Source organism: Cupressus sempervirens, chromosome 9 (assembly GCF_028749045.1).
Source record: "Cupressus sempervirens isolate cs-2001-9-10 chromosome 9, ASM2874904v1, whole genome shotgun sequence".
In the NCBI taxonomy this organism is placed as follows: Eukaryota; Viridiplantae; Streptophyta; class Pinopsida; order Cupressales; family Cupressaceae; genus Cupressus; species Cupressus sempervirens.
Genome location: NC_143126.1, coordinates 756,130,145 through 756,274,323, shown reverse-complemented (window position 1 = coordinate 756,274,323; position 144,179 = coordinate 756,130,145). Strand labels below are relative to the sequence as shown.

The 144,179-nt window shown below is 33.8% G+C and overlaps 1 protein-coding gene and 1 long non-coding RNA gene across 2 annotated transcripts; one reads left to right on the top strand and one right to left on the bottom strand.

Annotated features, from left to right (window-relative positions):
* Window positions 1–27,313: 27,313 nt before the first annotated feature.
* Window positions 27,314–50,340, bottom strand: LOC149540880 (uncharacterized). Its single transcript, XR_016356452.1, has 2 exons — window positions 49,251–50,340; window positions 27,314–27,705 (listed from the first exon to the last, which is right to left on the bottom strand). It is a non-coding gene; the product is annotated as an uncharacterized LOC149540880 (long non-coding RNA).
* LOC149540879 (aldehyde dehydrogenase 1-like) lies at window positions 45,298–85,802 on the top strand. The gene is made up of 10 exons (XM_089801948.1): window positions 45,298–45,652; window positions 46,461–46,603; window positions 46,694–46,847; window positions 48,120–48,349; window positions 48,803–48,892; window positions 82,564–82,737; window positions 82,828–82,965; window positions 84,883–85,020; window positions 85,131–85,192; window positions 85,371–85,802. The coding sequence occupies exons 1-10, from the start codon at window positions 45,436–45,438 to the stop codon at window positions 85,642–85,644; spliced, it is 1,620 nt and encodes a 539-aa protein (XP_089658074.1). The 5' UTR covers window positions 45,298–45,435; the 3' UTR covers window positions 85,645–85,802.
* Window positions 85,803–144,179: the final 58,377 nt, after the last annotated feature.

Genomic DNA, 144,179 nt, shown 5'->3' with positions numbered 1-144,179 from the left:
GGCTACTGCAACTTAAATAAGGCTAAAAATCCTTCTTGATTCACATTAATAATGGCTGCATGGAAGGAAGGCGATGGTCGGCTTTTGTGGCATCTCTTCTATTATCCGAGTTGTGCTAGATTTTCCTAAGCCCAAAATTATGTTTTAGGACATTACCATGCTTCTTCTTAATATTAGAAACTGAGAGGAATTTTGGGGTGGTGTTAAATGTTTTGAGCTTTTACGGCCATGTTTGGTAATTTTGACCCCCTTTTGAATGTATTGGGCTTTTTGTGGAATTTTTTTGATATTTTTAGATTTTTTTATTTATTTATTTTTTTTTGGCAATTTTTGAATTTTTTATATTTTTTTTTGGGTCTATGGGGGTGAAACGAATGATGTGAGTGAGATTTGGTGGAATACGGGGTAACTAGGACAACGTGAGGTACCTAAAGAGGCAATGAAGGGAGTTTATGATGCCAAGTGGGTTGACTAAGGGCTAAAATAAACACTGGATATCATTGGCCAAAGTGGATAGCGTAGATGTGCATTGATTTTCCTACAATTCATCTCTATGGTATCTCAATATATAATCAGACTCCATGTTTCCTCTAAGCCACAACCTTCCTTCTCTCTAGCAACCCCTACCTCCACCCATTTCTAATGCTGAGCAACCACTGATTGGCTAAGTAGAACTTAAAACCCAAAGTGCTTGTCAATTGGGTATCTGTGAAATTAATTCTAGATCAAATACTAGGCTAATAGACTACTCTAGTCCAAGCTATAAGCTTCTTAGCCCCAGATAAACAAATACTTGTGTACCAAATACCTCCAAATAATTCAACTGTAAATGCTACCCCTTCTCTTATTCCTATCCTATATTAATTGCAATGGAAAGCCACAAAGAACCAAAATTTGTCTCAGAGACAAAAAATCAACCATTCAACTACAACCCTTTTCAGCATTCAAGGCCTTGTGTTTTTTAGCGAAGTCCAAAAGTGCTATATCTTGTCCCTTTTTAAATTAGAGGTGGCATTCTTACTTCTTTTGTACCTTTTTTTTTTTGTTTTTTTTTTGTCCTTTTGCAATTTTTAGGATTTTTTCAGGATCATAGATATGTACAAGATAGTTGAGCAGTAAGCCTATAAGCATAGAACTTCTTTAAGTGTAGAACATTGATAGGTTCTGCTAGTTCTTCACCTTCAGGAGTAGACAACTGATAAGCCCCAGACCCAAATGCTACTATGATAATGTATGGGCCTAACCAATTAGGTTCAAACTTTCCTTTCTGCTCCCTATGTTGTTATTTTTTGGATTTTCTCTAAGCACAAGGTCACCAACTTGAAACTCACATGGATGAACCTTCTTGTTATACTAAGTAGAGATGCACTTCTGATAAGCTCTCATGTGATCAAAAGCTACCTTACGATTCTCATCAAGAGTCACTAATTCATGTATCCACATAGCTCTATAGTCTTCATCAGTTATCAACCCCATGTAAAGAGACTCGCAAGGAGGGGATGTCTACTTCTAATGGGAGAACAGCCTTAGAGCCATAGACTAGAGAAAAAGGTGTGGCCCCTGTAGGAGTACGGATGGTAGTTCTATAGGCCCAAAGTGCTAGGTTTATCTGTAGATCCCAATCTCTCCCAAACTTATGAACTGTACGATGCAAGATTTTCAGCAATGTTTTGTTGGAGGCCTCAGCTTGGCCATTCCCTTGGGGATAATAAATAGAGGACCAGTGTTGTTTGATTCAAAACTTTTTGCACAACTGCCTTAGGTCCTTATTCTTGAACTACCCTCCATTGTCTGTAACAATAGAGGATGGGATACCATATCGGCAAATGATGTGATTTAGTATAAACAGTGCAACATGTTTGCCTGTAGCAGCAGATAATGGTATATCTTCAACCCATTTAGTGAAATACTCTATCATTGTGATGATGAATTTATGACCACTAGATGAGCTTGGATGAATCTTTCCTACCAAGTCAAAGGCCCATTGCTGAAATGGCCAATATGTCACAGAAGGGATTAATTCTCGCCCAGGAGCATGTATCAAGTTTCCATGGAGCTAACATTTCTAATAGGACTTCGCATAGCAAACAACATTAGCTTGCATGGTGGGCCAGTAATAACCCATCCTAAGGAATTTTCGAGCAAGTGCAAGGCCATTAGAATGTGTCCCACAAATGCCTCCACGGACTTCAACAAGTGCCTTTTTGGACTCTTCTAGCTCTAAACACCTAAGAAATGTTCTGTCTAGACCCTTTTTATACGAGTCACCAGAGACCAGAGTGTAATGTGAAACATTATGGAGGAGTTGGCATTTTTGGTTGCGTGTGAGGGTTTCAAGGATAACCTGATCACACAGGTAGGAGAAGATAGTCGTGTAGTGGGAGGAATTGTGACCTACAATAGTGTAGATCACCTAGGTATCCGAGGAATCATAGGTGGGATGACATAGTTCTTCCACCAGGAACTCAAATCGTGATTCATGTTCTTGCAGTTGGAGTATAGATGCTAAGGTGTCCATAGCATCGGTAGCCTTATTTTTTGCTCTAGGAATCTGTTGGAATGTTACAAAGGTAAAATAATTCCTTAGAGCATCTATCAATTTTTTATAAGGGATCAACTTTTCATCTTTTGTCTGATATTCATTGTTCACTTGGTTCACAACAAGTTGAGAATCGCCATAGATGTGTAGTTCAATTATCCTCCATTCAAGAGCCATTTTGATCCCATTTGTTAAAGCTTCATATTTTTCCATGTTGTTTGTACAAGGGAAAAAGAGTTTGTAAGATTTGTGAATCGTATATCCATGAGGGGAAACAAACAAGATACCTACTCCAGCTCCATTTTGAGTATGAGACCCATCAAAAAACATTTTCCATCTTCTCTCAGTGATGTACATGATTGAGGCATCTAGAAACTAAGTTTGCATAGGTGTTGTATCTTCAAGTGGAAAGTCGACCACCTAGTCAGCTATGGCCTGCCCTTTGATTACCTTATGTTTGACATACTAAATGTAAAATTCAAAAATAATCATCATCCATTTAGCAAGATGACCAGTGAGTGTAGCTTTACTTAATAGATATTTCAAAGGATCTATCTCAACAATCAAGTGAACTGTATGTGCCAACATATAATGTCAAAGTTTTTGGGAAGCAAATACTATAGCAAGGCATGCCTTCTCTATACTTGTATAGTTTATTTCATAAGCCACCAAAGTTTGACTGATATAGTATATGGCTCTTTCTTTACCTATCTCATCAATTTGGGCTAGAAGTTCTCCTAGAGAAGAATCCATAGCTGAAATATACAGAATCAAAGGTTTACTCCGGATGGGTGGCATCAAAATTGGAGGTTTTGCCAAGTAGCCTATGAGTTTATCTAAACTCTGTTGATAGTCACTGTTCCAAATATGGGTAGATCCTTTATGTAGATTTTTATTGAAAGCTTGAGCCTTATCAACCAATTGAGAGATAAATCTTCTTATGGATTGTAGACGTCTTTGCAGACTTCTAAGCTGACAAATATTCTTTGGAGGAGGCATATCCATGATAGCTTGGACCATTTTAGGATCAATCTCAATGCCTTTTGCTAAAATGATATAACCTAGCAATTTCCTAGAAGTGACACCAAAGGCACATTTTTTTGGATTCAACCTAAGTTAAAAAATTTCCATATGATTCAATATCAGACTAAGGTCTCCAAGATGTATGTCTCATTTTTTTGATTTAGGCAGTGTGTCATCAACATAATCTTCCATGTTTTTATGCATCATATCATGGAAGATGGTTGTCATTGCTCTTTGATATGTAGCACCAGCATTTTTAAGCCCAAAAGGCATAACATTTCAACAAAAGGTACCCCATGCGCATGTAAAAGTTATCTTCTCTTGCTCTGCTGGAGCTATCTTGATTTGGTTATACCCAAAAAATCCATCCATGAGAGAGTACATCTCATAACCTGCAGTCATGTCCACTATCATATCAATATTTGGTAGTGGAAAGTCATCCTTGGGACATGCTCTATTGAGGTCTCTAAAATTAGTAAAAACTTGGATGGATTTGTCATGCTTAGAGATAGGTAAAATGTTTGAAATCCATTCTACATAATCAATGGCTCTGATAAAGTTTGCACTTAATATTTTTTCCAATTTTGCCTTGACTAGTAGGGCCACATGTGGATGAATTTTTCTCAACTTTTGTTTGACAAGCTTCACATCTAGGGTGATTGATAAGTGATGCATGATGAGATCTATATCAAGCCCTAGCATATTAGAGTATGTCCATGAGAAGTTGATATTCTTGTCTTGGAAGAATTGAGCAAACTATGTCTTTTCCTCGTTTGACAAGGATTGAGCTACATGAATAATCTTAGGACATTCTTCTGAACCCAAGTTGATAGGTTGCATAGGTTCAATGAGAACCAAAGATTTTTCTTGGAAATAGCTTGGCAGGCTACCAAGTACCTAATCCGTAGGTGCCTCAGGGAGGTTTTCATCATTAGATATGGCTTTGTTTTTACTTTTTTGGGGATCATACACCACCACAATGTGGTTTTCAACCTATGATCGCTTATTTTTTTCTTTTAATTTTTTGACTAAGGTACTTGATATCTAATTTTTTCATGTTAACCATGGGTTCACTAGTGGAAGAAGTGATGGGTTCAATAGCATTCAAGTAACAAGTGATCTCATAATCATTTTGGAAAGACCATATTTTAGGTCTTTGATTTTGGAGAGACCAATCTATGAGATCTAGGTGAATTAGCAAGAGTGAGGAAAAAGTTTCGATGTGATTGATATGGAAGGAGTCATCTTTGGTGACTTGTGAAGTTGAGCCTATAAAAAATGTTGCAAAGGAGTCCAGCTTAGGAATAGACCTAGAGGGACTAGCATGACCCATTGAGTCATGTTGTGATTCAAACTCATCTGACCCTATAATAGACTGTTCAACTACACTTGATTGGGTTGCATAGGCATGAATTACATCTACCCCTAGCTTGCAAGATATGTCTGATAGACTTTCCCACTCATACTCATGAGAATCTATACTCTAATCCCTAGCTATGAGAAGAGCAATATTTTGTCTAATTCATCCTCTGTTCATGTCCTCAATAGTAGATTTTGTTGGTTCCTATTGTTGGGAAGTGGAAGCTTTCTCATCCTTATTAGTGGTCAATATTTCTTCTCCCCAAAGGAGGGAAGTGAGAGGGACAAAGTCTTCATCTTGTGAAGTAGTAGCAATCATGGGAGGGTCATCATCGTCTGATTCACTAGATATGGGTAGTCTTCAACCACATGTTGGTATGTCATTTTCTAGCCCAAAGCCTAAGCCAGCAATGTCTCAAGTATCAAAACCTTGAGTGTGACTTAAAGGTTTAATTAGAGAATTCTTATGACCAGTTAAGGACCCATGGCCTTGATAGCCCATTTTTATCATAAATTTATAGCCTTTGCCATATCTTTTAGGAGAAATGGGAGTAGTCATGGTAACTTCTTCATCTTCCTCTCCTCTGTAGATCCAGTCTTTAATGGCTTGTTCTTCCTTTTCTGCCTCTAGAGGTACTGATGGCTACACAAAAGTGCCAAAAAGTGTCATAGCAGAAACAAAAGGCTTCTTTGTGATAGTTGGTTTCTTGTAAGACCGAGGAGAAATTGGAAGAGCAGCAATAGAGTCTAGAGTGTACTCGCCCATGCCAAGGCTCATCATTTTTTTTTTTCATTCACACTTTGTAAAGGATGGTGTTGGTTCATGTGAAGAGCGGTTGTGTGGAACCAACATTTCAATAGCAGACAATGTGTTGATGGACATTGAGTTGTCACTGGGAACAACTATCTCGGTACCATTGAATGGGAACTTGATACATTGATGGTAAGTAGAGGGCACCACTTGCATGTCATGAATCCATGGTCGCCCCAAAAACAAGTTATATGAAAGAGGTATATCTAGGACTTGGAAGACAACATCTTTTTCCATCGGACCAACTCAGATTGGTAGCACAATTAAACCCTTACAAGGTTGTTCAACCTCATCATATGCTTTTATGGTGATTTTGCATCTAGGATCAATGGAAAATTCTGACATGCCCAATTGTTGTATCACATTAAATGAGATAATATTTAATCCTAAACCATTGTCTATTAGGACTCGACGGATGCAAGGATGGAAGATTTGAACTTTGACGTGGAGAGCAAGGTTATGGGGATGACTAAGATCTTGATTATCTTCTTCAGAAAAGGCAAGATAGTGAGGTGAGGAGATGTGGTTCACCATAGCTTGGAATCGTTCTACATCAATGCCTGTGGGAACATTGGCAGAGCATAAAGCTTTCTCGAGGATATCCTTGTGGAGAGGTGACAACTCTAACAACTCAAAAATGGAAATTTGTGCAGGGGTCTTTTGTAGTTGATTGACAAGGTCATATGTCAAGGTAGAGGTAGTTGATGAACTGGTTGGCTTAGCACTTGGTTTCTTAGAAACATTGGCTCCTCTAAGGACAACTTTTGGATGGCTTCTAGTAACATCATTCAATTTGTCACCATGAGATGGAGTCACCCCTCTAAGTATGATCAAGGGTTCATGTTTAGTAGAATCATGTGTTTCAATAGAACCAAAACTTCTTAAGATAAGTTTTGGTCTTTCATCATTAGTACCATAGTCATCATATCTAGGCCTCATCATATTGACATTCTCACAAATAGGTTCAAGCATAGCAATGAGATTGTTAATATGAGCATATGTATAGTTGATTTTAGCATCATGATTCTTCGTTCCCACATTCATTTTGGTGTTTGAACTTTCTCCTTGATTATATTTAGGTAAAGGTTCTTTGAAATCCTTATGATCTGAGTTTTTAATGAGCCCATCCACACCAATCTTCCTATCCTCGATGAGATCTTGAATAATGTCTTTTAGTTTAAAATAGTTATCGATTGTATGGCCTTTTTTTCTATGATAGTTTAAATGATTGTCATCTCTCCACCAAGGAAGTTTAACAGTGGGATTGTATGCTCTAGAGTTGTTAGGTAATGTGATGATCTCATGCGCAAGTAGGGTTTTGAGGATAATCTTGTATGAATCTCTGAGAGGAATCAAGACACACTTGGATTTTTTTACAAGCTTGACCTTGTTATAATCCTTTTTTGTAGATACCCCTTGTTCCTGTTGTAAGTAGAGCGCTAGCTAAGTTGAAAATTGGTTATTTAGTCTATGGAATGTCCACAAAACCATCATTTACTACATACTTGTTCTTATTCCAAGATTTATTCTTATCTTTCCAATTACCATTAGATTTATCCTTACTAATATGAATCTCACTCTTCTTAATAGCAACATATTCTATACAAAAATCACTTTCAACCATATCATTAAAAATGAGGTAGATTTATTTTTTCAAGTCATAATGCAATTTTAGAATGAGACTAGACACAAAGATATTAATCTTCTCATGTTTAGGTAGTTGTCGTGGGTAATTTGAATATATCTTTCTCCACCTTTGTAAATAAGTAACAAAGGATTCTCCCACTTTTTGTTTCATGTTGCACAAGTCTAGCATAGTGATAGGATGTGAGATGTTATAGGAATAATGTTGGATAAATCATTTCACTAACTCATCAAAAGATTTAAGAGGAGGTGTGATCTTGGTGAACCACTCCATGGCCTGACCATTTAAGCTTCTTGGAAATAACCGCATGAGGTATGTATCATCATTTATAAAGTCCATACTAAGTGCATAGAATTGTCTTATATGGTCATGAGGGTCTACATTACCATTGTACTTATCATACTTTGAGATGTCAACATCTCCTAGGAATGGTATCATGTATAAATTCTTATCAAATGGCAATGTACATATTGACTCTATAGTTAAAGAGGTCTTAGGTTTCCCCGGTTCTTTCTTTAATTTGGACATTTTTATTTTCAAGTCCTGTATTCTTTGCATAGCCACTTCAAGGAGAGTTGGCTCCCTCTTTTGAACTAGATTTTTTACATCAAAATTAGGTAGTAGCTTGACCCCTTTGGAAGCAAGATGCATGAAGTATTGATCACCATTTTGTTTCTGTGACTTGAGCATCAATTTTTGAAGGAAATCATCTTGTTGAAACTTTATCAGATCTTCATTGGTTATCTCCATGTCTATATCACTCTCATGGTGGGACTTATGGGATTCATGCCCATGTTGAGATGATTTAGGAGGTGATACGAAATCACTATGATGTGACCGTGGAGTTATAGGGGGAGAATTACCCCCATCATCCCCATGGTTATCGAAAGGATTTATGTTGTCATTATTTCAAGGCTCGCTAGTACTTGGCCCTCCAAAAATGTTGGCATTAAATCTTGTGGCAAAGAGAGAAGCTTGTTCATCCATATAAGCCTTTTTCTCTCTCTCTCTCTTGTCATTGTAACCTTTCATTGTTTGCAAAAAATTCTTCGAATCGTTGATTCCTTTCCTCCCTACTCATTGTGAGAAACACAATATTTTTTGACCTAATATTAGTGAGAGGAGTGTCTAGAGTTTCGCCAAACTAGTTCATAGAGTGGTTATCCCCCTCTACGTCAAAATAAGGTTGAGAATCAAAGTTTTTCTTGCACGAGCATCTAGTATGAAAGGGTAACTCTGTAAAGCTAAAGGAAGGGTGGTTTCCTTGTTCAATCTGCAACCTAGTTGTATCTAGCATGTAAAAATCACAATGCTCAACTAATAGGACAACACAAGATCACTAGAAGTCCACACCAAGAAGAGAAAATTTTTTGTTTAATGCTGGAATTAAGCATAGCAATGAGAATGGAATCCAAGTAAGTTATGACACCAAGGAATCGAGCCAAAGGAGTAGCAAGATAGCCACGTAGCCAAGAAGGGAAGTGGAACAACAAGTGAACAATTTCTCAACTTAATTGTGTAATCTATGCATCAAGGAAGTACTTTAAACTTAGATTGGCTTAGAACACATTGATTATGAACTAGAGAAATAGGAAATGCCTTAAGATAGCCTCTCATGGAATTTAGACCAAGTATAGTGAGGAATCAAGATGACAATTTATCAACAAAATGTTGCGAATGACACTTTTCTCAATGGAAGGGCTTACACTTAGTAGCCACGTGATAGTCTTAGGTATTGACAAAAGATATTGTGAATGGTACTTTTCTAATAGATTGTTTTGTTTTTTTGTGTCCAAACATAAAGTACTAAGCAGTAATCAACAAGCATTTAGTTTGAAAACAATAGGGGTAATTACATGTCTTAATCAGTTGAACAAGGGACAAAGCAACCTTGCCAACATGCAGTTGTGATATTTGAAAACAATGAAAGCCTATGAATGATATCATTTTGTTTGATGTTCAAGAACATTTACACATGTCATTCACAATCAAAAACATATGCCAAGAAAATCTACCTAAAGGTCACGGCTCATTACTCAACAACTTGGCCCATGCTAAGTGCCCTCAAGGGACACAAATGGTGAGTGTAAAATCTTGGAGAGATCCAGGTAGCCCACTAGGATCAACCTTGCACCAAGAAGTTGAGCAAATAAATAGGGTAGCTACTAGCCTAGGGTGTTTAGAAAGGATTTTTGTTCATAGCACTCCTCTTGTCCCTGATACAGGGCCCCTATTCTTATGGTGAGTAACCAATCTCACAACCACAAGAGTACCTTAAGCATTCCTCCCTAGTGATTTTCTCATAGTCAAAATTTCACAAATGATCACACTAGGTCATACAAGTGCTATGTCTACCAAGGTTTTGTGTCCTTAATAGCCTTGAGTTTATAGTGAGTCAGAATGGCCGAGTTCACTTGTCTCCACTTGGGTCATTCCTCTTGGTTGCCCAAGAGTAGATCTGCTAAAGGATATTAACTATAACAAATTGGATCCACTTTCAAGGGTTAAGATTTCTCATTCACCTCAAGGGTGAAGAGCATACTCTCCTATCTTGATCATTTCTCCCAAACATGCCAAAAAGATTCAATTATCCCCTTGCTTTTGAAAATTCAAAGGTGGGTCAAGATGTTTGATTCACCACAAGGGTGAAGAGCATACTCTCCTATCACCAAAGAACTATTAGAGTAAATAATTAATTATTTATTAATTATTACTCTATTACTTAAGCTTACTTAGGTTAATACATTTATTTAATACTTAGTATTTAATGCATGTAGTGGTTAGTTGTTGACAATACAGGAGTTTGTTCCCTTCTAGCATGTTCCACCTTTTGTGGATATGTGTTGAGTTGTCATCCTTATCTTCTACCACCTTCCAACTTGTTCTACAAGCTTCCATGAGCTCTTTATAAGCAGGCTCCCTCTTTGTATTTTGATAACACATCATAAGGCATTGTGCATATTGTAAATACATTTTTTTTCTTGTGTTTACACATGTTGTCTCTCATGTCCATTTAGGGTTTTTCCCTTGCTCCATGCTCTTCCTCTCCTTGGCTTTTCTTTGACAAGTTCTCACATGCAAGTGACCTTGGGCATCTTCGGAGTTGGCTTTCCTCAACTCCAACATGGTATCAGAGCCTTCCTACTGCTACTTCGTTGAAGAATTTTGAAGCCATGATTTGAAGTCACAAACCCTAGTTTGTTTGTGCATTTTTTTAAATTAGGGGATCAGCAAATTTTTAGAGCATTTTCAGCCCAAACAAACATCACCATTGTATCCAAAAGGCCATTTGCAGTTAGGATTCATATAAAGCTTTTCAATTTTGGAGACAGAGCTCCGGGAGGCAAAATTCTTTGTCATGAACGTTGTTTTGAGTCAGTTGTACATACACTATTTTTCATAAAGCACCATGGGGGGGATAGTTGTTTGCTATTTTAGGCATTCTCCCTTTGTCAAGTGAGTGTCCCTTCCACGACATTAGCCCATGTAGAGTCAGTTTGACCGTGTCTTTATCAGTATCTGTACCTCTTTCCCTCTCTTGTCATTCTTGATTCGTTTGCAGGAGACTTTGGCCCACCTTCTCAGTTTCCTGTCATCACACCTTGTCTGCATTAAGGGGAGTTATGTTGTTGTTCTAATGCATCCATGGTTTGATGGTTCGATAGTGTGAACTATGTATTCAGTGGTTGATCCTATATACAAGGCGATTGCAGTGGTTGGCTACCTATGCATTTCGGTGAGATGGATCATCTACCATATAGACATGCTCGGTTCATGCCTTCTTCCTCCATGGAGGTTCTTCAAATCAGCAGTTTGATAGATTTGCAGCTCTTCATGCTTCAATGATGCTTCTTCATGATCACTCCTTGTTCTTGTTTTAGGGGACATTTTCCTAGTTGGAGGCTTCTTTAGTTCTTCACTAGGTTCTTACCTCTTTTTGGGGGATGATTTTTCCCACGTGGTTTTCTCTCTTTCCCCATTTTACAGAGGTTGCATTTTCTTGCATTGTTCATGGGTACCTAACATGGCCTCGTTGTCGAGACCTATTCTGCATTTCATCTTAGTTTTTGTGAGCTTAAAGCATTTCCCTAAGTTGCACTTAAGGGGGGGTGTTAGAGTAAATAATTAATTAATTATTTATTATTTATTCTATTACTTAAGCTTACTTAGGTTAATGCATTTATTTAATACTTAGTATTTAATGCATGTAGTGGTTAGTTGTTGACAACACGGGAGTTTGTTCCCTTCTAGCATGTTCCACCTTTTGTGGATATGTGCTGAGTTGTCATCCTTATCTTCGACCACCTTCCAGCTTGTTCTACAAGCTTCCATGAGCTCTTTATAAGTGGGCTCCCTCTTTGTATTTTGATAACACATCATAAGTCATTGTGCATATTGTAAATACATTTTCTTCTTGTGTTTGCACATATTGTCTCTCATGTCAGTTTAGGGTTTTTCCCTTGCTCCATGCTCTTGTTCTCCTTGGCTTCTCTTTGACAAGTTCTCATACGCAGGTGATCTTGGGCGTCTTCGAAGTTGGCTTTCCTCAACTCCAACAAGAACCTCAATCACAGGTTTAATGTGCCTAAGAAATAAAAACAACTAGTAGAGTGTCACATATGAAAGTGAATTAACCCTCCTAACTTAGGCTAGATTTTGAAAATGAATGCCACAATTTAAGCAAAGAACAAAAGTTTAGGCTTACCTTGTTTGAAGCTAACAAAGGCTAGGTGCATTTTTAAGGGTCTTCACCTTGTTTGTTTATTTTTTAATCTTTGACATGCATTCTACAAGAAATATTTAGCAAATTCATTTAAGAGTTTTTCTTTGGCATGTGTTTCTTCTTCTTTTTTTTTGATTTGCTTTGTGCTTAACGAGTAAGTAATGAGAAAATCCCTACAAAACAATATGGGTTAGAGCATAGTTACCAAATAAGATTGGAAACACAAAGTGGTTAGTTTTCTCAAACATTCAAGTTATCCCTTTTCACCAAGTGTATGCAAGGAATTGCAAGCTAATCACAAAATGATCTCTTTTTCACTCTTTATTTTTGACTAATCAAGAAGATTTGATTTATTTTTCATGATTTTGTCTTCAAAAATAAAAGTAAAAAGAAGAGATCCCTACTAAAAATGAGAGAGGTTTCTAAAAATGTAAGAATTTTAGTTGTATCTACTCATTTTCTCATGTGGGACCCACTTTGTCAAAATAGACCATTTTTAGTAAATCGACTATTTGAGCATTGATATGACACAAAAATTAAAAATTTAAAGAAACAAACCCCTCTGTAATTTGTAGACCTATCCAAAAATCTAGAGTTTACTAAAAAATTCATTGATTTGCACCCAAAATTGTAGTTTTGGCAATGTGAATAAGTCTTAATTTTGTACTGGAGTCTTTCTACACTATCACCATCCTCCAAAAAAAAATTCAGACTCGTATGACAAACAGTTTGGAAGATATGAGTAAATCTTTCAAATTTCTATTGTTTTGATCCTCAACCAGCCTGCACGAGAGTTAGCCTTAATAACAAAATGAGAATCAAGTGAAAAACCAATTGATTAGATCTAATGAGTTGCTGTAAAAATCATAAATAAGAATGCAACTAACATTTAAATAAGAAAAATGGAGCTAAAACTTGGTTTCGGCCCCACGGTAGGCACAAAAAATGTACACTATATTTTGGGTAACACTCTAAACCATTCTATCCAAGATATTCCATGAGATTGGAATGCTTAGATGCTGGCTTAGAGCTCCCTATCCACAAAGTGCAAGAAGTTAGGATTTGAATATGCAAGCTCTCACCTGAATCTTAGAAATGTGTTTCTTGCTAGCAAACCATGCAATGGGAGGTTCTTTTAGAGACAAGATGAAAGAGTGCAAATGTCCACCAAATATGCCTCAATGTATGCAATGTAAGATGAAAACTAAGCTAAGATGAGAATGCAAAGTGCAACTACTCTGAGCATGGATGAGAGTATTACAAACCAACTATTAAGCTATGTGAGATAGAATTATTGCAAAATGGAAACTAGACTAGCATGCAATATGAATCTAAGCTAAAATGCTATGGTATGAAGGAATGAAGACAAGAAAATGAAGTTCTCCACAAAGCTCCAAGAAACTTGTTAGAAATCTTGCAACATAACAATATTCAAGAGTGTGTTTTCATATGAGGAGAGAACCCTCTTTTTAAAGAAAATTGGATGGTTGAGATCAAAAGACAAGAAATGGTTAATCAAGGGTGGAGAATAATTCTGATGGGGACACCACCCGTACCAACTCACAACCAAAAATGCAACAATATGGAGATAGAGAGAGATGACAAAATGCTTCATAAAACATCCATTAATACTTGAAATCCACTAGAAGAGATTACATTTGAAGAGCTTACAATTCAAGAACTTCTATTTCTCGAACTTCCATTAGAAGAGCTTCCATTTCTCCAACTTCTTGAACTTGATTACAAATGATAATAGGCCTTTCTTAAATAGGCACTTCTAACCCAAGACATTACAAACACAACCAATGTGGGATAAAAGGTAAATACAACTACCTTTAAATAAATATTAAATCCCACCCAAATACAACTAAGCACCCAACAAATATTAAATGCATGATTTAAGGAACTTTCCACAAACTTCTAAGATGCCACCTATACACCTCGATTAATGGAATGACAACTATTTTTATTATTTTCTATTTATGCCACCCATACACCTTGAAAATAGAAATTCCTCTTTTTCCTTTCTTTTCTCCTTTTTATTTTTTTATTATTTCTCCTCTAATTTTCGTCACTTTCTCTCTCCTCCACAATTTTTTTTTTTTTCCTCTTTTTTTTTTTTTCTAATAATTTAATTTTCCCATGCAAGATGCTCCTGCATCAGACTCCCTTGGTAGATAGAAAAGTGTGTCCCACACTTTAACGCCAAAAGAAAGATATACAACCATCTTCATTTTCACTACAAGCTTCCACCTCAACAGGACAAGAAAACCAACATGCAAATCTTTCACATTTTTTTTTTTTTCTGATGCATGATGCTCCTGCATCCGACTCCCATGGTAGGAAAAATTTTTGTGAATATGGATTCGCAAAATGAAGTAGCCACTGTTGACAGATTTTTTTTCTTTTCCTCCAACACATAGCTAGAACAAGTATCTGATGCCGATATATTTCCTTCTTTCTTCTTTTCCAACACCTAGTCAGAACAACTGTTTGCTGCTGAAAATGCTCTCTCACAATGAACTCTATCCAAGTATAACTCTCATCCTCATTCAATCTTGTTGAATTAATTACACCTGTAATAAATCCAGCAACACCATACCAATCTTCCTTTGCATACCATACATCATGAACAAGATCCTCATGCAAAAAATCATCAATATCTTTTAAACTCATATCAAAGACAACATCCCATGATTCATAAGAATTTACCTGTTTGACATCTTCATCTTTGCTTGCCTCTTTTATGTCATCAACAATGCACGTAACTACTCCACTTGCTTGATCTCCAACTAAGGCACTATACTTCTCCTCCATTGCTGCAATCTTCAAATCATCTTTCTCTATTTCAGGTTCATAAATCTTGCCATCTTCATGCTCTTCCTCTTGTCTTTCATCTTCTTCAACTTTAGGTTCGCAAATAATTTTCTCTTCATCCGCTTGCTCTTCCACTAGATCATCTTTCTTTTCCACATCCAAGGAATTATCAACATCTCCTTTCTGGTGACATGCTCTTTGTTTCCGCAACTCAGCTTCTAATTCATTCACTTACTTCTGCAAATCAACTAGCAATGATTGTTGATTTCTTGCTCTAAATTTCTCAAGTCGAGGAATCCTCAGAATCCATCCAATCACAAAAGTCATCTTCTTCTTTCTCTTCTCCATAATCAAGTCTTCAGAAGACAAATCTTTTCCAAAACAAGAACCTCGTGCAAACTGCCTCACAATCGGCACTCTGTCTACACAATCAAGAACTTCTTCACAAACTTCACCAACTCAAGGTCCTGGTGCAAACTGCCTCACATTCGGCGATCTGTCCGCACTCTCAGAAACTCCTGCTCTGATACCACTGATGACAGGCCACACCACCCGTACCAACTCACAACCAAAAATGCAACAATATGGAGATAGAGAGAGATGACAAAATGCTTCATAAAACATCCATTAATACTTGAAATCCACTAGAAGAGATTACATTTGAAGAGCTTACAATTCAAGAACTTCTATTTCTCGAACTTCCATTAGAAGAGCTTCCATTTCTCCAACTTCTTGAACTTGATTACAAATGATAATAGGCCTTTCTTAAATAGGCACTTCTAACCCAAGACATTACAAACACAACCAATGTGGGATAAAAGGTAAATACAACTACCTTTAAATAAATATTAAATCCCACCCAAATACAACTAAGCACCCAACAAATATTAAATGCATGATTTAAGGAACTTTCCACAAACTTCTAAGATGCCACCTATACACCTCGATTAATGGAATGACAACTATTTTTATTATTTTCTATTTATGCCACCCATACACCTTGAAAATAGAAATTCCTCTTTTTCATTTCTTTTCTCCTTTTTATTTTTTTATTATTTCTCCTCTTATTTTCGTCACTTTCTCTCTCCTCCACAATTTTTTTTTTTTTTTTTTTTCTAATAATTTAATTTTCCCATGCAAGATGCTCCTGCATCAGACTCCCTTGGTAGATAGAAAAGTGTGTCCCACACTTTAACGCCAAAAGAAAGATATACAACCATCTTCATTTTCACTACAAGCTTCCACCTCAACAGGACAAGAAAACCAACATGCAAATCTTCCAATTTTTTTTTTTTGCGCCAGAAGCTGCGTTAGAAGTCGGTGCAATTCTAGAAGAATCCAGAAACGGTAGCCGAACTTCCGAGAGGCATAACTTTTGAACCGTAACTCCGATTGATGAACCGTTTACATTTTCGGAAAGCTCTCGAAGCGCTCTATAGCCCTATGAACAAGCTTTGCTCGTCCCCCATTTTTTGACCCTTTTCGAGGTCATTTAATGCCCCAAACCTGACTTTGAAGCATTCTTAGGGGGTCTCCAAAACTCGAAAAACTGCAATAACTTTCAAACCGTGGGGCCTTTTGACCTGATTCTTTTTCTGGAATGCTCTAAATCTCAATTACATTCATCTGGCCAAGTCGCACCTTCTAGGTCACCAAAATGATGGTCAAATTGCATGCTCCTATTTTTTCGAGATTTTTAAATGCACTGATAGTTGAACTATGAGAGTTGGCACCTTTATTTGAGCCAAATGGGTATCCAAAAATGCAAAGACATAAAATAGAAACTAAGTCTAAGTACATTTTTTTGGGTGACACAGGATTGCCCTTATACCTCTGGATGCTCCTGCATCAGACACCCAGGGTAGATTGAAAAGTGGCCCTGTCACTTTATGGATGGTAGAGGAAATCCCAAATGGGAAACCTCAGCTGCTGAAATCCAAGTTGAGTCTTCGATTGGTCGTCCTTTCCATTTGAGCAAATACTCTTCATACTGCCTGTTTCTGGTACTCCTACCCACACGATGATCTAGAATGTCTTCTATCTCCTCCTTCTTAGAAGCAGGAATTGGACATGGCTCTAAAACCAGCTCCTCATCAATACCATCATCATGATACTCTGTCAAATCTGCAATGTTGAAAATGGGAGAAATGTGAATACCATCTGGCAGCTCCACCTCATATGCATTTCCTGAGTTATGTTTCTTCAAAATTTTGCAGGGGCCAAATTTCTTCATTTTCAGCTTGTTGTAAGTACCAACTGGAAATCTTTCTTTTCCTAAGTGCACCATGACAAGATCCCCTACTTGGAATTCCTTATGTCTTCTCCTTTGATCAGCCCTAGCTTTATACTCTTGATTCATCTTGATAATGTGTGCTTGGACCTCCTCATGTAGACGCTTGATGTGTTCAGCAAAATCCTCAGCTTCAGCACTTGTTCTCTCCCCTTGTTCTATCTTCCTCAATTCTGGTGCAGTCCTTGGGCTATTTCCATATACAATTTGAAATGGTGATTTTCCAGTACTCCTATTTACAGAGTTATTATAAGCAAACTCTGCCTGTGGTAGAATCAAATCCCATCCCTTGGGCTTATCTCCAACTAAACATCTCAGCAAATTGCCCAGACTTCTATTTACCACTTCTGTTTGGCCATCAGTCTGTGGGTGATGCGTGGAACTGAATTTCAAGTCTGTTCTCAACTTCTTCCACAATGTCCTCCAGAAATACCCCACAAATTTAGTATCTCGGTCAGAAACTATACTCCTTGGAAGACCATGTAGTCTTACCACCTCTTTGAAAAACAAGTCTGCAATATGGACAGCATCATGAGTTTTATGGCATGGAATGAAATGTGCCATTTTGGAGAACCTATCAACCACCACGAATACTGAGTCATTACCCCTTTGTGTCCTTGGCAATCCAAGAACAAAATCCATACTTATGTCCTCCCATGGCCTTGATGGAACAGGCAATGGCTGATATAGGCCAGTATTTTGACTAAACCCCTTGGCAACTTGACAAACCTGGCAACTCTGTACAAACTTCTTCACATCCTGTGTAATTTGAGGCCAAAAATAATGTTCTCTAAGAATGGCAATGGTCTTATCCCGACCAAAATGTCCTGCCATCCCTCCACTGTGTTTCTCCTTAATCAGATTTTCCCTCATGGAACTCCTTGGAATGCACAATTGACTACCTTTGAACAACATGCCATCCTGAATCAAATAGTCTAACCACTTGGTTCTATCTACAGCAACAGGTTCTTTACAAGATTTCCATGCTTCAGCAAAATCAGGATCCTCGGGGTACAAATTCTTGAGTTCATCAAACCCAACTACTTCAACCTGCATTGTTGTAAGCAACAACTGTCTCCTACTTAATGCATCTGCAACCCTGTTAGATTTTCCACTTCTATGCTTTAACACAAATGTATAACTCTGCAAGAATTCTACCCACTTCATATGCCTCTGATTCAATTTACCTTGGCTATTTAGGTACTGTAATGCCTGATGATCAGTATACAAAACAAATTCCTTTGGCAATAAATAATGCCTCCATTTCTTTAAGGCCTGAACTATTGCATAGAACTCTTGATCATAAACAGAATACTTCTTCTTTGCATCATTCAATTTTTCACTAAAACATGCAATAGGCTTACCTTCTTGGCTTAATACAGCCCCAATAGCGCTACCACTAGCATCACAGTCCACCTGGAATACTTTTCTGAAATCTGGAAGTGCCAACACAAGCTGTTCAGTCACCTTCTTCTTTAGCAATTCAAAACTTCTCGCAGCTGCTGCAGTCCATTTGAATTCTTTTCTATCCCCTCTTATTGTATCAGTTAGAGGTGCACATATGCCACTGAAATTCTTAATAAACTTCCTGTAAAAACTAACTAGACCATGAAATGATCTTACCTCAGTAGCAGACCTTGGAGTAGGCCATTCCAAGATGGCTTTTACCTTCTCTAGATCCATTTTGAGACCTTCAGGTGATATAACAAATCCCAAATAGACTAACTCCCTTTTTGCAAAGACACACTTCTTTAGATTAATTAACAGTTTCTCTTCCCTTAGCCTTTCAAGGACACTACGAATATGCAGTAAATGTTCTTCCAAAGTCTTGCTGAAAATTAAAATATCATCCAAATAGACAATAACAAATTTTCCCAAGAACTTCTTAAGTACCTCATTCATGAGCCGCATGAAGGTGCTTGGGGCGTTCGTCAATCCAAAGGGCATGACTAACCACTCATAAAGACCCTCCTTGGTCTTGAAGGCTGTTTTCCACTCATCTCCTTCTCGAATCCATATCTAATGATAGCCACTCTTCAGATCTATCTTTGTGAAGTACTGAGCTCCGCTCAAGCAGTCCATAAGATCATCCATCCTTGGTAAAGGAAACCGGTACTTGATGGTTATCCTATTTATAGCTCAAGAATCTGTACACATCCTCCACTCTCCATCCTTCTTTGGTGCAAGTACTGCAGGTACTGCACATGGACTCAGGCTCTCCCGAATCAAGCCCTTCCTCAACAGCTCCTGAACCTGTCTATTTAGCTCCTCTGTTTCAGTAGGAGTCATCCTATGAGCAGCCTTGTTAGGCAAACTAGCTCCTGGAATCAGATCTATTTGATGACTTATTTGCCTTACTGGTGGCAATCCATCTGGAACATTATCAGAGATAATATCTCCAAATTCTCCTAGTAAATCTGAAACTTCAAATGGTATTTCACTACTACCTTCTTTATCTTTCCTAGGAATCAAAGCATAGCACATACGCTGATGTTTCATGCCATCTAAAAACTTCCTTCCATCAACAAGACAAATCCTAGCACTGCTACATACCTTTTCACCTTCCTTTTTCATGGGCTTCAATTTGTGGCGAACTCCATCCTTTGTCAGAGAATATGTGTTTGCATGTCCATCATGTATTACATGTCTATCAAACTTCCATGGTCTACCCAACAATAGATGGCAAACATCCATCGAAATAACATCACAAAGAACTTCATCATGGTAACTCCCAATTTTGAATTTTACTAAACATTGTTCACTTACCAGGACCTTATGATCATCTTTTACCCAAGAAATCCGATAGGGCTGGGGATGTTTCTCCCTCTTGAGCTTCAGCTTAGAGACCATCTCTTCGGATACCAAGTTATCAGTGCTACCACCATCAATGATCACATCACAACATTTATCCTCACACTTGCATCTGGTACGGAACAAGCTCCTTCGTTGCCCTGGTTCATTCTCACCACTTAGTAGGACTCTTTCATTTACCAAGGCCTCTCCTCTTTCTGCATCCTCTGAATGTGATGATTGTGCATCCTCATCCACATGAGCAACCCTAGCTTGGCCCTCAGCTCTCCTATCGATCCTTCCTTGTCGTTGAGGGCATTCAAAGGCACGATGACCTTCTTCATTGCAATGGAAACAGGTACCATGGAAGCCTCCTCTTCCTTGCCCACGTCCTCTACCTCTTCCTCTTTGATTTCCAAAGTCTTGATCACGGGAGCGGTTGAAACCCTCATTCCTCTGGTTCCTGCTAGTACCCTCATCTTCATTTTTCTTTTGAGTTTCATTGCGGCCTCCAGATGATCTACCGCTTCCCCTTCCTCCTTGACCGTGCCCTCTTTGTCTTCCTTCAAACCTTTTACTCAGCTTCTCTTCAACTCGTAGGGCAAACTGGTATGCTTCTTCAACGCTGGTCATTCTTACCAGACTTAATTCCTCCTGGATGCTAGGTCATAACTCACTGATATAACGAGCAACCTTCTCCTTATTTGCCTCTACATGCCCCGCTCTAATCAGGAGTCGGTAAAACTCCTCTGTATATTCTTGGACTGACCTTCCTGCTTGCTTTAACCCATGCATCTTTTTAAACAGATCAAGCTCGTAGTCCACAGGAATGAACTGCTTCTTCAATTTGTCCACCATGCGATCCCATCAAGTGGTATCAGAGCGGGTTTTCCTGAGTGTCTAGACAGAGCGCCGACTGTGAGGCAGTTTGCATCATGCATCAAATTCTTACCTAATTTTTGACATTAAAATGTCCTTAGTCAAAATAAAAGGCTCCACTCATAGAAAATTATGCATTTTTGTAGAAAATGATTTTGTTTTGTCAAAATGGGAGGCTTCTCAACACATGAAAAATTACACTTTCATGTGTAGACAAAATATTTTGTTAAAATAGAAGGCTCTACACATGGAAAATTACACCTTCATGTGTAGATAAAATATTTTGTCAAGATAGGGGGCTCTACACATGAAAAATTACACCTTCATGTCTAGACAAAATAGAAGGCTCATTTGTAGACAAAAATGCATTTCTTTTATTTATGAGTTAAGAAATGTGTGGATGGATTTTTGAGAATTATATTTGAAATAAAAGGGAACAAATTCTTTTAATCAAATATGTTTTTAGAATATGATGGTCAAATTATAGGTTAAAATCAAATAAATTGATTTTACTTTATTCTTGTGATCAAACACTTGATAACATTAGCAAGAAATGCTAGAAGGGGGTTTATGGTCTAGGTAACCATTTTTAGGTGATTTCAAATAGATCTTATTCCTTTCTAACTTTGGATCTCTTAGATGATTCTCCTTCATATTAGTCAATGCTAGTCATATCACTTTTAGGTCTTTGTCTCATGATTTGCTCATCAATATTTTTAATGCTTGAATATAACTTCTCAGGATGTTTTTTTTTTATAAGCCCTCCTTTTACAATAGCATTGTACTTCTCAAGTTTTGTAAATTGTAGCTTTGTAGATCCAAAGTTTAGATGTCACCTTGGTAAGTTTGGATTTCAGATCTACATTCTTAGATCAGGTTGTCTTTTCTTCTCATATTCCATCAAGATCATCTTAAGATTTTTGATCTCAAGCTCATGCTTTAGAATCTCACTCTCCTTCTTTAGCTTAGAAATTGCATCACTATCTTTGATCTGATTATTTGACTCTTTCTTCTTGGATTTTGTATACTCAATATGCTCTTTCAACTTCTAAATGAAATCTTGTGCACTTTTAAATTTGATCTGCAAGTTGTCTCTTTCTTTTGTGATTACATCAAGTTCCTCTAGGGCTTCCTCTAAGTTCTTCTGTAATGGATCCATATCCCTAGATATATTACTCAAGTTGTTAGGTCTTCTTTGAGTAACTAGGCTCTGATACCAATTGTTAGAAATAGAAAATACTAAGAGGGGGGAGAGGGGGTGTGAATCGGTGTTTCAAAAAAAAAAAAAATCCCAACATGCATATAAGATTAAACTAAAAAGTAAACATAACAACAACACAATGCAACTCATAACACCATTATTTGTTAACTAGGGAAACCTTGGCCAAGGGAAAACACCAATGGGGATGCTACCCACAAAATGATCCACTAATCAAAAGTATAGTGTGAAAGCTATTAACCCTATTAGGACTCTATTACATATGTATAGTGTATATGTCCTTGTTAGAGAAATAGGCTTTATTAGAAGCCTTGAACTTATTAGGAGTTGGTATTATAATTCCAAAAGTAGCAAGTTGAGCCTGCTATTCAAACATGCATATACAATGATATATTTTGTACATCAAAGGTGTAGATACAAAACCCTCTTAACAATGTTGATTTCTTCAATATTTGATTGATCTTTGATAGCTCTCTTTACAAAACTTTGCATATAGTGCCTTTGTTCTTCTCTAACACATAAGTTGCTTCATACAATTATCATAAAACAATAGCATTTTCATCACACAACTTCACATCCAAAACACTCTCCTTTATATCCATATATTTTTGTATGTCAGCATTCAAGTCTTCATGCATGTCCCAAAACATAAAATCTCTTCATGCTAAGTTTGGGTTAACATCTATGATGTCATCCCATAATATTTAAATAATTAGTTTGGTACACCAGAATAAATTCTTAACACAATTTACCAATTCCTTGTCCTTGTTCTATTCTGCATGTATAGGACTATAATTGGTAAAACTTCAATAGCTCTATTTATATCACTCATTATGACATGTGCACTTGGGAATATGATCTTTAGTGTCTGCACTACCTTATATTAACTATGCAAATTCTAGTTATCTCTCTGAAGCTCACCAAACAAAAATGTGTCTACTAATAGTTAGCCTTTGTTATACTTGGACAATTTTCTAAGTTATCTTCTCCAAAGCTTAACTCAAGAGTTTTCTCACTAGATATAGCATATATATTTCCATAAATGAAAACCTCATAATATCTCCATACCTTCCTCTTAGCCAAATTTCCAACATCAAATGCAATGCATATAGCTAACTTATTATTCAAAGAAATTGTGAGGTTGCATGGGTTACTTAAGATCATTATTTCAGACATAAATAGTAAGTTTGTTGGCTATTTCTAGAAGACAATTTGGAAGAGAATGAATACTTATCTAAATTTTAGATCTACATTTTATCCACAAACTGATGAACAAATAGAGGATGTGTACAAAATTTTTGGTAACTTCTTGAGATGCTTTTTTGGGGACAAACTAGGTAATTGGGATTTAGTTTTGGCTCAAGTAGAGTTTTCCTATAAAAATTCAATAAATAGGAGTACTATAAGACATCTTTTAAGATTTTTATTGGCATGCATCCTAGAGACATTATAGAATTGAGGGATCCTAGTCATGAGGAGGAGAAAGTGTTGAAGTGGAGGATTGTGTATATTTCATTGTGACTTTGCATAATGAAGTGAAATTTAACTTGTTGAATAGTAATTGGATATATAAGGATAGAAGTGACATAACTAGGAGACATAAGGAGTTTATTGTGGGTAGCAAGGTTATCATTTATTTGAAGAAGAGTAGGTTTTTATTTGGAACATATCATAATCTAAAGATGAAGAAATTTGGAACATGTTGGATTTTGAGGAAATTTGAAAGTATTAATGCTTTCAACGTTGAGTTGCCTAATGATATGGATATTTCATCAATATTCAATATTTCTGATTTATATGAGTACCATGAACCTTTCAATGATTCAATTATGGAACCAAATTATCCTAAGAAGTAAATGGATGAGGTTGAGAGGATTTTGGGTTGCAAAACTAGGAAGAGGACTAGAAGAATGGATTATTTAGAGTACTTAGTTTAGTGGAAGAATAGATCAGTAGAAGATAGTTCTTTGGTTTATCAGTCTAAGTAGATCATTTTGGTTTCACTCAAGTTGGACATGAATCTTGATTTGGACATCAATTCTTAATAACACTAATTGTCTAAGGAAGGAGAATTTGAGGTTCTTGGCAATATTGCATCATTTTTATTTTGTTTTGTTCTTTTTGTTCCTATTTTCCTCTCTAGATGATTGAGTGTGTGTTTCTTTCATCATACATCCTAGCTTGTGTGATTCAGGTGGCTTGTTGAAGACTTAATGTAGATCATTATCATATGATCACAAATCATTTGAATTTATACTTAATGAGCTCTCATTTTTTTTCTTTGGTAGTTTGTTCTTAATTGAAACCTTGACTAATTGATGGAATTTTGTTGGGCAGTGTATGATTTGTATGTGTTGTGGTTTGAGACTCTTCATGGTGATTCTTAGATCATGTGTGAAGCTATATTTTGGAGTGTATATTATACACTTATTTATAAAGTGTTTTTCCTACCTTTTTTGTTTGACCTACTTGTTGTAACATGTTTCTCTAATTACTGGAAAGTGTGAATCTTTTAGGATGACCTGTTTGTTGTGGTGACTATATATGTAATATCCTTGATGTATATAGAAAAAGGAATATAATAAAAAGATATAGAGGTCAAGCTCTTGTGCACATTGTGATTGCACATCGGATTTTTATCCATTGTAAGGTTGCAATCAAGTAGGTCTATTTACCAGCATGTTGTAACAAAATTGTCATTGGATTTGCATATAAATAGACAACTTTTGTTATTTCTTTCCTCCATTGTGTTGTTATTTCCCTGTGTTACTCTTGCTACTTGGTTAGACATCTCCTTTGGAGATTCTCCATCCTTGAGTTGTGTCAAGTGGTGAAATCAGCTAGATGAGTAAGCAATGGATTATGGTTATTTTCTCCACTATGAAAGAAAGGTCTATGACAACAAGAAGTCATTTGGTTTAAATAGATTGTGTTCAAATATTGAAATGAAGAAAGACAATAATAAATTATTATGATAGTCAATGTTTAATCTTCCTAGCTAAAACCAAGCATGTTGTTATTCAATAACATTTTATTAAAGATAAGGCTGAGGATGGTAGGGGGAAGTTAGTTAAGGTAGAGAATTTGATGAATTTTATATATAAGTTAATTAAGGTTGTGAACAAATATATGTAATCAAGGTTGTGAGTATGAAAAAGTTTAAATGGTGATTAGAGTCTATGGGCCTCTCAACCACCATCAATTAAAACATGATGTGCATACCCCTCTCGTTCCTCTTGCAAGATGCTTGACAAGTGAGGGATTTATTTGGCAAGTGGTGTTTCAACCTTGCAATATAAGTAAACAATTTTGTGGGGCAATGCACCCAAGAACCAAAAATTTTGTGTGATTTAACATTGTAAATATTTACCAATTATGATTATGTCATACATTTGGCAGTGGATATTTTATGTGATTTATTGTCCTTAGAAGACAACCCTATTTATGAGGCATAATGTTAAAATCATATATTGTGACAAATTTTAAGAGTTTGATAGTTGCTGATTTGTCTCTAAATCTTCATTGGTGATACTCTAATGAGAAGCTTGCTTTGTCAGCACATTATATAACACTATTGATTTTTTAATGATATGTTGGAAACTTTTGGAGTGTGGGTTTTTTCTCTAGAAAGGGTTTGCCCCATATAAATCACTATGTCGTGGTATGCATGTTATTTATGTTTATTTCTATTAAGTTTTCACTAAATGTTATAAAGATTTGAAAAAAATTTCATAACCCTTCTTATATTTTTTTTATTAAGTTTTCTCTAACTATGATAAATATTTGAAATTTTTTGCATATCCCTTCTCTCGAGTTTAGTGTAGGAAGTTATTTTTCTACATTAACTTCCTTTCATTTTTGCACCCTTTTTAATTTAGCTTCTTGTTTTTTAATCAAATATGGGTGAATTTTCTTGAACTTTGCCTACTTATTTTAGTCTCCATTTTCTTTTTCAAAATACTTCATAGTAGTTTACTTTGAAAATAATAACTTTAAAATCAACTATTCTTCAAGAAAATTGATCATTAAATGTTATCCTTTCAAAAAAAACAAACAAAATAATTAAAACAAACCTATGAAAGCATAAATTTCTTATTGAATTAGAACAATACAAGTCTCTTGGATTACACATGTGAATATTTTAATACCCATAAATGAATATTCTTCATTAAAATGGTTATGGATGGATCATCTTTCTTTCCTTGCTTAATTTTTGGAAGAATTTGTTGTTTTTGACATAAGGGTTAGACTATCAAACTAATTCATCACTTGCAATATGAATTTTCACATAATAGTAGCCCTTCAAATTATTAATTTTAGTAAAATTTGCAATATCTTTTATTTAATTGTGATGTTCTTTTTTTTAATTTCCCTGAGCATAGTTTCTAGATAGGTTTGAGTCATCAAATTTTTTTTCTTTGAAGGTTTTTTTCTAAGTTATAAAGGTGTCAATAGTATTTGTATGGCTTGGAGAGTCTTTTCAATTCAAAGACATAGAGCAAGGAAGAACAATTTGACCTAAATAGATACCCACAAGGGATTTATTTTCCAAAGGATCAAAACTTGAATTTCAACAATTTAGATATAAGTCACAAGGCTCTGAAAAATTAGATAAAAAAAATATGATTAATCAAGGCCCTTGAATGTTAAACATTTGTTAACCAGTTTTCAAAGCCTTTAGATCATAACCGATCATAACCGATCACAATTTAGATATTTGTTAACTACCGAATTGTGATCGATTATGATCTAAGTACTATATCCATAGAGGGTGTAGAGACATACTTTGCATATATAACAAAGGAGATATCATGCAGTCTAACAATCAATAACAAGGTATTTTCAGTCTTGGCAATTCCTCCAACAAATAAAGACATTGATCAATATTCAATCTTAGCAAATGCATCAACAAACAAGATATTAATCAAAACAAGTTCCTCCACCCTCAGTGACTACCTAGTCTTGAAGATCTACACATTCAGAACAATATAGTACTTAGTATCAAATTGGTAATTAAATCTAAGTCTATTCTATCAATAATTGTATCTCTTGTTTCTATCAATGATCCTGATTTTACATGGTATTAGAGCCATCCTAATAAGAATATATATTCTTCATAATTAAAATTAGAACTCAAATTTATCAATCCTCAATTATATATATATATATATAGAGAGAGAGAGAGAGAGAGTGCGAGAGAGAGAGAGAGAGAGAGAAGTTTATTCATAAAATTATATTCCTTCTATAATCGAGCTCTTATTATAAGAAGAGTTGGTCTAAATAATGCACCAAATGATAATCGGTTGGCAGACATCTTAATGTATTTGTTAACCATCAAATAATGATCAGTTATGATCTAAGTACTATATCCACATAGGGACATGACCCTATGTGGCCTTTGGCCACATAAGGTGTAGAGACATACTTTTCATATATAACAAAGGAGATATCGTGCAATCTAAGAATCAATAACAAAGCATTTTTAGTCTTTGTGATTACTCCAATAAATAAAGACATGGATCAATATTCAGTCTTAGCAATTGCATCAGCAAACAAGATATTAATCATAACAAGTTCATCCACCCTCAGTGACTACCCATTCTCTAAGATCTGCACATTCAGAACAACATAGTACTTAGTATTAGTGGTAAGTAAATTAGAGTCTATTCTATCAATAATTATATCTCTTGTTTCTATCAAAGATCTTGATTTTACATGGTATCGGAGCCATCTTAATAGGAGTATATATTCTTCAAAATTAAAATTAAAACTCAGATTTATCAATCTTAAATTTTATCCTCAAAATTCAAATGGTTAATCATGTAAGATTAGAGGATAGACTTGAGGGGGCATCAAATTTTTCATCTTGGAAAATTTGAGTCATGATAGTACTAAGAGAAATGGAGTTAGAAGACTACATAGAATCAAACAAATTCTAGATAAAATGACATGGAAAAGACATAACAAAAAGGCCATTAAAATCATTATAGACTTAGTGAAGGATCATATCCTCTCATCTACATCCAGTCTTAAAACTCCATTTGAGATGCTCTCTACTATTAAGAACACTTTTGAAATTAACAGTACTAGTAGACTGCTAACTTTAAAGAAAGATTTCCTATATATAAAAATGAACAATGAAGAGTCAATTATGTCCTATTTTCTAAGAATCTCTAAGTTAAAAGATCAGCTTGCAACAATTGGAAGTCAAGTTGATGACAAAGAACCTACCATCATAGCATTAAAAGGACTTCCACTATCTTGGGAAACCTTTATTCGTAGTCTAAGCTCCCAACTTGATCTTCCTAAATTTGAATTACTCAAAAATGAATGCACTCAAGAAGAATCAAGATTAGTTTCTAGAGGATTAAGCATAAATCAAGAGGGAGATATTCAAGCTCTTCATGCTAATTCAAATAACAAAGAAAAGAAAGGTAAATTCAAATGTAATAGGAAGGAATTTAACAAACCATACAAGAAACAAGATTGGTCAAAAGTACAATGTTTGAAATGTGACAAATTTGGTCACTCTCACAACTTTTTCCCTGAACGAAAGAAAATTCAAGGATCCCTAGTAGAAATCAAGGAAGAGAAAGAGAAAAAAGATGAAAACCTTACATTTTATCTAGCTCTCTCAAGGGAATTAAACTCAAATAAAAATACTTGGATTATAGATAGTGCAGCATCTCGTCATATTACAAGTTTTAGAGACAAATTTGGAAGCTTCAAAGAATACTCCTCAGAAGAAGTAACCATTGGAAATAATTCTACTCATCCAGTTAAAGGTGTTGGATCATGTTCAATTCATCTAAATTCAGGTATCACTGTCCAACTTTAAAATCTTTTATTTGTACCTGGTATAAAAAGAAATTTGGTCTCTATCTCTAGTCTTGTGAATCAAGAGTACATAATCACTTTTCAAGAAAATAGAGTTCTATCATGGCCAAAGAACTCCAACATCAAGAAAGTGATATGTATTGGATTTAGAGCTAGAAGTTTATACAAACTTTGTAATCAACAAAATTTAGCCCTAAGGCATGAAACATCAAATTCAACTAAAATTTGGCATAGGAGACTAGGTCACCTTAATTTTCATGCATTGCCATCAATAGAGAAAATTGTAAAAGGATTACCTAGTCTCAAATATGATATCTTAGGCATCTACAAAGGATGTGCCCTAGGCAAGAACAAGAAATCCTTTCCTAAAAGCATACACAAATCAAAATCTGTACTTGGAAATTATTCACACCAATTTATGATTATTCTAGAAGAACCTGGATATACTTCCTCAAACAAAAAGAATCAACTGAAGTTTTATCTAAATTCAAAGAATTCAAAGATCTAGTTGAAAACCAATCTAGATAGAAAATCAAAAACACTAAGATCAAACAATGGAGGTGAATACATCTCTAAAATCTTTTTAAAAAATTGCATTACTATTGGGATTAAGAGGGAGTTTTATGTACCATATAATCCTTAACACAATGGAGTTGTAGAATATAAAAATAGATCAATTATTGAATCAGCCAGAGCAGTGATGCATGATCAAAATCTTCATACTTTTTTTTGGCTAAAGCTTCTAATACTGCAATATATATTCAAAATAGATGTCCTCACTCAATATTAGAAAACACCACTCCTAAAGAAGTATTTTTAGGTATCAAACCAAATCTAAGTCACCTAAGAATAGTTAGGTGTCCTGTTTATATTCATATTCCTAAAAGAGAAAAGAATAAAACTAGAACCATCTAGAAAGAAGAGAATACTCATTGGATACAGTAAAAAAACCAAAGGTTATAGGGTCTATGTTCCAAGTCAAAGAACAATTGAGATCAACATAGATGTTAAATTTGAAGAAGATATTGCCTTCAATCTTTCTAAGAACATTGATGAAGTTACACATGTTGAATCTACTACTGAAATAGGTGAAGAACTCCTAGTTGAAAATGAGAGGGAGAATGATCTTGAACCTCCTTCACCTACTATCTCTAATTCTGAGAGTATTGAAAATTCCAATATTAAAAAGAGGCTACTTTGGGCTAGGAAAATGATAGAAGAGAATCAAATTGAACCTGATGAAATAATCAGAAAAAGCAAGAGAACAAGAAATCAGTCATGTTATATGGCTCTACTAACTGAACTTATCAAAACAAAACCTTTAAATGTCAAATAAGCCTTCTCAAGAAAACCTTGGAAAGAAGCAATGATTGAAGACTATTAATCAATACTAAAATATGATGTGTGAGATGTTGTATCCAGACCTAAGAATAAATCAATTGTCTCTTATAAATGGCTACTTGATACACATTTGTTAGAACTATCTTGGCAATTGTAGCATCGAAAGGATGGAAAGTTCATCATATGGATGTTAAAACAACATTCTTAAAAGGTGAAATTGAAGAAGAAGTTTATATTGAGCAACCTGAAGGATTCATCACTCATGACAAAAATTCTCATGTGTGTAAATTAAAGAAAACACTATATGGCCTTAAACAAGCACCTAGGGCATGGTATGAAAGAATAGGAAGTTGTCTAACAAAGTTAGGGTATTCTAAGAATGAAGTTGATCCTAACTTATATATCAAAATAGATGGTGATGACATGATTATTCTTGTGTTAAATGTTGATGATTTGTTTATAACAGGTGAAGAACATCTTATAAATAAGTGCAAATAGGAACTAATAGTAGAGTTTGATATTAAAGATCTAGGTCGTCTCCACTAATTCCTAGGACTATATGTTTGGAAAAAGGGGGACTACATTTTCCTAAATCAGGGAAAATACACTATTGATATTTTGACAAAATTTGGAATGATGAATTGTAGACCAATTATTACTCCTATGGAAGTCAATCTACATAAGCTGAAAGATGATATAATTGAATCTGAATCTATCGATCCTACTTACTATAGGCAGATCATTGGATCTTTAATGTATTTGGTGAATACTCATCCTAATATATGTTATGCTACTAATACCTTAAGTCAGTTCATGTGTGAACCAAAGAAGATACATCTAATGGTAGCCAAATATATCTTAAGATATATAATAGGTACAGTTGGTATGGGACTTGGATATGATCAAGTCAAAAATCAATTTTCATGGATATTCAGATTCTAAATGGGTGGGAAACTCTATTGAATGTAAAAGTACTACAAGATGTTTCTTCAGTCTTGGATCTAGGATGATTTATTGGTTCAGCAGAAAATAATCATCAATTGCATTAAGTTCCACTGAAGTAGAGTACATAGCCACTTCCATGGGAGCTAGAGAAGTTGTATTTCTATGACTTTCTAGTTGGGTTGTTTAAGAAGCCCTTAAAGCCAACTATCATTCATTGTGATAATCAAAGTTGTATCAAGCTTTCACCTAATCCAATTTTTCACAATTGATCTAAGCATATTGAAATACCTTATCATTACATTAGAGATATGGTAGATCGAGTTGTTATCAAATTGGAGCATATAAGTACAAATGAGCAAACAACTAATGTTTTTACCAAGCCTCTTGCAAAAGTGAAATTGGAATACTTTAGAGGAAAACTAAGTATGATTAAATTATAATGTTGAATATTGAATTTCAATTTCAATTTATATGTGTTTATGCTTCTATAGTTGTTTAGTTGCATCAAATATGTAATCAAAAGCGATGATCTTTCATGGACATATACATTCACAAGGTAATCTTTGTAAGGTGATGATCTTGCAAATGATATGACTGTTATTATGATGGTTTTGTTTCGGATACGTCGGAAGTCATTGATAATGAAAGCATTATGATTACTCTAGATATTGTTTGGACAATTAGAGATCATAATATATGTTATGATAGTGTTCATAACATTGTGATTGTAGTTATTTGACAAGTCACTATATCAAAGTGTTAAAGTCAAGTAATGTGTTGGTTATAGATATCCTTAATACTGATATCTTATTTTTTAAAAATTGTCACTTCTCCCTTGCTAAGAGGGAGTGTTGGAGTTCAGTTTCAATTAAAGTGAAGTACTCATTATATTGAGTATATGTATTCATGATTTACATGAAAATTTTTTTTACATCTTATAGTCTTCACACACACACACACACACACACACACACACACACACACACACACACAAGTTTATTCATAAAATTGTATTCCTTCTATAATCGAGCTCTTATTATAAGAAGAGTCAATCTAACTAATGCACCGAATGATTATTGGTTGGTAGACATCTTAATGTATTTGTTAACCACTAAATTAGGATCGCTTGTGATCTAAGTACTATGTCCATGTAGGGACATGACCCTACGTGGCCTTTGGCCATGTAGAGTCATGTCTCTACAGGGACATACTTTGCATATATAACAAAGGAGATATCATGCAATCTAAGAATCAATAACAAGGCATTTTCAATCTTGACAATTACTCTAGCAAATAAAGACATTGATCAATATTCAGTCTTAGCAATTTCATTAGAAAACAAGATATTAATCACAGCAAGTTTGTCCACCCTCGGTGACTACCTAGTCTTGAAGATCAGCACATTCAAAACAACACAGTACTTAGTATCAGATTAGTAAGTAAATCTGAGTCTATTCTATCAATAATTATATCTCTTGTTTCTATCGAAGATCCTGATTTTACACCTTGGGCATTGTGATTTACTACTTTCTATTTGATTCTTCAACTTCCTACTCACTGATTTTGTTTGCCTCTTCAACCTATTCTTCTTGTTCCTCATTCTCCTTTAGAGAGTCTTCGCTTCCTGTACCCTTAACTTTTTATCATATTTATATTGATAAACTCAAACCCAATTCTCTTGAGTTTCTATTGCCTAAACCATTTTTAGCAATAAAGTGTAGTGCCTACCCTAGTTTGCAATTTGCTATGATGTATTTTCGTATTTTACTCTATGAGTCCTTGGTATATTTCTATTAATTAAGTCCAATTAAAAGATTTAATTAATGACTTAATTAAATGAAAAATTAATATGATATTTTATTATTTAATATAATTTAATTAATTGGGAAATTAATCAAATAAAAGAACTAAATTTGGAGATCAAAATTATAAGTTCAAAGTTGGAACATGATAATATTTATTTAACTTAATAATAATATGTTTAATGTTCATTTTTAAATAAATGTTAAATAATATTATTATTTAAGTTAATAAATATTTTATTAATTAAGTTTCAAAAATAAATTTTAATGTGGAAAATAAATTGATTTATTAAAATTTCATGATCGCATGATATGAGATTTTAAAAGGAGTCAAGTGAGTATCAAATAAAGTAATGTGCATTATTTTAATAATTTTTCACCTATAATGTAGCCTAAGTCTCCTCTATAGAGTTTGTGTGTACCTCTGGTGGTGTACTTATTGTTGAATGTGTTTATTGTGGTTATTTACTTTCGTTGATAATGATTGGCGATTTTTGGTTGATGTACTCTTGACATGTGGATTTTGACTTGAGCCTATCTCCTCCAGTGCATTCTTTGTTGGCTTTTACCTTCCTTCTGTTCTTGGATCATTATGATGGATGTTATATCTTATGTTGGATGCTATTTGCTAGCATGATTCTTTGTATTGATGATTAGCATGTGATAGATGATGCTATTTACTTATAGAATCATCTTATGATTAGATTTCTTATGTATATGTTGTAGCATGTTAGATTTCTTTCTGCATATGATGTAGTATGTTCTAGGAGTGACATTCCTACTATGATAATACCGATGATCTCTTCAGTGACTTGGGATGTTATGCGTGGAGGGATGGCTAGGGCCCACGATGGTCTAATGATGCTATTGACGGTTGGGAGGAACCGCACACTTAGATTAATTGTGTTTTATGATGGATGGTTATCTTTTACGATGATTGTTATATCCTTATTGATGGATGGATGTATCATGTATGTTATTAGTTTCATTGACTTTATTGTACTTGTATCATAGATTCAATGAGGATGATGCATCTTTATTTTTACATATGTATATTCTTTTCAGCCTTTTGTACCTTGTGACATGTACAATGGATGATTGAACATTTTGAATCTCATTTGCCAAGAGACATTTAAAACAAATGAATATTATGGACTTTGGACTTTCTATTATTCATTCATATGGATGTGATGGTTGTTAGACATAGTTTCAATTAAGTGTAACTTAACATCATGGGATCCACCTGTTATGTATACTTATAGTTGGTTGTATGTCATTGCTTCCGTGACTATATGTTTGATGTGTAAGATGTTATCTTTCTTGTTTCAAAAAAAAAAAAGCTTGGTAAACTTAGTAAAAACTTTAGGTTAATTCTTTTGGATCCCTTGGCGGGGCGTTACATAAAGTTACTATGAGGAAGTGTGTGTTGGAATTATGATATATTTTTCATTAGTGCAAACACTTATTCAATTTTGAATGCTTATCTAGCTCATCACTTAGTCTACAGTGTATACCAAGCATTCAGTGGTTACCTTATAAGTTTAGCAAGTAAACAATTCTCACCGAGCATTCCAAAGGATGCCGAGTGAATGAGAAGTTCAGTAGTGTTTACCGAGTGAAAAAGGTAAACAAAGGACTCAGTGTTTACCGAGTGAAAAAGGTAAATGAAGGACTCAATGTTCACCGAGAAAAGAAAGGTAAATGAAGAAGTTCGTTTCTACCGAGTGACAATGTATCTACCGAGTCACCAATGGTTAACGAGTTCCAAGCAATGTTGTGTGGCTAGTATGAACTGAGCCTCTACTTCTACCAAGTGCCTAACGATGCCGAGTAATGTAGTGGATGCCGAGTATCAGAAGGTCACCAAGTCAACTTGAGGAACCTGAGTTTTCTACTATCTGGCCGACTCTGTAATGTTTTGTTCACTTGTGTTTTGGCTGACCTTGCAATTGTAAATATTGGAATGGTATATATGTAATGTATGATATCATTTGCAAAAAGTGAGTAAGATATGGATAAATGTATCAAGAGAGACATGTAATGTTTTGTGAATCAGCAGAAGAAAAAAATATTCAGCAAGGTCTACAAGGAGCAAAAAAGATTCATCAGTCACAAGAGGTGATCTATACTTCAAGGATCTAATCAGCAAATCAAGTTTGTAAGTAGATCCACTATTTCATCCTAATAGGTGAATCAGTTTTGTAAATCCTTTAACATGGTAGACTTAACAGTCTTTGTATAAATCCCCTAACAGAGTGCATACTTCAGTGTATGTTTGTAAATCCTCTAACAAGATGGACCTAGCAGTCCTTTGTGCTCCTAATAGGGCAGATCATTAGAAGTGATCAATGTAAGCCTTAACCGGCCAACTTCATATTACAGTAATGAAATTTTGTGGGCATCATCCCCACCCCAGTTTTACTTTCTATTTGGAAGGTTTCTGGGTCACCAAATTTCTGTGTACATGTGCAATGAATGATTAATCTTTCATTTATGCAGTAGATTAGATGAATGAATGATGAATGGTTAAAATGTTGAATTGCTTTAAAAAAAAAATTTATAAGTTACTGATTCACCCCTCCCCTCTCAGTAACCTATCTTATCTTGAATATTTCCAACAATTGGTATCAAAGCTTTGTGCTTCTTAGGATAAAGTTTGACAGCTTGAGCAAAGATCAATGACAATGGAGATATTCAAACTTGACAAATCTATTGAAAATAAAAAGCTAGATTTGGAAATGGCTATGCCTCAACTCAAAGAAGCTAAGGAGCATCTTTCTCAATCTCTAAAGAGAAGGAAGGAACTTGTAAGACAAATGAATGATCATCAGTATGTTGGAGAAAAGATTGAAGACCTTTTACCATCAAGCAGTTCAAATGAAGCTAATGAAGCAATCAAGGAACTCCTAGCAAAGAATGGTTCTCTGCGGGAAGAAGTAAGAAAGCTTAAAAGAGAACAAGAAATCCAATCAATCAGGCTATGTGAAGTTTTGGAACAGAGAAACAAGGCAAATGAAGACTTAGAGGCAAGAAATAATCAATCCCTTCAGCATGAAGATCTTGTAGGTCAACTATCTAATGCAAATGAAAAAATTATGAATCTAAGATCTGAGAATGAAAGTTTGAGAAATGATTTAATCACTGAAAGACAAATCAATGCAAGCTTACAAAGTGATCTGAGATCTGAAAGAAAAATCAATGAAAGTTTGGAAAATGACTTGATCGCTGAAAGGCAAGTCAATGAAAGAATGATGAAATCTAAAGCAGACATGAATCAATTGAATCAACAAAATGAGAAGAATCTTCATAGACAAAAAGGTAAAGTCGGTCTTGGATACAAGGAAGAAGTTGAAACCTCCAAACAAAGTGCCCAAAGGAATCAAAGACCTACTTGCAATCACTATGGTAAGTTAGGTCATACATCAAACAAGTGTTGGAGCAATGGAAAAGGCAAATTCAATGGCAAATGCTACAATTGTAGTCAGCATGGTCATAAAGCTAATGAATGCAAGGATAAGCCAAAGTTTGAAGGAAATTGTCACAAATGCAAGAAGCATGGTCACAAGGCATTCCAATGCAGATCCAAATCATTCAATCCAGCTGAACAACTTGTTAAAGCAATCTTTGGATGGAACTACAATACTTGGTGCAGATGTCATTATTGTGGAGAATATGGACATGTTGGCAAAGACTGTTCAAGGCATCACTTGAGGAAAAGAGACACAACAGTAAGATGTTATACATGTACAGAACTCATTCATATAGCTAAAAGTTGCATGAATATTGAAGAATTGAAGATGAAAAGAAAGCTAAAGTTGAAAACATTTGGAAACAAATGAGGCAATAGTGGATTCCAAAATCTACCAAGCAAGACAGTTCAAGTGATGGCAATGTCACTCATGAAGTGGGTGACTCCATCATTTCCAATTAGATTCATAAAGAATTTGGAACTGTATCATCAAGCTATATCTAGAGCAGTTCCAAATGCAAGTAAGCAAATAGATCGAATCAGTATTCCAAATACACAAAGATCAAAAGAAAGGTATCTTTCACCGAGTTGCATCTACCGAGGAAAGTCGGTTGAAGACCTTACCGAGCTAGGTCGAGAATAACTAAAAGTTTTGTTCGACCACCGAGTTGCAAGGATCTACTGAGTAAATCAATGATAGAATGGCAAGCACTATGTCATCACAGCTACCTTCATACCGAGCATTAATGACAGTATTTTTGTCAAATGGGCAGAATTCGATTTCATTCTTCATCACAATTTCAGAGAAAAGAAATTTCCAGCAAATCTAGAGCAAATTCCAAGCAATTTCAAGCGATTTTCAAGTGGAGAATTTGTTCAAGATTTTCTTATACTTACAGAGCAGCTATGGCATCTGCAAGCACCAACAGCACCAAGGCGAAGAGGGGTTCAAAAATGCTAGTAAAGGGTACAGAATGGAATGCACCCCAATTCAAAATTGTTTCGGTCGTTGCAGAATCACTCAACCCAAATGGAGCTCAATCACAAATTCCACCTAAGGTACTTCTTATCAATGATATTCATACTCATTTCAAATGTTCTATTCAAGAAATTGGAAACCTAGAAATGGACAATACCCTAGGTGAAATGAGTGTAAATGGCTCTTTGAAACTCAAATTCAAGCATCTTGAAACCAAAGGCTTGACTCATATCTCGCATATGCCTAGAAACTATCAAACCAAATGGATTAGGTATATTTTGAGTCGGGTGCATAATGGGTAATTATGGTTAGAGCAGATAGTGTTAATCACAAAGAAGATGATTCACAAAATCATGGGTCTCCCTATGCTTAGCAAAGCTAAAGCCACCAAAACCCTAGGTTGAGAGGAGTTACAGAAGCAAACCCTAGCCGAGTGGGACAGTAGAGGTTTAAAGGTCAACACTGTATCAGATGTCGAACTAAGATTGGGCATTCATGTAATTGCTCACAAAATCTATAGTTCTAGTCGACTGAACAGTGTACCTTGTGAAGCTGTGGATTTGGCCTTCAAAATTGTAAAGAAAAACCTTGAATTTGATCTGTCAGAAGTATTGTTGAGACAATTGAATAAATATCGATAGTATAAGGACTTCCAAGAATAACCCTTGTAAATTCAGTTCTCTGTTGATCTGTTTATTTTTCTACATTCAAAAATTCTTTCCATCTAAAGGAACTGTCGTATGGAGAAAAGACATTCTAATTTTGTATCAGATAAATGAGTTTGTAGCAGAGATGGGTGAAAATTTTGACAAAGTCATGGATAACTATTTTGAAGACTTCAAGGAAAAAATGAATAACAGATTCTGAATTCCTCCAAAACTAGTTGAAGATTACAGAGATGATGTATGCTTTATGGTTGACTATGACAAGTTATACATTCAGGCAGTCAGACCCCGAGTTGCATGGGTGAAACCTCTTCCCTATGAGGTAAATATTGATGAAGCTAGAGACAACATAGAAGCACTGGTAAATGAGCCAGTAGGCCCAAGGCAACCAATTTTTTGAACTTATGATGAAGCAAAGGCTAGAATTGAGCTTGAAATCAAGCTGCCACAGGCCATAAGCAAAGGCAAGAGGAAGATAGCCAAATTAAAAACTGCTACCGGCCTTCTTATGCTAACAGAAGGAAAAGGTGAGGACAAAGGAGATGATGAAGGAGGAGAAGAAGAAAAAGAAGAATAAGAATCTGAAGAAGAACCATCAAAGAAGAATGGTGAGGTAATCGTTACCAAACCTAAGAAGAAGCCTACTGCAATATTCACCAGAAGGACCAAAAAAGGCAAGCAGGAACCTATACTAGTCAGGCCTACACCCACATTCAAGGAAAGGCTTAAACAATTAGAAGAAGGAGCTGGCATCACAAATTTTAAGGCATTGAAATTTGAAACAAGAATAGATGCTGAGAAAATGCAGATTGAGGAATTGGTACTCAGCAAGATGGGTAAATGGAAATACTCTCCAGACCAGCTTCCCTCCCAAATCTCAAAAGAACTGTTGGAGAGATTGCAACCGAGATGTGAGTCAGCCACCCAAACGGTAAAAGACATATATGAGCAATCTCTAAAGAATATCAGACCAAGTCCAACTGGAGCAGAAATAAAGATTGAAATGAAAAAACATGAAGGTAAAATGATGATCGGATTTCACACCTGTTTGATTTTAATTAAAGACATTGAGCATGTTGTAAATGATGCTACAAACATATGGAAGAATATCTATCATCTACAAAAGCCCAGTGAAGATCCAGTTGAGATCAAGGATGATGACAAAAATGACAGTGATGATATTAATGGCACTCCATCCATCACAGTCTCACCAAGAGAGTTGCATGCACTAATGGAAGAAGACAAGGAGGAAGAAGGAATGGAGGAAGAAGCTAAAGAGGAAGATAAGGATGAAGATGATCCAGTAAAAATTGCAATAGCAGTTATTGCATCCCTTCCTCACTCTCCACCTAAAACTATCACATCATCAAGGTTGGAGTCAGCTTCAGCAGGTTTGATAGCATCTACGTCAGAGTTATCATCTGCACCTACCACATCATAGCTTCAGGTATCATCAATGGAAGTGTCTACCACTTTATCTACCGAGTTGCAGCCCTCTTCTTCAGCTACCAAGCCAACCTCCTTAGCTCCATCATCATCAGTCAGAATAACAGTAAGTTCCACAATTTTGTCTTCATCAATTCCAGTGAGTTCTACAATTTTGTCAGCATTATTTGCATCTACTTCAAATCCAATTAGTTCAAATACTGCTATACCAAGTGTATCATCATTTTTGGGAAGTATTCCAGTTTTTGATCCGGTAAATACTTCTATTGGCACTCAATCCTCAAGTCCTATCCCAGTTTTTACTGCTAGTCCTTCCATCTCCACTATTGTGTCTGTTCCTAACGTCAAACCAGTCATCACAGAAGTCAAACAAAAGCATCCATTAAGACTTTTGATCACTGGAAAGGAAATTCCTGAAGATATTGACTTAGACACACAGAGAGTGATTCCAAAAATTGACTATGAAAATGCTACCATTGAAGAGATGAGGTTTGCTAGTCAACTGATAGAGATGAAGTCTATGCAGAAGCAGTTAAGGTCTAAAAGGGATAAGGAATACAGAATAATTGAGAATGCCAAAAATATAATTACAGATGCTATAAGTGTTGAAGTAGATTCTACTCAACACATTTTGATTCAGTTAGAAGAGGTTGTAAATAAATTCAATGAGGACACCTCTGGTCAAGAAAAATTGATTGAAAAGGCTGAAAGAAAATTTGATAATAAGGTGCTTGAGCACATTGCAATAAAACAGGTAGAATTGTCCACAATTTTGGTCAATCTTGAAAATTCCTTTAATAATGTAACTTCACTTTTTGCCAAACTTTGTGATGTTACCGAGTACACCAAGGAGATCAAAGAAAAATTGAATAAAATTGATGAGGATATGAAGGTTAGTGCCCAAATGCTACAACTTGACCCCAATTCAAGTTCATCCCATCATTTCACAATCAGATTTTTGTCAGAAAAGCAGGAAGAATTGTTGAGAGAGGAAGCAAGGATCAGGTCTACCTTGATTGACATTCAGAATATGATCCTTCCTGTCATGGACACAATGCAGAAACACATTGTCTACTCCAAAACATTGATCCATGCCAACAATTTTTCAGTTGCAGATCATGTGATTGAACTTTCAGCTGAAATTCAAATAGCACTCTCCACCTGCACAATTTTGCAAGAAAATTGAGATAAGACTTTGGCTCTTATTCTCAAGGTAGACTCTGAGTTTATCTCTCATTTTGGTGTCTTTGTGTAAATACATATTGTGTAATTTGGCATTATTGTCAAAAAGGGGGAGATATATATAAATAAGGAAGCCCATGTGTAAAGATAGAGATATTTGTAAATACTCTGTGCATATTGTATGGGGGAGATATATGTAAATCAGTATGTCAAAGTTTGCACATAAGTTTTGGCTCATAAGTGTTTTTGTCACCAATGCCAAAGGGGGAGATTGTTGGAATTATGATATATTTGTCATTAGTGCAAACACTTATTCAATTCTGAATGCTTATCTAGCTCATCACTTAGTCTACAGTGTATACCAAGCATTCAGTGGTTACCTTATAAGTTCAGCAGGTAAACAGTTCTCACCGAGCATTCCAAAGGATACCAAGTGAATGAGAAGTTCAGCAATGTTTATCGAGTGAAAAAGGTAAACAAAGGACTCAGTGTTTACCGAGTGAAAAAGGTAAATGAAGGACTCAGTGTTCACCAAGCAAAGCAAGGTAAACGAAGAAGTTAGTTTCTACCGAGTGACACTATCTACTGAGTCACCAATGGTTACTGAGTTCCAAGCAATGTTGTGTGGCTAGTATGAACCGAGCCTCTACTTCTACCGAGTGCTTGATGATGCCAAGTAATGTAGTGGATGTCGAGTATCAGAAGGTCACCAAGTCAGCTTGAGGAACCCGAGCTTTCTACTATCTGGCCGACTCTATAATGTTTTGTTCACTTGTGTTTTGGCCGACCTTGCAATTGTAAATATTGGAATGGTATATATGTAATGTATGATATCATTTGCAAAAAGTGAGTAAGATATGGATAAATGTATCAAGAGAGACATGTAATGTTTTGCGAATCAGCAGAAGAGCAGAATATTCAGCAAGGTCTACAAAGAGCAGAAAAGATTCATCAGTCACAAGAGGTGATCTATACTTCAAGAATCTAATCAGAAAATCAAGTTTGTAAGTAGATCCACTATTTCATCCTAACAGGTGAATCAGTTTTGTAAATCCTTTAACAGGGTAGACTTAACAGTCTTCGTATAAATCTCCTAGCAGAGTGCATACTTCAGTGTATGTTTGTAAATCCTCTAACAAGGTGGGCCTAGCAGTCCTTTGTGCTCCTAACAGGGCAGATCATTAGAAGTGATCAATGTAAGCCTTAACTGGCCAACTTCATACTGCAGTAACAAAGTTTTGTGGGCATCATCCCCACCCTAGTTTTACTTTCTATTTGGAAGGTTTCTGGGTCAGCAAATCTCTGTGTACATGTGCAATGAATGATTAATCTTTCATTTATGCAGTAGATTAGATGAATGAATGATGAATGGTTAGAATGTTGAATTGCTTTTAAAAAAAATTTTATAAGTTACTGATTCACCCCTCCCCTCTTAGTAACCTATCTTATCTTGAATATTTCCAGTGTGTTCTTTCTATCATCCTAGTCTTGTTGAAATTTCAATGCTTCTAACCTTCCTTCCTTCCTTTGAATATTTGTTTGAGATGATTGCCCTTTACACCCATCTTGGCTAAATCATCTTTTAAACTATTCCCTTCTTTATAGATATGGTTAGTTGTAACCTACTCAAATTTGTTAACCAAAGATGACATCACTTCCAAAAGAGAATGCAATCTCTAATTTGGGGTAGCCTTGGATCTTACCATATTTATCATAATCATTAAGTCCCCTTCAATTTCCAATTTGTTAACTTTAATTCTAAGCATAGTAATATTCCTACTAGTAAAGCTTTGAATTTTGTCTCATTATTGGTATCCTAAGGTAGGGGTAGTGCTAACCTTGCTATACTCTCTCCATCGCTAAAGTGAATGATGCATCCAACACTCGATGGGCTAGGGTTTCCTTTGAAGGTCCTATCAAAGTTTAACCTCTACCAACCATTAGTTGGCATAGACCATCTACAACTTTCTCTGTTCTTAGAGATTAATTCCCCTCTACCTATAACCTAAGAGGCAATGTGTGCAAACCAAAGTTTAAACATTTAAGATCATCCCATCTGATGTAAAACTTTGGGGAAGAATGTTGATCTAAGATTTGTGTATTCATTGTTTCTAGTATTGTTGCTTCTAGTTTATTTAATAATGAAACTATGCTCATGCCTTTGTCTGGGAAGAATCTCATATTTCTTTCCTTCCACAATTCTTAAAGAAGGATTGAGGATGATATAATCCACATGTTTCCACATAGTCTCTCTTGATTTATTAGTGGTCACAAAATATCATTAGGTAATGCAAAATGCCACTCTAATTTCCCTCACAACTACTACCAGCATTGTGGTGGAAAATGGTAGGTCAGTGATAAATGATTCACATCCTCCTCATTCATTTGGCAAAGAGGGCATATTTTTGGCCCTTGGAACCCAGACCTTTTAAGCTTGTCCTCTATCAAGATTTTCCTTTGTAGTGTTGCCTAAGAAAAGATCTTTTTTGGTGGGCACACTTTGCTCAAGCATACCTGAATTGGCAGTTGAGATTTTTTCTAATTATGTTGATTAAAGACTATCATGTACCCTTCCTTCACATTGTATTTCCATGACTTAGCACCATCCCTAATGATTTCATCAATACCCAATTTAAGAATGAAAATTCTATCTTTCAAGATTTTATTTAGGTTATCTATGTCTTCTTCATGCAAGCTTAGACTTTCCAATTGTTTCCATTTCCACTTACCCTCAAGATTCTAGAATTGTAATGTAGTCCTTGACATATTTTCCCCATCTTTCATGGCCTATGTCATTTTATCCTTTTTGAATTCATTAGTTGACTGATAATGGGGTATCCTCCCCATGAATTATCTCAAAATAGATCCTCACTTCCCTCCTATACGTTCCATGTGATGTTTTCTAGTATTTCTTTTTCAGAGTTAGATATGAAGCTCCATATTCAAGATATTCTAGGAAATTTTGTAACTCTCAAGGTCTCTTCCCCCTCCCCATTTAGATTGGTAAAGTATTTCCCTCTTCAGATTTTGGCCCATTTGAGACATAGTTCATGATGAATTTTCCAAAAATATGTTGCCCCTAAGGCTTAGCTTTGATGTGGCTGATTTTTTATACTCATTCCTCCATATTTCAATTGCTTGCAAATTTTGTCACAGGCTATTAACACAAACTTATCTTGGTATTTTTTCATTGCCAAAAACATTTCCTCTTTTTCTTTACAATATCCATATAAACTATTCAGTGGTAACCAGATGCAGGACATCAAGTATATATATCAAGACTACTGACAATATAGAGTTTAGCATAATTATTCTACCTATCAGGGATTTAGATTAGGAACTATCTACAAAGCAAATACAAAAATTTAATCATCTTCTATAATTACATATTATATGTACTAAATAAATAAATAAAACTTAGTTTGATTTTTCATCTTATCATGAGAGGTCCAAGTTATCTAAACCAACTTCAACTTCAATAATTGCAAAGATTCATTTTCTTCTATAGACTAAGCTTTCAACATTATTATTCCAACAACTAAATTGGTCTTGATTATACTTGAAAATGACCTTGATTTAATAAAGCAAGTGTTATTGAGACTTTTTAAGATTATTCTATGTTTGGGTGGTCCCATGAATTTCGTAATGCAATTCAAGCTTAGAACTTTAGTTCTAAAATTAATGAAAGCTAACGGTCTCATGGAATTTATTATTTCACATAATAAATTATACAATGTAAAAAACAAAAAATAATTAGTAAAATTGAAAAAACTTACACACTTGACTAGTGTCAAGAAAATAGCCTAAGTAATAAGACAAACCTTATGATGGAACAATTTCTAGCACCCCACATTTTTCATTGCACAACTCTATAATTCTTAAAAAAACCTAGAAAATAGCCTAAATAATAAGACAAACCTCATGATGAAACAATTTCTAGCACTCCACATTTTTCATTGCACAACTCTACAATTCTAAAAAATAAAAGCCTATTTTTTAAAAGAGATTACAATAGACCTTATGACACATTTTCCGTGTAATATAATCTTTGAAAACGGATCCTTAAGCCCTCCATTAAACCTCAACTTGTAATATAATTGTCATGACATTAGGACCCTTCATTCCATACATTTTCTCTCTTTTCTCACCTATTCCAATTCACCCTCAAAACAGTTTGTGCGACTTTCGAATATGGACAACGTAGAGCTGACCTCAATGAGCCTCTGCTCTCCTCATTTACGTTCTCAACGGAGACTTTCCAATATCAAAATAATCTAAAAAGAAAAGAATTGGGTTTTCGATAAGGCCAACGGCACATTCATGAATGGCTAGAAAACGTTAGATGGAAGTACAGCCCAATGGCCCATATATTGTTTTTTTAACTATTTTAATTGGGTCAATTAAATAAACCAATCTAGAAGCTGTTACTTTCATGTTTTCAACCATCATTTAATGACCTCCAACACTTTAAAAAAGAATTGCTGTCGTACTCAGCATTGCATTAAAAAGATTCTAGAATTTTAATGGAAATCTGACTTTGTAAATTGATAGTTTTTTACGTGGAAAGATTGCTATTTCCTATGAGATTGGATTGTGTTTTCCTTAGAAAGATAGATTTATCTGACAGCAAGAGAAGATAAGGCGTTGTTTTACCCCTACTTTTCTATTATTTATATGAACGTTGGTGCCTTAATTTCCCCATCTGGGAGTTGTGATTTGCCTGAGAAAGAAAGAAAGAGAGAGAGTATTTCCATGGCGTCTACTAAATCTAATGGAGGAGAAGCAGGGACTTGGAAGTTAATGATGGAGGATGATGAGCCCATGAAATCTCCAATCACAGTGAAGTATACAAAGCTCTTCATCAACGGAGAATTTGTTGATTCCGTTTCAGGTAAAATGTACACGTGTTTCTTCTTGTAATTTTCTTGTTTTCAACCATTAGAACCAGCCTCTGATTTCATATGGTAGTCTGTGACTCCATGAAATTCTGTGTCTACCATGCAAGCTTCTACAGTTTAATGTTACGAATGATTATCCAAGCAACAATACTGTTTTCTTTTAAAACTCTTTGTTCAGCTGTTGCTTCTATGCATTTTGATATTTTGAAGCCCTTAGAAAGAACATATTTGGTAAGGTCTTTTCGATTTTATTATACAAAAAAATGGCAGAACTGAGTTTGATGCACAAATATTTTAATGGTTTTCTTCACAGTATGTTAAATGAAGCGATTTATGTCATACTTATTAGGAATTAATTGCGTGATTTTGAAGTACAGTTCTTATTCCTTCATGATTTATACTCACCATTCGGGGAAGAAGTTCATAAGAATCTGTTCCTTAATATAAATTTTTCAACTTAATTAAAGAACATATTAATTCCACTTAACTGAAGAGCATAGTCATTCAACTTAACTGAAGATTGGTTATTATGAATCCCTTAAAAATCCATAACCAATTCTTTATAAACGATTTTTATGATTTAAATTCTCTTATGAACTTCTTCCTAATCCCCTAAAATATTTGTCACAGAGTTCCAACATATTCACACAGTATTCAAGCTAGCTTGTCCTGGGTTTGGATGATTTTTTGGTTTGAATTGACTTGAATGAATTTTTGGTTTTTCAGACTTGAATGTTTACTCGTAAGCTATAAACCAAACTAAATGGGTTGTGTATATGACTATAACAAATTTGTGTGCAGGGAGAACATTTGAGACATTTGATCCAAGAACAGAGGAAGTGATAACAAGTGTATCAGAAACCACCAAAGAAGATGTTGATATAGCAGTCAAAGCAGCTCGGGCTGCCTTTGATCACGGCCCATGGCCTCGCTTGCCTGGATCTGTGAGCTCTCTCACTCATCGTCAGACATTTGTTTTTTTACAAGACTGTCTTTTTAAAATCATAATCCAATAAATGTTCTTGTGATTTCAGGAGAGGGGCCGCATACTGAACAAGTTTGCAGATCTGATTCAGCAACATGCAGAGCAAATTGCATTATTGGAAACATGGGACGGCGGAAAACCTCTGGATGCTGTCAAATATTTTGACATGCCCGAGGCACTTGGCATTCTCCGCTACTATGCAGGTACAGACATTTTAGCTATTTAACCATTTTTTTTTCTTGTTTTTCAAATGATAGATAATAGTATTTGATCTGAAATAGAGCAAATCATTCATACAGTTAATACGTACAATAGTATTATGAACTATGAACTGTTGAATTAGATGTCTATCGGCTAATTACTTCTTTGTAAATTAAGAATATAAGACCATGGAGGTTAAGGGGTGAATTCTTAAGCTGAGTTTTCATGGGAGGAAGTTTAATTAAAAGAAAATCAGATAATGATGTTGAGAGCTTTTAGAATTATTTTAAAATAAGGTGATTTCATGAATTTCGTATTGTAACTTAAACTGAAAGATTACTAGAGCCAGTGATGCTATGAATATTGTTGACTTACTCATTAAGCTCCATTAAGCTTCCAAACTTATGAAGAGCTGGTGATGCTATGAATATTATTGACTTACTCATTAAGCTCCATAAGCTTCCAAACTTATGAAACCTGAGGATCTCGTGAACTTTATTAACTAGTACATTCAATGACAATTTTTCGCACCTTACCTTTTCCATAGCTGAACTCTGCGGCTCTAAAATGTAGTAGCTGTCATTTTTCGAAAAGAACTCCAATCAATTACTTCTGCAACAAATTTTTTTCTTCATAAGACCTCATAATCCTTGATGTATTATTCAAGTTTATTCTCCCGGACCTTGAACAGATAGAAGGGAGAGATTTTGTCATTTCATATTTCATATGGATCAAATAGAATTGTAGCATGACTACTATTGTCTGTTTTTCGCACCTTGCCTTTTCCATAGCTGAACTCTGCAGCTCTAAAATCTAGTAGCTGTCATTTTTCGAAAAGAACTCCAATCAATTACTTCTGTAACAAAAATTTATCTTCATGAGACCTCATGATCCTTAAAAATGTATCGTAAAGCCTTCCATAAGACCTTTGCCTTATTCAAGTTTATTCTCCCTGACCTTGAACAGATAAAGGGAGAGATTTTGTCATTTCATATTTCATATGGATCAAATAGAATTGTAGCATGACTACTATTGTCTGTTTGTATTACAGAGTTACTGACTCCCAGAAATTTCTAGCAGATTATGATTAACATTCCATTGTGACTCACTTTCCTAACACAATTATGGATTCAATATTGTAAAATATATATGTTGAGCTTTACTCAGTAATCTTCAGATACCTTTTATTGATATGTATAATGTGAAAATTGTCTACATAACTATACGTTTGAAATCTATAACACAATTTCTTACATAATGCTGACTTGTTTCAGGATATGCTGATAAGATACATGGACTGACATTGAAAATGAATGGGCAATATCAAGGATATACATTACATGAACCCATTGGAGTATGTGGTCAGATCATACCATGGAACTTTCCCCTAATCATGTTTTTTCTGAAGATCAGTCCTGCTCTGACCTGTGGATGCACGGTAGTCATCAAACCTGCAGAACTGACGCCCTTAACTGCACTTTACTGTGCTCATTTATCTGTTGAGGTATGTGAAACATAACTGCAGATGGCATTTTTTCCCTCTGTTGTTAAGACAGCTCTCAAATTCGAATGAAGGATACACATTAATATGCAATTGGTTTCTGAATTTGATTAGGTATGTTTTTTTATCATCAATATTTCGAATAACACTCTGTGATCCATCATCATATCTTTCTTTCTTTCTATTCATATCTTTTTCTTGCTCATCCTGATAATGAATCACAAAGTATGATCTGAAATGTTAATGATAAAAAATATACACAATCAAATCCAAAAATCAATTGTACATTGAAATGAATTGTAAAAATCTGATAATATTTATAGATACTTATCACTAATTAGTTAAACAGATGACCAAAACACATCAAATCAAATTCTAAACCTCTTATCTCGAATATTCAATAGAAAATGTGGTGGCTATAAGAAATAACAATTAATCTGCCTGTGATTTATACAGGCTGGAATACCTCCTGGTGTCCTTAACGTGCTCCCTGGTTTTGGTGAAACTGCTGGTGCTGCCATAAGCAGTCATATGGATATTGATAAGGTAAGTTGTATACGTGTTGCTAGAAAATGTATGTATAGATTAAAAATATTTATTTTATTTAAGATTTAAGAAGCTTAAATTTGTTACAAGAGAATTAGGCTATACACAGGTTGAGTAAAATAACCATTCTTTTCTAAGATTCAAATAGTTCAAATTTGTTACAAAATTGTTAGACTACTACACAAAAGGGTACTCGTTGGTTTGGAAATTGAAGCATTAGATTATATAAATTTTGTACAACCAAAAGATATAATACTTCATTTATCATTATACAATGCCAATTAAATTTAAAAATTTATAAAAATTGAAATGAACCTTGTCCCTAAATAAAGCTACAATAAAAATCTTAAAATAATACCGGTCCCTGCGGAGTTCTTCAATTTGAGAGATATTTCAGTCACAGAATGACTACTTTGTTGAGGAGAATTCTGCTCCTCTGCCACATCCATCCATTTCTAGGGGCGAGGTCCAGGGCTGGAGGTCTCATTTGTTGAGATCTGTCGGATAATTCCAGTCCACCAAACAAGCTCACCGGCTAAAGCCCCCAAAATTTTGAAAACCTAGCAAAACAATTCTTGCATCTGAAATTCATATTTTAAAATTCCACTGGAGACCTTCAAATTGTGTCAGATCTAACTCATAGTCTCGTTTGCCAGACAAATAGATTTTCCAGACGATTTTGCAACGGCTGTCAAACCTCAAGATCTTCAAAAGTAGAGTAGCAAATAAGGCAATATATTGCATATTAGATCATACCTGTTGGGCTTGGTACAAGGATCAAAAGATCGTAACCGGGGTCTAATGCATCAACTGTTGTTCTTCAAAACCCTTATGCCAGGCCTCATGATATGAGTCCTCTTCCTTTACCTTATGCCAGGCCTCATGATATGAGTGCTCTTCCTTTACAGAGCCAAATCGAAAGAATGAAGTACCCTTGAACAAAGTGAAACTTCATGATGTAGGAGCATCTTGGGGAGACATGTTGAATGTAAAAGAAAAAAAAATTTTAAAAAAAAGAAAAAATGGAAGAGAGAAAGTGACGAAAATTAGAGGAGAAATAATAATAAAATAAAAAGAAGGAAAAATGAGAAAAGAAAGAAAAAGGAGATTTTTATTTTCAAGGTGCATAGGTGGCATAATAGAAAAAATAAAAAATAAATAGTTGTCATTCCATTTATCGAAGTGTGTGGGTAGAATTCTAGAAAGTTATGAATATTGTATAAAGTTGTGGATATTGTAGAAGGTTATGGAAGTTGTAGAAGGTTGTGGAAGAATCGAGAAGGTTGTGGATAAGTCATGTATTGGGTGGTAAGTGCCTATTTAAGCAAGGCATATGAGCATTTCTAATCAAGTTTGAGAAGTAGAAGCTAGAAGGCGTGAAGACTTCAAGGTGTGAAAGCTCTAAAGGTTTAGCTCTTCAAGTAGAAATTTTTGGTGAAGCTCTTGGTGTGAAGACTCTTATTTGGGATTTCTCTTATGTTGAAGAATTTGTAAACTTCTTTTTGAAGAAGTCATATCTATGATATCATCTTGTGAGTGTTGTAAGGATTTTCAAGTATAATAAAATTGCTTGTGAAGCATTTTTTTATTTCTCTTGGTCTCCATATTGTTGCATTCTTGATTGTGAGTGGGTAAGGGTGGTGTGGCCCTCCATCACTTCACCTTCCAGAAAGGGTTCAGAGGAATTCGGGAACCATTCGTGAAGCTCTCGATTTAGGCCAATACTTGTATACTTTGAATATATAAGGGCATTTTTTGTCACATAAGTTGCTTCACTATTCTGAGAATCCATAATTATTTACAGAATAAATTTAAGATAGTTCGAGTCAAGGGAATTACAAAACTTCCCACGGCATGAGTGAGCATCTGGCGCAATGCCAGAAAATGCCCTATTGCGGTTCCCTGCTTCCATCGGCAGAGTTAGCGTCTCGAGATGATCTAATTGTAGTAAAATAAATGAGAGGTTGAATATTGGATATTATGTTTTATCGGTGTCTTGGTTGTTAGATGCAATATTATATTGTTTGTTGATATTATTTCATATTGGTAAACAAGTGTCCCGTAGTGGCGTGTACTTGTCCTAAATTGTAATAGAAATATAAAGTGATTTTTTTAAAAAAAATTGAAATAAATAAATACAAGATAGAAAATAAATAATGTTAAGAAGAAAATCAAAATAATTCATCAAAGTAATATAATATTTTGAAATGTTCACATTATCAATATCATTAAATTTTAATAATATACACATAACAAAAGTACAATGAACAATATTAATTCTTAATTATCTTTTAAGGCTTTTCTAATTGACAGGTTTATAAGAATTCAATAGAATTCAACCAGGAACTGACGAAAAAAATATTATAATCCAGAAATAATCAACTTTAGAAACTAAAGAGGACAGTGATAAATCTCATTCCACTTTTTTTCAATCATTTTCTTAGTGAAGTTGAGGCTCCCAACTTCTTTTTGATATAGTTTTGATTGGCTTTGACATGTGCAAAATTCCTAAGCATCTTCTATTTTTCCTTCATTTGGAAGAATGAGAGCTTTCCAATCACAAATTGTATCTTCCATCTTACAAAAACTACCCAATTTTTACACCACTAGTTAAATTATATCTTCCATTGTACAAAATCTACCCAATTTTTACACCACTAGTTTATCAGTTATTTTGGTTCCAATATTTAGTCTCCAAAATAGCTTCCAATAAATTAATTTTCTTACTGTATTTAATTGAAGATTAAACCACTTTAGTATGACATTCTGAATGTTGTAAAGAATGCAAAATTTATCAACTTTGTACTCAGCCAAATAACACATGCCTTTTATGCATGTGTTAACCTCAATGAATGCTGAGGTAACTATAAAACTCATCACCCTGCTTTAAGATTTTCTTAAATTATTTTTGTTGTGGTTATGCTATATTCTCTATTCCAAATATTATTTTAAGTCAATTTGTGCTCTGTAAGGATATTATAACAACCTCCATGGAAAGGCCTAGAATTTTGAGTTATATGTATTTTGGCTTGTTTACAATGTATTTTCTACCAAGAAATTGAGTGACTGGTAAATGTAAATGATTATAAGGTAGCATTTATGTTAATAATATACATATTGCTATTAAGGATTATGTTTTTACATCCAAACGTATTGCTGAATCATGTGTGGCACAACTAATTTGAAATCTTAGTTAAACATCTACTGCATTTTATGGTGTATTATATGGTTTGGTTTTTGCCTTTATTAATAAGGGGCAAATATTTAAAGTCCATAGGTATGGGTTAAAGATAGAGGGTTTTTAATTTTGAAGACAACAACAACAAAGTTGCAAAGCAATTAAAGTGTGTTAGTGCAAAACAAAATTAATTTAGAAATTTTTAAGGACAAATAAGATTTAACAAATTCTAAAACCTTGCCAAAATTTATGAATATGGAGCACTCATCCGAAAAAGGGGTCTTATAAGAGAAAATTGATTAAGCCAATCAAAAGTGAATTAAATCAATTATATCAAATTATAAATTACAAAATATTTATTAAAACTTTAGTAATAATCAAACCCCCCAAAAATACAAACATCTAATTGGTTACCGAGTGAACGACTATTGATTAATTCAGCAGAACTAAATGTAATAGTACATTGCCTACGAAAAGTACAATAATGACTTTAAATGTAAGAAATTCTTTTTGAAGGTCACTTGATTATAGACTGATTATTCAAGTGTTTCATTAACATATTTATTTTGGTCAATTCTTATATTTATTAGGTGAAGAGTATGAGCAACTACACTCCCTTACCTACACTTGTAGAACATAAAGTCAAATCTTGAGGGTTTTTTAATGGGTATTCATATATGAATTGACACCTTTAAAATATATCTTGGCATCTGGGTAGTAATAAAACTCCATATAGAGATTGACAAGTATTGAAAAAGTGGTCATTTCAAAGTAACAACATGTTGATGATGTGCCCTGAAAAGCTTAGTTATAAGCAAGGGACTTGCCAAGTAAGATGGTATAAAAAAATAGAGATATTTAAAATTTCCATGTAGGATTTTGAGAAATGCAAAGTTAGGGTGGAATACTAGGTTCTCTCCCTTAGTAACTAACAAAAGTATAAGCTGTAAAACCACTTATTATCTCAAATATTTTGATGTGTGTTCCCATGAATTTTTCGAATTTGCCCCTTGAAATTGTCTATCAAAAAAATTATATTCATGTTCCCTCGATGAATTGAGTTGAAAAACCCTTTTAATCACATTAGATTAGGAAGACAACCATTTTTGAAAAATTCCTAAGTGAACAAGCCAACTTTTGAACTAGCAATTTGGCTTGATCCCATGACATTGTCACCATGTTGATTTTAGAAACCCATCAATCCTCAACCACATAGTTTGAAACTTATAGAAATCAATGATAGTTTGACAACAACTTTATTGAGGAATGGCAATTTTTTTCTGAAGATAGAAATAGGAGAATTGATGAAGTTATTGCTCGCACATTTGAGGTGACATTTATCAAGTCTTCTTGACTAAAGATTGTACAAAGCATCTAATTTCTATTGTTGTTGATTTCATTTGCCAAGGTGTCACATGTATATCAAAGAAAAATGAGCCATAACTAAGGATTAACAAATTAATATTGCCACCTTGTCATTGAAGATGTTTTGTACATGTTATCACTAACCTCTACTCCTACTTTCCAAAATGGGACTCCCAGTGAATGATGACTTCTAGAATGAAAATCCTCAACTAAGCTTAACACAAGAAGAAATCAAGCAATTCAATATCATTTTAAGCCTCTTCATAGATGCATGGATATTTAAAGCAATTTATGTTGGTTATGAGAGTTACACTATCGAGCTAGAAGGAGAATGAGAAAAAGTAAAAATTGAATGGAATGCTTAGAGGAAGGGAAGATGAGGTGGTCCTTGAGGAAATTCTTAATGTTATGCAAGATCTATTGGGTATGATTCAGGTAGATGGAGTCTCTTTTACAAGCTAGGGTTGTTGTTGCACCAAACGATTGACCTATCAATGCTCGATATAGCCACGAGAGGCAATTATAGAACACATGAGGCAATTAAGTCATGTCATGAATCCCAAAGGGGAATGTTGGTAGTTAGTCTAGCAATCCCCCCTCGGCATTATGCTAAGGAGATTCAAACCTATGACCAAGCTATGATACCACTTGTTACAAGCTAGGGTTGTCGTTGCACCAAAAGATCAACCTATCAATGCCTAATATAACCACTAGAATTAGAGAACACAAGAGGTGGTTAAGCCATGTCACAAATCCCAAAGGGGAACATTGGCAATTAGTCCAACAGCCCCCATATTTTAACTATCATTTATGTTATATATAGTTTCTTTTGGTAAATTTTGGTAATAATTCAAAAACTTGTTTCGACTACCCTTCTTGTAACAGTCTTTGTAAAAAGATAAATAATTTATCTTGGGGGTAGAATTATAGATGAGGTAGGTAGAAAGAGTGGGGGAGGGGAGGGGGGGAATTTGGAATAAGTGATCTATCCATACAAAAAAATAGAGAATTTGTTTTCTTCCATCTTGTTTGAATATAAAGAGTTTTTGAGACTTTGTGCTACTAATTATGTTCATGGTGGTTATTTTTTTTATTTGCTCTTAATCTTTTAGATTATAAGGGTATGCTTGATGGATTGTGAAACGCAGGTGCTTGATAGCTTTGTAGCTTGGGCATTCATACATTAGAAGAAAATATCATCTTCCTCTATTTATTAACTTGAATGTCTAAACAAAGGTATGTGTTATCCCCAACTGATAATGTTGAAGTTAAGGAAGATAATGTATGTGAAGGAGTAATATCAGTTGTTATGTTTTCATTGTTCAAGCCTGAATGGGTAAGACATAATATGTTAATTTAGTAAGGTGCCAAATCATCTTAAGGATGTAGTGTTGATTGATGAAGAAGATTTGTAAAGATAATGACGAAGAAGAATATGGAACGGAAGAAAGTATTGATAAGTATGAGGAAATAATGACACTTGATGAGTTAGACTTTGATAGTATAATGTTGATTTGATTATTTTACATGATTTGATTAAGTGTTGAAATCATGTGTGGGCAAGATATATTAGTTGACAAAGAAGGAAAATAACACAATAAGTTGCACCAAGCTAGTCATTAAGGTTGGTGAATGAAGGACTAATGGTCATCTAGCACATGTTAAGGAAGTGAAGCAAGAATAGTGTTAACCGAGCATAGAATTGATCAAGTGGTTATAGAGTTAATTGAGCAAGAGAAAGAAGAACAATTTCAAGAAGATTCGATTGGAGGCTAACATTTGATGATAATATGGATTGTTCAAGATGTTTCTATGCTAAGGATGAAGTTAGTTATGAGATCTACAATTGGAGAAGTTCAAAGAAGATCTAATGATGGAGATTTAATGATTTAAAATAAAGCTCAAAGTTCAAGGAGAAAGCATGATACCCAAGTGTTTAGATTCAATGTATCCAAGCTGGAAGATGATTAAATGGTTGTGATTAAGTGGCAAGACATTGGAAAATATGGTGAAGTGTCAATAACCTATCTATTAAGGGATGAATGATATGTTCATTGTTGTTGATCAAGTTATTTGTGAAGAAGAAGATAGAAGGTGAAACCGAGTAGAACAACATTGTAAAATCTAGCAAGTGATGTATGAAGTTGATGTATATGTGAGTGGATTAGTAAGAGGGAAGAAAGATGAAGAATATAGGACAAAGAATGAGAGAAAGGGAGATCTAAAACAACAAAGGTAGTTGCATTATTTATTAGATCATTTTACTACTACTCTCTAAAATTGTAGCAAAAAATCTCTTAACTATGTGGACTGACAGTCTTATTTGTAAATCCTTTTTAAGGTGACATTCCTTTGAATGTTTATAAGCCCTTTAGAGCATGCCATTCAATTGAGGAGTGATAAGGTCTAGGTGATATTTGGTGTAAATTTGATGCAGGAGCATCTTGGAGTGGTTGGCTATCCTGCATGATTAAGGGATTTTGGTGGGGTTGAGTGGACCTATTTGGGTCTTGGGTAGTTAATTTTGATTTATTTAATAATTATTGTAAGCCTTTAAAGACATTTGGTATTTAATTCCATTGGAGGCTGACTTGTGGCTCTTCAAGTAGTTAATTGATCCAGAGGATATTTTCACTGAAATTTGAAGTATCTCCAAAACTCCAACAATCAGTACCATGTTGAAGTCCTTAAGATTCTAAGTCCAACGCAACTTGAACGAATGAAAACAGAGTCTGTATGCTCAAGTTATGGCCAGTCAAAGTTTGGTCAAACCAAGACCAAAGGCCGTCAAAAGGTGGGAAAAAATCATCTCAAAAGCGGTCAACAATGGATTTCAAATGAAAGAGCTCGTCAAAAGCTTTCCAATGGCATTCATTTCATCAAAAATAGAGGTCATATGAAAAAGTTATGACAACTTGAAGTTTTCAAGACAAAAGGTAATTTTGATGATATCATAAATTTAGTCACCATCCTAATGTGGAAGAAATATATGTATATATCCCCCTAAGTTTACTTACCATTAAACAATTTTTTATTTAATAAAATGGTGGACGTGTACTTTATTCCCAAAAAAAATGATGAGATTTAAAAGAAAATCTCCTCAAAATATAAACAAACAAAATATAAACAAATAATTAAAACAATATCCGAAACTTATCCATCCAAAAGGGATTTGTTTATTTTATATGGCTTATAATTTACAAGAGCCAAAAGGAGTTTTTCATATGGTTTTATATTTGTTAATTTGTTATGTTAAAATGAAAAGATGGTTATTATGTGGTTATTTGATTTTAGACCAAATATGACTAATTTTTATGTATAAAAGGGGAGTTACTCTCCTTTAGAAGATAATTAGACTTGGGAGAAGAACTTGTGGGAAATTAGTCTTTGGGAGAAAAAAATTGTTGTGAGAAATTAATAGGAGGGAATTATTGAATTCTTAGTAGAGATTTTACAAGGTGTTATTCTACACCAAAAATTGTAAAAAGAAGAAAGAGATTGTGAAGGCTTGGAGCTTGAAATTTGTAAGAAAGCAATTTTGCTTGAAAAATTTAATAGAGCAGTCCACCAATTGAGAAGTGGACCTGGAGACGTAGTCCTACCTAGATGAACTCCATATCAAATTGTTTGTGTCTCTTTATTCTCTCAATTTTTTCAATTTATTTATTTTATGTAATTAAACACATTGTTAAATTAAGTTTTTATGTTTTAATCTTCTTGTAATTTCAATAGTTTTAAATACATAGCCATGCATTTATTGCTTGGATCGAGAAAGTATATCTGATTGTTGGGATTAAATCATAAAACTTGTAGAACCTAAATCAAATCATTAATGTAAGGGATATTTAATTTGTACCATACTATGCCGACTTGTGGCTTAGATTGGTATAAGTAGGGGTTGTGGTGAAGTCTTTAGTGATTATTCATCCATCTTGGAGAAGAGGAGGTGGTAGTGGAGCAAATTTTGAAGAGAACTAGCAGCTGAGGCTTGGGAAACAAGGAGATTGCTTAGTGGGCTTGCGAGTACCAGTTGGATCTTCTTTGGAGGCTTCTACTAAAGCATGGATCTAGACTAGCTAGGGTTTGGATTGGATCTTGAGGGATCTTGCAAAACTATTACTTGCTTTGTATTTGGTCGTAATCAGGAACGTCTTACAACCCGACACATTGCATGTAATCGGTTATATCTATGAATAATTTTTTGTGACTTGGCTTCAAATCTTGCATTGTTGTTTATCTTCCATTGTGTGGTTATTTGCTAGGGGCTAGGACATCTCATTTGGGGATTCTCCCACCTTGCACTGCATCAAGTGGTATTAGAGTGAAGGTTGTTCCTGAGTGTGTAGACCGAGTGTTAGAAGCAATTTTGCATGAAGGTTTTGTGAAGTGGATTTATTAGGGTTTGTGAAAATCTTGGAAGATGCCTCTAAGAATATTGGACCCTAGGGCTATTGATGATCTTAGTGATGTTGTGGAAGAAAGGATCTCAGAGAGGGTTAAAGTGGATTTTAGATCTAAAATAGAGGAGGCTAAAGCCACTTTCAAATCTGAGATGGCATTGATGAAAAGTGATATGATCACTGAGATCATAAGTGCTATAGGTGGTGTACCTTGACATATGGGTACTAAAGATAGTTATAAGGAAGTTGCTAAAGACTTTGAATTTTCTAGATCAAGTGGTGAGGCTAGAATTGATTGTGTGGAGAGACCTATGGGAAATAGGGTTGGTCACTCTCCTAGACCTAGATCTCAGTTGAAGTTGAAGCATAAGATGAAAGTTTCTAATTTCTTGGGTACTTTGAATCCTGAAGACTTGATTGATTGGATTGGTGAATTGGAAGACTAATTTGAGCTTGAGGATATTGAGAATCTACTTAGAGTAAGGTTGGCACAAACTAAGCTAAACAAACATGCTACTCTTTGGTGGAAGGAACTATAAAGAGATAGAGAAGAGGAAGGTGAAATGAAGACTAGATGGACATTGATGGTGACTAAGTTGAAGGCTAAAGTTCATTCTTGTTGATTATGAACTTGAGTTGTTTAAGAGGTTGCATAATCTAAAACAAAAGGATATGGTTGTGAAAGATTACATTGAGGAGTTCTACAAGTTGACTATTCAGTCTGGACATATAGAATTGTCAAAGGAGAAGGTAGTGTGGTACATTAATAGTTTGAGATTCAATGTTTAGGATGAGGTTAGTATGCTGAATATTTATTTGGTCAAGGATGCTTATCAGTATGCTTTGAGAGCAGAAGAAAAGATAAAGAGGAAGAATCAAGGTAATGTTGGAGGGAAAGAGAAGCAAGATAGCTTGACACAAGCTAAACTAAATGCAGAAGGTGAACTAAAACCCATTGAACAGAAAAGAAGGATAGGTGGAGGTGGGTTCAAAGGTAATTGTTTCAAGTGTGGTCAAGAAGGGCATAGATCTTTTGAATATCCGAGTGGAAGGACAATTGTTGTTGTGAATGAGGTTGTAGTCTAGGATAGTCAGCTTGAGCAAGGAGATTTTATTGGCTCGACGAGTATTAATTGGTCAGAGAACATTGGATTCTTGTCAAAGGACTAATTTGTTCAAGACTCATTGCAATTTTGGTGGTAAATCCTTTAATGTAATTTTGGATGGTGGTAGTACTGATAACCTTGTTGCTGAGGAGATGGTTTAGAAACTTAGTTTGAAGAGAGCGAGACGTCCTTATCCTTATAGGATTGGTTGGTTATGAGGTGAACATGCTTTGGAAGTGAATGAACAATGCATTGTTGATTTCTAGATTGGGTAGTATAAGGATCAAGTGTTGTGTGATATTGTGAAAATGAATAGTTGTCATTTGGTGCTTGGTAGACCTTGGTAGTATGATTATAAGGTTGTACATGATTGTGTCAAGAATGTGTTTATAATTGAGAAAGGTGGCAAGAAGTATTCCTTGATTCCTTTGCGGAATGAAGAGGTTGGTAGAAGGATTTTGAGTATTGGCAATCGTGTTGAGTTGGTAGATTCTAAAAGGGTTAGCAATCAGTGTGGACAAAAAATTGTGGAACACCAAGGATGGAAAAGAGGAATAAGAGAAAGTGAAAGAGTGTACAAGTTGAAGACTTGGAGTACATGTATGTGAAAAACCAGTTTGGGATTTATGTGTTGAAACCTAGAAGATGTTCTTCTAGCTTCTAAAAACATCTTTTCACACCTAGGGAGTTTGATGCAGGAGCATCCTAGGGTGGTTGGCTATCCTACATGATTAAGGGATTTTGGTTGGCTTGAATGGACCTATTAGGGTCTTGGGTAGTTAATTTTGATATATTTAATAATTATTGTAAGCCTTTAAAGGCATTTGGTATTTAATTCCTATTGCAGGCCAACTTGTGGCTCTTCTAGTAGTTAATGTAAGGGATATTTAATTTGTAGCATATTAGGCTGACTTGTGGCTTAGATTGGTATAAGTAGGGGTTGTGGTGAAGTCTTTAGTGATTATTCATCCATCTTGGAGAAGAGGAGGTTGTCGAGGAGCAAATTTTGAAGAGAGCTAGTAGCTAAGGCTTGGGAAACAAGGAGATTGCTTGGTGGGCTTGTGAGTACTAGTTAGATCTTCCTTGGAGGTTTCTACCAGAGTGTGGATCTACACTAGCTAGGGTTTGGATTGGATTTTGAGGGATCTTGTAGAACTATTATTTTCTTTGTATTTGGTCATAACTGGGAATGTAAGAATTTTCCTTAGGGAAAAATGAAACCAAGATCAAGAGGCTTAAGAACAAAGCACAATATGGACCAAATGATGTATGTGTTGGATAAAATTGATTAATTATGTGTTTTCTTTGATGTTACAAAAATTTCATATCATTATTCGTCAGTATATGCTAAGCTCACTCAGGTAGTAAAGACAGTTTTCTGTGTCTACTGAACATTCTTGTGATTGTCTAGTTTTGAAGGCAGTGTCTACCAAGTTCACTCAGATGTCGAAGGAAAGTATGTAGAAAATGAGTGTTAATCGATCTCACTCAGTTAATAAAGGAAATTTGGATAGAACCAGTGTTAACCGAGCTCACTCAGTTTCCAAAGGATTTTTGTGAGTTCGTAGTGTTAATCGAGCTTTTGTTGGTTAACAAAGGAAATAATTTCTAAGTTAGTTTCTATCGAGTTGGGTTGGCTAATGAAGAATTTTCTTATTTTGGTATATTAAGCTTAATTGATTTATCTATTGATTCTAGATGACTAAGGTGATGAATATTAATTATTCTAAGGTGTATTTGAGCTGACTTGACAAAGTAGAAGATATAAGGTCAAGTTTTTGGTTTCAAAGTATGATGTGGATGTGAAAGCATGAAGATGTTATTGAAGATGAGGAGAGGAAGCGAATTTGAAGGATAAGCATAATATCCTTGTGAAGCAGTAAAGCTATATTCAATCAGGAAGGTTCAAGTACAAGCTAGAATAGAGATTTGCAATCAACAAATTCAGTTGCATTCAAATCAATTCATCTCATTGTTACTCTCTAACCATTGTAGCAGTGATCTAAATCTCCTAATAGAGTTGGTTTAACAGATATTTGCAAATACTCTAACAAAGTGGTAGTTCTATTGAATTGTCTAAAGACCTCTAACAAGGCCACTCCTAACAAGGTGATTAAATCTTCTAATAGGTTCACACCTAAGAGTGTGTTTTGTAACCTTTAATAGGGTTGGCTCTTAGTAGGGCTCACTTTAGAAGAGTGGACATAGTAACTAGTTGCAATTGGTGGTTTTTCTCAAATTGGGTTTCCACGTTAAATCTTGGTGTCAAATGTGTTCATGCTATTTTTTTTATGTGTTTGCAACTAAGTTAAATCACAGATAACATCTAAAGTTTATATGTCAAACATTTACTGAGTTACAACATTTTGTATGTGTTTACTGAGCTTCAACAATATTCAATTTTTAGTTTGTACTTTGTACTGACATCTAAGGGATTTGAGATTTATTTTAGTAGTAACTGATTCACCCCTTCCCTCTTAGTTACTCCTCTTATATTTGTAATAGTATGATCATAATAACATTATGAGAATGAATTGAATGTTCATGTACACAAAGAAGTGCATATATATAAAGGCCTCTAGAATGACTAGGAGTTAGCAAAATGATAAGCCTCATAACTAAGCACATGTTCACCAAGAGTAGATTATCCTCCATTGAGTGCATAAGTTTGTGCGATGATGAGAGGATAAGCTTATATAGGTGTATAACATAAAAAGATGTTATAGACATCATGTGCTTAATTAGAGTGCAAACAATTGTGTTGTCTACATGACAACTCAGTTGATTATGCAAACTCCTATGTTATAGACACCATGTGCTAAATTATATGAGTACACATACTCCTAGGTGTCTACATAATAAATAATAAAATAATGCATTGAACCTAAGTAAACTTAAGTAAAGTGTAAATAGTAATTGATTATTTACGCTAACATGGAAGGCCTTACAACTTGACACATTGCATGTAATTAGTTATATCCATGAATAATTTTTTATGACTTGGCTACAAATCTTGCATTGTTGTTTATCTTCTATTGTGTGGTTATTTGATGGGGGCTAGGACATCTCCTTTGGGGATTCTCCTACCTTGCACTACATCAAAATCCTTTAACAAGGTCACATTAACAATGTTTATGTAACCTTTAACCAAGTTGGCTCCTAACCGAGCTCACTTTAGAAGAGTGAAAATTTTGGGTTGTTGGTTATTAGGTGGGTTTTCCCTTTACAAGGTTTCCACATTAATATACTTGTGTCAAAATGTGTGGGATTGTTTTGCATGTTTATTTCTTATTATTGCAACTTGGTATACATAAGGTTAATGAAGTTTACAATTTAGTCTGATACTCAGTATATAAGCTGACAGTTTACTAGCAAAGATTGAATAAGTTAGAATTGTGAAGTTTTGATCTGTTGCTGATTGGATTAATTGAAAATTTAAGCTTTTAAGTCTTTGAAAAGTGTATTAAAAAAAGGTTGGTCTCTAATTACATAAAACCAAGGTTGAATGTCTAAACAAAGGTATGTATTGTTAGGACCTTTCTTTGTTTATTATTCTCTCTTAATTTTTGAGTTTCACATTTGTTTCCATAGTTATAGATAGATAAGCTAGTTTTCCTTTTTTCCTTTGGGTAGAAGGTATACTCTTTTTCAATTCATTATATAACTTTGAAGGTATTTTTGCCTTGTAATATAAGAAGAGAGAATTGCTAAGATTTCTTTGGGGTGACTCAATTATTGGTCAGATTTGACACTTTAGTGGGCACTGAGGTATTAGAAATCGAAAGTGACAAATACATTAACCAATAGATTTTTGTTGACTTTGCTAGGAATTTGTTTTGAAGAAATTCTTCTCAAAAACCTAAAGATATCTTCCTAGAAAGATGGTTGATGACTCAGTTTTAACTAAATATCTCATGAAAATGATTTGAAGTTAGACCCAACCAAGAAATAAACCTAGAAAGAGACCAACATCGTCAATTGAAGAAATAATCACTATAGATGATAAAATCCTCCATTTATTTTGGGGTGCTCCCAAGGAAAGAATCTCTACAACTAAAAGGGTAAAGTTAAGTTTGTTTGAGGATCAGAGGTTAGCATGAATATTAGAGCATGTGTGTACTAGAGATACTATCAATTAAGAAACCTTAAAATTGAAGCTTACCTAGTTACAATGAGAAGATTAAAAGTACCTGTCTCTAGAAGTTTCTTTATGTTTGGAGAACAAGATTCAAAGCCAACATTGGGAATGTTAGTACATTAGATTCCAAATCAGTGACAAGAAAGAAGGTTTCATCATGCTAAAGGTATGGAATCTAAGTCTTTTGCAACATGTGCAAAAAGGAAATCAAATGAAAATCATATATTCCTTCTAGAGAAAAAGCACCACCAAATAAGCCCAAGACCACCTCCATTCCTAAGTGGTCCTTAAATGTTCCAAGCAAAAAATTTTTTTGTGGGATTGTAGATGAAAATGGTTGTATCACTTAGAAGGTAGGTGTAGAGAAAATTGCTCACTCCAATTATACTAAAAGAAGCATGAATTATCTCATATGAGAATCCCTTGATAAAAATTTTGAAGATAAGAAAATATTAAAAAAAAGATGTGTGCATGTGAAAGTAGTGTGAATAAACTGTACTCTCCATCCACCTTTCTTAATGAAGTTTTTGTCTATGCAAAGGAAGAAAATGTGGTCCCTTGAAGTTTGACCCTGTGCTCATAAAAAAGTGAGGCTCAAAGGCCACAATCTTAAAAAATAGATGCACCTAGAAATTGATTCATTAAGTTATTTGTATGAAGAGTTTAATATCTAATAATTCTCTCATTTATTCATATTGAAAAGTGTTTAATATTACCTCTAAGAAGAATGTGACAATTGTAACTGAAATGGAGGAAAAATTAGAAGAAGTTGAAAATAAAATTAGTTTGCAAGAATGCAATGCACACATACAGTTGGCAAGAATCCAATGCATATATGTACCAATTGGGTATTGCAAGAATTCAAAGCTACAAAACATCCACTTTTACATTTGTATGATTATCAATCAATTGAATAAGATCTACTCCTTCCTTATGATAAAGATTGAACTATAAAAATGCATTTGCAAGGATGGTTTTGAGAATACCAACTTGAAAAAAATCTAGCATGAAGAAAAATAGTAGAACAACATAGATGATAAATATCATTTTTCCAGGTGGTTGTATATTAATGGGTATGGTTATGCTTATGAGATGGGCATCACAAATCAATACACCTTAACTTATATTGATGTTTGCATGTCTATGAAGGAAGTGGTCGGAAGTTATTCAATTCATAAAAAGGAAAAAATTAAACTAAAGGTTAGAGAAAATAATGAGATTTCTTCAGGATGCCATATTTTGTTGTTTGATAATGGTAGTGATAGTTCAAGTCAAATAAAAAATGATGTATATTGAAGCATTCAAACTAGGTTCCATCTAGGATATGGCTCTTTTTGTGAAGGCATCGTAGATCTTTCTCAAAAGATCACATAAATGTATGATGATACATGACTCTTCAATTGCATACTAACATACCAAGAGTTTATTGATTATGCTAAGTAGCCACCAAATATGCACGATATCTATGACTAAATAGATATTGTAAAAGCTAAGGATATCTATATTTATTTCATCCAACCAATAAGAGAAAATGGTGTTAGACTTATTGAGAAGTTTTAAAAATTAATTATTATTGATGTCAAAGCCTTCATATCAATAGCTTAAAAGTAATGTTAGTTGGTTGTTGGCAATTTTTGTTGCAAACCTAAGGGTTGTTTGTTATAAGTTTTAGTTATACACAAGAATATAGGCTTTGAACTTACAATTTTTGTGTTCAATGATAGATGCACTTGGTTCTACTCATGGATTAAATGTTGTGGTACACTATGATTTTGGTAATCAGTACTCCATGGAGTTTTCTACACATTCATGTAGGCTTCTATACTTATAACATTCCTCTTGGTGTTCTTAATATAGGGAGAATGGTATAGTTCATCATATGGTTTTGATATATTGGCTATTCTAGACATATTCTATTAAGTTTCATATATTGACATGGGTTCATATGTTTTGTGAAACAAGTTCGGTCTTGGTTGTGATTTTATGATAGTTTCACCAAACATAATATACATTGTATACATCTTAAGTATGACCTATATTTGGGTCATGTGGTGTCATGCCCAAAATATAAGGGGCAAAACACACACAATTTTTTTTTTTTTTAAAGAACTATGGTTAAATAAGATAACATGGTCGTAAAAGATTTTAGATCATTAACTATAATGGAATTAATTGTTTGAGTAGTTTAAAATTCTGATAACCCTAGGTATTTTGAAGATATATATAAGTTTGACATCGATATATATATATATATATATATATACATACATATATATATATATACGTACACATATATATATATACATACATATATATATATATATACATACATATATATATATATACATATATATATATACATATAGATATATACATATATATACATATAGATATATACATATATATACATATAGATATATACATATATATAGATATATATGTATGTATATATATATATATGTATGTATATATATATATATATATATATATATATATATATATATATATATATATATATATATGTATGTATATATATATGTATGTACATACATACATACATACATACATACATACATACATACATACATACATATATATATATATATATGAGGTGACAACTCAGTTTGAAACATAACATAGGAGAGATAGTTTGGTGAGCTTAATGTTTCTTAGACAATCAACTAATGAAGTTAAGTGACTAATCCCATTTAATTAAAGTCCTAACCCCTTCAATTTTTTTAATGATTCTTTAATTTATCACCTTCTAAGGAAGACACTATATTATCACAACACTGAATCAATACGTTTAAAACTAACATGCTGACTGAATGACATCTATCTCTTGATTACATATTCTTGTTTTAGCTACAATTTAACTATGAACAATATACCACCAACCTTATGATGAATTAATTAACTAGTCCCTTCTATTAACTTAATAACTTGATCGACATTACAAAGTTAGTCATTTAACATTAAGAAGAGTTGAAACTCTAGAAGATCAATTAAATTTAACTACTCAATGCATACTATCTACGTATTAAATCTTTAATCCAAAATCTAAACTAACCTTAATATACACATATTATGGAGGTAAACTTTATTTTCAAATGTACTATCTGCATTTTAATTTATAATTCTCTCCAACATACTTATAACATTCAAATTTATTAATCTATCGATTACAATTAAAATTGAAGACCAAAATCTATTCCAATTAAATCTATAAGTGAAACTAAACTTTATTCAACTATTACAAATTTAAGTCCACTATTAAAATGCCAATATTAAGATTTATCTAACCAACTCACAATAATATAAAACTAAATAATAATATAGAATAAGATTCAACTATAACAAGAGGTGACAAAAATAAAATAAAATGAACTAATTTAGAATTAACTTTATAACATTAACAAAACACAAACCACCACTAACTTAATACTATCCTAAGTTAACACTAACATAGAATACTACCTACTATTTTTTTTAAAACTCTTTACTAACATCTATACTAACATCTATACTAATGTCTATACTAACATAAAAACATTATAATAATTTCTAATAATTAAAAATAACTACTGATCTCAAAATTAAACAAATCTATTACTAATTTAAATTACAACTAAGTCTAAACTATCTTAAACTTAAAATCATCATAATACTAAACTAAACTAACAATCTTTAACTTATACTAAATTAACTTAAAACATAATATACTATCATTATTAATAACTAACCTTTAAACAAAAACTTTAAAATAACAACATACTAACCTAAAAATGTAACTAACATTCTAACTTAAATTTAAAACTAACTAAATCTAATATAATCTATCTATATATAATATAAACTAACTACCCACCCCAATACTCTAACACCCTACACCTACCCTCTAACACCCTACACCTACCCTCCCTTCCACCTAGGCCAAGTGGACTATCCACAAGCGTGGCCCCACTTTCCCAAGGACAGACTACCAAGGTCTGCGCGCTACAGACCTGTCTTGTCCCCTCCCTTGCCTTGCATGAGTAGAGCATGCACATGGGGAGAAGGATAAAAAGGGGGTAAGTTTGATTTTTGTTTTAAAAAAATTTAAGTTGGGTTAGAAAGGACTCTCTCTCTGCTCCCCCAAATGACATGGCGTGCCATAAGTGGCATGATGATAATAGTACCCTTGCCCGCGCCTAGCCCTTAAGGGATAAAAGAAAATGGTAAGTGAATGGGAGGGGGGTGGGTTATTAATTTAGTGGGTTGCTTAGATTTTTTTTGCATAAAAATGCAAATAGGTATGATGACCTAGGCAGGTACCTTGTCTTAAGCTACATGGACTTTAATGCCAAAAGTTTTATTGTTGAGAAGGGAGAGTAAATAAAACATTAACATATTAGTTTAGGTATATATATTTTTGAATTTGTTTACTTTATATTATTTAAAGGGGTCTAACAATGACTTTGATGAAATTCAAAGGGGAATAACTCAGAGAATATTCTCTGTGACTTGGGGTAGTTAAATTTTTTTCCCCATACATTTTCCAGAGAGGTTTTTAGACCTGGAGATGCAAATTTTTTTTTTGAGAGTCAATTTTGTCTAAGTGATGATATATCTTGTTTCTTGCCATGTATATGTTTTATCTTAAGAGTGATTTCTACCTAAGGAAAACATAGTTTTCCTTAGAAAAAGTATACTAATACAAGGATGAGAATAAGATTATTCTTTTCTTTTCTCCTATAATTATGTTTAATCAATCTTCATATAACAAGGTGTATGTTCCATTTATTTAGAATTCAAGATGATGCATAACTCTTAACCAAATTTGATTTTGTCCATTATGGAATTTAACAAGGAGAGAGATAACTTCATGATCACAATGTAGGATTTTTCTCTTCTTAATACTTAAACATCAAATTGTTTTTCATTAACATAATTGAAAACTTGAAAATTCATAATTTAAAGTCATTATCTATCAATCTATTTTCTCACAACATATGCAAAATTTGAAATCACATGACAAAAATACAAGGAGGATTTCATAATCTTTTTCTTTCTCTATTATTCATCCTGGTTCAAGGCTCCATCGGGAAAGAACTAGTAAGAAAACCTGATGTCTTTGCCAATACATCAAATTCAAATGCATTTTACATAAAATTACAATTCAAATGAAATCTCTTCAAAATCCTTCACAAGTGCTTCCTTCCAATACCTTCAAATCTTCAAGGAAATGCAAGGAGAAGACAAGAGCTAACCCGAGGTGAAACATCACAACATCAAGAACAAATCAAGCATTTACCCCAACCCGATTTTACACAATAGGTCCAAGCATAGAACCTAACTAGGGGGGAGGTGGATTTTCCCAATGGGAGATGTCAATCACCATGCCATAACATAGCCCTTTCAAAGCTAAAACTTCAAGAAATTTTGTTCTTCTACAAGGCCCTTTCGAGGCTAATACCACAAGGATTTTCATTCCTTTCCATATTCAAGAATTCACAATATCAAACAAGGCATGTGATGACAAGTAGGGACCCATATGCCCTACCCTCTTTCCCTCCTTTCACCATGAAATGAGACTCTTCACCATTGAGGTCCAACTAAGTCCCTACCCCCATACATGGCCACTTCTTCCCTATCCAAGGGTGAGTAATGCCAAAACAATCCCCATGAAATCCCCTCAAAACCAAATCATCAAGACAAGCATAAGAATGCATCAAGAACAAACAAAAATCCCTCCAAATCCATCCCAACACACAAGCAAGCAAAAACTAGAACAACACAATACTTTATGCAAGATTCAAGCATGAACAACATGAAGAACAAAACCAAAAGAGTGAAGAAATCCTACCTTCACAAAGAGTTATGGTAAAATGGTAAGTTGAGAAGAGTTTTTCCCTTTCTTCCTTCAATCTTCAAACTTTCTCTAAAACTAGAGATTGGGTAACAACCCCAAAACTACTCCAAAATACCTCTAAGTATGATCCTTAACTCAACTAGACTTCAAGTAACCTCAAGATGGAGTTTGAGTCCAACTTAGGTAGATGACAATCCATTTTCGCAATCAACCAAAAGTAGGGTTTTTGAGTGACCCTAAAAGTCAACCAAGGAGGCTAAAGGGGTGGAAAGTACTCCCAACCCATACCCTTACCCCTAGGGTACTTAAATTTAATGTTTTTAGGCCTTAAAGACTTAATATGAACCAACAAAAGCTAGAAATTTTTTTAGACCAATTAACAACCTTCAAAGAAGACAATGCAAAGATAGCACAAATTAACAAGGGGTTTTAGTTCCATCTTTCTATTAGGTTTCGTAGCTACATATCCTGCACACTCATTGCACACATCAGTAGGTTCAAGAAATCACATGCATTATGAAATTTACATATCAGAAAAATCATATAAATTAAAACATCCATTTTTCTAATAATCAATTATTTATCTAATTCTACTCATATTTTTTACTGTTAAAATTGCATAATCAAAATGTTAGTTTTGCATTCATTTACTTCATCATTGCACATGTTCATAAAGAATTAAATGATGAAATCCAATATCTGAAAGTAACGCATCACACATCATAAATAGCATAATAATGTTCAGTGTATCAAATAATGTTCTGTCGTATCGAGTCATGAGTATCAAAATAAAAATGTATCATCGATGCTAGGATGGGTTGGGGCGAGGCCTGACATGTGGTAAGATGTTTTAATTATTTCTTAAGCGTGTCCTAGATTTAGGATCAGTTATAATGCATTAAATACAATTTTGATATCTATTTGATTTGGGGACATCACACATGTTTAGTTTGGTCGACATATATATGATATAAAAAAATTAAAATTTTTATATATGATGTATAGATATATAATGAGAGATTAAGTGAATGGGTGTGCAAGACGTGAAGGAGATATAGCATGAATTCATTTTGGTTTATCAGCTAGTAAAGTGTAAGAAATTATGTGGCACAAATAGAAGGCCTTATATATGATGTTGTAGAAGTTTGGTGTTTTATGGCGATAGGTTTGTATAGAATCTCTAGTATCATTGTTTAGAGTGCTATTAATTGGAACTAGTTCATGCAAAATTAGATACAATTACATTAGTTAATACTTTGTTAGTGAAATTTCTATTAGTAGTTAGTGATATTCATATTTCAAGGTTGTTATCTTGATTGACAATGAGCCACTATGGAGTGAGACAAACAATAGAGAGCCTTTGTAAAAATCATCTTAACTGGTGTCACCTTAATTAATGTTCATATTGAGGGAGTTAGTTTCTTTATAGTTTTTCATTGTTTGTCTTTTCGCATAAATTATGGTTTTCTTTGTGTTTGTGGTTCTACGCTTTCATGTTTACATATGTTATATTTTCTTGATGTGGTTACCATTAGAATATAAATTAACATGGGAATATTTGATATTTTTGTTTGCATGGTTTGTGAGTTTACCAACATAGTTAAAGTTTTAGAAAGTGTTTGTGAATAATTGATTCACCCCTCTCAATTATTTGGCTTGTTAACATATGCCTTGTCAAAATAAATACCTTTAATCTAAGTGTAAACCTTACAAACCAATCTTGCCTTATTTCTCCTTAATTTTTCATTTTTATCTAGCTTGTTCTAAAATAAACACTTTGTTCTAGTTACATTTTGTCTATTATTTTGGGTACAAGTTCCCATGTATGATTTTTCTCTATTTGATCAAAATCTTCTCCCATTGCCTTCACCCAATTATGATCATTACACAGTTTTTCCACAGCCTTCAATTCAATCTCTAAGATTAGACATAATAACACATATTCTTGGGTTTCTCTACTTATTGTAATGGTTCATTATTTTTATCTCCAATAATCTAATTTCTTGAATGGCTTTCCTATACATACTTTGGGATTTTAGTTGTAGACACCAAATTCTCCTTTGTCTTTTGTTCTTTCTTTTGTTCTTTTCCTTTAAAGTTATAGTCATCGTATTCATATTCAATATTCCTATCATGATTTTTTTAATATCTATGTCAAATTTTATATCACACTTTCAGTTATCTTCTTGATAATTTTGATGTAGCATTAGTAGACTTGTTTCTTGTAGAGTATCCCAAAAAAATGTCTTCATTATCTCTACTATCACACTTTCCAAGTTTGTCTTCATCTCTTTAAATGTATCATTTCCATCTAATTTTTTAAAAGTATTTTATTTTGGGATCTCTTTTGAAAAAATACTTTTTTAAGATACATATGTTCGTTGTCTGTATCACTTCTTTCCAATAAATCTTTGGTAAGATTTCTTCTTTTATCATTATTTTATCTACTTTTGAACTCTCTAAATTATTCTTTTTACTACATTATTTAGTTTGGTAGATAATTGTCTTTAATACCATGTTTCACACAAAAATTAGTAAATTTATCAAATGCAAACTCTCCTCTATCAAATCTTGAACTTTTGATTTTTTTCTCAACTCCATTCTAAACACTCACGTCAACTATCTTAAAATTTTTAATGCTTCTAAATTTTATCTTAAAAATTTCACTCTTTTATTCTAGTTTGATCACATAGGCCGATTTATAGTGAATCCAACATTCTAGGACTTGATTTTTCTTTTCCTATGAATATTTCTCTTGTTATTTCCTTCCTAATTTCCTTTGCTAAATTTTTTTTATAGTTTGGCCAGTATTGACAAGTTTCTAACCACACTTTGTTGAAATTATTCTTACCAAATTGTAAAAGTTGATATGACACATCCTCCAGTGCCAAATCCAATTGTCATGGAACTATGATACCAAGCATATCTTTATAGATTCTTCTAGTTTCAATACATGTTCCCACTTATCTTTTACCAACCACAATAATAGTTTCAAATCTTACAATCATTGTCCAATAGTATGACATTCTATCCATTTTTGTACATCTTAATTGAAACACTCAAAAGATTATGATTTGAAACCTTCACATAGAAATCATTGTCAATGTTTTGTTTTGCATCAAAAGTAATAGAACCAATTCCAACAATATATGCCTTTTGATTATCTCCAAACCTTAGAGAACCACCAAATCATATTTTCAAGTTTCACAAGCTTTCTTTTATCATTGGTGTATGATTTAAACATTCATTATCAATCAACCATTTATCTATATTTATTCTGCCATTTATCACAATTTAGTATGATTAGGTTTTGAGAAAATGTTAGATATATCAAATCTAGGTCCATCCTTTTGAACCAAAAATAAACAATTGGTATATTTTGGACAAATGTTAGAGATATCAAACCTAGTTTCATCTTTTTCAACTAGAAATAAATATTCCTCTTGATATTATTCATCATTTGGTATGCTAGCATTTTCATTGAGATAATAAGCTTCTTTATTGATTAATTTAAGCTTATGTCTTGTTCCTTTTTCTAGACGCCTAGTTTCTTAATGGCCAATCTTTGCACATCTATTTTTTTGGGGGGTAACATACCTTTGTATTTACCAACAAATTTATTTAGGTTCTTGTAATTTTTTTCTCCAACTAATTTGATCTATTGTGCTATCTAGATCTTTTGTCTTTATGACTTTAAAAGATGTTTTAGATTTCTCCTTTTTCTGTTTTCCAAATTTCTTCATCTCAAACATGGTCAAGGTGCCAAATGGTTTCTTTATGGTGAATTTATTTAAAGCACAAACTTCCTCAATAGATAAGATCTTATCACTATACCTCTCCAATAAAGTAATCAAAACCTTCTCAATAAAATCTTCATCTATTAGAGCACCTCCTTGTTTCGCTACTTTATTCATCACATTGTCAAACTTCTTAAGAGTATATTTCTATATCTTGACTTTCTTCTATTCTTAAGTTATCATATCCACACTTAGCTATAATCAACTTGTTTGATAATTTGAATCTATAATTTCCTTCGTAGAATTTTCTAAACTTTTCCCAAACTTCATAAGAATTGCTCGATGAAATAATTTTTTCATTGCCAAAGAACTGATGATTACATACACCATTTTTCATTCTCTTCATAGATTGAAACTTCATACATAGTATAGGATAATATTTTGGTACAACATATTTTGTATAGACAACTTTCCAAGTAGTGTATTTTAGGAAAATTGGGTAGCCACTTACTTTTTCAAATCTTACATCCATATTGAATTTCCTTTTCTAAACTATTTTCATTTTTTTAATAAATATTTTCTTATTCATTTTAATTACCATCAAAAAATTTCCTGTCATGCTTTTTGACTCTTGCATTTTGTACATCAAGGCTTCCCTTTTCCCCTTCTCTACCTTCTTGTTGAAGGATTTGAATATCTTCTAGCTCATTAAATTCTTACTAGGTGTTAGCTCTTGATTTGCAATAATTTTAACTACCTTTTGAGAATGTAGTAAATACCTAGGACTTAACTAAATACCATGATAGATATTCCCATGCAAGCCAATAGGACCAACTGAAAAGACTTTACAATCTTCTTCCCTTTGAATTCTACAAGATTCAAGTAAGTATACCTTGGAATTTATCATTACTTCCCTTTATAGCAATATTCATGATAAATTCCTCTATATAACATATAATTGCCTTCGATTCTTTTAATTTAGATATTGGATGAAGGATGCAAAACAACTAATTCCCCATACCTCATACCTCTTTAAATCAAGCATATGCTAGCTTTCTAGATCTACAAATAAGACATAAAATACTAAGGATTTGATTTATAAGATTTGATATTATGTAGCTAAGTAAAATGTCTAGCATTAACGTATGATCACTGCTTTATCTATTTGGGGCCAAATATTCACAAGATATGACACACTATAACTAATCTATCTTTTCATTTTGTGAAAATGAAATCAATACTTGACTCAAAATCTCACTCATTGATATCTTCCTATGATACACCATTTTTCTTAAGTCATCTTAGGATTTTACATAATCATTTTTATTAACAATGAAATATGAGACAAGATATAATTCAAAATGAATTACAAATAAAATTCAAAGTTCTTGTCATTGAATTTCATAAAATTGAAAGATAATACACAAAGAGACAATATCTAAATTGGGTAACCAAGTTTTTCTTCATTTGTATTAGTTTTCTTTGAAAACAATATAATCCAAGTGTCAAAAATGGTGAAAATAAGTTGAATCCCAATAATAAGAACATCCCATGACTTTTAAACTTTCATTCCAAAAGTAACTAGACCAAATATATTCTGCTACGTAACACTAGACTAACCTAAAACATGAATATGACCTTCTACTTTTAAAACTTAGACCCTCAATCCCAATCTTGGGAATCCTTTTATAAGAAAGGATTGTAACAAGGTTTAGATATGGGAGAGTGATAGAAACATGTCTCCAAATAATAGGATACAAAGCATAGTTATAAAAGAGACAAAAATGTCATTATCAACAACTTTATGAAATAGTTACTGGACATACAGTTGGTAGTTTTCATATTTTGAAGGCAACTTCATAATTTTCTGAGTAGGCATATCTAGAGTGGGTGAACCACAAAAGTAAGATACCCTATTTAGATAACTACTTCTTCCATTTATTTTTCTAACATGTCCTCTTCAATTGTTGGTTCACTATCCTTGTCAACTTTAGTGACAACCTCCTTAGTAGGTTTCATAACCTCTTTTGTTTTAGGGGCATCCTCTTCAACAAGTTTAGAGGCAACCTCTTCAGTAGGTTGCATAATCTTTTCAACTTCATCTTGGTCCTATGCCTGACCCTCAATTACTACCTTTGGATCTTATATTTTGGAAGCATTCTTTTTTATCCACTCATTGTAAATAGTATCATTAGGGCAATTAAACTCCATGATTTCCTTTTCCATGCAATTAACTTCTTTCCATTTTGACTTCAACTATTTAACCTCAAAAATATAAGATTTGTAAAAAATACTTGCTTCTACCATGTTCTCCACAAGTTCTTCAAATAGATCATTATCATCATTGTTTATAATATCATTCATTCTATTTCTCAGCAAGGTATAAAAATCCTCATCCCATTCCTTAAAAGTTTGAGGTTGTGATCCTTGTTGAAAACTAAGGAAAAAAGGTTGAAATTTTTATTCTCATATTTGGAGAGATAGAATTTCACCTTTCTCTATAAAAACTCCCTGTTTACATCAAACTCCACCAAACTCATTACTTGATCACTCATTTTTTCAATTAATCATCAATGTGGGCTTTGTCAGTAAATTTTTTGCATATACTGATCAATTCTTCTTCTCGATTTACTCATTTGTACCAAATTTGCCTCAAAACCTCATCATTGTTGTTAAAGGATTTCTCAATAACTAGAAGCTTTGATAGCTCTTGGTGAAGTAATCTAGTATCAATTCTAGTTACAAGGTGCAAAATGGTTTCTCTCACCTTTTCTTCATATCTTCACCCCACCTCTATCTAAGCAATCTTAAGGTTATTATTTTCCTCCTCAATTTCTTCACTTAGTGATTCTCTAGTATGTAATGAAATCTAGGGAAACTCGATGATTGGGCTAGTAAGGGGTGGTAGAGATAGTGATGTTGTAATCATCATCTAAGATGATTGACCCACTATTTTCTATTTTCCTTGTTGATTTTCAACATAGCAATAATCTTTTCCATTTCATTAATTTTCCTTCCCCTTTCATTATATGCTTCCAACACTTTTTCATACCTACTATTCAAATCAATAAAATTTTTCTTCTCCTTCCTAGCAACATCCAAGTTGAAATAAACCCATTCTTTATTCATGACAATTGATTCAACATTATCTATTTCTTCCACCCTAAAAAACATTAGGCTTCCCATTTGGTTTGTGTAAGAGCATTCTTGATACCTTGACTTATTTTTTTCTATAAAGACCACATCACCAAAGCCACATTATCCTAGCTATACTTTACTCCTCTATGAGCCTTCCTAGCTTCCTCTGTTTTAGACTTAGTGTCTATTTCTTTTCTTATAATATCAAATACTATGACATTTTCAATATCCCATTCAGGGATAATCAACATACTAGAATCCTTGAGCATCTATCTTCATGCCTCTAGAGTAATTTTTTTGAAACTTTCCAATATTTCCTCTTTTATTTCATCTCTTATAATAGAGTCCTCTTTATCAGGTTGCTATGCTTTCATCTTTCTACACTTGGGTTCAAAATTTGACATGCTTGTTCTCCATAAGAATTGAATAAGAGCTCTTGATTTAACAAAATCATCACTTGAGATGAATTGCTTGCAAGCTTGTTCCACATTTGGATCTATTTCATTAGCTCTAAAATCTTCTACTGTAAGGTCCATAATTGGCATTGGAGGTTCCTATAGCATCCCTTCCTCCAATTCTGTAGTAGTTACTAGAATATCATCATGACCTTCCATTTGATTCAAATGCTCATCTATTTCTTGCTCATTATCAAAATGCATGGGGCTCTGGGAAGTTGAATATTCCTCAATCTTTGATGATGTTCCTTCTTTTAGTTTTTGTCTTTTTGCATAAGGCTTAGCAAGAGGGCTCTTAGAGTATTGTGTTTTATAAACTAGGGTATGATGAGTATATATGTTCCTCACAATGGTATAACTAGTTTTCCTTTGGAGGGTATATCATCCTAGATTTATCTTAGAGGTATTAGAGAGCCTTTTCATCAAATCATTAGCCTTATCAAAGTATGCATTTATCAAGGCATTTTTCTTCTCATTCAAAACTTGAATAATCTCAACAAAATTTGTAATTAACTTATTCAATTTGTCATCCCATAACTTTGCATCCTTCAATGGGTCATAATTTTTATCAAGAACAATGATAAAATCCACAACCTTCCTATATACCCTCCACTTCTTCTTTATTTCCTTCTTTTGTAAGGAGAATTCATTTATGATGATATCCTTAGCATGATAGAATTTATGGGTATGATTTTTTTCCTTAGTTCTTATTTTGAACATTTCATAGAAACCCTCTATATTTATGAATGTGTCATGGGATTTTGTCATATTATACTTTTTCAAAAAAATTCCAAAGTGTTTCTATCCCCCTTTAGTTATCACAAACTAGTGTGCAATAGTGAAGCTAGGAAAAATTGTTCCTCTTGACCTATTTGTCAACTACTCCTCTTCCAATCCTCCAACCTACCATAAATTTTTTTACAACACCTACCTTAATAGGGAATTGGAAGGGAAACACATGAGGATTACCTTGAAAACCATAGACTCTAAATACTATAGAAAGTGGGTATGGGATTATATCCCCCCAATTGTGGGTCACCTTCAACCCTATAGCATACTCCTTTGGTCTAATCAATTCAAACAATGGCTTGGGGATCTAGGGGTTATCAAAAGACAACAATGCTCTTATCTTTGAGGTGAAATATTTGTAAAATCTTACAAAAATATCATCTATTATTTCCCAGGAAATATTAGAGCTCCATAATTGTACTGGTAACTTTTCTCCTTCACACACTCTCTCTCTATTTTCATCTCTTTCCCAAACATAGAAACTAGAGGCAAAATAAAAAATCACACCCACCTCATATTGAAATATTTGAATCATCATGTACATTAGTGGAATTGGTATATAATCCTACTCATCCATAACAAAAACTTTACATAAAGACATATATACAGCTTGGGCTTGTAGGTTGAAATATTTCTTTAATAATGGTTTAGGTGTGGATGATTAGATTACGATTAGGTTTCCAATTTTTACAAAATGCTCTTGTAAAGGTCCACTTCTAAGATAAATCCTCTAAGCTTTGTATATCACCTATAATTTCTCGAGATCATTTCTTCATGGAGGGTTGAGGAAGGGTACACCATAAAAACTTCATAGATTACTTCTATTGTGACTTTGAAAAAGCCACCTCTAGAACGATTTCTCACTAGATGAAGAATTGTGTCATATCTTTTGGAAATTAGGGTTAAAAGGTTAGCATCCATAAAAACCCTTGAGACAACCAATTTTCCAAAATCAAAGTTCTAAACATTACTGTGAGGAGTATCCTAGTTTCTTTGAGAAAACCACTTCTTAAGAAACTCAAAACCACTTGTGTTTGTGTGCACATATCTGAAAAAATTCCCCTTATCATACAAACCCTCATTAATTTTTAACCTAGGGGATTTAGGGATTAATTTTTTTCCCTTAAGTTGAGTAATTAGTCGACATGTCTTATTGTTCCAAAAAATCATCATGTACACTCATATGTTGATAGTTTATTTTTCCACTAAATTTGTTTTGAGGAGGCATTTTCAAATATAGGATATTTTAGACACACATAGATGATTTTTCTTCAATTTCCTCCTATAGAATTAAAATTATCAAACATGAAAAACCACTTACCCTTTGGTTTTCATTTTATGTAATTGTCTGCACAAGAGTATCCTAGCTTTCTTACAACCTTTAGTGGCAATGGATGTGTTTTCCTTTTCACAATTGCACAAGAGATCAATCACCTTTTCATAAGCATTGTGGTGCAAGTGCCAATTTTACCATCTTTTTTTTTTTTTATAAAAATGCGCCAGGTAAACTTTTTACAATTTTACCGTCTTTTAAAGTCACACGAATTTGAAATAAATTCTCTATCAAGTTCTTGTAGACAATGGGCACAAAACTTCAAATGTAACTTCAAAAATGATTTGTTGATTAAGAATGATCCAACGTTCCTATTTTAATCCATATGTCAAGTCATCCTTTTTGTAATGATGGGGAAATCAAACAAATCAAATAGTGCCAACTATGAATAAATTTTATTCTATGGATCCATGTTTGAATTTTTTGAGAACTCTAGACACATGACACAATGTCAAATTCTCACAATGTTTAAAAATCCTACTAGTCTTTAAGGCAAGAATGCGACCACTATAGATTTACCTAGATCTAACAGTCTCCTAAAATCAATAGAGACTTTGAACTCTGAGACATGTGTCAGTTTGTCATTTTTTCTCTTTCATTAAAAACCATGCACCTTTTTATAGCAACTAAGAGATGACCATTGATCTCCCTTAATCCGATGGTTTGGGTTTGAACATGTTTTTTCATGCTTTATTTTAGACATGACCCCATCAAGGACACATGTCCTCATGTCACATTCTCACATTTGTCAAAGATCCTTCAAGTCTCTATGGAGAGAAATCAACAGTCATTGATCTCCTTTAGATCAAATGGTTGAAAATAAAGTACAATTTCCCTATAAGAAGGCGCCCTAGAGACTCATGTTAGTTTGTGACTTTGTTGCATTTGGTAAAAACCTTGTATCTCCAATATGTGAGAAAGTGACAACTATCAATTATTTTACATTTGACAATTCCAACACAAGATGGAGTATATCCATTTATATCACTTTGACTAGCCCCTATAGGACACACATCCTCATGTCACACTCTGACATTTGTTAAAAACCATGCACCTCTCCATGGTGAGAATGTGACCATCATAGATCTTCTTAGATCTAATGGTCTCCTAAAATTAAGCCAAAACTTGGAACTCTGAGACATGTGGCATGTAGTTGCTTTGTCAGTTTCATTAAAAACCTTGCACCTTAAAGATGCACGAAAGTGATAGCCATCTATCCTTTTTTATCTCATGGCTCCAACATGAGATGGGTAAGTAGAATTTTATTGCTTTAGCTGGCTTTACTAGACATGTGTCATGTTTTCACATTTTTGCAAGAGGTAAGAACTATGAAAGTTCAAGATGCAAGCAAGTGATTGTCATACATCTTCCCAGATATGATGGTTGAAAATCAAGGAACCATTTTGGGTCTTTTTTCTTTGTGGGGTATGCCTTCAACCAATATAAATATGCTAGTTGTAGACAAGTCAATGCATTGAAAGATAGAATTGTCAAACCCACATACATTTTATCTGATTTTAAATACAATACCTCACAAATACAATTGATAGAGATATTATTTAAAAAGAGACACCCGCTTGGAGGAAAAAACAAAGGACATAAAAGGGTTTTAGAATTTATCTAGGGCCTCCTTCTGAAAATCTTTGAGAAGACACAAAAAGGGCTACAAAATTATCAAATTTTCATCCCAAAAATATGATGAAATTTAAAACAAATTTTAACACTAAAAAACATGGGTAATAGTGGGTTAGTTTGAGACATTTATTTTCCCAATTCATCTACCCAAACTAGTAATGGTCACTTCACTAATGATTCTTTCCTCACTCCACTAAATAGGGAAAAAGATATCAAGTCTTATCTAATCTATTTTGCATCTTGTACTAGGTTTCAAGCTTAACCATTCAACAGAACAAGACTCAATTATATCATTAGTATCTTTGTCATATCACTCCTTGGCCAAAGCCTTTGGCAAGAAGTGGATCAACTAAAGTGAAATCTTTTTAAAAATGGCATTTAATTTTCTTTCCATTGTACTTAGGTAACTATATGGTATAATCTTCTCTTTGAATTTAGAATAACCTTTATTATTGGATTGCAAAACTTGTTTCCATAGCAAGTATAGTTTAATTTTGTTCAATTTTTTGTTTTTGTTTCTACTCATGTTTATTATTCCTCATGTTGGTCTTCTTCAAAAGCCTATTACTTGAAGTAGTTGAATATTATTTAGGATATTTTTGTAGCATTCTTCTAGTAATCATAATGATTTTCATCTAGTTGCCTAGAATTACTTGTCTTCTTTGTGGGTTTGGAAGGTTAGTGTTGTTATCAACCTAGTGTAAACTATTAGCTCTTTTAATGTCAAATGGATTAGTTGTCCTCTTGCTAGAAAGTAAACTTGGAAGATTATGTAATATTTTTCTTTGACATTGCATTTCCTCTAGCTACCTAGTTAATTGGCCTATGTAAAATGATATTTTTCAAGTCTTTCTCACCATGAAGGTTGTATTACACCTCAAGAGAAATGTTTTTGATATGGAAAATAGGTTTTGAAGGGTCCCTAAAAATATACAAAAGATAGAAAGATAAATGTTAAATTCCCAAACCAACAAAAGGACACTGAACAAGTCCAACAAAAAAGACCATCGAAAAAGGGACAACCAAAGAAACTAAACCCTAGCTAAAACAACATAAAAAAAATATTAACTCATTTTCAGAAGGAGGTTAGGAGCCTCCTTTTCTAATAAGTCCATTTTCCCAACAACCTCTTTGATCTCAATAGTTTCATTGTTACCCTCCAAGGCTTTCTTCTTCTTGCTAGTTGTGGTCCTTTTACCAGGTCTTTTAGTGATATCTGCAATAGCACCACCTTCCTCTAGTATAGTAATCACCTTATCCATTCCAAAACCCTCTAGCCTACAAGGGAAATTTTGAAGCTACAAGCATTTGGAATTATTATTATGGTATTAGCCTACAATTTATTTGAATGATTTTGGTTTTCAGGACAGTCTTTCCCTCAATCAACATAGTATTTGGTGGTCTCCTCTTTTACAAGATCAAGGTCACCTTTTTCATTAATTTTCGTGAGTAATAGATTTACAATTTCATAGAGAAAGTTATTTAGGATTGGTAGGATTTATTCTCCTAAGTTTCTATGAGGCATTATGTCCTCAAATGAATTAAGCCTATTTTTCTCCTTTCTTGTCAATATTTTAAGAGATTAAATAACAACCATTAAAAGATGATTAGGAATAGGACCTCCTCAACATCATTCTAGACCTCAGTAGCCTATGTGGTATGTCAAGTGATTTTGACTTGCAACAACCACCTATTGCTATCTCTTCTACTACATATTACCTTTTTAGAATTATTATTATGGTATTACCTTAGATTTGTTGGAATGATTTTGGTTTTAAGGATGGTCTTGCTCTTCAATCAACATTGTATTTGGTGGTCAGATCAAGGTCACCATTTGTATTAATTTCCATAAGTAAGAGATTTATAGTTTCATAGAGAAAGTTATTTAGTACTAGTAGGATTTATTCTCCTAAGCTATGAGGTTTTATGTCCTCAAATGAGATTAAGCCTATTTTTTCCCCCTCTTTTGTCAATATTTTAAGATTTTCAATAACAACCATTAAAAGATGATGAGGAATAGGACCTCCTCGACATCATTCTAGACCTCACTAGCTTATGTAATATGTCGAGTGATTCTGACTTGCAACAACCACCTATTGCCACCTCTCCTATTACATTTTAACTTTTAAGCTTATGAATGTTTTTTTATTTGGATGTTATCCCATTCAAACTATTAAGGCTTAATTTCATATTTACCCAACTTTTGTCTATAAATGCATACTTTTATTCTCTTATTAATAAAATTGTCTACACTTATTAAAATCATTGAATATCATATAAATATTTTTAAATAGTAAATAAAACTATTTTGAAGTCAAATTGCTAGGATTTTTTAATTTCATAGTTGATTTTTTATGGGATATATCTTTTTAATAAAAGGTTAAATTATTATTAATGTCAAATTTAAAAGTGAAATATTAAGTACTTTTGAGCATCATAATTTCTTTCTATAATTTCAAAAATATTTCAAATGATATGGGCAAGACTTAACATTTTTATGATGTTATATTTTATTATCAGGAAACTAATTTTTATTTTATACTTAGATTGCATTTACAGGGTCAACTAAAGTAGGGAGATTGATTATGGAGGCTTCAGCAAAGAGTAACTTAAAGGATGTGACATTAGAACTTGGTGGAAAATCACCTCTCATTGTCATGGATGATTATGATATTGATGAAGCTGTAGAAATAGCCAACTTTGCTGCATTTATAAACATGGTGTGTAGATTTTCAAACACCAACTTAGTTAATGATATCATTTAGTATTTATATATATGAATGGATAATAAAATACTTTTAATTTTGTAGGGTCAAGTATGCCTTGCAGGGTCAAGGGTGTTTGTTCAAGAAAGTATATATGATGAATTTGTAAGGAAAATGGTTGAAAGAGCAAAGAAACAAGTAATAGGGGATCCATTCAAAGGAGGAGTACACCATGGACCTCAGGTGCTTGACTATCACTATCATTTTATTTAGTTATCCATTATCTTAATATCAATAAAATGATAACTCTAGATAGTCAAAATTGAAATTATATTTATATGAATATTTTTAAAATGATAATTTCTATTATTATTAATTTAATTATTATCATTTTATTAATGTAAGCATGGTAGCAAGATAAAGCCATCATCTTACAATTTAGAATAAATTCATATAAGTTGATAAGTGCTCAAACTAAGGTTTATTAATGATAAAGTTATTTATGTTAGAAAACATTAATGGTAATATAATATTCTATTAAAACTGTGTTTATTCATTGATGATAGAGTCAAAGACAAAGTCATATGAGTCAAAAGGTTGTAATAAAAAAAATTATTTAGAAAAAACAGAGGTCTAAAATGAGTACATATTTTAAAATATGATTTAAATAAGAGATTCAAATTTTATTTCTAAAATTTACAGAAAAATAATTTTTATAGTTGCAACCTTTATATTTCTTAATGAATTTTTTTTATCCTTAATTTTTGGCCCACCATTTTCATCTTAGGAGCAATTATGTTGAGGCTTTGATTTTTGAAACTAACATTTATTTGACAACTCATGAGTTTAATATTTTCAATATAATTTTAGTATTTTTTTCGTCAAAAGCTATATTTTTTATAATTCATTCAATTTTAAAAAGGAATTTTTTTTAATAGAAAATGTGTCAAAGCTTAGATTAATTATTATTTGTTAAGATTGATTATTATTGTATGTGTTAACCTCAAGTAGAACTAAACCAAAAACCTCTTAGATGAGAGGCTCATAGGTTACCATTGTGTTGTAGGCTCTAGCCTAATGGTGAAAATATTTTAGATAGAATTTTCAAGATTGTAAAAATGCAAAAATAATATATCTTACTAATATGTTAATTAATATTTAGATTTTGTAAAACTATTCTAAATAGTTATGAATGAGGTTCATACCCCCTTTTTCAAACTATTACAAATCCAATATTTTGTTTGTGGATGGTAATGGAATTCCCTCTTGTGATTAGCTCTAATTCCTTCACCTGACAATGCTTGCATATAACAAAACCAAGACTTCAATTATGGATGGTAATGGAATTACTTCTTGTGATTAGCTCTTATTCATTTGCCCATCATTGCTCGCATATATTTTGGGATTCAAATATGCCTCCTAAATTATTATATTTAATTTTGATTAGGATAATCTCAAAAACATTAGTTGATATTAGTGATCCCTCTAAAAAGAGACATTTTATGTATAATTATTCTCTAATATCTAGGTTTAAACAAGGTTCTAATTAATGATATATTGAAGATATGTGTGATTGAGATTTTTCCATATTATTGATTTTATATTTGATTTATTTTTAAGTTTGACTAAGCTTTAAATACTTCAAAGTTACTAGTTCAAGAATGTGTTGAGTTAGTACATTATAGTTTTGAAATCAAAGACATTATATGCTTTTTATAAAACTATTCATATTTTGTATCTTAATTTGAAATCATTTGCACCACTTTCTAATTTAATCTTGAAAATACGTTATCTATGATCTAATACACTTAGTACTAAGACATAATAAATAATTTTTAATGTAATTATCTTCATGATTGTTTGCAAGTGTTTAAAAATTAATTTTATATAATATAAATTATATTCTTATTTATTATAAATCATGGTTTTATGGTAGTCATTCATTAATTTATTTAAATAAAAAATTTGATTATTTTCTTGACCACTTCTATTGAAAGGGCTTAGATTGACCAAATTTATTCAATATGATAAGTAGAGCTATGCAATTATCTCTATAATTGCATCCCAAGTGTTCACCAATCAATTGTATATATATGTACCCTCATTATATGTTAGTATTCATCAATCAAATTCGAATAATGAATTTGTTTCTTGTTGTAGATCAATAAGATTCAATATGACAAAATATTGAAATACATTCAATATGGCAAAATAGATGGAGCTAATCTTTTATTAGGTGGTCATACTTTTGCTGGAAAGGGATTCTATATTGCGCCTACAATTTTTGGTGATGTTGAGGTAATGTATAAATAATAAATTCTACAGTTCAAGTTAGTTTTTAATTTGACATTGCACTATCAATATGTAATTGGATGAGTATATGAGAGTATGTAATATGATTAATGCAGGATAATATGAGGATCGCACAAGATGAAATATTTGGTCCAGTCGTATCTATATTGAAGTTCAAGTAAGAATGTTTAATACAAGATAAAAATATGTTTTAGAAAAAAATTAGTTAGCATTGTGTAAATATTTTACTCTAAGAAATGTTAATCTAGAGTAATGAAACTAGTAAAATTTGATCCACCTTTTAATTTCATAATGTTGGTATTATTTACATGTCCTATACAATTTGTTTGGTGTAGGACTATTGAAGAAGTAATCGAGAGAGGAAATAAGACAATATATGGTCTTGCAGCTGGAGTTTTGACTAAAAACATAAATGTAGCTAATAGAGTTACAAGATCTCTTCGTGCAGGAACTGTGTGGATAAATTGTTACCTTGCAAGTTCTCCTGATTGGCCACTTGGAGGGTACAAGATGAGTGGAATTGGAAGAGAATCCGGATCTTATGGCCTTCAAAATTATTTACAAGTCAAAAGTGTGATTACTCCTCTTCATGAGTCACCATGGATATGAGAACAACAAATAATGTATATTTTATGCATGTCCTTTCATGGATTAATGTATTGTGGTGCTATATCATCAAGTCATTCCTTCATACATTTCATATTTTAATGTTGTCATCATTTGGTATTTAATTTTAATGTTAATAAAATTATATTTTTAGAGAATCATTTCCTATTTTAAGATCAAGTTATCATACTTATTCTGATTTTTGGATTTTTTTTTCTTTCGTATGGATATAGTGCTATATTAATGCTTATTATATTTAAAGATTACAAACAATATGAAAATGTGACTATAGCGAACATGGATTAATCTTGAAAAGAAAATTCTCAAAATCTAGGTGGGTCATAAATTACAATTTTTCATTCACTATTTATATAAATTACTGAATTAGAATACCTAATAGTATACCTATCTTAAATAAATGCAACAAAAATATGCCTAAAATATCTTTTTGAAAACATCCATTTTTTAATCAATGAAAGATCCAACTTTTAAATGGTATTTCTTGGTATATTTTATTTCAATTTATGCTAGCATAATTTTCATAAATATAATAACAAATTAAAAATTCATAATTTAATTTTCTGATTCGTAAAAGGTTGAAGCTAAACCATTTTTCTAAGAATAGAAAGAAGTTTACAAGCTTTGTTTGGACATTGGTACGAATGAACAAAGAAAAAAAAAGCCTTTGTTCTTGTTTAGGACTTATGTACCCTAGAGCAAATGTCAAATTACTTAAAAATAAGATTTTAATAATAAACATTGGATATCATTACGTATCCATATTTAAAAATAATTACTTAAAAATAAGATTTTAATAAGAGTTTCACATTTTGCCTCTATTATCTTTTGACAAATGGCTAAATGTTTACGAATCACCAAAACTACATTTGTAGGAAGTCATTTCTTCTTCCTTGCAACTTTTACATTAAACTCAAGATTCATTTATATCCATCCTATTGGCTCCTGATTTAACAATTTTTTAATAACCCAATGATAAAAATGAATATATCTAGGGTGTAGCTAATTTCCATATTCAACACACCTATTCAGACATCGGGGCCAATTATAAGGCATAACTCCTTCTTCTTCACGCTCTACTAGACCTAGGCGGGTAGACCTTAGATTCTATTATGTGACCAGTGCAAAAACTATATATTTGAATTTATACAAAGAAGAGAAAAACTCCAAATCCTTCTATACTTATGCAATAACAAAGGCATGAAATAGCTAATTGACCTATGCACTCACAAGCTAAGTGAAGGTTAACCTTTTTAGCTCTACAACAAGAAAGGGAAAATATTTGATTATAAAATGATATCAGCATAACTCACATGAAACAATCACAAAATACATAGATCCTTTACTTGATTAGTACCCTATCAATTGAGTAATCCATAAATCACAACATAGATTAAGATATCATAGATCTATCCTTTCGCTTTGTGAATCAAACATCAATGTTTAGACTGAATCTCATAATAATCAAACCCTTCTATGAAATTTGCAACCTTGTTAATATATATCAAGCATTTACTTGATTCTTTGAATCAATGGCAAGACACATCAAAACATACAACCCAAAGGAGTTGCAATTGAGATTTATGTTCTGTGTCCACACATCACAAGAGATTACAAACAACAAAGACAAAACACAAGAATGAAAATGAAACTAAGTTCATTTTCTTCTTTCATATTCATTTATTTTAAACAAATACTTTCAAGATGCATGAAGATAACTCAAAAAAGCCAGATAGATCAAACTAAAACACTATAACTTCATTGTTGCTATTGATACAAGAGAAAATTGCCATGGATGTGGAAACACAACTAGAGCTTTACTTAATAGACTAGAACCAATCAACCCTAAAGAAAGAGGAAATAAGAGAATAAGAAAAAGAGGAAGAATTCTTGGATCTGATATGGAACTACCAGTTGTTCACTTCAAAATCTTCCACCTACTATTACAAAACATCTCTCCTTTTCCATCTTCGAAATGAAAATCAAATTTGATTTTCACCAAAGGAGCCAAATTATTTGCTAAAATTTTGTGCCAAAATACCTTCCAAAAGACTTTAAAGGAAAAACAATACCTCTAGTAACATATCTACCAAATTTGGTGAATATCCACTTCATCATTTGCTCCAAAACTAAATCTGACGCTCCAAGATAAAGACAATAATTCTATTAAGAATGTCCCCTATTTTATAAATCTGCTAATATATTCTACCAATTAAGACCTACATATATTTTGATTGCAAAATGTAAAGTTCATTCTCTTCCCTTTCCAACGATATATGATACTTGCTATCTTGGACAAAAATGATACTCAAGGCATGCATTTGAAGCTTCATTCATTAACGATAAATGCCTCTTAACATTTGAAAATATTTCAATATATTATAAAGTGTAATCCAATTTTATTCAAAAAGGTTTGTATGTTCAATGAAGGAAAATAATAAAAATTATTATATTGGAAATGTGAAATTTTTCATCTCTTTTGAATTTGGGTCAAACCTTGGTTCGATTGACTTGCGTGTCACTACTTGATTGACCTATCTCTATCCTTGTCATCTTCTCCAATTGGGCACTTACCATCTAGGCATTGTGTGGTGCATCCTAATTCACCCAACCACTCTGCCACATCATCCTAGTCGAGACCCACATTGCCACATGCCAGTATAGAGTAACTCTGTGGCTCTGCTAGCAGTTAGTCATAAGGTCATAATGAATTTCTCAAGCTATCTAGACCATACACTAACTAATAGCGTAACTCTAGAACATATATGCTAAATGTAGATTTAAATTTGTGAACTTATGCTCAATTTTGTGTTTGTGCCACATGGTGTTCCTTTATTTAGTGGCAATTTTTCTTTTTGTTTGTCTAACACATGTCACTCCTAAGTTAGCTGTCACATCAATCAAATACTGCTCCTAGTAGAAACCACACATGAGCTCTTCTTGTTTCCAAGTGGGAATGAATTTAGAAATTTAGTGATTGTGTATTTGATCTTTTAAACAACTAAACTATTCATTCCACAAGTGATGTGGGATAATTCAAAATGGTTTCTTTTGCATATTTCTCCTCTTTTAGCTCACAATGACAGGTAAAAATCTATGCACATAGTCCAAATGCATAGAGGTTCCACCAATCAAAAACTCCAAATACATAATAGCCTTTGGAAGTGCCCCTAGGCCCTTGGCTCTCATTTTTCTTTAGCAAACAAAAACACTTGGCCACGTGAATATTGAGAGATCCCTGGAAAAATTAGAGTTTCCCATGTATCAATATAAGAAATCAATAAAACAAATCCCAACAATTCTCATTAGATTCTTTGTAAGCATCATGGAAGTTGGGCATGATTGCTAGCAATCATCTTAGATTGGAAAATATTCACTGTAATCATCTATGATATGTACTTTTGGCAATATCATACAACACTCCCTTCTCGCAATGACCCTTCAGACTAATATGAGAAATGCATAACTCATCTTTAGTTTATGACATCTATTGATTCCATCCCTTAGGAGGTCTAGGCTAAGGAATCCATCTCTGTATATGTGCATTAGACACATCTTGAGAGTGATCAGAGCTAAGGATATCAGATTGGAATAAATAAGTTACTTAATAGACATTCATCTCTTGGCCTCTAGTGTTGTGTCTCCTCACCCACTCTAATTAACCCACACAAATTAGTGTACGATGATACTCCTCCTATCTAAAGAATGATATGTTCCAAAAAAAAAATGAATTTCCTCTCTGTGTTTTGTGGGTGCATGTTCTTAGAGAATAAATTAGACCCCTCATCCCAAATACGATTCATTATGCTCATTTAAGCAGGCCCTCCAATTGTTGTCAAGACCATGAGTTTGAAAATGCCCCCTTTTCATACACATGTATCAAGCCAAGGGAAAAAAAATCTCACATGGGAAATAAGAGTTCAACCATACTTCTCTTTTACTTGTGCTTTTCCATAAGCTCCAAATATCAACAAATGTCTTCTGCAAATCAAAGTCATCAAGCCTTTATAATTATCAAGACCAATCATGCAATAGTTATACTAGCACGATGAAATAAGCCTTCCTTTTACAACATGTTCTAAGAGTGGTAACATAAGGAATCCCTAAGAAAATATAATATGGAGGTGTCATTTTTGAAAATGATGATAGATTTCCAATGAGTACCCTAAGAAGATTTTAGTGAAATCTTGAAATAATTCCATGTTTAAATAAGTATAAAATGACTTATGCTCAAACAATCACACCCACTTCACTTATTAAATTAAAATCATTCATCGTAACTTATATGGATCCCCTCTAATCTCATTCTTTAAATAAAAGGGGCACCTCCCACATTTAATTAAAATTTTCACAATATTCCTCCTAATCTACTAACATTTGATCTCAAAGGACAAACCATTATTCATTGATCCTCTACAGATGTAAACTTTAAGGACTCATTGCTACTTTTAGATTCTATTATTTATCATCCACAATGTACATTATCCCACATATCCATTGGATTTCCATTGTCTTGAATACATAATGAAGCATTGTAATAACTATAATTGTTACAACATCTTTTGAATATTTTCAATCCTCATAGATTCCTATTAGTCTGGTGACATAAGTTGGGTCCAAAGTGGGTCTGGTTAAAGAAAATTTTCAAACTCAAACACCTAACACATTAATCTAATCCATTTAACTCGATCCATAGATCGTATTTAACTAATTGATCACTAATTTAACAATTAAAACTCATTTTCCAGCTTTTTGCAAACTATGATTTTCTACCAAGAGGCCTTTGAGATAGCCTTAAAAACTGACAAAATCAAACAACCAAGCACTGTAATGTTGTATGCATGTTCTCTAATGCATACTCTATTGGTCTACAAAATCTTGCTTTATGACAATCATTCAGTCAACAGATATAGACTAACGAAGTTGCTTTTTTCAACTTCCCTACAAGAAAACACATTAGAAAACAATAAAAATGCATACGGTTTTGACTTTGAAAATTAATCAAATGACCACTTGGGGATATGAATCCTAGGGCATTGGTAGCCTCTTATGTGGAGAGTATAAGTCTGCAATTTGGGCTCATGATGAATAATTGGGTAGATTTGGAAATTGCATGAAGTTGGGCTCTCAAAACTATAGAACTAGGAATGTTAACAAATGAAACACATCATAGGCCTCAAAATGATGGTCGGGTGCTTATGCATGAAAATCTCTTATATAGGTTCAGTTAGTAAAGATTCTCAATATGGTACTCAAAATTTACTTGTAATTTTGAGTCCCATCAATGGCTCTGACTGGGGATGCATGTCCCTTGTGAGCATGATAAGAATTTAGATCTCTAAAAGAAGCAAACCAATCCAACAAACTCTCTTCAATATCTTATTGAAATCAAGAAAACTAACTCTCACTATACAAATGATGGCCTTGGTCTACCAAAACTTTAAAACAACAACTTACCTCTTTCATAAACTTGATTCTCATTTCTCTCTTCTTGAGGCAAGATGAACATATCAATCTTATTAGTTTTACCATGAACATTAACATTCTCAATTAGCACAATTGGAAAAAAAAATTCATCATATTCATTTTCATGGTGCACATACAAAATAGGCACAACTTCAACATAATTCTTAGTAAGAAGGAACATATCAAAATGCTCACAAAAATCAAAACTATACTGAAAATCTTCATCATTACAAAGCTCATGCATGCTACCTAGCTGAAATACAAAATATTCACATTCAACTTCATGAAGGAGGTCACATGTAACATAAAATTGAAACTCACCTTGTGCAACAAACTGGCATTGAAATGAGAACTCAGACTTATACTCACAAATATCATCCATCTCAAAGTCTGAGAAAACTTCAAGATTCTCCAATTTATCTTCATAATTAACCAACTAATTAGTATTCTCATGAGAGAAATTATCATTAAACTTACCACAAGGTGCTTTCTAATCATCAAAAATTGCTTCATAAAATATTTCATTGTCAAGCTCATAAGATGCAACATCATCACCATTATCGCTATCACATCTAGAAGATAAACATTCTAATTTTTGACAAAAATATGATAACATGTCATTGTCAAAATCAGGCTGAACCAAATCTGAAAATTCAATGTTCTCGTCAAAAACTGGGTTAATAACTCCATGTAATACTCCTTTATAAAAATTATGACAAGTAATGGGCTAATACTTATCACAATAGTCATCATATAAAGTGTTACTAAACACTTTGAACTCACTACCCATTCTATCATCACTAAAACTTTTAGTATATGAAGAAAAATGAGAACAACATGAAGATTCATTTTCTATTTAATCTATCAAGCATATAGTGTCCATATCCACATTATTTTCATCATCACATTTAGGATAAGGGTAAGTGCACCAAGTTGTGGTGCCGAAAGGGGGGTATAAGTGGACACCTTTTTTTTGAAATCAGCAATTTCTGAACTTCAACAAGAATTTGAAGATAGTTATGCTCAAAATTTTAAGATATGACAAAAACAAAAGTAGTAGTCCTTTGAATCTAGTTTCTAAACTACTAATTTTTTTCCCAAAATGGTTTAGTTTTAGGTCCTCAAAAAAGGAGGCCATAGAAAGTGGTACTATTTATTCCAAAAAAACATAACACAATACAAAGTGTGCCCCCCCTAAAATTTTAACTTTTTATTTGAAATTCTTTAATTACTCTAGTCAAAATTTATCTAACACTATGTAGTTTATCCCAGATTTTTTAGGTAATTTTATAATGTGCAATTTTTTTTAATGAATTTTTTAATTAGACACATCCCAAAAATGTGAAATATCTATGTGCTACCCCTAGAAATTATTGAAAACTAATCTAAAATCAAAACTTCTTTTTTTCAAAGTGTGTAGAATAGAGTCTAGTTTCTACAAAATTAAGTTGTTGCAAAATTTGATAAACGAGCTAAAATCTATAGCCCAATTAGTACATGTTGGTTTTTGACAAAAAAATGGACATACATTCAAAATAAATTATAGATGAAAGGCTTGAAATAGTTCAAATAAAAAATAAATTATATGGTTATATAGGTAACACAGAGACCTACAATGTCATGTAACTTGATTTTATCGATGTTCAACTATGAGGAAACTTGACGGAGAACACACAAGAAAAATAAATCATTTTTAATAAGTTTGGAACAAAACATGTCTCAAAGTAGCTTATAGACTCCAAGCCTTAGGCTTGGTAGAATGTAAATCTTTGAATAGCGCATGTACCATATAGCACGTATGTACTATTTAAAGCTTGTTAAATTTGAGTCTTAATAGCATGGACGTGCTTTAATGTGCATGCACTATTGAGACCTAAATAGTGCATAGAGAGGGAAGAAGAGAGGTAGAGCGAGAGCGAGAGAGAGAGGAGAGGGGGTCATGGTTGTGTGTGTGAGAGAGAGAGAAAGTAGGGGATGAGAGAGGGGAGAGAGAGAGTAGGGGATGGGAGAGAGAGGAAGTAAGAGAGAGAGTAGGGGTGGTAGAGAGAGTATAAAATGGGAGAGAGAGGAAGAGTGAGAGAGAGAGAGTAAGGGTGATAGAGAGAGAGTACAGGATGGGAGAGAGAGATTGAGAGTAGTAGATGGGAGAGAGAGGAAGTGTGTGTGAGAGAGAGTAGGGGTGGTAGAGATAGTATGGGATGGGAGAGAGAGATTGAGAGTAGGGATGGTAGATAGAGTAGGCAGTGGGAGAGGGAGCAAGAGAGGGAGAAAGAGAGGAGGATGGGAGTGTGTGTTTGTGAGAGAGAGATTAGGGCATGGGAGAGAGTGTGAGAGTGAGAGAGAGAGAGAGAGAGAGAGTAGGGGTGTCAGAAAAAGAAAGTAGGGGATGGGAGAGGGGGGAGAGAGTAGGGGATGGAAGAGAGAGGAAGTGAGAGAGAGAGAGAGAGTAGGGGTGGTAGAGAGAGAGTAGGAGATGGGAGAGATAGATTGAGAGTAGGGGATGGGGGAGAGAGAGAGTAGGTGATGGGAGATAGAGTGGGAGAGGGAGAGCAAGAGAGAGAGGAGGATGGGAGTGTGTGTGTGAGAGAGTAGGGGATGGGAGAGGGGAGAGAGAGAGAGGGGGATGGGAGTGTGTGTGTGTGTGTGTGTGTGTGTGTGTGTCAAAGAGAGAGAGTAGGGGATGGGAGAGGGAAGAGAGAGAGTATCTTGAGAGAGAGAGAGAGAGAGTAGATAATGGGAGAGGGAGTAGGAGAGGGAGAGAGAGAGGGGGATGGGAGTGTGTGTAAGAGAGAGAGTAGGGAATGAGATAGAGTGTGAGAGAGAATAGGTGTGGTAGAGAGAGAGAGAGAGAGAGAGTAGGGGATGGGAGAGAGATAGAGTAGAGAGGGAGAGAGAGTGAGAGAGAGAGAGAGTAGGTGGTGGGAGAGGGAGTGAGAGAGGGAGAGAGAGGGGAGATGTGAGTGTGTGTGAGAGATCTAGAGAGTAGGGGATGGGAGAGAGAGAGGGGGGATGGGAGTCTATGTTTGTGAAAGATAGATTAGGGGATGGAAGAGGGGAGAGAGAGATAGTAGGGGATGTGAGAGAGAGTGAGAGAGCAAGTAGGTGGTGGGAGAGGGAGTGGGAGAGGGAGAGAGAGAGGTGGGGATGGGAGTGAGTGTAAGAGAGAGTAGGGGGTGGCAAAGAGAGAGTACAGTATGGGAGAGAGAGTGACAGTAGGGGATGGGAGAGAGTGTGAGAATGAGAGAGAGAGTAGGGGTGGAAGAGAGAGAGTAGGGGATGGGACAGAGAGAGTAGGTAGTGAGAGAGGGAGTGGGAGAGGGAGAGAAAGAGAGAGAGGAGGATGAGAGTGTGCAAGTGAGAGAGAGAGAGAGAGTAGGGGATGGGAGAGGGGAGAGAGAGTAGGGGATGGGAGAGGAGAGAGAGAGGGGGGATGGGAGTGTGTGTGTGTGTGTTTGAAAGAGAGAGAGTAGCCCAAGAGAGAGAGTAGGGGATGGGAGTGTGTGTGTGTGAAAGAGAGAGAGTAGCCTGAGAGAGAGAGAGTAGGGGATGGGAGAGAGAGTAGGTGGTGGGAGAGGGAGTGGGAGAGGGAGAGATAAGGGGGATGGGAATGTGTGTAAGAGAGAGTAGGGGATGGAAGAGAGTGTGAGAATGTGAGAGAGAGAGTAGGGGGTAGCAGAGAGAGAGAGTAGAGAGGGAGAGAGTGAAAGTGTGAGAGAGAGAGAGTAGGCAGTGGGAGAGGGAGTGAGAGAAGGAGAGTGAGTGAGAGAGAGTAGGAGATGGGAGAGGGGAGAGAGAGAGATAGAGAGAGAGTAGGGGATGGGAGAGAGAGTAGGCAGTGGGAGAGGGAGTGAGAGAGGGAGAGAGAGGGGGGATGGGAGTGTGTGTAAGAGAGAGAGTAGGGGATGGGAGAGAGTGTGAGAGTGTGAGAGAGAGTAGGGGTGGCAAAGAGAGTAGGGGATGGGAGAGAGAGTGAAAGTAGGGGATGGGAGAGAGAGAGAGTAGAGAGGGAGAGAGTGAGAGAGAGATAGTAGGCAGTGGGAGAGGGAGTGGAGAGAGAGAGAGGGGGGATGGGAGTGTGTGTGAGAGATCTAGAGAGTAGGGGATGGGAGAGGAGAGAGAGGGGGGATGGGAGTGTATGGGTGTGTGAAAGAGAGAGTAGGGGATGGGAGAGGGGAGATAGAGAGAGAGTAGCCCAAGAGAGAGAGAGTAGGGGATGGGAGAGAGTGTGAGAGTGTGAGAGAGTAGGGGTGACAAAGAGAGAGAGTATAGAATGGGAGAGAGAGAGTGAGAGTAGGAGATGGGAGAGAGTGTGAGAGAGAGTAGGGGATGGGGGAGAGAGAGTGAGAGTAGGGGATGGGAGAGAGAGAGAGAGAGTAAAGAGGGAAAGAGTGAGTGAGAGAGAGATAGTAGGCAATGGGAGAGGGAATGGGAGAGGGGGAGAGAGAGGGGGGGATGGGAGTGTGTGTGAGAGATCTAGAGAGTAGGGGATGGTAGAGGAGAGAAAGGGGGCATGGGAGTACATGCGTGAGAGAGAGAGAGAGTGGGGGATGGGAGAGGGGAGAGAGAGTAGCTCGAGAGAGAGAGTAGCAGATGGGAGAGTGTGTGAGAGATCTAGAGAGTAGGGGATGGGAGAGGAGAGAAAGGGGGCATGGGAGTGCATGAGAGAGAGAGAGTAGGGTATGGGAGAGGGGAGAGAGTAGTTCAAGAGAGAGAGTAGTAGATGGAAGAGAGAGAGTAGGTGCTAGGAGAGGGAGCGGGAGAGGGGGAGATAGACGAGGGGGAAAGGACTTTGTATAAGAGAGAGATAGTAGGGGATGGGAGAGAGTGTGAGAGTGTGAGAGTAGGGGGTGGTAGAGAGAGATGAGAGTAGGGGATGGGAGAGAGAGAGTAGGTAGTGGGAGAGGGAGAGCAAGAGAGAGAGGATGATGAGAGTGTGTGAGTGAGAGAGAGAGTAGGGGATGGGAGAGGGGGGAGAGAGAGAGTAGCCTAAGAGAGAGAGAGAGAGTAGGGAATGGGAGAGAGAGTAGGTGGTGAGAGAGGAAGAGCAAGAGAGAGAGTAGGGGATGGGAGAGGAGAGATAGAGAAAGAGAGAGCAGGGGATGGGAGAGGAGAGAGAGAATGAGAGTGAGTAGGGGATGGGAGAGGAGAGTGAGTGAGAGAGTAGGGGATGATAGAGAGTGAGTGAGAGAGAGAGTAGGTAGTGGGAGAGGGAGTAGGAGAAGGAGATCAAGAGAGAGAGAGAGTAGGGGATGGGAGAGGAGAGAGAGTGAGAGAGAAAGTATGGGATGGGAGAGGAGAGAGAGAATAAGAGAGAGTAGGGGATGAGAGAGGAGAGAGAGTAGGGGATGGGAGAGAGTGAGAGAGAGTAGGTGATTAGAGAGGGAGAGCGAGAGAGAGAGAGAGAGAGAGTAGGGGATGGGAGAGGAGAGAGAGTGACAGAGAGTAGGGGATGGGAGAGGAGAGAGAGTGACAGAGAGTAGGGGATGGTAGAGGAGAGATAGAGTGAGAGAGAGTAGGGGATGGGAGAGGAGAGAGAGTAGGGAGAGAGAGAGTAGGGGATGGGGGATGGTGGGCTAGGGAGAGATTTATTTTCACATAGTGCATATGTACTTTATAGTGTGTATGCACTATAGTGTATATGCACTATGTGAAATCACCAAAAAATGGTCATAAAGCAAGTTTGGGTCCCTACTAATCCATATTCTACTTTTTGTCTATTGTGCATTCTGTTGTTTTGATAAAAAACATGGGTTTCAAGCCGTTGGAATTTAGCAAACACTATTTGAAGGCTTTTTGAATATTCTTTCTATAGAAAAGGTTAGTGCAGTCCTTTTTAAATATTGTTTGTTGATATATAGAGACAAATTTGATTATAATTTGACATGTTATTTAATATATAGTGAATTCATTGAAATTTGTATGTCTGAATGAATTGTTATTTGGAAATGGTTAGAAATTTGGCAAGTTGTTTAATATATATTCTGTATTCATTGAAATAATTGTAATTTTTATATGTATTTGAATGATTTGTAATTTGCAAATTGTAAGGAAACCTAGGAAATTCTAGTTTGGGGGCATGTATCAGAGACTCTCAAGGAATAATAGTGACTATTACAACTTCCTCTTTACCTACTAGTGCAAATAATATGGAAGAAGTTAAAGCTCTACTTCCTAGCCTCATACTAGCTAGGCAAGGTAATTATCAAAGGTTGCATATTGAAGGAGATTCATTAGTAATTATAGATGCTTGTATACATAGAAAAGTATACTCATGGAAATTAACATATATCTTTAGTCAAGTTTAGAGGCTTCTAGATGAATTCCAAGATGTTTTCATCTCACATAAATTTTGGGAAGGTAACCAAGTAGATGATTATCTATCAAATTTGGGTTATTATGGGTTGTTATTTTCATCACTACACCCATTCTCTATGATTGAAAAGTATGATCTTAAATGATTAATAGAAGTTGACATGATGACTTGCTTGCATCCACATCATTACTCTAAGCATAATCTAGTATAGTCAGTATATGTTGAATTTATTAATCAAGGGGAGCATTTTCTATGTTTCATGTGAAACATTTGGGTAATTATGCTTAAGTCTAGAAGTACAGGTTGCAGACCTTTCAAAGGACACACTTCATGCAATTTTCACATGGCTTTTATGATGTGAAACTAATTGCAGATTGTCACCATAAATAAGGTTTATATGGATAGGGATTCACCATATTTTCTAATAAGTGCCTTCATCATCACATATTTCTTTAAATTATTTATCTAGCTCTAGTTTACACTTTTCTCATTTGACATGAAAATGTCAAAAGTGATTGATGTCTCTATTTCCTGCAAAATGTGTCACAAACAACACCGTGTTTTTCTGCCAAAGAATTATTGCATATGGATTCCTCTTAGACTCAATGAAAATGTGTTACCATATGATGTGGATGATGCTATTCTTGATTCGATGTTTATTGTCCATTCCTCTATAGTTTGGTGAGCCGTCAATCAAGTTATTGGAGAAGAATTTATGGTTTCTTTAGCGCTACATTTCTTATATCTGTCAAACATGGTTTCCATCTTCCTCTCTAATGCTATGGATTTAATTCAATCTTCTCTACTTCTTCAGTCACTAGCTCACAAGGTAATATGGCCTCATTTTATTGTTGATAATAAACTAACTATGGCTATGCAAAACTATGATCTTTGGAGTGGTATGACTCTGGTGGGGGGTTTATGTTCACATTCATAGTTGCTTCACAATGATGAATGCTTTGTTATGTTTGAAGCCATTAAAAGGGAAATTGACAAGCCCACCTCTTCCCAAATAAAAGCTGCACTTCAGGCCACCTCTCGTGGTTTAGACTTTCAACTAGTTTAGAGAGTAAAGAAAGTTGGGTATGCTCTCTTAGATTTGCAAATGTTTTTTTAATTTTCTTTACAGTTAGGGTCCAAGTATGGGGACTTCAAATTTTCAAATTGATGAAAGGAATTCCTAGGATTATCTATTTGCACCAGCAATACCATCCTCACATAACACAATACAAGCTGGGTCTAGATGGTCACCCAAATCATTAGAGGTGGCATGTTCTGGATGGGATCCTAAGAGCACTCATGGTTGGGGCTGGACTTCAATAGAATGCATTACTGTAAGTGCACAAGGTGTCACAAATTGTGGTAATAACCAAGAGATGATGGACATGAATAATAAGGTAAACAAGGGTTCTCATGGATGTGATGATATGGAGGAGTGAATAGTGAAATGTGTTTTTTTTTTTTTGGTATTTTGCTAGATAATCTATAGATTTGAACATCAGATGTGATAGTAATTAGGTTTTGAAAATTCAAAGTGTATTCTTGGGAGGTAGTTGATACTCCTTAATGTATTTGTGTAATGTTTTTAATAGTGTCCAAAAATGCAATTTCGGAAACTATATCGATGTAATTAAAAGGGATGACATTGGGTTTTCTTACTGATTCTTTCCTAGCTAATCTATTTGAATTAGATTTATATATCAATATTATAGTGGCTTTCCACTTTTGCCTAAAAAAAATGTTCATGATGAGAAAAAATAGATTGTTATTATAAAAATTGAATGAATCTATACAGAGAGAGATCATCTTTATAAAAGAGATCAAAAACCTAAAAGGTAAAACCTAGGTTGCATAAAAATAAGTAATAAAAGAATTAGTTAATATATGCATAAAGTTTAGCTTAAGTAAAATAGAGATAATAAGTGAATAATTAAATCAATATGATTCAATTAATAAGAAAATACTTTCTCACTCTAACACCCCCCTTAAGATAAACTTAGGGAGTAGCTAATAACCTAGAAGCTACTACTGAAAGTAAATTTGGATCCCAACAACAAGGCTTGATGAGGTACCCAAGCACAACCAAATCTCTAAAAAGAGGAGAAATAGAGAAAACCACATGAGAAAAACCCTAATTTAAAGAGAGATGGAAATAATATTGAAAATAACTTTTGAAGTACTAAAGAAGCCTCCAAACTAGGGAATGCCCCAAAAGATAGGAACAAAAGATAATCATGAAGAACACCACTAAAACATGAAACTACAAACACTATCAAACTACTAATCTAAAGAACCTTCACTGTATAGAACATGACCAAGTAGAGAAGACTATGTCTAAAGATCTAACCAATCATAGATGGAAGGTATCTTCATGGCCTCCAAAACTAGAAATGAAAGAATGCCTATATGGTAAATGATCCATCTCACTAAAATGCATAGGTATCTAGCCACTACAATCACCTTGTACATAAGATCAAATATTGAATACATAGGTTACTCCGTAGAACTAAGAAATCAATAGAACCAACATAACCCCACTATAATGATGAGAGGTAAGACATGACCATTAAAATTGAATGCAATATCTTATGTAGAAAGAAGAGCTAGGAACATCGAGAGTGAAAAAAAGTACAAATGCCTATAATGACATGTGTCATCAACAAATTATGAGGCTAATATTATGGAAGGAACACTCACTTGACAAAGGAAGATGAAAAAAATGGACAACATGAAACCCCCAAGGAACTTTATATTAATGTAGTGTGAGTACAAAAAAACAAAAAGATGTGTTAGATCCCAAAATGCAATAGAGTGGCACTTTATCTCAGTGCATTTACAAAAATACTACAACAAGATGTCAACAAAGATCAAAAGAGACATAAGGCTATTACAAGAGAGAGTACAACCCATGAAAAATCATCTAAAGAAACAAAATCAATCTCTAGACATTGAACAACCAAGATATCCACCAAAATACAAAAAAGAAAAAAGCTGAATGGGATGTACTTGGAGCAAAATTTGAAAAAATAGATTGTCTCAAGATATCTCTCCTGAAGTACAAAATAGAACCTTTGACTTTTAATGCATAAAATAGAAACCAAACAACATTAAAAGTTCAAATAAATTATACCATCATGATGGACTTGGTATCAACTTTCTAACAATATCTTATTTGTGAAAAACATAGTCTGGACAAGCAAGTTACAACAAAAAAACCACAAGTAGGTCAAAAAAGAGTTAGAAGGACAAAATAAAAAATCATCACCTTGGGAAGTGTGTTTACAAGTACCATAAATTACCTCAATAAGTGTGCTAGGTCATAATAGGAACTATCTTGGGAAGTGTGTAGGTTCTATACCAAAAGTGCCTCAAGATGCATGTCAATCCATACTTGAATTACCTTGAAAAGTGTGTTAGCTATGTAGAAAAACTATCTTAATCTCTATGCCAAAAAAAACAACTTTGTACCAAAAAAAATTGATTTCTGTGTCAAAAAAATTTATTTTTTGTGCCAAACAAATCTCAATTTTTGGGCCAAAACATCTCAATTTATGTGCCCAAAAGCCTCAATTTTTGATATGAAAGATCTCAATTTTTGTGCCAAAAAAAATTAAAATCACCACATCAGGAAGTGTGCATAATATGAGAGTGATATTTTTTGCCTCAGATTCTAACTGTGTCAAAATTGGACAAATTCTATATGAAAATAATGGTTTTCGGGTGCTCTAAGCTCAACGGTGATGTCAATTTGGGCTTAAAGTGCACCAAAAATTAGTGACTCCTCCAAATCCAATACAAAAATCATCTAGAAAATGAAACAGTTTAAAAGAAAAAGCACAGATTTGAAATCCAAGGAAAACCTCTCATAAATAGAATGTGGGCATGAAGATCTAGAACTTTGATACCATGTTGAAGTTGATGAAAGATCAACCCCACAACTCCTAAGAATCACTTGCATGAAAACACATATCACAAAAAGAGAGAAGCAAAAGCTATAGAGGCTAGAATTCCCAAATCCATAGATGAGACATTCTTGATGAGAAAAAATGAGATTGCTATTATCAAAACTAAATGAATGTATACAAAGAGATATCATCCTTATAAAGGATATCAAAACTCTAAAAGGTAAAGCCTAGGTTGCATAATAATAGTTAATACAATCTAATTAATTATTATATTCCTAAAGTATAGCTTAATTAAAATAGAGATAATAAGTGACTTAATAATTAAATAGATATAATCTAATTAATAAGAAAATACTTTATTACTCTAACAATAATTATCAAGACCATTCATGCAATAGTTATACCAATAACACGAAATGAGCCTTCCTTTTATAGCATGTGCTAAAAGTGGTAACATAACGAATCCCTGAAGGCTGGCACAAAGCCAATTTCAATAGAGCCTCCAAGGGCAACCCTGGCTCTTCGGGTAGTGGAGGTGTTCTCCCGCTGGGATTCCAAACCAATCATTTTGCGAAAGTGAATGCCGCGTGCAATGTTGTAAAATTGGCTTTTGAAATTGGTGTTACCAATTTATGCCTCGAAGGGTATTCGAATAGCATTATAAAGTGCATCATTGGAAACTCACATCCATCATGGACAATTGTAAATCTAATTGATGAGACACATGAGACCTCACCAAAGTTAATAGAATCCACGTCACTCATATTTTCTAGGAAGAAAACTCAGTTGCTGACAGGTTTGTGAACATTAGGGTCAACGCAGACCAAAAAATGACTTGGCATCCCAAAATTTGTTTGCCGGTAGACGTTAAAAGTTTGATCAATTTGGACAAGATCCAAGTAAGTATGGATAAAATCAAGCTATAATTATGATTATGAAGGTTTTAAGAAATAAGGGTACTTTTCAAAATGGAAGCATGGGAAATCATAACTATAGTGATTCATTATTGATTAATTGACACACTTTGTGGGTTGTTTTTCACACTCGCTTCAGGAGCAATAGTAGGGCTATTTTTCTTTGTTTATTGCTTACTCTTAGAGGCCCCTTTCAGTCACAGAGTGAGGAGCACATGAGTAAAGAGGGAGTGCAATGTGCATAAATGGTAGGTGAAAGGTGCATAAAGGAGTCGGTGGGAGATTTTCAGAAATGGAGAAGTAGGGAGAAAGTGTGGGAAAAGCTAGAAGAGGGTGGGGTTACCAATTATATCATGAAGTTGCATGGATTCAATTAGGAGGTGACCAAAAGTATGGTGGGGTCCTAGAAGGATGGTAGGGTGAAGGTGAATGGGGTCTACTTTTGGATAACAGAGGAGGTAATTGCAACTGTCACCAAAATCCCTATCGAGGGTTTTAAATTCTTCAAGGATAAGAAGCTCTCGACCAATGTAGTTAGGGACTTTGTGGAGAGTGAGAAGGAATTGAAGGTGCTGAGAAATATTGACACCTACTATGTCCCCGACTCCATGAAGAAGCGGTGGAGGTATGTTCAGAGAGCTATTATCAAGTACATCACGTTGGGCCCTAGGTTTAATAGAGCTCAAACCCACCACTTTGTTATATTGAATCATTTCTGGCATAATACTAATATTTCCTTTCCACATTATCTGTTAACCTCTATGAGCAAGGCAGTGGACAGCTTCAAAAAGAAGCCCACCGCAAACTCAGCTCTACACAAGGGGCTATTGTTGCTTATCCACAAGCACTTCAAGGCTCAGACTATAAGCATCACTCCCCCTCAAGTAGAGAATGTGGAGTCTGGTAGTTCTAGTTACTCCTCTAACTCAGATGAAATTCAGAGCCTTAGCTCTGAGGAAGGAGAGATCTCTTCTTCAGGGAAATTAGTGACTCAACAAGCTAAAAAATAGCCCTCCCCCATAACCCCTAGCAGAAAAAGACCTAGAGATCTTGGGTAGAAGCCTCCCGAGAAGGATGAGGAGGGAGACAATGATGATGAGGAGGAGCCAGAGTCTAAGGAGGTGGTTAAGGAGACACAGAAGGAAATTAAGGATGAAAGTGGAAGGAAGAAACACAAGAGGGAGAGTTTGGAGGAAGTGCGCTGAGGAGGCGTTTATGCTGCCCCTATCTCCTGTCCACCTCCAAGCCCAACCTGAGGAGAAAAAAGAGGAGAATGTAGGGTATGCAGAAGGGGAAGTGTAGGTCAATGATAGGAGGAAAGCTTGGATAAACTTTAATGTCAAGACTTCAAAGATGGGCATCTTCAAGGAGGCCATGAATCCCCAAATCCTCATGGAAAATCAAGAGGAACAATGGCTAGAAGAACTCATTGACCCAATGATAGTGGCTTTTTTGGACAAATCTAGGGAAACAGGGATGAACCTCTTGAATAATGCTCATAACAGCATGATTGAAAATTTTAGATCAATCAAATGGCTTTTCCATGAGTTGGAGGAGGTCAAAAAATAGGTGAGACATATTGAGGTAACAAGGAATGGGATGGATGCTAACAGGAGGATGGATTCAGCTGATAAGCTCAGTCTAGTAGAAAGAAGGATACACAACCTAGGGAACTACAACCACAACCTTGCGAATCAGATGTTCTCTTTGTTAAGCTCCTTTAACAACAACATTATCTCTCTTACGGGCTGGATCAAAGATAGAGAAATGTAGGACGATGAGGAAGGAAAAGATAGGGATGAAACCAAAATGAAGGATGACTTTGCAAAGGACAACACCATTCCTGATGAGAACCAACGGGACCAAAGGGCGCGACAGCTGGAAGTGAAGGAGAATCAACTGGCCTTCGAGGCTGCTTAGGTTATGCAAGAGCTAGAGTGAAAGAGTGAGGAATAAATCTCGCCTGTTCTTTTGTTTTTCTTTGTCTTTTGGCTTTTGTTCTGACTTTAGACCATGGTATTACTTGTCTTTTTTCCTGGTCTTTTCTCAGAACTCTACTTTTTGGCTGGGCTTTATGCTTATTATCAGCCTCTAAACTTATACTTTTTTGACTGAGCTTTCACGCTTATTATCAGCCTTATATGTTTTAACTATTGGGTTGCAGGATCCCTGTAAAACCTGTTTATCTAATAAAAAACATAATGAATCCCTAGAGAAATATAATATGGAGGTTTCATTGTTGAAAATGATGACAAATTTCCAATGAGTACCCTTTTCAAGCATAAGATTTTAGTGAAATCTTAAAATAATTTCATGTTTAAATAAGCATAACATGACTTATGCTCAAACAATCACACCCACTTCACTCAGTAATAGAAAAATGTTCATCTTAGCTTATTAGAGCCCCTCTAATCCTGTTCTTTAAAAATAACCAAGGGAAACCTCTAATGTTCAATTAATTTTTTACAATATTCCTCCTAATCTACTAACATTTGATCTCAAGGGACAAACCATTATTTATTGATCCTTGACACATGTAAACCTTAGGATCTCACTACTACTTTTAGATTCTATTCTTTATAGTCCACTACGTATATTATCACACATATCCATTGGATTTACAAAGTCTGGAGCACATAATGAAGCATTGTAATACCTAGAATTGTTACATCTTTTGAATATTTTCAATCCTCCTAGATTCCTATCAATTAGGTGACATCAGTTAGGCTCCAAAGTGGGTCTGGCTAAAAAATATTTCAAACTCAAACATGTGACACTTTGATATGATCCATCTAACATGATGCATTGATTGGATTCAAAAATCGATTGGTAATTGATCAATTAAAACTCATTTTCACCTTTTTGAAAATTGTGATTTTCTACTAGGAGGCCTCTAAGTCGGCCTTAAAAAATGAATAAATCAAGCAACCAAGATCTACAACCTTGCATTCATGTTCTCTAGTGCATACTCTTTTTTTTTGCAAAATCTTGCCTTATGACAATTATTCAATCAAAAGATATAGACTAAAAAAGTTTCCCTTTTCAACTTCCCTGCAAGAAAACACATTAAAAAACAATAAAATGCATTTGGTTTTGACTTTGAAAATTTGTCAAATGACCACTTGGGGATATGAAGCCTAGCACATTGGTATAATTTTATGTGGAGATTATAAGTTTGAAAATTGGGCTCATGACAAATATTTTGGAAAATTTGGCAAGTGTGTGATGTTGGGATCTCATAATTGCAAAACTAAGAATGTTGATAATAATTTTTTTTGTAAGTGGAATGGACCTAAGAAATTGTGTAAATGGATTTGTCAAGGCTTGAAAACTAGCACACTAGAAGTGATTTTAGTATAGATTATAGTGGTGAAATCCATTTAGGCTCATATATCATGATTTCAATGTTATAGCATCTTGAACATGCCTCCTGACAAAACTACACATTCGCTTACTAGTAAAATGTTAGAAATTGTATTTGGATTCACAATTGAATACTAGTCAAATGGATTTGTCATAGGCTCAATTGGAACATAACAAGTCTATGACCCCTAGAATGCAATGCAAAAAGATTTTTTTCAATAGAGTCAACTAGGTCAAAGATATAACTAGTCAAATAGGGATTCCTAGAATTCTAACAAATGTGCATCAACATGACAACAATGAAAAATCAACTTTGAGTGATTCAAAACCTTGTCAAAACATATCAAAATGACTTGCAATCTGAAACATAGATTCTCTAATATGCATCTAGACACTCCCAAATTGGCGAGTTATGAAACTTAACTTGGTGTAAGATATTTAAATTCAAACTGGCCTTCTAATTATTGCTCGACACTTGGACAAAAATGTAGATTTGAGACACTGAAAATGACACTTCACAAAATGACTCTAAATGATAATTTATCATCATGAAACACATGAATATGTCAAGTGAAAGGTGTGGAATAACTGAAACACATCATAGGCCTCAAAATGGCAACTAAGTGCTTATGCATGAAAAGCTCTTATAGGGGTTCAATTAGTAAAGATTATCAATATGGTACTCAAAATTCACTTGCAATTTTGAGTCCCATCACATCCAAAAGTGGGGAGGGAAGCTAACACTGCAATCAAGAAATTTCAAACCACTTTACCATAGGTTAGCATTGACATAAAAAATCAAGAATTGAATAGTCTCAATAGATAATTTATGTTAGTTCATTTAGTCAAAAGAGTCTACTATATTTTAGGGAAGCATAAATTGTTATCAGACATCTTCTTCACAATTAAAGGCTTAAAAAGATATGAATGATCACCATAGTTAAGAATCATTCCAAACCCAATTATCCAAGAGAATAATATACTAAAACTCCTATTCATTCAAAGATAAAAAATTATAGGTTCACTTTGGAAGAAAAGGACCCTCTAATTTATAATACTCATTCAAGGTTACACAAGTTTCTAGTGTTGTATGAATTCTATTTTATAAAATTATTAACAAACCATTTTCTAGCCTTTGTCCTTTTAAAAATAATTCATAGTCATATATAATAAATCCTTAGGGATTCAAAGCAAGATAAAAGGTGAATTTATCATCATTTTATGAGAAATGATGTTGAATCCTTCTATATCCATTCCCATTTTTATAGAGATGGCTATAGTGGGGGACATCACTTCCCATAAACTAATGATAGATGCACATTTTTCTTGCATAAAAGTGAGAAGGAAATAAAAGTAAAAATTTATATGAAGAGGACCATTAATTAACCAAAAGAGATTTATATTCCACCATTTGAGAAATAGTTAAATACATTCAATAGTTTTATCAAAGTATACAAGCTTAATTGAGGAGACCCAATGATCTATTGTTACATGGAGCCTAATCAGACTTAGAGGTTAATTTTCTACCACATTGTTTGGCATAGTTTCCCCCCATATTTTTTTTTTATGGGAGTTGGTCAAGGAAAAGTGCCCCTTGTGAGATATTGGGGAAGAGCCCGTAGTGTGCTCCTTATCACAATATAGGGTGAGGTTGAGGGGCAAAATTTTGTGAGACCAAAAATTGACTTAATAATTATAAAAGGCACTGAGAGTTATTTTTGTGTTGGATGACATTTTCTAGCCTAAATTTTTAATTGGCACTAGTCTTGTATAAATAGCTTTGGGTTAGGGATTTTATAATGTATGTTGATTTAGTAGCTTCTTATGGTAGTATTATGTTAGGAATTGCATATTGTAATCAGCTTGAAATCAGTGGATAATAATATTAAATTTTTTTTTGGTGAACATATCCCATGCATTGGGTGAACCACGTTGAATCTTTATGAATTTTGTTTTCTTACGTGTGCTTTATTCCTTTTTTTATTATTTATATTTACATATTATTGTTAATTTTGTCAATATAATCCTAACATGATCATCACAAAGATATTCCACAAAACATCATTACATAATTTGAAGTATTAGAGAAAATAATAATTCTAAGTTGAAAGATGACCCTATTTTCCAAAAAAATAGATAAAATGTTTCACCCTATCAGCTTGCTAGGATAACAACTTCTCTTACATATGTAATTATAGTAGTGTTGGTGATGTCCTATCCAATGACACTAGCTTCAATATAAAAATTCTAGCAATTTTCCTCAATGACATTATAAACATCAAAGAAAATCATAAGTTATTGCATATTCCTTTCCAAGAAAGCTTATTGGACATAGAACCTTATAAATATCTAGAGAAAAAAAATGGGATAGGTATGGACTAGTTGATTATGTAGCATGAGGACCCCATACTTTTTAGCCCTAGGGATGGTGATATCATCCCTAATATTGAGCACAACTCTATCCAAATCAAAAGAATATCCTCAATAATAAGTCCCTACAAAGCTTGTCAATATTATCCAATTCTTTGAAAAGATGCATTGTAATACATATTTACATATATGGGATGTCAAGGTTGGCTTGAAAGTAGTCTTTGCAATGGACAAATTGGTCACCAAGACTCTTTAGGATGATCATCTAGACAAACATAGTTTTAACTATTATAATTTGGAAAATTCTACTAAAAGTAATTTGAGTATAGAAGGTCATTTTCTTATTGAAAATACATATCTTAATGTGAATTTCCATGGCTAGAAGAAAGGAACTTAAAGAATTAAATACAAAACAAAGACTAGAGTAGACCTAATTAAGCTTCAACTATAAATCTTATTTATATTAATGATGAATAAATCTTTAAGATTAAGACATGTATGTCATCATCACAAAAAAGTAGTGGCTAATGAAAAAATAATCATCAATGCTTTGAGGTATGGTAGGGCCAAAAGGAAAAGAAAGGGCAAAAATAAAGATAACAAGGATAGAAGTCATACTAGGTAGAGAAGAATGAGTGGAAAACAAATCTTTCCAAATATTATCTTACCTTATTAATAATGGATGTCAGATAAAGGTAATATTTCTCTATCAACCCTTTAAGCTTACTTACCTTATGAATCATTTGTAGGAAAAGGTAGAAGATAATTTTAAAGAGAATAAGTAATGCCTTGCTAGCTAATATATAGATTCAATTATAACCTTGTTGACCCCTTTATTAGCTAGCTCATCTTCTCTATGATTACTCTCCCTATATATATGATTGATAGTTGTCCTATTAAAACTATTTATAACATAAATATCCCTTGATAAAAAAGAATCAAGTTTCAAATTAGGCATGCCACCATTACAAAGTTGATGTAGGAGCATCTTGCATAATGAAAAAGGGGGTGTGATAAAAAAAAATTATGGAGAGAGAAAGTGATGAAAATTAGAGGAAAAATAAAAATAAATAAAAAATAGAAAAAAGGAGAAAAAGAGGAATTTCTATTTTCAAGGTGCATAGGTGGCGTAAATAGAAAAATAATAAAAATAGTTGTCATTCCATTTATAGAGGTGTGTAGGTGGCTTCTTAGAAGTTTGTGGAAAGTTCCTTAAATCATGTATGAAATATTTGTTGTGATCCACAAATGAAATGTAATTTTCTAATTGGCCACATAGTGGTGCTTAGTTGTATTTGGGTGGGAACTCAATATTTATTTTAAGGTAGTTGTATTTACCTTTTATCCTACATTGGTTGTGTTTGTAACATCTTTGATGTTAAGTGCCTATTTAAGCAAGGCTTATGATCATTTCTAATCAAGCTCTTCAAGTGTAAGCTCTGTTAGTGAAGCTCTCATGGTGTAATCTCTTGTAAACAAGATTGGAGGTGAAAGATCTTAGTGTCTAAGATCTTGTGAGGAAGTTTCTTCTTGGTGAAGCTCTTCTTTGTGGACGTTCTCTTGGTGAAGCTCTTGGATTGAAGACTCTTCTTGTAGAAGTGATTAGTTGGAAGCTCTTGGTTTGGAAGCTTTCTTTTTGGAAGCTCTCTCATATTGTAAGAATTTGGAGTTCTCTCATTTGGAGAATATTGTAATGAATTTCAAGTATTAATGGATTCTTTATGAAGCATTTTATCTTTTCTTTGTCTCCATATTTTTGCATTCTTGGTTGTGAGTTGGTAAGGGTGGTGTGGCCCTTCGTCAAATGGTATCAAAGTGGGAGTTCTTGAGTATGTGGAAAAATCACCGAACATGAGGCATTTTGCACCAAGACCTTGTGTTGGGTGAAGGTTGTCAAGAAGGAGTTCTTGATTGTGTAGATCGATCATCAATTGTGAGGTAGTTTGCACAACGTGCTTGTGTTGCATGAAGTTTTTCTTATGAAGACTTGAGCATGGAGAAGAGAAAGAAGAAGATTACTTTTGTGATTGGATGGATTCTAAGGATTCCTAGACTTGAGAAAATTAGAGCAAGAAATCAAGAGACATTACAAGTTTCATTCTTTGATTTATAGAAGCAAGTGAATGAATTAGAAGCTGAGTTGCAAAAGAGACGAGCATATTACTAGAAAAGAGATGTTGACAATTCTTTGGATGTGGAAAATAAAGAAGATCTAGTGAACTATCACACATGCAATACAAAAGAAGAGCAAGAGGATGAAGAATAAAATATTTGTGAACCTAAAGTTGAAGAAGATGAAAGAGAGGAGGAGGAGCATGAAGATGATTTGAAGATTGTAGAAATGGAGGAAGAGTATAGTGCCTTAGTTCAAGATAAAGCAAGTGAAGCAGTTACATGCATTATTGATGACATGAAAGAGGAAAGAAAAGATGAATATATCAAAGAGGTAAATTCTTATGAATCATGGGATGTTGAATATAAAATGAGTTTGAAAGATAATGATGATGGTTTACATGAGGATCTTGTTAGTGATGTTTGGTATGCAAAAAAAGATTGGTATGGTGTTGTTGAGCTTATTACAGGTGTGATTAATTCAACAAGATTGAGGAGGATGAGAGTTATACTTGGATAGATTTAATTGTAGAGGAGTATTTTTAGAAACAGACACTTGTTTTAGCTAGGTATTGGAAAAGAAGAAAGAAGGAAATATATCGACAATAGATACTTGTACCAATGAGGTTTTGGAAGAGAAGAAAAGAGGAATGTCATTGTCAGTTGCTTCATTTTATGAATTCATATCTACAAAATTTTTCCTACCATGGGTTTTTGATGTAGGAGCATCTTGCATCACAAAAAAAGGGGTGTGATAAAAAAAAAATTGTGGAGAGAGAAAGTGACAAAAATTAGAGGAAAAAAAATAAAAAATAGAAAATAGAAAAAAGGAGAAAAAGAGGAATTCCTATTTTCAAGGTGCATAGTTGGCATTAATAGAAACATAAGAAAATAATTATCATTCTATTTATCAAAGTTTGTATGTGGCATCTTAGAAGTTTGTGAGAAGTTCCTTAAATCATGTATTTAATATTGTTGTGATCCACAAAGAAAATGTAATTTTCTAATTGGCCACATAGTGGTGCTTAGTTGTATTTGGGTGGCAATTTAATATTTATTTTAAGGTAGTTGTATTTACCTTTTATCCTGGATTGGTTGTGTTTGTACCATATTTGATGGTAAGTTCCTATTTAAGCAAGGCTTATGATCATTTGTAATCAAGCACTTCAAGTGTGGGCTCTTTTAGTGAAACTCTCATAGTGTAATTTCTTGTAAGCAAGCTTGGAGGTGAAAGATCTTAGTGTGTAAGATCTTGAGAGGAAGTTTCTTCTTGGTGAAGCTCTTCTTTGTGGAAGTTCTCTTGGTTAAGCTCTTAGTTTGAAGACTCTTTTTTGTGGAAGTTATTAGTTGGAAGCTTTCTTTTTGGAAGCTCTCTCATATTGTAATAATTTGGAGTTCTCTCATTTGGAGAATATTGTAATGAATTTCAAGTATTAATGGATGCTTTATGAAACATTTTATCTTCTCTTTGTCTCCATATTGTTGCATTCATGGTTGTGAGTTGGTAAGGGTGGTGTGACCCTTTGTAAAAAGTGTATTATTAATAATAACAAAGTCCTTTTAAATCTCATGATTTTGTATACCCAATTAACAACATAGGAGCACTCCTTTGATTAAAGTTGCAAGTTGTTCTTCATTTTTAGAAGCCATCCCTATGGCCTTAGCACTACAAGATAGTTTATTTCCTTGACTATCATGAATGTAAGATCCAATCCTTGCTATACCCAAGTTTCTTGATGAAGCCCCATTAAAATTTATGTAAAACTAACCCAATTTGGATAGCTCCCATTCACATTTATTTCTTTTATCTTTCCCTATAACACCCTCTTTCCATAGAAGGGAGTAATCCTCAAATCTGGCCATTTCAATCTCATTTTCTCATCCCATGAGGAATTTTTAAGGTCATTACTAGATTGTAAGTTTTTTCTATTGAGATTTTGAATCATCAATGCTTCCATTTTAATAGTTAATTATTCACTGGTTAATTTTGGTCCTTTGAATATTATTTATTTCTCCATTTCCATAATTCCCATATCATAATTGAGGGGATCATGATCTATAAGCCTTTAAATACATAATTGTTTTTAAGTAATGGCCAAGCCTAAAACATACTATGAATAGTCAATGGCAAGGCTATTTTAATCCCAACTTTTCAAGCAACCATACCCAACATTGATAAGAATACTCACAAAAAAGAAGGATATGATTAGTTCTTTCTTTGACTTTATCACATAATGAGAATCTTCTAGGACCTTTAGAACCTATTTTCCTAAGCCTATTAGTTGTCAATATTTTATAATAAAGGGAAATATAGGAGAAGATTCCAGCTTTAGGAATCCATAATTTATCCAAGTATATTGACAAGGGAATTTTTTTTCTAGGCCTTAGCTTTTCTTTATAGAGATAGGTATATCCATCTATGGTATAGTAATTTCTTTTTTTAGGTTCATCCCATTCTAGTTGATATAATCTTATATTGAAAGAGATCACCCTTTTCTTAAGGATCCCTTTAAGGTTATATCATTCCTTATTTGGTATTTCAATGTATGTGAAGGATTTACATATGCATCTTAATGATATGTCCCTATTTGGTATCTCAATATAGTACTTAACATAAATTCTCCATATGCATTCGAGAGGGGATTGAGTAGTACTAAAGTAGGCTAATTCATGAAAAATAGCCTTATAGTCTCCCCAATAATTTGACCAAAATAGGGTTTATTGACCATCCCCTAGATTACAAGATATTTTTTATAGAATAATGTTTCTATTATAATATTATGTTATAAATTGTTAAACCCCCAGGGAATCCCTTAGCTATAGGAGGCTACTTTAATCTAGGTTTTTCAAATATTTTTTATTTGAATTTTTTCCCATTTTAATTGTGGGTTTTTGAACACTCTCTATATGAGTTTAGCTCCAAGGGCTTTCTTTTAGTCCTACATATTATTGATCTGAAAAATCCCATGTTCTTTGGGCCTACAAAATTTGTCCGAGGTGTACTAAATGAAGGTTTATCACCTATGTAGTGTGAGATCATCAATTTCCTTGTGTCTTTTATCCCTTCTTGCCTCGTTTATCCTTCCTCCTTTGTGGAATTGGTGTAAAAATTGATAGATCCTCTTTAGCTCCTATATTCATATCATTAAGCTTGAGGTATGATCTATCCTCCTAGGTCCTTCGTTCTTTTCATCTATCCACTTGGAATCCACTCCTTGCACTGTAATTATTATATCTTTGACTCTACACCTTATGCTAAAGATTTGGGACCTATTTTGGCATCCCAAAGGGATCTTGGAGGTTTTGGGACCTAGTTTTAAGGGGCATAGTGAGCCTCTGATTGGGACCTATTTTAGATCTCCTTTTTGAGTCACGTGTCTAGGTATGTTTAGGGTGTTAAATCATAGGTAGGTCGGCCTACAAATGTTAGTCAATTTTGGACTCTATATGAACCCTTCCATTTGCTTCATTTTCATGTTTTATCGTCAAGTGCTCAAACATCTAGAAGTTCAGGCACTCAAGAATTAAATTTATTAAGAAAGCAATCAAGGTGTTCAAGTTATTCCTCCACTAAAGGTCAAGGATTTATGCATTCAAGCTATTGAAGGAGTTTATGATAGATCTTCCATTGCATTCCCAACATTCATTATCTCCCTTCATATATTTAAGATCCATTCTTGCATATTCTATATTCATCTTTTCAAGAAACTAAATTCTTAAGGTACATTTCAAAAACATATATGCATAAAGGTTTTCATTTCATTGCAATTTCCTTTTAGGGTTTTGAAGTTGAGTCAAAGCTATTACATTTACATACTTGAGTAAATTCCAAATTCAAGAGCATATTCATAGATTTGAATTGCTTCATGTTAGATTTATCACTACTACTTGCTATAATTATATTTTAATTCAAGGTTATTTCCTAAACTAGGGTTTGACCAAGGAAACCCCCAACAACAAACAAAAAATCTCTTTATTTTGCAGGCTTGATACCTCATATTGACGAACATGTTGCACATTTGGATACCATTTTTGGCTCTCTAAAAAACTACAAAATTAAAATCAGTGACATACATAGTCAATCAAGGGTACATTGCACCCTTGACTATCCATGTGTGCCCTTGAAGATCCAATTTTCCCTTGCTAGATCTTCAAACAATTTTTGGGTTTTATCTGCCTCATAGATTTTAGTCTAGATATAGGGGTATAAATTTTTTTGAAATCATTTGATATCATATTTTTAGGTTTTTAATCTAAAAGGTATCCTCTTCTCCTTTCTATTCTCATGCTCTCCATTAAAACATTAGTTTATTTATCTAATTTTCTTAAATCCTCTCAAGGAGGTGGTGAGAGGGAAATAAATCTAATTCATTCATTAATCCTTTCCCCATTAGATTTGGATTGATAGTTTCCTTAGTATTCATCCAAATCTATTCAAAAGGGGTGGATCTTAATTTTACTCCTCTCATTTATGTGGGGTTTGTATACTTCTAGTTTCCTACCCTACACTAGGATAGAAGATAATATTATTTTACTTTATTTTTTGAACCATACTGGAAGACCAATTTAAGAAGTTTATTGAAGCATTCATGTTTCCCAATAGGAAGATTTAAACAAGAATCCTAAATGATGAGAACCAATCACCTAACAAATTTCCACGAGTACACATGGAAGAAAACATAGAATTGTGGGATAGAGACAATATGATTCATAGATTTATTGATCAATCATGTAGCTAGCATGATAAATTATATTTAATAACATCCAATATGTCTAGTTGTGAGGCATTCTAGGTTGTAGCCAATACAAATAATTACAAGTACAGAGCTCAAAGATCACCTTCGTCATCTTCCATTTATCTTCTTTTAAAATCCTAGTTCCCTTAACTTGCTTTCCTACAATAAATCCCAGCCTTTATATAGCTATCTAGACCACAAGTTGACTAGTCAGACATTTAATTACAACGTAGGTCCTTCCTTGGAGGTGTAAACCATAACTCAAGTAATGAGCATCAATTGTTCATGTGCCCTTAAGAATAGGTCCAAACACAATCAAGAAATTGAATCCTAGCAATGCAAGATGTCATATCATCATAGGAAATCATGACAAAGAAATAACACACTATGTTGGATAAAATCAAGCAAACAATAACATAAGAAAATGACCTAGAACTCAAAGCCCATGACACATGAACTCATACACTATTAGGAAAAGGATCTAGAATAGGTCTACAACAAGATTATGACTACACATAACTCAAAACTCAAAGTAGCTATGACTATGTCATGAAAAACAAATTGGTATAGAAAACAACAAATATTTTTGGTTGATGCAATACTTCTCATTGACACAAGATTCTCCTACATCACTCAAGATGGCAAAGATAGAGAGGACTGATTTGAGCATAACAATTCTACCTACCGAGGAAACCCAATTACCCTTCTAAGAATTGATCCTTGATTTAATTATTTCAATCAAGTCATCACAACATTTGGATGATCACAACCCATAATCTAAAGGTAGGGTAGATATTTGCAAGGAAACTACCTTTCTTAAAATTCAAAATTCTTCATATCTCCTCTTCCATATTTTTCTTAGAATTAAAGAAAAAAAACCTCAAACTTGTCTTGATTATTGTTTTTCCTAGAAGCCTTAGAGCATGTATCTAAAATTTCTATCTTCCCTAGCAACCCCTTCCCCATATAAAATTGTATCATCAACAATTTATTGATGGCTATTAGGGTCTACATTACTAGTTATACTTAATCCTCTTAGAGAGATAAATTTTCCAAGATTGGAAAGAGAACACCCAAGGGTTTCCTCCATTATTATAAAAAGGATAGGTGACATTGGGTCCCCTTGTGTAAATTATCAGAAATAGAAAATAAGTGTTCAACAGACCCATTGAATAAAATTGATAATTTAGGGGTAGAAATGCATTCAAAGATTTAATTTTATCCAGGGTTTTGAAAATCCAAAATCTTCTCAGCATTTACAGAGAAAACACCTTGAACATTTTCATAAGATTTATTGACATACAACTAGACAAGAATCCTAAAATTACCATTTTTGAAGGGAATGAATAAAATATTGAGTGATATGGATAACTAACTAACTAACTAACTAACTAACTAACTAACTAACTAAATAAATAAATAAATAAATAATATGCTAGAAACTACAATTGCAACAGTTGTTATGTTGATATTGATGTCAAACCTTACTAGTAAGACATTTTCTAATAGTGTAGAGTGCCATATTATCCAATTGATGAAGATGATTTAAAAAGAGAGATAACAATATGAACTAGTAAAGTTGTTGAGTAGAGAGGAGTAAGTATGATGGAGCTACAAAAGGGCACTTGATTAGTTAGTATTTGATAAGATAATGTGTTGTTTGATCATTTTATTAAGTGAAGAAGAAATATGAGTTGAATTATAGAAGAGATGATTGATAAAAATCAAGAAATTGATTAAAACATGAGCTTGACTAAGTGACATGTTACTAGGTTAACAAAGAAGTTAAGCATTACCAAGCAGTAGATTAATGTTGAACTTAAGTTATAGCTAAGAAAGATAGTATTAGCCGAGTGTTAGTAATGGCAAAGTGAAATGAAGGTAAACTTAAGTAATGACCAAGGATAGTGATGACTAAGCAAGCTAGTTTAATGCTAGTGAGATAGATTAGTAGTGATTGAGCTAACTAGTGATCACCAAATTGAAGAACATAGTGATGACCGAGTGAACTAGCATTTTAACAATTTAAGAAAGAATCAAGATTTGAGGTCAACACAAATAAATTTATAGATTGGTCAAAATCTATAAAAGATAAAGATTGATGAGCTGGCATATTTAATGTATGAATTGAGTTTATTAAGAGATCTAAGGAAATTATTTAGTGATAAGTTTTTAGAAGTTTCAATAGAAGAAGAGGAGGATAACATGATGAAAAAAATCAATGAATTTTCTCAAACCCTAAGATCTATAGTTATGTTTATACAACAAAAGATTAAACCTATCTATTTAAGGAGGCATAGGAGATGATTTACAAGGTTGTTGGATGGAAAATTTGTAAAGAACAAAGTTTAAAAGGAAAAGTGAGAAGATGGTGAAAGAGGGATTTCTTGAAGACTTGCCAAACATATGAGAGATGAGAGATGGAGGGTGTGATTAAGTCCATCCAATGAACTAGTAATGAATCGAATGGATATGTTAACATTGAAAGTGAGTTGTACTTTATTAGATAAACCTAGCTATTACTTTCTAGCCATTATGGCAATAAAATCCTTTAATCAATATTGACCTAATTGTCTTATTATAAATCCTTTAATCAAGGTGACATTCTAATGGGGTATTTTAAAGACCTCTAAAAAGGCCACTCCTAACAGGGTGATTAAATTCTTTACTAGGGTCACACCCAATAGTATGTTTTGTAACCTTTAACATGGTTGGCTCTTAACTAAACTCTTTTTAGAATAGTGAAAAATTGGTAGTATATTACTTGGTGATTTTTCTCGAATTGGGTTTCCACGTCAAATCCTAGTGTCATACATGTGTGAATTTTGTTTTCATGTTCATGCTATTTACTATTATATGTTTCTACTATTCAACATAAACTAAATAGAGATATAAATGTTTATATGAATAAGTTTAATTACCAATGATTTTCTATTTTTTTTGAGTAGACACAAGATACTGCTGCATCACTCAAGATGGGGAAGATAGAGAGGACTGATTTGAGCATAACAATTCTACCTGCCAAGGAAATCCAATTACCCTTCTAAGAACTAATCCTTGATTTAATTATTTCAATCAAGTCATCCCAAAATTTGGATGATCACACCCATTTTCACTATTTCTCATTGATACAAGATGATCCTAAATCACTCAAGATAGGGAAGACAGAGAGGACTTATTTGAGCATAACAATTCTACCCACTAAGAAAATCCAATTACCCTTCTAAGAATTGATCCTTGATTTAATTATTTCAATCAAGTCATCCCAACATTTGGATGATCACACCCCATAATCTAAAGGTAGGGTACATATTTTCAAGGTAAATTTCCCTTTTAAAATTCAAAATTATTCATATCTCCTCTTCCATATTTTTCTTAGAATTAAAGAAAAAAACCACAAACTTGTCTTGATTATTGTCCATCCTAGAAGCCTTAGAGTACATATTGAAAATTTCTTTAAAATCTCTATCTTCCCTAGAAACCCCTTTCGCATATTAAATTGTATCATCAATAATTTATCAATGGATAGTGGGGTCTACATCACTAGTTATACTAAATCCTCTTAAAGAAATCAATTTTCTAAGATTGGAAAGAGATCTCCTAGGGGATTCCTCCATTATTAAAAAATGAAGGGTGAGATTGGGTCCCATTTCCTAACTCCTCTAAAAGTAGAAAATAATCCTTCAATAGACCCATTGAGAAAAATTGATAATTTAGGGTTAGAAATGCATTCAAAGATTTAATTTTATCCAGGGCTTTGAGAATCCAAAATCTTCTAGGCATTTATAGAGAAAACACCAATGAACATTTTCATAAGACTTATTGACATAGAATCAGACAAGCATCCTAGAATTACCATTTTTTTGAAGGGAATGAATATCAAATATTGATAACATCATAAATGTATATGTTAGGGAAAAACCATGTTTTCTCCTCACTCATAATAATAGGGTGTAGTTTTTGGAGTCTATTTGCAATTGTTTTGGTTGGTACCTTATATAGAGTATTGCAAAATGCAATAGGTCAAAAATTATTAAAGATATCAGCTTTATCCTTTCTAGGAATAAGGTTCAAGAAGCTATTGGCCTTTTCTCTGAGGCTACCATAATTCCTCACCCCTTCTAGATCCCTAGTAATGACATCTCCCATGAAATACCAATACTTTCGAAAAACCCAAGTCTAGAAACCATCCAACCTAGGGGATTTATTTGGGCTTATCTTAAAGATAACATGCTATTAATTAATTAGTTTTGATATGTTTTTCAAGAATTATTTCTAATCTATGAACTAAGATCCTTCCTAGTTATTTAGAATATTTGTAAAAGCATCAACTACCTTAGAAGCAATAGAAGTGAGATCTTCCAAAAGTTCATCATGCATGTTTCTAATCATTGTAATTTTGTTATTGGATCTCTCTTTCTTAGTACTATAATGAAAAAATTTCCATTCATATCACCTTCAACCAACAAAATTTCATGGGAAATTTTCCTCCAAAATATTTCTTCCTTGGAAAAAATATCTTCATATTTTTACATTAATTAATTTTCTCTTAAATATGTTGGAAACTACAATTCAAACAATTCTTATGTTGAAATTGATAGAAAACCTTAATAGTAAGACATTTTCTAACAATGTAGAGTGCGATATTATCTGATTGATGAAGAGGATTTGAAATGAGAAAAGATCACAATATGAACTAGAAAATTTGTTGAGTAAAGAGGATTAAGTATGATGAAAATACAAAAGGGGACCTCACCAGTTAGTGTTTGATAAGATAATGTGTTGTTTTATCATTTTATTAAGTGAAAAAGAAAGATAAGTTAAAGTATAGAAAATATAATTGATACAAATAAAGAAATTGAGTAAAACATGAGCTTGACAGAGTGACAAGTGTTGGAATACTTTCAAATAACTTGGGGGCAGGGGGCGGGGCAGATGGGGGTGAATTAGTTATCCAAAGTCTAGATGTATAAATAAAAAATTTCATGGTTTAGTGAACCCATAAACCATTTTATCGTAATGCATGTATACATAAGATTATGTAACCACTTAAAACTTGTAGGTTACTATCAAATCAATTTGCAAAAATATAAATATGAAACATAACAGATTCAACAACACATTTGACATAATGATTTATGTGGAAATCCAATTTGGGAAAAACTACTAGTAACATGCTACCCTTTCTTACTCTTCTAAAGTGATGCCTTGTGAAAGGCCAACCCTATTAAAGGTTACAATACACATTGTTAAACGTGACCCCGTTAAAAGATTTCAATCACCCTATTAGGAATGAGCCTTGTTAGAGGTGTCATGCACAAAAATTTAGGGCAAAACACAACATTTATTTTTCTTGTAACTAATAAAAATAATATACATTTTTATTACCATCTAGGGTATTCCTCTCCCAATACATTATGTTATATATTCCAAGGTTGATACTAAGATTTAATTATTAATAACTATACCACTTAAATAAACTATACTACTATGAAACCCAAACTATTTCACCGTATAATAAAATTGTACTTTATTGTTAGTTGCTAACTAATTATTTATTTAACAACTAATTACATGGTGTTCTTTTTCAATACTTGAATCTATACTAACTATTTGTTACTATGCATACATTTACATAGCATTATTTAATTATCAACTATTTACTAACCAATATTGTCTTCTTAATTTGTTTATTTTCATATTGACACCCAATATTATCCTACTTCTATTATTCACCTATTAAATACCACATCTACTAACTAGCAACATACCCTAAATAACTTATCTACCACTATATAACATAACCAAAAAATTAACAAGGCATATATACTAACACTTGCATTTGTCTCCCAACACTTCCTATCATCTCATCTAACCAAACTGACAACATCCCAATATAACACTATTTTCTATGAATCTTCCATACACGTGGGTCAAATCCCCCATCCAATATGCAAGCCCTCTGTGACTAATCCTCAAGCTCTTCCCAAGTCCATGTGGCTATCCATGGCAGCTATCACTAGTCTTATCAACACTCTTCCCAACATTTTTCTCCTCCTCACTTGCTGACCCTACCCATGTGATCCCTTCTTTTGAAAGGTGAGGTTGACCACTTGAATGTTTGAGGCTTGTAGCCCATGTGGAGGTGCCTTGGTTATGGTTCGAAGCCATTATTTGCAACGATTGGCACTAAGATGCGATGGGCAAAAAAAGGTGATTTAAAGGAAAGATCCCCTTCCTTGGAATTTGGTATAATTTATATGTTATTTTAAATTTCGTTAAGTAGAGGTTTATTAGTGGTATATTTTATTAGGTACTTGCAGTACCACTTTGTTTCAAAGGTGGCCTTTTATGTCAACATCTATTCATAAGTTCCTTGGTTTCCAAGGTCCTTTTTTATAAAACTTGGAGATGACATTCTTTTATATCTATTATTATTATATAAGGTTCAAATATTGTATCATTGTCTAAAGGATGCTTGGAAATATTCTTCCTATTATTATATTGCTCTGTAATAGGAACTTGATTGTGAATTATTTTCTTCTCTCTTGTACAAAATCCAAAGAATAGAATACACACTTCTAGACTTAACTTATTTGTTCATGCATATTTGCATCTTAGTTATTTTTATTTTTATTTTATTTATTGTCTTACAAAAGGTTTTGTGACATAGAAATCAACTATAGTATTGAGTATTAGCATTAATCCTAGTAGTTGATTGATGCATCAAATTGAATACTCTATTGAATCTACCAGGATATTTGAGATTTAAGGCTACTACCCTTTTGCAAGACAATAAGCCAAATTATTGTACCATATTAGGAAAACAAATAGATCAATCCTTCCCTAGATAGAGTGAACCATTTAAATGAAATTTCCTTTTGAATCACCACATAATGAATTTTTTAAACATATTTGAAAAGCACTTTCTTATATTACTTGATGATCAACACAATGAATGTATTTCACCTATGCTTATTCAATCCTAAGATCATAATTACAAGGATCTATTTTATTGAAATGATTCTCCCATCTTTTAACTATATCATCAATTGTTATCTTTTCATTTCCTTACATAAGAAGGATACATCACTAGGCATTGATATAATTACATCTTCTTGCTATCATGAACTCATGCATTGTAGTAATTTAAAATAAGATGGAATTCCTTCAAGGCAATGAAATACACAAATCTTATTTAAAATAACATGAAATAGGGAGGAAATCACCTTTCGCATTTCAACAAATCAACAATGGAAACTTAGCATCACAATACATTATGAGATTGACATAGAAAAGATTTATCACTTCACAACACCTGGCTATTTATCATAACCCAAGGGTGAAACCCTAACCTCTTAAAGGATTCTATTTCTACAAACCTACAACAACACAAAAAATAGGAACCATGGAGGCTTACCTCCCATCCTAGGCTTCTATGAAGCCACCCACCGAGTAGGGGGAACAAGATTCAAATCAAGTTTCATTCTAATCTTACAATGCATAAACATCACATTAAAAAATTCAAACAATCCCATCCCAAGGGTATTTCACAATGGTTCACTAATGGAACCTTGATCATAGGGTGAAGGTGTTGTTTCAAAAAGGAGACTTTCCATATCATACCATATTTGCAATAAATAATTTTTTTCATGCCATTTTGGGGCTTTTCATAAATCAAAACATTCCAAGCCCTTTCGAGGCTTCCACAAACATCCTCCAAACATACTACCAATAGCTATAGCTTCCTTGAAGCCAATACTCCATCAACTTCCTTTCTACACCATCTTTCCCTTATCACCCCCAAAGAAAGATATGAATGCATATGGCATACAATGGAGCCCATACTTCATGGTTCTCAACTATATTTCAAGCCCAACTAAGCCCTTCACCCTAACACTTTCTTCCCTTCCCAAAGGGTGAGTGAATCCCTCACACCCATAACACCACTTCACATTCAAATCAAAACAAGGAGATCAAGAAAGAAAATCAAGAAATCTCATGAAACACAATGCACAATCACACCACCAGAACACAAGACAAAGATTCACAATAAAAATACATGATCCCATAACAACACTTCATTCTTGTAGATTCATTATGCAATGGTAAAGGAAAAATGGTCATGGTTTGAACATCAACCTTCATCCAAGCTAATGGCAATGCTAGTTGATGAGGAGCTCCCTTAGCTTCCCTCCAAAAATCCTAGCTTTCTCTAAAATTAGAGAGTGGGTGAAAACCCCATTGGTTTGTCCAAGACTCCCTAAAAAGGCCTTCTATTAACTATTTTGGAAAAAAACCCAACCATTTCCTCTTAAAAACTTGTCTCCTCCTATGTTTTCTATTTTTGACTTAGTAGAAACATGGGGAAGAGCTCATGTGATGACTACATTTTTGAATTGGTGGAATAAGGCATTGGTAAAGGCCCCCCCTAGGCTACCTAGGCATAACTAAGGTCAAAATTAGGTCCCTAACATGTTATACTATCATATGGGTAGCTTATTTTCACACAAAAGGCACTTTGGGACCACGTAATGACCCTTTAAAACCCTAGTCAAGTCTAATTTCCAATTTCCTTTGGTTGTGACCCATCCTATCCCTTATCAAGTGAGTTTACTTAGTCATTAACAAGATAATTAATTTTAGGGTAAAATGCTACCATGACCAAAACCCTAGGTGACATCTCATTAACACACAAAAATCTACAAGTGTCAAGTGACAATAAAAGCACATTCTACATCATCATGACATGTACCTAATGCATATTTTAGATTACTAATTATACACACAAGCTCAAGCTCACATTTAAAAAATAAAATACATCACAATGAGGCTTTTGAATCTTCCAAAGATTTGCTTTGGCTAAACTATTTTCACATAGGTTTAGAACTTCTTTCCCCCAAAAATTTCCATGGTTCCACTTCTTGCACACTAAACTCAAGCATGAGTAATCCAAGGAGGTCATATAAAATACACATCATAAATGTATATGAATTTAAATGTTACATAATCCATATTAACATAATTCAATGGAATTCTTTTACTTAATCATTTCAAATAAGACATACAAAATCTGCACATCACATTTAATAATCAATTTTAACATACTCAATTGTCATAATTAACTTTTATTTCTCAATCATTTTCATATAAAGTATTTCAAATATTAAAATGTCAAAATTTTCATATCAACATTAATTTTTTAATCAAATGATCCAACTAACATTCTGAACCACATTCTAATCCATTTCCTATCAAAATGACAAAATGTTAGAAAATTAGTTTTGATTACATACCTTAGGTCAAAACCACCAAAATGTAATCATATTAACTAGTATTCCTTGATTCAATTACATATAGTTTGATTACTAACACTATCTCATTATCATAATGAGATATTACATTATATGGTATATGTCCCTAAAATCACTAATGTTAGGATGTTTTCAGAATCATGTTTGCATAGGTTCAAAATCGGTCATTAGGTAAAACCATTATTTCTATTAGTCAATATATTATATTTTCATCTTAATCATCATGAATTCTAGCTTATCCACCTAATAATACTTTTACAATAGTTGACTTATTATATTTACATCATGTCGTGCTCTACTAAGTAGGCCGTTATCTAAATTGATAACAATTTTTGTCTATAATTAGTACTCACAAGGGCAGGCATTAGTTCATCTTTACACAATGGCCACCTAAAATAACTATCCTAATAGATTATAACATACTATGAAACCCTCGGCATAGTTTTCTAAGTTACAACATCTTGAGTCTTTATTCCATAAGGTTTAGCTTACCAACCTAATAAAATTTTGAATACGATACTTATGATAATAATGACTACAATGTATATCAGTCTTAATAAGATCTTAAGTCCAATATTAATAAGAAGGATGTTAATCATGACATACGTAAATACCAACATCTACTTATCAACATTCTATCATAAGGTGTACGGTGATAGTCTATAATTCACATACCATGCATGACATCTCTCCTTCTTATGCTTCCTAGTTCTAACCATATTGTTATTTAGTGTTTATAATATGGTACTGGGGAACGGGCTTTACATCTTCCCCTCCTTTCTTTTGACTTCCTCCTAGAAGTCATCCAAAATTAGGGACATATCCTTCATTTAGAGGACTTTCCTAGTCATAGCATAAATGGTCCAAATCTTAGAGATACTCTCATAACATTCATAACAAATTTATGTGTATACTCGACTTAATACAAGTTTCATGACATGGATAATTTTTTTTCTATGATTGATTACTACACAATTCTATTGATTAGGTATACCCATTGTTAGTGTATCCACCATAATCCTCAACTACCTGATATAAGTGTCCCTTACATAACTCATTACTTGGGAGAAGAATTTCTTAAGGTTTTTAATGCTAACAATGTATTTAAAGATCATTCTAACACAATGCAGTCTCATATCAAGGCATTTCATGTTTTGTAAATCCTCATTGCTTTCCTTAGTCTAGTTTAATTGATATCATTTCACATTTACCAACCAATAGCATTGTTAACCTACTTATTTCACATAAGGTATAACTTACTCAAGATTGTTCCTCTTTCTTGGTTATTCTTACCTTGATGTTTAGTTTCTAGGTAATTCTCATTTCTATATACACAACCTTGTGCTTAGTAATTATTTGCTTCCAATGTTCTTATATTTGCTATTAATTATCATAGACTAACTTTATCCTTTACCATCCTTAGTTATTTACTCTCCTATTCACTACCTGAGTTTTATAGCTATAGTCCAAAACTTAACTTATCAATGACGGATCTCTTCCCTTGATGAGGTTTTTTATTTCCCATGAGTATTCCAATGATTCAATTATTTCAATTAAATATCAAATTTTACTTACTATTCATCAAATACAAACACTTGATTGTCACAGTGTTATATTCTTGGTTGAGTCCTAGTTGTACAACTTGGTCACTGTGTACTATTCAGTTTGGCATAATTATTAGATATTTGGCCAATAATCATACCACATTATTTCTACTCCAAGTTCCTTACTCTTACTTTGATCATTCTACTAGTTTCTATTACCACAATGTTATCCATTATTGAAATGATAACAATTCAAATGTCCATTAAATATTTTATGACTCTTAACACTCTTACTTAAGGTCCCTAATGTGGTGTCTATGTACACCGTAGCAAGTCAAAGGATAATCCATTTCTATGCTCTTTGTGATCTGAAAGAGTTTATGCTTATGACATAAGAAGGAATGGTATCTAGGGACTCTATCTAAAGCTTCATATCTTGTAACAAAACAATCTTATGGTGTTTCAATTTCCTACATAGATAATCAAGAATACCTCTTGGTATGGTCATTTCATAAAGCATTGTACAACACACTTATCAGCACTATTCTCAAGAGGTTGACTCTTAAATAACTTAAATCCAAGATAAAAGTAACCAATTAAAGAAAAGAAGAACATAAGTATGGCCACAATGGTAAATTCTCAAAATAAAACAAGGATGTCCTCAAGGAAATGGGACCATAAATTTTTTTAAAAAAATCAACGAAATGAATACCCCACAAACTTGGCAAATGTACAAGAAATAATTCACATCAATTTAAAATTTCAAGGATGATGCGGTCATACCAAGGTTTCCTAATGGAAGAAGAGGCAAGTTGTCTTATAGCTATACTAAAATTCAATGGTGTGTGAAGAAAAAAAAAACTCTCTTGTATATTCTTAACCATTTCCAACAATATGTAGGAGTGTGATCCAACTCTTATTGTTGATAGGGTTCTTGAGTCTAGGAGCTCATTATTTGATTGATTATGGTTACTTACCTTTCTACCTATTATTATCAAGAACTACTTAAAGTTGTCCAAAGGCAGAGATCCTACACCAATTATACAAATGTCCCTTTGTCTATATAAAAGGGATCAAGTTTAGTGTCACTCACCTTGAAATCTAATGCTAGAAGGGTTGAGACTAGGAGGACCAATGAGATACCTCTATACTAATCTAGTACATTTCCTAATAAGAACCATTTGAGGTGTAATGAAAAATTCTCTAAGGAATAAGTCTTGGTAATTTAGTTTGTGGTGACTGATCAGAGAAGTATTGTACATACTTCATAATTCCTTGTGGTATTTTCACTCCTATTTTATCATGCCTTATTTAGATAGGTATACTATAACCCTAGAGTAAAATTATATTATATAAAATAGCTTAGGGTTAGAGACTCTATGAAAATGTGATGTAGAATGAGATAAGTTATTATTGTGGTGGTATTGAGTTGCAAGGATTTGTACTATAATCACTAGATAATAGGAAAGTTGGACAATAGTGTAGGTGGATGTAGCCTAGGTTTTCAATTAGCCATGTTAAATTTGTGTGTTATCTATGTTCTTATGGTTTTCTGCATTTAACTATTCATTTGCATACTATTTTGGATCTATCAAATCCTAACAAGGTATTACATACAAAGGTAGCTATAGAGCTAGCATCTTTGAAATATCACATTATAAGGGGGAACTTCCTACTCCCTATCCTCATGTATGGCTTTCATTATTGAAATATATATAGAGTCATCATCACGATAGTTGAAACATGAAGTATTCTATTAATTTATAGCATTCGATCATTGTTCCACTTGAATTCCATAATAGGGTAGCTAATCACAACCTTATGGTTTACTTCTATTTGTTATTCTTATTGATTTGATCCAGATAATTTTGTTAATCTATCAGAATAAAACTAGTTCCTTGGTGATTTCTCAATTTTATTTAAGGATATACTATCATTAACATAAGTCATAAATTTGCCCAATCCTTTCAAATCTTGGCATGTCTTAAAATTTAATTTATGTATTAAGGGGGTTTCATTCAAATTTCCTTATGAAGACATGCTATCTTTTGCCATAAAATTATTTACTTTCTTTACTATGCTTTTATGTCATTAATATCAGCTCATTTTGTATTATTAATCATTTAAGATCATTAGCACCAAGTTGTTAGGTTCTCACTTGACTCATTCATGGAGGTCACTAGTTGGAAGATAAATTCATTGAAGTCCTCTTTTCTTACTAACATTCAAATTATATATTCATTCATGGACCTAGTAATGCCTAGTGCTACAAAGCCTAACTTTGATACTATAATGTCATGCCCAAAACATTAGGGCAAAATACAACATTTTTTAATATTGTAACTAATATTAATAATATACATATTTATTCACATCTAGGTATTCCTCTCCCATTACATAATATTATATATTCTAAGGTTGACACTAAGATTTAATTATTAATAACTACACCACTTAAATAAACTATATTATTATGAAACCCTAACTATTTCACTGTATAATAAAATCTCACTATATTGTTACTTGCTAACTAATTATTTATCTAACAACTAATTATATGGTGTTCTTTTTCAACACTTGAATCCATACTAACTATTTGTTACTATGCATGCCTTTAATTAACATTAGTTAGTTGAATATCAACTATTTATTAACCAATATTGTCTTTTTAATTTGTTTATTTGTGTATTGACACCTAGTATTATCCTACTACTATTATTCACCTATTAAATACCAAGTCTACTAATTAGCAACATACCTTAGATAACTTATTCACCACTATATAACATAACCCAAAAATTAACAAGGCATATATACTAATACTCACATTTTTTCCCCAACACTTCCTGTTATCTCATCTAACCTTACTAACTACTTCCCACTATAACATTATTTTCTATGACTCTTCCATACATGTGGGTTAAATCCCACATCCAATATGCAAGCCCTCTGTGACTAATTCTCAAGCTCTCTCCAAGTCCATGTGGCTATCCATGGCAACTATCACTAGTCTTATCACCACTCTTCTCAACATGTTTCTCCTTCCCACTCGCTTACCCTACCCACATGATTCCTCGTTTTGAAATATAAGGTTGACCACTTGAATGTCTAAAGTTTGCAGCCTGAGTAGAGGTGCCTTGGTTATGGTGCCAAGACATTATTTGTAACAATTGAAACTAAGATGTGAAGGGTGGAAAATGGTGATTTAAAGGAAAGGTCCCCTTCCTTGGAATTTGGTATAATTTATATGTTATTTTAAATTTAGCTGAGTAGAGGTGTATTAGGGGTAGGTTTTATTAGGCACTTGTAGTAGCACTTTGTTTTAAAGGTGGCCTTTTATGTCAACTTCTGTTCATGGGTTCCTTAGATTCCAAGGTCCTTTATTATAAAACTTGGAAATGACATCCTTTTATATTTATTATTATTATATAAGGGTATTATTTTCTAACAGATGCTTGAGAATATTATTCCTTTTATTATATTGTTTTGTAATAGCAACTTGACTGTAAATTATTTTCTTCTCTCCCATACAAAATCCAGAGAACAGAATACACACTTCTAGAATTAAATTTTTTGTTCATGCATATTTGTATCTTAGTTATTTTTATTTTTATTTTATTTAGTCTCTTACTAAAGGTTTTGTGACATGGAAATCAACTATAGTATTGAGTATTAGCGTTAATAGTAGTGGTTGATTGATGCATCAAATTGAATGCTCTATTGAATCTACCAGAATTTATTTGAGATTTAAAACTTGATAGTAAAAGTATACTACCCTTTTGCAAGACAATAAGCCAGATTATTGGACCATATTAGGAAAACAAATAGATCAATCCTTCTCTAGCTAGAGTGAACCACTTAAATGGAATTTCCTTTTGAATCACCACATAATAAAATTTTCAAATATATTTGAAAATCACTTTCTTGTATTACTTCATGATCAACACAATGAAGACATTTCACCTAAACTTAGTCAATCCTAAGATCATAATTACAAGGATCTATTTTATTGAAATGATTCACCCATCTTTTAACTATATCATCAATTGTTATCTTTTCATTTCCTTACATAAGAAGAGTACATCACTAGGCATTGATACAACTGCATCTCCTTTCTATCATGAACTCATGCATCATAGTAATTTAAAATAAGATGGGATTCCTTCAAGACAATGAAATACACAAATCTTATTTAAAAAATAATTGCAATAGGGAGGAAATCCACTTTCACATTTCAAAAAACTCAATAATGGAAACTTAGCATCACAATACATTATGAGATTGACATAGAAAAGATTTATCTCTTTACAACACCTAGTTGTTTGTCATAACCCAAGGGTGAAACCATAACCTCTTAAAGGAATCCATCTTCAAAAACCTAAAACAACACAAAAACTAGGAACTATGGAGTCTCACCTCCCATCCTAGGCTTCTATGAAGCTACCCATCAAGCAGCAGAAACAAGATTCAAACTAAGTTTCATTCGAATCTTACAATGCATAAAAATCACATTAAAAAACTTGAACAATCCCATCCCAAGAGTATTTCACAATGGTTCACCAATGGAACCTTGAACATAGGGTGAAGGTGTGCTTTCAAAAAGGAGACTTGACATATCATACCAAATTTACAATAAACAATTTTTTTTATGCCCTTTCTAGGCTTTTCACAAATCAACAACTTCCAAGCCCCTTCAGGGCTTCCACAAACCTCCTCCAAACATATTACCAATAGCTATAACTTCCTTGAAGCCCATACTCCATCAACTTCCTTTCTACATCATCTTTCCCATGTCACCCCCAAAGCAATATGTGAATGAATATGGCATACAATGGAGCCCATACTCCATGGTTCTCAACTATATTTCAAGCCCAACTAAGCCCTTCACCCTAGAATTCTCTTCCCTTCCCAAAGGGTAAGTGAATCCCTGACACCCATAACAACAATTCACATTCAAATCAAAACAAGGAGATCAAGAAAGAAAATCAAGAAATCTCATTAAACACAATGTACAATCACACCACCACAACACAATACAAAGATTCACAATAAAAATACATGATCCCATAACAACACTCCATGCTTGTAGATTCATTATGCAATGCTAAAAGAAAAATGGTCATGGTTTGAACATCAACCTTGGTCCAAGCTAATGGCAATGCTAGTTGATGAAGAGCTCCCTTAGCCTCCCTCAAAAAACCCTAACTATCTCTACACATAGAGAGTTGGTGAACACCACACTAGTTTGTCTGATACTCCCTAAAAAGGCCTTCTATTTTCTAGTTTGGCAGAAAAACCCAGCCACTTCCTCTTACAAACTTATCTTCCCCCTAAGTTTTCTATTTTTGACTTAGTGGAAGCATGTGAAAGAGCTGATGTGACAACTCCATTTTCGAATTGATGGAAGAAGGCATTGGTGAAGGGGTCCCTTAGGCTACCTAGGCATCAAGAAGGTCAAAATTAGGCCCCTAACATGTTATACCATCATATGGGTAGTTATTTTCACACAAAAGGCACTTTGGGACCACCTAATGACCCTTGAAAACCCTTGTCAAGTCTAATTACAAATTTCCTTTGATTGTGACCCATCCTATCCCTTATCAAGTGGGTTTACTTAGTCATTAACAAGATAATTAATTTTAGGGTAAAATGCTACCACGACCAAAACCTAAGTGACATGTCATTAACACACAAAATCTACAATTGTCAAGTGACATATAAAAGAACATTCTGCATCATCATGACATGTCCCTAATGCATATTTGAGATTAAAAATTATACAAAAGCAAGCTTACATTTACTAAATAAAATACATCAAAATGAGGCTTTTGAATCTTCTAAAGATACCTTGACTAAATTGTGTTGACATTGGTTTGGAACTTGTTTGCCCGAAAAATTTATATGGTTCCACTTCCTACACACTAAACTCAAGCATTAGTGATCTAAGGAGGTCTTCTAAAATACACATCATAAATGCATATGAATTTAAATGTTATGTAATCCATATTAACATAATTCAATGGAATTCCTTAATCATTTCAAATAAGACATCCAAAAATATCAAAATCTACACATCACATTTAATAATCAATTTTAACATACTCAATTGTCATAATCAACTTTTATTTCTCAATCATTTTCATGTAAAGTTTTTGAAACATTAAAATGTCAGAATCTACATATCAACATTAATTTTTCTAATCAAATGATCCAACTAATATTTTGAACCACATCCTAATCCATTTCCTATCAAAATTATGAAATGTTGGAAAATTGGTTCTGATTACATACCTCAGGTCAAAACTACCAAAATGTAATCATCACAAATAGTATTCTTTGATTCAATTACATATAGTTTGATTACTAATGCTATCACATTACCATTATGAGATATTACATTATAAGGTATATGTCCCTAAAATCACTAATATCAGGATGTTTTCAAAATCATGTCTGCATAGGTTCAAAATTGGTCATTAGGTAAACCCATTATATCTGTTAGTCAATATATTATATTTTCATCTTAATCATCATGCATTTTAGCCTACCCACCTATTCCTACTTGTACACCAGCTAAATTATTATATTTACATCATGCCAAGCTCTACCAAGTAGGCCTTTATCTTAATTGATAACAATTTCTATCTATAATTAGTACTCACAAGGGTAGGCATTAATTTATCTTTACACAATGGCCACCTAAAAAAGTTACCCTAATAGATTATAACATACTATGAACCCATCGACATAGTTTTCTAAGTTATAACATCTCGAGTCTTTATTCCATATGGTCTTAGCTTTCCAACTTGATAAAAGTTTGATACAATACTTATGATAATAATGACTACAATGTATATCAGTCTTAATAAGACCTCAAGTCCAATATTAATAAGAAGGATGTCAATTATGGCATACCTAAATCACAGAGCCTACTTATCAACATTCTATCATAAGGTGTATGGTAACAATCTATAATTCACATACTATGCATGACATCTTTCCTCCTTATGTTTCCTAGTTCTGACCATATTCGTGTTATTTAGGGTTTATAATATGGTACTAGGGAAGGGTCCTTACAAGAGGACTTTAGACCATTCACTTGGAATGTCACTCGGTTAAGGGATTTACAAATGACTATTAGGTCAACCTTAATCAAAAGGATTTAACCTAGAATAATACAATTATTAGAGAGTAATAGTAATGATTAATATGATAACAACTTACAACTCCATTTGTAGACTATATATCTCTTTTTTAGTCCTCCATTTTTCTTACCCTTCACACATTTCAGCTCTAATAGCTTGTTCACCTTTCAAGAATTCATACCCTTAAGCCTTCTTGATTAACATGCCAATGTAGACTCTTCTCTTAGATCACTTGATGAAGCAAAACCCTTGACTCCTTGTCTTCCTTACATTTTCACATATGAAAACCCTTGCTTCTGACCAACTATTCCTATAAATAGGAAATTAAGATCTTTTACCCCTCATTCTCCATCATCCAATTTAAGGTTAGGATAGATTAGGAAGGATAAAATGAATCTACCCTATATTTCATATCTCTTCTAGAAACATCTCCTTCAATCCTCTTTGAATTCTCTTCAAAACACTTTATATTGAATTTTGTGTCACTAGCTCATTAATTTTATCTTCTACCTTGTCCACACAATCTAAGGAAATAAAATTCTTAGCTCAGATCCATCAATTTCATGATCTTTCAAATAATGTATCCAATCAACATTAACTTCCATCTGATGCTTGACACATATTTCCTTTCTTGACATCCTCTATAAAATCATTTGGCACAAACTAAAGTTTACTGGTGCTCGACATCAAAAAAACTTTACTCGGCATCCACTATTTTTCTTGGCATACACTAGAATAGACTTTTACTCAGCTCCAACAGATTTTATACTTGGCTTTCACTAACTTTGCTCAACACTTACTATCCACTTGGTCAAGCTTGATAGAAAAACTTTGTTTAACTTGTTCTTGTATACTTTCTTATTCTAACTAGCCTTTATTATCTTAAGTAGATTAATAATACATCATGTTATCATTGTCTTAGCTGATTCTTGTAATCCTTTATATATCATAACTCAACCTTTCCACTAGGTTCTATTGTTACATCTTTTGATCAAATCCTCTTTATCAATAAAATAAGTGATAGTACTTAAATCTTGTAAGAAATTATCTCATCAAAAAAAGTAGGTTTGACATTAGTGAAAAAATAATGATTAAAAAATATTGATCATACTTGTATCAATTTGTTCTCAATAGCCTCCTTCAACAATCTCCCTATTTTACTTTGATGGAAAATCAAATCAATCAACCAAACTGACTAGGTTAAAATAGTAAGATAAAGAAAATACCAATTTTTTTTTGTTGCATTGAAATCTCTTCCTCTATTGTTGATCTTAGATTGGTTTTGACAAGTGAGTGTATATACACCTAAGTCATTTACTTAGTTCACGCCAAACAAGTAGTATATGCCAAGAACAACATGTATAAGATAGAGCATGCTAAATCCATAGTGAGTGTGGAGTCACTCAAGTGCCTAGCAGACAATGTACATCAAGTGATTCAAGAGTTGAGTATGCATTGCATGCCAAGTCATTTAGATACCAAGTCATAGTATAGAAATCAATAAATGTTGAGCATCAAAGAATATAGATGCTAAGTAACACAATTTTTCTCATAGTTGTTTGTATTGGCACAAACTAATATGTAAACCATTTTTGAGACGACTTATAGATTGAATTGATTTTTGGTGATAAGGACGAATCTTATGTTGGAATCCCTATGAAGTACATGCATCCAATCTTGTAAAGGGTAGGTTTAAGTAGCAAAATGGATGAATCATAGCCATTGATTCATACCTAACCCTAATTCACCATGGTGTTCTTAAGGAAGACAAACCCTAAACTTCATATGTATGTGGAAGGAGTGAAGAGAGAATTTTGCATGCACAAAGTATTCTTGGTGGCTAAGAAAGTGTGAATTGAAATTGTATTGTAGAATCAATTAAAGGAGAATAGAGGAATGAAATAGTGAACAACAGAGAGACATCTAATCAAGAAGGATAAATAATACATTAGTTTAGAGGTGATCTATCATCAAGCAACAAAGTGCCAATCACAGGATCAATGCTGAGACATTCTAATATGTGAATCAGTTAAATATCTTAATAGAGTAGTCCTAACAGATTGTATTGAAATCCTCTAACAAGGTGCTTACTTTATTATGAGTTAAATTCCTTTAACAAGGTAAGACCTAATAGTCTTTATAAGCCTTTCATAGGGAAAATCTTTCATAGGGTAGATCATGTCTCATGATGAAACAATATAACCTTCATTGGATACACTTTATTACTATAGCAGTGAAGATTTATGGGTGTCATCCCCACCCCAATTTTACCTTCTCATTGGAGGGTTTTTGGGTGATCATATATAGTGTCATATATGTGTGAATTCTTGCTTTCTTACATGATTTAGATGTATATAATTTACATGGTATTTTAGTTTACTTATTGAATGTATGAGATGGATGTGTGGTGAATGTTTTATGGGTCAAAGTTTAAAGCATTGATTCACCCCCACCCTCTTTCAAGTTTACCTTTCCTATGGTAATTCCAATGATTGGTATTAGAGCTGAGTTCTCTAAAAGAGAAGCTTTGCATCTTTAAGGAATGATCTTGAAAATGGAAGTCTAAAAGCTGTACAAGATCATTGAGAATCAAGGAATTGAAATACAACTCATTCTTCATCAACTGAATGAAGCAAGAGAAGACTTAAAGAAATCCTTAAAGAGAAGGAAGGGAATTTCTTTTGAGGAGAATGACATGAAATATAGAAAGATGGACACTACTAAGCTATTTTTTAATGGAGACTCCAATGAATTTGATGTAGTTAGTTATAGATCTAATGGAAAACAATAGAGCCCAAACTAAAGAAATCATAAATCTCAAGTTAGAGAAAGAATCACAAGCCATACTACTATGTGAGGTAATAGAATAGAAAAATAAACATGAAAGATAAAGCCATTATTGAAGATGAAAAAAGAGTTTTGACCAATAGACTGGAAGAGAAATCATTAGAGCTAACTAAGATTTCTAACATGCAATTGGACACTTTGAGTCAAATGATGAATGCCAACTATGAATTGGATGTCAAGGACATTGAGATAACAATATTGGAGTTGCAAAATGAGTAATTAAATAATGACCTAAAAAGGGAAAAGGAATTTGCTTAAAGTTTTTATAAACCTAATGAAGCCATCAAATACTTTAAGCAATTACTTAGATCTCGTAGGGCCAATAATGATACATTTGGACTAGGATACACAAGTACTAAAGAAGGGGAGTCATCCAAAAGTGCTACACAAAGGAGAAAAAAAGTTAAGAATTCTAAACCTACTTGTCATAATTTTGGTAAGAAAGGACATAATACTAATGTGTGTAGGAGCAAAATTATAAATCAAAATGTTAAGCATAAGAGCATGGTTGAGTACCATAAGTGTAACAAACAAGGTTATCAAGCACATGAATGCTGAATAAAGACCATGCACACTCAAAGATTTGAAGGATATTGTTATAATTGTTAGAAGTATGGACATAAAGCTTTTGAGTGTAGATCCAAACCCATGTGGTCATCAAATAGGCAAACTAAGGTTAAGAACAATGGAAACTCTTATAATTAGGATTATAATATAAGGTACAATTATCATTATTGTCAAGAGTATGGAAATGTTCTTAAGAATTGTATCAGAACACAATTTAGAAGTGATTACAAAAGGTGGTTGAGTTAAACTACATGTTTTAGTTTTTTCTGCAAAGGCAAGATAGATATTGAAAATGTCAGAAATGAAATGAACAAGACATGGAAGAAAAAGCAGGATTGCACCACATCAAGTGGAGAAAGGGTCACTTCACCCAATAGGTTAGGTGATTAAACCTCATCAAACTAAGAAATTAAGAGGTTTGTGGGATTGATATTCAAAATTTATATCATACATTAGTTCCAAAGTATTTAGTTATGAAGAGTTTACATAAACATGAATAAAGATGCAAGGTGTTATTAGGAATCAAAGAAAAATATTTAAGATTTTCATGTTATTGTCAAGTACGAATAGTTTCCCATGATTTATGACTAGAATTCTAGAGGATTTCAAGCTAAAAAATTGGCTAGTTGATGCCAAGCTCATAATTATTTCCAAAAAAATGAAAAGACTAGCAGATACTGAGTGAGCCTAAAATTGGTTGATGCTGAGCTTATAGATGTGTAAGAACTCAACATTAATTGTAGTATTTAAAAAGGGAATTTGATCAATTTTTTCTCATTTAACATCATTTCAAAATCAAGATAAAGCAAAAAGAGCTAGAGGTAATCTAGAAATTCATCCAAAGCAATTGTAGAAGATTTGAACAACTATTCGACATTATTTTGTCAGATTTTGCAAAGTATTTATTGTGTGTTGAACTATGCTATTTCAAATTAAAAAAACCCTAGTTTTGTAAAATGGCATCTAGTTCAAAAAAAGTATAAGGAAAAGAGGTTTCTAATGTTTAGTTGGTTAGCAACAAAGTAAAACAACCTATTTTCAAAGTCATACTAGATATTGCATATAAATAAGATCCCTTGGTGTACTATCTATAATACCACTGAAAGTTTTAAGGATTCAGGATGTCAGCAAGTGTTACAATTATAAGATTGGCAGTATTGGTGATAAGGAAATAACAAAAGCATATGGAAAACTTTGTGAAAATAGAGTGTTAAGGGAAGAATTCAAGATTGTAGAAAAGAAACGATTAACTCGTGCCCTAGATTTCCCTAATGTTTTCAAAACTAAATGGATCAGGATTGTTTTGAGTAGGATTCATGATAGTTCACTATGGCTAGACAATGGGCCTGTCAAAATAGAAAAAAGAATAATCCATAGGGTAATAGGGTATTCAACCATAGATTGACCAAAGACTATGAGAAATGTGTCAAAAGAAGTTATTGAAAAGAATATAGGGGTTGTGTAGAATAAAAGGGGAATGACCATAGACACCATCGCAAATCCTCTAATTGACTTTGTTGTAAGGGTAATTGCACACAAGTTTTACCATAGATTAAACAATGTACCTTGTATTATAGTGGATATGGGTTACAGGATTGTGAAGAAGGATCATAAATATGATCTTACGGAGCTACAACTGCAACAATTGATTAAAAACCTAGGAGAAATAAGGAAATTAAAGAGTGCTCAATGTAAACTTGGATCTATTTTGATATGTATCTTCTTTTATGTTCAGAACACATTTCCTACATTTGGCACTGTGGCATAGAAGACAAATAGGTTTATTGCAATTCAAATAGGAGAGTTCATTGAACAATTAGGTGAAAATTTTGAGTCAGTAATGACTAGTTACTTTGAGGACTTCAAGCAATCCATGAAAAAGAGATTGAGGATTCTAGTATCATTAGTGGAAAAATATTATGATGATGTTTGTTTTGTAGTTGATGTTGATTATACATTTGTTGAAGCAATAAATTTGAGAGTAAGATGGCTAAGGCCATTAGGAGATGAAATTAATGTAGATGAGGCCTCTCTAGCAATAACATCATTACTTCTAGAAGATATAGATAAAAATGCCAAAGCATTTGGTAGTTATGAGATGGCCAAATCTAAGATTACCATCGAACTAAAGACTGCCTCTATCATCAAGAAAAAGGACAATTTAGTAAAGAAATTGAAAGCTAAATTTAGTGAAGGTGCCAAGAAAGAAGAGGATAAAGAGGAAGAAGATAGTCAGATTCAAGCACCACTTGCATTGACACAAGAAAGGATGAAGATCAATAAGAGGAATAAATAAAAATTGTAGAAGGTGCCAAGGAAGAAGAAGCCAACGAAGCACCAACTTCTACTAATTAGAAGAAGATAAAGGCTAAGGAAAAAGCAATAACAAGACCCAAGAAGGTTGCTATACCTAGCCACCCCAAACCTACTACACCTACCACAAGGGCTAGTGTACGTGTCACTACACAAAAGGTGATGCAGGAGCATCTAGTGGTATAAGAGCAATCCTATGTCAACCAAAAAAAAATGTACTTAGAATTAGTTTTTGTTTCATGTGTTTTCATTTTTGGATACCCATTTGGGTCAAATAAAGGTTCCAACTCTCACAGTTCCACTGTCATTGTTCTAGGATAGAGTATTTGAACACCTTGGGATATGTGTAAATGCCAGAAAAATAGGACTATGTAATTGAGCCATCATTTTGGTGAACTAGAAGGATTAAATTGGTCAAAAGATTGTAATTGTAATTTAGAGCATTCTAGAAAAAGAATCAGGTCAAAAGGCCCCACGATTTGAAAGTTATCATAGTTTTTTAGTTTCTAGAGACATCTTAAGAATGCTTCAAAGTTAGGTTGAGGGAATTAAATGACCTTGAATAGGGAAAAAAATTGGGGATGAGTGAATCTGGTCCATAGGGCTATAGAGTGCTTCAAGAGCTTTTCAAAAATGTAAATGGTTCATCAATCGGAGCTACGGTTCAAAAGTTATGCCTCCTGGAAGTTCGGTTACCATTTCTGGATTCTTCTAATTTTGCGCCGACTTCTAATGTGACTTCTAGAGCCTTCTATTTGGTCAATGGATGCCTACTAGAACTTTTTAGAATGTATTCCTAATCCTTAACCCTCTGGGGTCTATTTAAGAACATTTTTGGCATTGTAAAAGGCAGTTTGGAGTGGAGTTTGAGAGGAGGTACTAAAAGGAGAAATTATCTCCAGACTTATACTGTTGTAAGTCCTTAGGGCATTTTTTGAAGTCTATTTTCTTTGTACTGAATGTAATAGCATATTTACATAGTTAATACAATTTTCCCTTTCCTATTGTGTCCATTTTGTGCTTGGGTTGTGTCTCCATCAAGTGGTATCAGAGCAAGTTTTCCTGAGTGTGTAGACAGAGCACCGACTGTGAGGCAGTTTGCACCAGGATTGTATTGTTGTGGGTTTAAGTTAAGAAGATGCCTCCATGAAGAGAGCATGGTGGAAGGGCTAGAGCTATTAATCTTGAGGAGGTTAGAGCCCTCCAAAGGCAGGTACAAGCATTGTAGGAGGAGCTCCCTAGAGGAACAAATGTTGCTGCAGGCGACGAAAGTGAGGATGACGATGAAGAAGAAGAAATTGGACTAGAAGGGGAATTTGACATGGAAGTTTTGAATTAGGAAGAGGAAAGGCTTTTTAGGGCCATTACTAAGTTTGGAAAAAGACCTACAATTGATGTGCGTGTATTTTTATGAAATTTGAAACTAGATGAGTTGATCGATTGGATCAATGAACTAGAAGAATACTTTGAGTATGAGGATATCAGGGACCTAGATAGGGTTAACTTTGTAAAGGAAAAACTAAAAGGACATGCCAAAATCTGGTGGCAAGAGATTCAATTGGAAAGAAACAGAAGAGGAAAGGAGAAGATCACAAGGTGGGATTGTATGGTGGACAAATTGAAGAAGCAGTTCATTCCTATTGATTATGAGATTGATTTGTTTAAGAAGATGCATGGGTTAAAGCAAGCAGGAAAATTAGTCTAGGAATATACAGAGGAGTTTTATCAACTTTTGATTAGAGCGAGGCATGTAGAAGAAAATAAGGAGAAGGTTGCTCACTATATCAGTGGGTTGCGACCTAGCATCTAGGAGGAATTAAGTCTGGTAAGAATGACCAGCATTGAAGAGGCATACCAATTTTCTCTACGAGTTGAAAAGAAGCTAAATAAGAGGTTTGAAGGGAGACAAAGAGGGCATGGTCAAGGAGGAAGAGGTAGTGGTAGGTCATCTAGAGGCAGAAATGAAACCCAAAAGAAGAATGAAGATGTGGGTACTAGCAGGAACCAGAGGAACGAGGGTTTCAACCACTTTCGTGATCAAGACTTTGGAAATCAGAGAGGAAGAGGCAGAGGATGTGGACAAGGAAGAGAAGGCTTTCTTGGTACATATTTCCATTGCAATGAAGAAGGTCATCATGCCTTTGAATGCCCTCAATGACAAGGAATGACAAATAGGAGAGCTGAGGGTCAAGCTAAGGTTGCTCATGTGGATGACGATGCACAATCATCACATTCAGAGGATGTAGAAAAAGGAGAGACTTTAGTAAATGAAAGTGTCCTACTAAGTGGTAAGATTGAACTAGGACAAAGGAGGAGTTTGTTTCGTACTAGATGCAAGTGTGAGGATAAATATTGTGATGTGATCATTAATAGTGGTAGCACTGATAACTTGGTATCAAAGGAGATGGTCTCAAAGTTGAAGCTCAAGAGGGAGAAACACCCCCAGCCCTATCGGATTGCTTGGGTGAAAGATGATCATAAGGTCCTAGTAAGTGAACAATGTTTAGTGAAATTCAAAATTGAGAGTTACCATGATGAAGTTCTCTGTGATGTTATTCCAATGGATGTTTGCCATCTATTATTGGGAAGATCATGACAGTTTGATAGGCATGCAGTACATGCTGGTCATGCAAACACATACTCTCTAACAAAGGATAGAGTTCACCACAAACTAAAGCCCATGAAAAAAGAAGGCAAAAAGGTATGTAGTAGTGCTAAGATTTGTCTTGTTGATGGAAGGAAGTTTTTAGATGGCATGAAAAATCAGCGTATGTGCTATGCTTTGATTCCTAGGAAAGATAAAGATGGTAGTAGTGAAATACCACTTGAAGTTTCAAATTTACTAGGTGAGTTTCAAGATATTATCTCTGATAATGTTCCAGAAGGATTGCCACCAGTAAGGAAAATTAGTCATCAGATATTTTAATCCCAGGAGCTAGTTTGCATAGCAAGGCTGCTCATAGGATGACTCCTACTGAAACTAAGGAGCTAAATAGATAGGTGCAGGAGCTATTGAGAAAGGGATTGATTTAGGAGAGCCTGAGTCCATATGTAGTAACTGCAGTACTAGCACGAAAGAAGAATGGAGAGTGGAGGATGTGTACAGACTCTCGAGCTATAAATAGGATAACCATCAAGTATCAGTTTCCTTTGCCAAGAATGGATGATCTTATGGACTGCTTGAGTGGAGCTCAGTACTTCACAAAGATAGATCTCAAGAGTGGCTATTATTAGATATGAATACAAGAAGGAGATGAGAGGAAAACAGCCTTCAAGACCAAGGAGGGTCTTTATGAATGGTTAGTCATGCCCTTTGGATTGACGAACGCCCCAAGCACCTTCATGCAGCTTATGAATGAGGTACTTAAGAAGTTCTTGGGAAAATTTGTTATTGTCTATTTGGATGATATTTTAATTTTCAGCAAGACTTTGGAAGAACATTTATTGCATATTTAGAGTTTCCTTGAAAGGTTAAGCGAAGATAATTTGTTAATTAATCTAAAGATGTGTATCTTTGTAAAAAGGGAGCTAGTCTACTTGGGGTTTGTTATATTACTTGAAGGTCTCAAAATGGATCCAGAGAGGGTAAAAGCCATCTTGGAATGGCCCATTCCAAGGTCTACTACTGAGGTAAGATCATTTCATGGTCTAGAAAGTTTTTACAGGAAGTTCATTAAGAATTTCAGTGGCATATGTGCACCCCTGACTGACACAATAAGAGGGGATAGAAAAAAGTTCAAATGTACTGTGGCAGCTGCAAGAAGTTTTGAATTGCTGAAGAAGAAGGTGACAAAACAACCTATGTTGGCACTTTTAGATTTTAGAAAGGTGTTCCAGGTGGGTTGTGATACTAGTGGTAGTGCTATTGGGGTTGTATCAAGCCAATAAGGTAAGCCTATTGCATATTTTAGTGAAAAATTGAATGATGCGAAAAGGAAATATTCCATTTATGATCAAGAGTTCTATGCAATAGTTCAGGCCTTAAAATAATTGAGGCATTATTTATTGCAAAAAGAATTTGTTTTGTATATTGATCATCAGGCATTACAGTACTTAAATAGCCAAGGTAAATTGAATCAGAGACATATGAAGTGGGTAGAGTTCTTGCAGAGCTATACATTTGTGTTGAAGCATAGAAGTGGAAAATCTAACAAGGTTACAGATGCACTAAGTAGGAGACAATTGTTGCTTACAGTAATGCAGGTTGAAGTAGTTGGTTTGATGAAATAAAAAATCTGTACCTAGAGGATCCTAATTTTGCTAAAGCATGGAAAGCTTGTAAGGAGCCTGTTGCTGTAGACAGAACTAAGTGGTTAGACTATATGATTCAAGATGGTATGTTATTCAAGGGCAGTCAATTATGCATTCCAAGGAGTTCCATGAGGGAAAATTTGATTAAGGAGAAACATAGTGGAGGGATGGTAGGATATTTTGGTCAAGATAAGACCATTTCCATTCTTAGAGAACATTATTTTTGGCCTCAAATTTCACAAGATGTGAAGAAGTTTGTACAAAGTTGTTAGATTTGTCAAGTGGCCAAGGGATTTAGTCGTAATATTGGACTATATCAGTCATTTCCAGTTCCATCAAAGCCATGGGATGACATAAGTGTGGATTTTATTCTTGGATTGCCAAGGACACAAAGGGGTAATGACTTAGTATTTGTGGTGGTTGATAAGTTCTCCAAAATGGCACATTTCATTCCGTGCCACAAAACTCATGATGCTGTCCATATTGCAGACTTGTTTTTTAGAGAGGTGGTAAGACTACATGGTCCTCCAAGGAGTATAGTTTCTGACAGAGATACTAAATTTTTAGGATATTTCTAGAAAATATTGTGGAAAAAGTTGAGAACAAACTTGAAATTCAGTTCCACACATCACCCACAGACTGACGGCCAAACAGAAGTGGTAAACAAAAGTTTGGGCAATTTATTGAGATGTTTAGTTGAGGATAAGCTGAAGGGATGGGATTTGATTCAATCACAAGTAGAGTTTTCTTACAATAACTCTATAAATAGGAGTACTAGTAGATCACCATTCCAAATTGTATATGGAAGTAGCCCAAGGAATACACCAGAGTTGAGGAAGATAGAGCAAGGGGAGAGGACAAGTGTTGAAGCTGAAGAATTTGTTGAACATATCAAGCATCTGCATGAGGAGGTTCAGGCACACATTTTCAAGATGAATCAAGAGTATAAAGCTAGGGCTGATCAAAGGAGAAGACATAAGGAATTCCAAGTAGGGGATCTAGTCATGGTACACTTAAGGAAAGAAATATTTCTATCTGATACTTACAACAAGCTAAAAATGAAGAAATTTGGTCCCTGCAAAATTTTGAAGAAACATGACTCAGGAAATGCATATGAGGTGGAGTTGCCAGATGAAATTTACATTTCTCCTATTTTCAACATTGCAAACTAAAAAAAGTATCATGATGATGGTGTAGATGAGGAGTTGATGTTAGAGCCATGTCCAATTCCTACTTCTAAGAAGGAGGAGATAGAGAAGATTTTGGATAGTCATGTGGGTAGGAGTACCAGAAATAGGTAGTATGAAGAGTATTTGGTCAAGTGGAAAGGACGACCAATAGAGGACTCAACTTGGATTTC

Coding starts and splice junctions, on each gene's coding strand:
- LOC149540879 (XM_089801948.1), top strand. CDS start 45,436: ATGAACGTTGGTGCCTTAATTTCCCCATCTGGGAGTTGTGATTTGCCT. Junction 45,653..46,460: donor ATTTGTTGATTCCGTTTCAG/GTAAAATGTACA, acceptor ATTTGTGTGCAG/GGAGAACATTTGAGACATTT. Junction 48,893..82,563: donor GTCATATGGATATTGATAAG/GTAAGTTGTATA, acceptor TTTTATACTTAG/ATTGCATTTACAGGGTCAAC.